The sequence below is a fragment of the Lethenteron reissneri genome, chromosome 10 (genome assembly GCF_015708825.2).
Source record: "Lethenteron reissneri isolate LAM-NWPU_2019-01 chromosome 10, ASM1570882v1, whole genome shotgun sequence".
NCBI lineage: Eukaryota > Metazoa > Chordata > Hyperoartia > Petromyzontiformes > Petromyzontidae > Lethenteron > Lethenteron reissneri.
The window spans coordinates 8,416,994-8,538,889 of record NC_083788.1 but is presented as its reverse complement, the minus strand read 5'-3'; the positions used below and the strand labels follow the sequence as shown (position 1 = coordinate 8,538,889).

General features: G+C 46.3%; 7 protein-coding genes across 23 annotated transcripts; 5 read left to right on the top strand and 2 right to left on the bottom strand.

Annotated features, from left to right (window-relative positions):
• The first annotated feature begins 219 nt into the window (after positions 1 to 219).
• Positions 220 to 38,925, top strand: UBN1 (ubinuclein 1). Of its 13 annotated transcripts, none has more exons than XM_061549448.1 (18): positions 220 to 1,187; positions 6,131 to 6,229; positions 7,058 to 7,159; positions 13,606 to 13,749; positions 14,053 to 14,147; positions 15,080 to 15,566; positions 16,562 to 16,632; positions 17,068 to 17,197; positions 18,798 to 18,931; positions 19,651 to 19,779; positions 21,217 to 21,360; positions 24,151 to 24,201; positions 26,553 to 26,678; positions 27,305 to 27,347; positions 30,927 to 32,402; positions 32,996 to 33,401; positions 34,518 to 34,607; positions 37,029 to 38,925. In XM_061549448.1, exons 1-18 carry the CDS (start codon positions 993 to 995, stop codon positions 37,079 to 37,081), a joined length of 3,975 nt encoding a protein of 1,324 aa, XP_061405432.1. In that variant the 5' UTR covers positions 220 to 992; the 3' UTR covers positions 37,082 to 38,925. The 13 variants fall into 13 exon arrangements, with proteins under 13 accessions (XP_061405432.1, XP_061405433.1, XP_061405431.1 ...); XM_061549449.1 differs by having other exon boundaries at positions 221 to 1,187; positions 14,044 to 14,147; positions 18,798 to 18,907; XM_061549447.1 differs by having other exon boundaries at positions 221 to 1,187; positions 14,044 to 14,147; positions 30,930 to 32,402.
• Positions 38,926 to 39,085: 160 nt separating this feature from the next.
• Positions 39,086 to 54,381, bottom strand: IFT56 (intraflagellar transport 56). Of its 2 annotated transcripts, XM_061549464.1 has the most exons (19): positions 54,258 to 54,381; positions 53,576 to 53,651; positions 52,553 to 52,690; positions 51,903 to 51,995; positions 50,766 to 50,880; positions 50,129 to 50,178; positions 49,807 to 49,952; positions 48,714 to 48,885; positions 48,350 to 48,424; positions 47,723 to 47,825; positions 47,060 to 47,115; positions 46,757 to 46,810; positions 45,659 to 45,722; positions 44,815 to 44,903; positions 44,266 to 44,349; positions 43,496 to 43,565; positions 42,925 to 43,031; positions 42,186 to 42,319; positions 39,086 to 41,450 (listed from the first exon to the last, which is right to left on the bottom strand). In XM_061549464.1, exons 2-19 carry the CDS (start codon positions 53,576 to 53,578, stop codon positions 41,339 to 41,341), a joined length of 1,665 nt encoding a protein of 554 aa, XP_061405448.1. In that variant the 5' UTR covers positions 53,579 to 53,651; positions 54,258 to 54,381; the 3' UTR covers positions 39,086 to 41,338. The 2 variants fall into 2 exon arrangements, with proteins under 2 accessions (XP_061405448.1, XP_061405447.1); XM_061549463.1 differs by lacking the exon at positions 54,258 to 54,381 and having other exon boundaries at positions 53,576 to 53,826.
• LOC133340941 (uncharacterized) lies at positions 54,366 to 67,844 on the top strand. 3 transcript variants are annotated; one of them, XM_061549460.1, is made up of 8 exons: positions 54,366 to 54,652; positions 57,225 to 57,336; positions 58,166 to 58,262; positions 59,247 to 59,332; positions 60,486 to 62,435; positions 63,558 to 63,681; positions 64,566 to 64,614; positions 66,024 to 67,844. In XM_061549460.1, exons 1-8 carry the CDS (start codon positions 54,366 to 54,368, stop codon positions 66,283 to 66,285), a joined length of 2,967 nt encoding a protein of 988 aa, XP_061405444.1. In that variant the 3' UTR covers positions 66,286 to 67,844. The 3 variants fall into 3 exon arrangements, with proteins under 3 accessions (XP_061405444.1, XP_061405446.1, XP_061405445.1); XM_061549461.1 differs by lacking the exon at positions 54,366 to 54,652 and adding an exon at positions 54,661 to 54,986; XM_061549462.1 differs by lacking the exon at positions 60,486 to 62,435.
• A 3,389-nt stretch (positions 67,845 to 71,233) lies between these two features.
• LOC133340938 (uncharacterized) lies at positions 71,234 to 81,288 on the top strand. The gene is made up of 7 exons (XM_061549445.1): positions 71,234 to 71,409; positions 73,443 to 73,557; positions 74,420 to 74,601; positions 75,842 to 75,993; positions 77,505 to 77,667; positions 77,848 to 77,993; positions 78,640 to 81,288. Exons 1-7 carry the CDS (start codon positions 71,310 to 71,312, stop codon positions 79,360 to 79,362), a joined length of 1,581 nt encoding a protein of 526 aa, XP_061405429.1. The 5' UTR covers positions 71,234 to 71,309; the 3' UTR covers positions 79,363 to 81,288.
• Positions 81,289 to 84,011: 2,723 nt separating this feature from the next.
• Positions 84,012 to 95,672, top strand: VPS33A (VPS33A core subunit of CORVET and HOPS complexes). Of its 2 annotated transcripts, XM_061549442.1 has the most exons (14): positions 84,152 to 84,168; positions 85,999 to 86,064; positions 86,425 to 86,570; positions 86,979 to 87,115; positions 88,221 to 88,407; positions 89,432 to 89,548; positions 90,077 to 90,251; positions 90,677 to 90,873; positions 91,512 to 91,638; positions 91,996 to 92,063; positions 92,485 to 92,622; positions 93,101 to 93,238; positions 94,107 to 94,275; positions 94,627 to 95,672. In XM_061549442.1, the coding sequence occupies exons 3-14, from the start codon at positions 86,466 to 86,468 to the stop codon at positions 94,827 to 94,829; spliced, it is 1,761 nt and encodes a 586-aa protein (XP_061405426.1). In that variant the 5' UTR covers positions 84,152 to 84,168; positions 85,999 to 86,064; positions 86,425 to 86,465; the 3' UTR covers positions 94,830 to 95,672. The 2 variants fall into 2 exon arrangements, with proteins under 2 accessions (XP_061405425.1, XP_061405426.1); XM_061549441.1 differs by lacking the exon at positions 86,425 to 86,570 and having other exon boundaries at positions 84,012 to 84,168; positions 94,627 to 95,667.
• Positions 95,673 to 96,048: 376 nt separating this feature from the next.
• NDUFA2 (NADH:ubiquinone oxidoreductase subunit A2) lies at positions 96,049 to 98,497 on the bottom strand. Its single transcript, XM_061549444.1, has 3 exons — positions 98,332 to 98,497; positions 97,833 to 97,939; positions 96,049 to 96,754 (listed from the first exon to the last, which is right to left on the bottom strand). The coding sequence occupies exons 1-3, from the start codon at positions 98,424 to 98,426 to the stop codon at positions 96,663 to 96,665; spliced, it is 294 nt and encodes a 97-aa protein (XP_061405428.1). The 5' UTR covers positions 98,427 to 98,497; the 3' UTR covers positions 96,049 to 96,662.
• A 314-nt stretch (positions 98,498 to 98,811) lies between these two features.
• On the top strand, positions 98,812 to 114,762 carry COPS5 (COP9 signalosome subunit 5). The gene is made up of 8 exons (XM_061549443.1): positions 98,812 to 99,021; positions 100,381 to 100,615; positions 100,761 to 100,889; positions 101,143 to 101,208; positions 101,629 to 101,714; positions 106,921 to 107,032; positions 113,255 to 113,403; positions 114,018 to 114,762. The coding sequence occupies exons 1-8, from the start codon at positions 98,849 to 98,851 to the stop codon at positions 114,103 to 114,105; spliced, it is 1,038 nt and encodes a 345-aa protein (XP_061405427.1). The 5' UTR covers positions 98,812 to 98,848; the 3' UTR covers positions 114,106 to 114,762.
• Positions 114,763 to 121,896: the final 7,134 nt, after the last annotated feature.

Below are 121,896 nucleotides of genomic sequence, written 5' to 3'. Positions count from 1 at the left end.
TCCTCACAATCTACCCCCTCATCACCCCTCCCCTTAATCCTCTTTCTCACCACTGTCCGCCCCTATTCCCCCCTCCCCTCATCTCCCTCCCCTCACCCCCCCTTCTCCCTCCCCTCACCCCCCCCTTCCTTCCCCCCTCCCCTCACCCCCTTTCCTTCCCCCCTCCCCTCATCCCCCCCTTCCCCCTCCCCTCACCCTCCACCCCCGTCTCCACAATGCACCGCGCGGGGCAGAGCGCACGGGCGCGCGAACCCCGATTCAAAATGGCGGAGAGCGCTTAGCGGGCGGCGGCGGCGACCGAGAGAGAGAGAGAGACTCTCACTCCATCAACAACATCAACAACAACAACTATTAGACAACAACAACAAGGTCACGGCTCGCCAACACCCAGCGGGGAACACGCCGCACCGCAAGCCGAGCCAAAGAACAAACGACAACCACCGCCGCCTGTACCATCACTACCACCACCATCACTACCACCACCATCAGCGCCGCTGCCGACAGCAACAGCAGCAGCAGCCGCCCCGAGTAACCGCAGCAGCAGCAGTAGCAGCATCGGCCTCGACTCCTCCACAGTAGTGGAGCCTCGGCGTCCTTGTAGTCGGCCTCTCCTGCACTCCATCGGTCACGTCGTTCCGTAGCATCTCCGTACCATCATCACCACCACCACCATCATCACCATCGTCGTCGTCCTCACACTCATCTCCGCCTCCATTACCCCCCCCCCCACCCCGCCTATCAATCAGCATCAGCCTCGTGTGCGATCCGGCCGCACAAACCAGCCGTAGGTGTCAACGCAATCTGGCTCCTGTACAGCCGTGAATCGCCGGTCTCGTCCTCACATCTCCCGGCATTGTCTCGCGTTAGATTCCCTCGACATCAGCCGCAAGCTTCACATTCATCGTCGTCCCTCATCCTCGCCTTCATCTTCTTCCTCACCGCCCTTGGGGACTCACACCCCCCTCCCCGCCGCCGCCCGGCGGCTCCGTCCAATGGCCGAGCCGCGTAGGGCCACACTGTCCACGGTCTCGGGCCCCTTCGTGGCGGACAAGAAGGCCGAGGGGGACGCGGGTGCCAAGGCGGCCAAGGCGACGACGGCTCAGCGCTTCGTGCTCACGCTGGGCGAGTCGACGGACGAGGCGTGCCCCGAGTTCTATTACCCCGAGCTGCTGCTGAGAGCCGCCGCGGTGAGGACATGGCGAGGTGGTGGTGGTGACATGGGTGGTGGTGGCATGGGTGGTGGTGGTGCCGGGGACATGGGTTGTTGTGGTGGTGGTGGTGCCGGGGACATGGCGAGGTGGTGGTGGTGGTGACATGGGTTGTGGTGGTGGTGCCGGGGACATGGGTTGTTGTGGTGGTGGTGGTGGTGCCGGGGACATGGGTTGTTGTGGTGGTGCCGGGGACATGGGTTGTTGTGGTGGTGGTGGTGGTGGTGCCGGGGACATGGCGAGGTGGTGGTGGTGGTGACATGGGTTGTGGTGGTGGTGCCGGGGACATGGGTTGTTGTGGTGGTGGTGGTGCCGGGGACATGGCGAGGTGGTGGTGGTGGTGGTGACATGGGTTGTTGTGGTGGTGCCGGGGACATGGGTTGTTGTGGTGGTGCCGGGGACATGGCGAGGTGGTGGTGGTGGTGACATGGGTTGTTGTGGTGGTGCCGGGGACATGGGTTGTGGTGGTGGTAGTTTATTGGGGAGATGATACATCACGTTGTGGTCGTGGTGCATGGAGGAGTAACGAAAAGGGAAGAGGAGACGACATGGTTGTGGTGAATGGAGGTTAGAGTAGACGACTTGGGCCGTGGTGTTGCATGGAGCAGGTAGAGGAGACATGGTGGGGTGGGGGGGTATAGAGGAAACGGTGTGGGTCATGGTCGTGGTAGTCCACCCAAGAGACGCGAGGGGGTACAGGAGATGTGGGTCGTGGTGTGTAAAGAATGGAGAGGAGACGGCATGCGTGATGGTTTGTACATGAAGGGTGGTCATGTCTTGCGAGGGGAAACATCAGGGGCCTAGACAATGGGTCGTGGTGGTGCATGGAGGGTTGTCTCTCTTGGAGGTTGTGGGGGGGGGGTTCTTGCTCGGTTGTCTGGCTGACCGTACAGCATGTCTGGTCCTCTATCCTGTTGTCACTTATGTCTAACCCTCTGCCCGATCGCTCAATATATCTGTTCCACTGTCATCTGTCCGTCCCTCTTGACTGCCATTCTGGCTCTCGGGCCCTCTCTCTGCCTGACATTTTCCGTATGCTTGTCCAGCTGTTCCTGCAAGTGTGCCCCAATGTTTCCTGCCTCTGTCCCCACATCCCAACACCTGAGCTGTGTACCTGTACGAATGGCCTGTCTCGCTGCTACTACTCTGCTCCGTCCGTACGGTTGTTTTTGTTTCTGGTCTTCCATTTGTATATTTGCCTCCGTGTCAGCCTATCCCACCATGCCCAGTGCCCTGTTGGGGGTTAGGGGATGGTGACCATGATGGTAACGATGGAGGTATCTGGGTGCTGTTGGAAGCGGAGGCCAATTCGCGGCGCCGTAGGTTCTCCCCGAGTTCGATTACCAATGAAATCCCGCTGCCCCGTACACTGTACATGGAATCTCACTGTAATGTTTCGCTGCTGTTGTTGACAATGGCTTGGCAGCGAAGTCCGTGTGGACTTAGCTGTGCGTAATTAGCTGCCGTCTGGGAACGACGGGAACACAGTTGGGAGTGAGTGCCTCGTAATGGAGAATCCTGGGATGTTGTGTGCCCCCCTTGTTCTTTAAGGTCACGCACAAAAGTGGCGTGGCATTGGGCTACCTTGCGTGTTTTAAAAGACAACGAGCATTGCGGGCCTGCATTCGTGATGATGATGACAGCAGCCGCTGCTACTTGCTTGCCGTGTGTGTGGTGTTTGCCTACAAGAGAGTTTTAACATGCACATATCGGTGGTGCCGGCTGCCTTGTGTGTGTGGGCGGGGGGGGGGGGCTCCTTTAGTTGGCTTACGTGCCGCAGCGATGGGAGACCTGGCTTTCGTGCCATAGCGATGGGAGACCTGGCTTACGTGCCAAATGTCAGGGTGTGGAATGGCAGCACGCGACTAATTCACCGTGTAGGACTTGCGGAAGAGCGTCGAAATGTGTGTGGCTGCGGGGGGGGGGGGCGGTGTCCACTTAAAGTGAACTGAACGTGTCGCGCAATCGGATATGAGCGATCATTTCTCAAAAAAGCGTTGCATATTTACTCGTTCGCGTTCAAAGCAACGTCAAGGTTGCACTGATGTGTGGTAACAATGGGATTGCGATACATTGCTCCACGTCGTGCCCAGCCAGGGTGGCTTGCAGGCGGTTAAGCCATTATGCACCTCTTGCATTATATTACGATAGCCCGCCCAGCCGTGATGATGTGCAGTTAGTGGGTGGTGCTACTGCATTGTGGACCTGTGCACCCCCCTCCACACACACTCACCCACCCACTCGCATCACTCATCTACCCCACCCGACCACATCACTCGTACGTTCGCCGCTTTCCAAAGCCACCCAAACCGCATGCACCGCCGTGCTGCAGCACCAATGTCACTACCCTATTGACAATGATGCGGGGGGATGGCCGAGGGGCTTTGGCGAAGGGGTTTCTGCGAGGGAAGGTGTGTGTGTGTGTGGTCTTCTAGTTTTCGTACCCGGCGGAACGTAACGTGATGTAAGGCGAGGTGGGGTCGGCTCTGGGCCTGTCCCCGCCGAGGGAGGAGCGTGGTGGAGGGGAGGCCCTTTGGGAGGGGAACCGGTGCCAAACCCCAGAGCAGTCCCCTTGCTGCCGACATCTTGTCATGGATGTCCCCCCGGCTATGGCTCTTGGCTTGAGCCAAGAGTCGGGAGGGAGGGAGACAAACGTGTCTGGCGCAGGGTCTGTGACATAGAGGGGTAATATTGCACGTGTGCAAGTTACCGGCTCCCCTTGTTGGTAGAGGGGTTGGAGGGGAAGCAAATCCTAGTTCCTGATCGAGTTGTTTTGACATTGCACGAGGTTGTGGCGTATGCAGGTACACCTTAAATGAGCACAATTCATCGTTGCATTGCACTGGTTGGAGGGAAGGCGAATGGCAACGTCTTGTTGCAAGCGCACTGCTTCGGATATAATCACACCTGGCCTTGCGCCCCCCCCCCCCCCGCGAGTGTGCATATATGCAACTTATATTGTACCGTAACTGTTTGAGTTTTCACTGAATCGCTTATTGCTCAGCACGTTTTCGTACAGTATTTACATGACCTTTATGACCTTGTGACAGTCCGTTCAGATCTGGTACATGTTATATCACTCTGTCAATCCACTGCTGGATGACGGCCTCCGTGCCCATGTGCCTTCGTGTGGGTTGCTGAAGCCAGGGGCAAATAGACGTTAGAGCATGTAAGTGCAGTACAACAATGGATTCTTCTGCACAGGTCTCTGCTGGCGTTGAGTTAAGAATAGAGTAAACCAGCAATGCTTCAATTAGTCTTATGAGTTTTAAAGGAGTTTTTGTTGCAATGAGTTGCTTGGCCAATGCTTGGTGTAATGTTAAGGGGCCAGTGTCTATTTTGCAAAGGAGGCTTTGGAAGGATTTGCAGGTTGCTGACAATTTGATGTGTGCATATTCCATGACTTTTCTAAACATTTGAGAGGGCATGTTTATTTTAAAAGGGATAAACACACCTGGGGTGGGGGGGAGGCTTTTTTTACATAGCTGGCATTATGATCTGGCCATGTGTCACGTAATTCACTGGAAGGTGGACATTGAGTACCCTTGTCAACCTTAAGTGTACACAGCTGTCTTCCAAAGGCGAGCCAATGTGTTGTTGTAAATGGTAATGTCTGAAATTCAATTCCAAAATTGCATTATCCCTATTTGTTCTCTCCAGGTCTTCCGTTGCAATCAGACTCGTGTGTTTTAGTTATTGCCGTGAAATTGATGCATTGTCACACATTGGTTTATATGGAGCTATGCTGAACTTCTTTCGCACCAGTACGTAGCCGACTGTGCTAATCGGAGGTGCAATAGCGTCGTGTGAAGATATATTTACTTTGCCGTTTGCTAAGAGAGTAGAATTTAGATGGATGTATCCTGGCACGTTTTCGAGTGTTTGTTGCTTGAAACATGAAACGCAAAAGGAAAGTTGCTGCGTGTTGCCATGTTCGTATGGTCTGTCAACTTACAAGCGTTCATTGCGGTTTGGCTGAGTATTTTTCATTACCTGTCAATCCAAAACTTTTCTAGTCTTAACTTTTTAATGGGAATGCATATATTTTTTTAAAGACTAGATGACGTAAATCATGCAAGTGTTGTTACTAAGTATGTAAACTATGCACAGTTTTATGGACTAAAAGTGATTTTTGAGCTATGATATACATTGAATTGTGCGTTTAAGAATTGGATGATTTATGGTTAATGCGTACAATTAATATCCTAATGCTACGATTAGTATAGTGGAGCAATGTAGTAGTGTACAAATGACACAGGAAACTTTGAAACGGTTAAAATAAGACTACAAACGAGTCAACAAACAATTGTTAGAATCACAGCCCCACACAATGGAAATTAATTGAATCGCTCTTGGTGAGATTTCCAAATGGATTATTTGTCTCATGACATGATGCTGAGAGCAACATTGGAATGCAATTAGATGAAGGCCAAAACACGTTTCAAATTAAAATGTATAGGGTAATTTATTCTGCAAATTAATATAAATGAAAAGGGTTTTCATTATTACAATGCAATTTCAACAATGTGTCGTACAACCCAAGAACAATAATTTACAGTCAATTGTTACTCCACTGCTGGATGAAGACCTCCCCATGTCATGGGGTTTGTTTGACCATACTTCGCCAAGTTGGTCGGTTGTGCAGGTTGGTCAAGTGGAGCCAAGGGATAGTTCAGATAGTACTTGCTTCTGATGTTAGCCATTGCCTTGAATCGAACTTGGCTCACTAATTTCTTATCGCAATGCTCTAACCACTCCATCACTGTTGCCCCCCTCCCGCACCACAAAACTTATATAAAACTTTTCTGAAATAAAATTTTACATAATAAATGCTTGTTGTCATCCTCGGATCATTTTTACTATATATTGGCAATGATCAGTTCATTGTAAATTAACCACGTTTTGTTGTTTTTGTTTATCAGGGTAAAACACCAAAGAAAAATAACGACGACCCTTTTAATGAAGAGGAGAGAGAACGGAAGGAAGTTGAAGCCCTGGCCAAAAAGTTTGAAGAGAAATATGTACGTTTAGTATCAAGAGTCTGCCTGTGTATCTTCTGACAGCTTTGCACCTCAAGCCACGTGAATATTGGAACATTTTAGTGCAAATTTTATAAATGTTTATGAATCTATTTCACTCACTGCTGTATAAGTTTATCCGCTTTTTATATTTTGACCTACTGATATATATATTTTTAAGCCTGGCACAGAAACAATGATTTAAATGGGCTCCTGTATCACAACCACACGGAGCCTATGTATAGATAGCACTGACGAAACTGAATGACTTAACTGTGGCATTAACCATATGACATCGAATACAGTTTACAGATAAGTCCCCAGCGATGAAACTGGATCGTGTGCAGGTGTTAAGTGGATTGTTACATCACAGGGCCATGTGAGATGACGATATCTCTTTACACTTATGCAGCAAGTTTACTTGAAGCTTACAAAATGAACAAGACAGATAATGGAAATACTCCTCGGTACTTTTTGTAATATCTTTAAAATGAGATGCAAAAAATTCTCGAATCACGACTTCCAATCTTGAGTTTATGAAAGCGGTTCAGGGTGTATCATTGCATACGTTCAAATTATCACTGCTAAATATTAATAAAATTTCAAATTAATAAATATAAAAATTAAGGCAGAAGTAAAATATGATGACTATTATATCCGCATATCCACGGAACAAAGTTGTTGGAGACCGCACCACATTGGTTAGCAAAATCTCGTCCTTAAGTGTAGTTATGCGGGAAATGTATTGTTCAGGCTGCTTTTGGAAAAAAATGATTGCCACTTTAACTTTCTTCCCATGTATTCCTGTGCCGTGTGTGGTATTGATTACAGTCTACTTCAAAGCAAAAGCTTCGGAGAGATCGAGTTCAGGATCTGGTCGACATTGGCTATGGTTACGATGAAACGGATTCCTTTATTGACAACTCGGAGGCAGTAAGTAAACTTGTCCGGTGGTGTGTGCTGCTGACATTTCTCTGTTTGTGTGCTAAGTTTTTTGTTTTCTAACACTTTGTGAGCGAATTCTGAAACTATTTAATTTTCCCGGACTGATACAAAATCTGATAACAAGTTGTTGCAGCAATTTATCAGTTGCGTAATGTTTCAACAATTGCTACTGCGTTTGTTGTTTGGGTTTCAGGAGCATTCTTAATTTTCTTTGCACACTGGACCGTGCCACCTTGAGATGCCAATGTATTTAAACGGTATTTACAATTATTATTATGGTTAAGCTGAGTCTGATACATCAGGTGCCATTTAACATCACTTTATAGCGGGAATACTTTGCCAGTGCTCTGTGTACAACACTTGAGTCAGGAAAACCTGGTCAAATGGGTCCGTAAAGAAATAATTAACCTTATGGAAATGTGTCCCATTTGTTTTAGTGTGTGCGTGGAGGACAGTCGTCAATCTAACCAGTTGGAGCGCATATGTATAGAGTAGAATATGCATTGACGTTTGGAAAATTACCACTTCTGCCCACTGCTTTGGGTTTCTGATAAAAGCAGGAATGATTTTTGCCCTCAGAGGAGTCTTAAAGAACTGACTGCTGGGAGCATTAGAGCGCATTCACAATCCATAATGGGGTTTTATTTGAGGTTACTTTTTGTTTTTAATATCGCATGAAGCGTTCATGCATGCCACATCGGTTATTGTACCGCGTTTATGGAGACTAGTCACGACTTCAAGGTGGCCAATGTTGCATTGTACCCCCAACAATCAATTGTACTCACCCAAGTGTCAACATTGTATGGTAATTACTGATCCCATAACCTTTATCTGGAGTGCTATATATAGGCATGCTCATCTAGTAACTTGAGCATATTCAAAACGATCCGTTTCTCCTCTCCCACTTGGTGCCTCGGTGTGTAGAAGGTTGTTTTCCAATTGTGGCGAAGGTGGAGACATTTGCAGGGTGTGTGAGGGGAGTGTGGATGGGTTGCTGGGGTACCCAAATGCCCCTGTGGTTAGCAGCCTTTGCCAGCGGGGGTTAGCCAATTTGCGCAGTGCTGCTGGTTTTGAATCCCACATCCAGTCTGGTAAATTCTGCAGGGAATTGCAGGAGCTTGGTGTCTTCTATATCCATGTTTAAAAACGCGCCACCACTTACATTTATCAGTGTATCGTTGCCATTGCCCAAACCCAACTTTGCATATTATCCACAGCTCTCCATGCCAAATTTCACCCATCTATCCAATAATGCAGGCTCTCCCTTCGAGACAATTTTTGTGGGGTGCGAACGTTGGCGAACAAAGAGAGTGGAACAATATGGACATCCGGAACAAACACCTCATTTGAGACGCACACATCTCAACATCGCATCTCGTGGCTTTGACGTTCCTCCTCAAAGGCACTGGTGCACCATCAACCGAATCAGAACGCCAACAGGCCGATTCGCACATTTCCTTCATAAATGGAAAATGAAAGACAAGCCACAGTTGGATTAAGACCTAGCAACCCAAACTATAGACCATATGGTATGCGCTGCTTCAACCGAGGAATAGCAGAACAACACAAACTCTTTCCTGAATCCTGATTGTGGCTAGCAGACCTCAACATTGGAATTGAGCTGAACACATTATACCATATGTACCATATGCAAGAATAGTGGGTGCTTACCTTGTTAATTAAAAGTATATTGATCTGTTATCCTCTTATAGAACAGGTCTAATTGATCCAGGAACTAATGCGATAACTGAGAGAAGCTTGTGTGGGTATATACACATGCATGGACTCTGTCCAATGCTGATCTGTATTTATATGAAAATAAAACTTCTGCATGCATAGAAGAATAAATTGGAAGGCTTAATTTGGAGATAGAATGTGTTTATCCTCATGCATTATGTATTGCTAATTGAACAATATTAACTGTACAACATGACATTCGTCTACAGCTGTCAATTTGCACTTGATATATTGTCATTACTGTATTAATGACATCTGTGTTGATGTGTTTATCATTCCACATCCCCCTTTCAGTATTTCCCTACCATTGACTTTTGACTCTGGGTGTTTTAGGTATGTCTCTTGTGCTGTAGAGAAACAAATAGCATTGATCTCCTTTGCTTACTGCACTTCCCATTGTTATCAGAGATGTCATAATGTTGGTGACGCTCTGTCATTTTTAAAGTGCGCATTTTCAGCTGCAGTTATATGTATGCACCAGCACCTTGAATATTTCATCCTTGGCCACTGACTGAATTATGCTAGCTAAATGGGGCAGTGTTTTCGAGAGCCGAGGTGTTTGTCTATAGAGATGTCAACGTATGAAAAGTGGTGTTTGCATATCTTTTGAGGTAGTGCTGTGTGTAACAAGTAAATTTATTGTCCCGTGATGTCTTGCTCTGGTTTGGTGGCACTAACTTTTACAAGCGACACCACTAGCTTTTATCATCATCATCGCGATCCATAGTCAGATAGCCCGTAGGTTTCTACTTTACATATTGTCATTAGTTTATACTTGCCTCTGTCTTGGTCCAATATGCTCAAGTAGTGCACATATTTTTGGCACCAACCTCTTATGTTGTCAAACCATGATTTTTTTAAGTCTTTATCAATTTCCTTAAATTTTTCCAAACAACACACTTGTGATATTTCTGTTGTTGTCCATCCTACATATTTCCAAATAACGATTGTTTCATGCTCATCTCTGCCTGCATCATGTCGTCTTCTATGTGCAATATTTTTCTTACTTCTACGTTGGTCACCCTTTGGGTCCATTTTAGATTCAGTATCCTTCTCTAGCAATACATTTTGAATGCCAATATCTTACTCGCTATTATAGTTGTATCAAAGTTCGCTTGGTGGCTTTACATTACAGGTATTTTGAAATGTATTTTCGTCCATAAGTATTTAATAGTTTGTTTGTGGAAGATACAAAAACAGATTTAGCAGCTGGAGGGTCTCGTTAGCCTGTACTGCTTGCCGATGGTTGCGTGACTTTCCAAGCATGATTTGTGATGGAAGAGGCATTCAATCTAAAGGGTTATTTCAAAAGTGCAATGCAGCTATCTTGGGATTGTAGGGAGGGACAGGTCTATGTTTGGAATATGTTTCGGTCATCTCACCGTGCATTAAATATTGGGTATTTTGTCACGTAAAAAAATCGGCGTTTACTCGAAAATGGTGTTTGTGGACGCAGTCTTGGGAGGTTTTTTATATGCTGTTAGGAGTTAAATGAGTTCGGAGTAAAATTTACATGTTAGACTTATTAATCTCGGTTTAAGTTACATCTTGTTTTCCCTAGATAGGTAGTTTAATGCACCATTTTTTTCCTTCTCATCCTTCCCATGTTAGAAATAAGTGATAGAAATATCCAATAAAATTGTATTCAAATTGAAAACAATTATTTTAGCTGGTTTTGTGTTTGAGAACATATATTTAGCCATAATAGTTTTTTTTCCTGGAACTGCTTTATTTTGGCAGTGCAATGAAGTGGTAGTCAAATGGGCAATCAAATAATGCTTCTTAAAGGAGCAGCGTACACTGGCGGTTCCCACATCGTTTTATAATGGGGCTGTATAGATGCCCCTTCAGGAGCTTTTTCCTTGTATGTGTTTTTGTAGGTGATGTGTCACCTGGAGCGGGAGTTGAACGCATCTGAGAATGTCATTGGCTGACTAGGGAAAGCAGGTTTAAAGTGAGTAATTAACTTAGTTTCTGGCTTCTTGTTTGTATCAAGTCGAAGAACGTCACCTGGAAGCAGCGTTTTAATATTTAGTCTTGACAAACAAATACAGCAGTGATAAGATTGTTAAGAGTGTACAAGATTTCAATTGCTTTGATATACCACAGTTCTTACACTGTACACAGGACAACAATGCACGATTCAATTGTGCCTCAACAAATATTTTTGAGTCGAAACATCTTATCGGGGGGGTGGGGGGGGGACTTCAATTTTTATTTCCTGTACTTGCAGTAATCGTGGCAGTGTTAGAGCCAGTGTATCTACTTTACTCAGCTAGTCAAGAGATTTTCAGTTGAGAACCTGCAGAGGCTCGAATAGCATTTCCAATGAATTGCCATGCTCTAACAAAACGCCCCTTGCATGGTAGGTCACAGTTCTAATGCAGTGAGATGATGTTGGAAGGTCAGTATTGACCCTTTCCCGTTCTGTTGTATACATTATCAGTTCTACTCCCATTTCCGTTCCGATGATGTACGCGTACATGTACATCATTGGAACAGAACCGGAAGAAAAACTAAAATAATTTTATCGGTACCAAGGCTTCCACAAGGTCATGCGGGATGGCGTGTGGCACAGTTTGGCGTTAGCTATCATAGAGTGCGGTCATGTCGCTATGGTTCTCCATGGTGAGTACAATGTCTTTAAAAACTACGACTCTCTACCTCTCTAAATAAAATTAACACTGAACCGCTTGCGTGTTCCAAGATTTGGTGGTGAACGGGACCCACCCTGTAACTTGCAGTCTCGGAATGGGAAAGGGTGAACTGTGGCCAGGTGGTTTAGCGGTAGAGCGAACAACTTTCAACGCTTAATAATAATAATACTCAGCCCATCATCCGTCCGGTGTCAATAAGATAGGTTTCATTCTGTGGGGAAGTCAACCGGGGTTGTTCTATGCATAGACTCATCCTCCACCATACAAATTTGGAAATCCCACCTGACTCTGCCGCTGTAAACCGGAGATGAGCACCGCTGCGATGCTCATTCGATCAGGAAATCACTTTTGACTTTTCTGACTGTTGGCAACTGTTCACTGCTCAGTAGCTGGAATGAGTACATTGTTACCTGTACCTTGATATTCCTTTGTAGAGGCAGCTGAACATCAGCGAGATGAAACTATTGGAGGGTCTTTTTGTTGTCCTGATTATACCCGTGTTCTGTCTCCAAGCGTTTCCAAAAAGACGGCAGCAAGTGACCAAGCACCTGATATTGGTTTATTCTTTTGTATGCTAATGAGAAAGTACTTCTTAGAACAGTGCCTGCTTGTTTGCTGGGATTCAGAGTGCCTATCATCATCAAACAGATTGCAGTCTTTCAATGAACCTTTCCCTTACCGAGGGCCCAATAGGACTTTAAAATGCCTTTGGCGGGCAACCACATTAACACCCATTTCCGTCACTGTAAGAAGCCTATGCAGTGACAGCAGTGACTGAACGTGATAAAAAGTCCCCTCTAGTGTGCCGATTAATGCAGCTAAGATGATTGCAGTGACAGATAAAGGTTAATCTTCTTGGTAGAAGGGAAATAATAAAAAATAAAACATAAAATAAAATTCTCACGACGTTTTGGCCACAACGCAAGCAGGACGGCTGCTTGCGTTGTGGCCGAAACGTCGTGAGAATTTTATTTTATTATGTTTTATTATTTCCCTTCTACGTGACTTTACCGAAAGGACAAGAAGATGAATCCCTGCAGTCACGAAAGCTTTAAATCGTAACAGATAAAGATTGTTTTGCAGGCCGTTTCAAATAGTTAGGTTTCCTGTGGCCCCACAGTATGTCATGTGACCCACAGGCTGAATGAACAAAGTCAGCCTGTGGGCCGTAGGTTTCCCCCACAGGGTTTTTCAGAAAGAGAGAAATGGGAAGCACTTTCCCGTGTGTTTGATCATTAAGTTTTGTAAATTTACTTTATTTTTAAAAGAAATATCAAAATAACACTTCCAGTAAGTGTAAACTCTTTTAGGTTTCATAATTGTTTTATATCACACAATGGAATTGTAACTCGTAGGGATCGTATTCTTTTCTTCACTTGTGCTTACTTTAGACGAGCTGACGAATGTAACTGGAGCTATGCGTGTGCCGTGCCTTGTCACCCACTGAATGTTCACCAATGTGGGAGATCATGCATATGATGCATCGTGCAAGCTAACATCAATATGCTGTCAGCGCAAAGTAGCGTTACAAGACTAAACTTTCAACTCTTCCAATATGCCAACTTGCACATTTTTGTTTTATTTAACAGGAAGACTTATTACTGTACCTCTCTGGCATCTCTATATGCTGTGAAGAAGGGCCATTACCCAAAACGTCACCTGTTATATACTTTCTCTTATTTAAGGCCGTGTTATGGATGGATATGAGTTGGCTTATTATTGGGAAATGCCTGGGTCTGATGAAAGATGTTTGCTTCCTTGCCAAGCATCTTGTGGTAATGTTGTTGCCTTGAATTTATTTGTATTAGGCTTTGCTTTATTTTAACCGATACAAACGTGTTTGTCAGTGTCTTACGACAGTGATGACAAGAGAAAAAAACTTGTCGGCGATTACGGTTATAATTTTCTCTCAAGTCTAACTACACGAACGTTGAACGCTTAGAGCGGCGGTATCTCACTAGTTTTACTCTGCAGCACCGTCTGAGCGCGACCGCGATTGACATGATGGGACGGATCCTAACAGTTTTGTTGTTTCGTCAGTACGACGAGTTGGTGCCCGCCTCGCTTACGACCAAGTACGGCGGCTTTTACATCAACACGGGAACCCTGCAGTTTCGGCCGGCGTCGGATTCGGAGGACGACAATGCTTCTTCGAACCTGGACAAGCACAAGAAGCCACTAAAGGTTCCGATGATTTCCTCTCAAGATGCTCGTTATTTTTTTGGGTCCTGTGTAGGTTTTAGCTTTTTGGGTTGTTACCGCGTGTTGTTTGTGATGAGGTCGTGCCAAAAAGACACACAGTACAATCTGGAGAGGCATCAGAATTTGTTTTATTTTGATTAAATTTGTAACTTTTAATTCTCAATGTTAAGTGTATTGGTTTTCTCCAAGTGTTTTTTTGCTCATTGGCAAGTATAACGTCACTGTTGTTTCATCGATGATCTGTCTTTGATGTTTTGTATTTTTACTTCCCACAAGAAATTCAAGGAAGGAGAGGACAAGATGATGAAGAAGCGTAAAAGGAAAGAAGGACCCGAGAAAGAGAAAATGCCTAAAAAGCTGAAAGTGCTCAAGCAAATAGGGTAATGTTTATTCGAATGTCCACTTTCTCACATACAAAAAATTAACCCGTAGAAACAAAGTTTTCTCACTATAAATCCTTTATATGCGTGGCGGCTAGAGTCCTTTCGTCCTCTGGCTTGAGATGGCTGCCACCTATGGGTCAGATGAATGCCTGCCACCATTAAGCAATTGATAATTAAATATAATTTATTTTTTCCTAAAAAGTGTAAAATTTTGGAACTTTTTTTTTCACGAAAATACATTGTCACGCACAACGAGTCTGTGTGCAAAATGTCAGCTCGATTGGATCACGGGAAGTGGGTTAAAAAACGACCGAAAGATTTGCACGGTCGTAAGCAAGCAAGCAAGCAACTGAACTTAATATAAAGGATTTAAAAAGAGAGTACAGCCCTTGGTAGTCCATTGATGGATTATGGCTTCTTCACACTTGTGTTGGTTATGGGGTTGTTTAACCTTTCTTAACCATGCAGGTCGAGGAGAATTTAGTGCCCAAGAGCAGTTCTGGTATCACTTGCCACCGATGTTAGCCATAGCCAGGAATCAAAATCGGTTTGCCGGGTTTCAGAGGGCAGTACGCTAACCACTCCACTACCACTCCACCCCATCTCCTTTTTACGAATCTGCAAACCCACCCACTTTATACAGAAGAATATATTAACTTACTGTTGATCCCCCCCTCATCTGAGACTCGGAGCATATTCTTGCCAAAGAATGCCTGGTCCTTGTTCTTTTTAAAACATTTCAAGAACACCATTGTGTCGAAGAGACTTTTTAAGCATTAATATCCAGTTTGGGAGTTTGATTTTACTGAACTGTATCGTCTAAAGTCTGGGGCATTAGAACACACTTGCAAAAGGCATTATTTACTGCTTAAAGTTACTGCTTGATGAGAAATGGTCGTGGAAAAAAACAAGGCGTGTTTCTTTCGCAGAATAACACCTCTGAATTCTGACAAGTCCGAAAAGCAGAAGAAAAAGAAAAGCAAAGGATCCATTTCACTGCCGGAGATGATTGAGCGATTCCAGAAGGAGAAAGAGGAGGCGGCAATGAAGCAGGAAAAGGTGGCGCAGGCCTCACCGGCATCCGGAAACTCTGTAAATGCTACAAATGCCAGCGCTCCAGAGGAGCTCGTAAAAGCACCTGTAAGCAAGCCAGAGCCCCTGCCAATGCCAGACTGCTCTGCCGACCAGCTGCTGCCCAACCTGTTTGGGCCAGGCTGCGATCTGGACCTACTTCAGGTGGTGGCCAACGCAGCACACAACCTGACCAGCCTTGACCTGGACAGTCTCCTGGAGGACTCGCCAAACAGCAGCCTCTCCCAGGAGTCGGAGGCTCCTTGCCAGCAGGCCCAGCTCAGTCCCAAGCTGCCAGATGGGCTGCCTGCTCCACTTGACATGAAAATTAAGCAACTGGCAGAGGTAAAATATATTTAATGCATTCCAACTGAGGTTGCAAGTATTAATGCATGAGCTCTGTCTCATATGTCTGTCCATGTCTCTCTGACTTGGGGTCATGGTTACTATTGTAGAGATGATTCGGTTATAAATGTCCTCCTCTAACCCAGCTTAAATATACGCTGCCAAGCTTGGTGGTGTTCATTCGGACGCTGTCTTTCCGACAGCCCTGTTCTTCACCTGAGGACGGCTGCTTGCGTTGTGGCCGAAACGTCGTGAGAATTTTATTTTATTATGTTTTATTTTTATTATTTTATTATTTCCCTTCTACGTGACTTTACCGAAAGAACCAAGAAGATGAATCCCTGCAGTCACGAAAGCTTTAAATCGATATTTCAAATAAATTTCAAGTTTTGTTGGTACTAAGGACTTATCCTACATAAAAGCAAGCAAATTGTTAAGGCCGATGCCCAAAATCAGGATACCCAAACTATAGAATAAAAATGCAAATATGCCCTCACAGCTACGCTATCGGTTTCCATAATGCTAATTAAAGACTTTGGAAGACAAACGCGTGTTGGAAAGCATTACAGAATCCATACATATGCACGAATGTTTTTAAGTTGTTTAAAATGAATTTTCCTCTCGCTGTCGTGTTTATACAGAGTGCACCAAAAATCAGTTAACCGTACATACATCTGTACAGTAAATTATAGCAGATGCTCCAACTGTACCCCATTTGGACGTACACATCTCAGTCCTTTTTATCACTGGATGATGCCTGAACAATCCTCAACATGTCCACGTTGCTCTTAGCCTGCTTGTTCATATTTTAAATAAACAACTGTATATCCAGTGTGGTTCTGAAATCGCTAAGGTTCCTGACTTATTCCACACGCTATACCACAACCTCTGTGGAAGCTTAAATGTGAATGGCAGTCTGGAAGAGAAATATTGGTGGAATGTTGGTGTTTTTTTGCTCAAAATGTGGTGCTAATATTTTTTTCTTTTAAACTCAGGTTGCCAAAACGTGTGATAGCGAGGGCAAGCAGAAGCTCTTCAGCCAAGATGTCAGTCACATCCTCCTAGAGTGAGTACTAGCCACAGCGACATTATTGTTTCATCGTCAAAATAGTTAACTTGATACTTAAATATTAAGAAGGTACTATTACTTTTGACTCGTGAAATTGTGCAAAAATATGTTTAAATGTGTCACGGAATGGCATTCCAGAATCCTAATTGAGTCGTAAGTCGTGAATCTAAAATTAGTTTTCTTCCAAATTTGTCAAATATTGTTTGAGAATGCACATTTGCTTTTATAGCATCTGTACTCCATGATTACCTTGAATATTATGTCCTTCACAATATTCACACTTACTTTTAACATTTGTCAATCCATTGCTAGATGGTCGTGTGGTTTTGTACACCAAACTTTACCACGTAAATGTGGTTTGATGGTGTGGGGGGAACGTTAATTTTAATCCTTTCTTTTCAACCACTCGCTTTGTTCTTGACCCTCATGTAGCATCGAAGTTCAGACAAAGGAGCTGAACAGCCAGCTGCGTGGAGGCGTCTACGCTCACGTGGCGTCCCTCCTGGGTTGCAGCAAGGAATCTCTTTTAAGGCGCGCCAAGAAGCTCCATCAGCATGAGCAGGTGAGCAGCTGCTCAGTGGATGTGTAGGTGAGGACAAGTGGTTTGTGTTGTGGACCTCAGAGTGGACATGGAGATTGGCCCAGGACAGAGAATGGTGTGGATGAAGACGACACGAGTTGGGGGAATTGCAGCGAGAAGAAGACGAATCCCATTTGTGTGTCCACAAAAGCCTCACGGACTCCTGAAACTATTTTTCTGATGTTCTTTCATTGGAATGGTTGGTCAGTTCCATTTATGAGAGGTTGACTGGTAGGTGGGTGAACACAGGAGTACAGAGACAATACCGACATGCTCAAAGCTTGAAGTAATCCAGCCCAAGCCTACAACACCCTTTGCCTTCTTAACCAAGTATTCGTCAAGTTTAACACTGCTTAAGCTTCCGAGATGTGATGATTGATTGCGTGTGTAGTGGGTATAAACGGAGGGAGACTTCTCTGAAGGCAACACGTTTATTATACAATAACAGCTTAACACAAAGAGGTTACGGCCCCTTCCACCCGATATCCTAGGGAGGTATGTCCTCCACACTGGCGTGCCCTACACACTGAGGGAGTCGTTCACTAAGGGTCCTCCGGCTAGCGGGACCTAGGGAGGCTAATCTGACCCAACCCAGCCAAGGTCCTCAGCTCCGGCCCCGGCTCCAGGTCTTCAGGGTGGCTTCTTCGAGTCTTCGAGTGGACGACAACTGCCAGGCCCGTTCAGGGGTCCAGCTTTTATACAGAATCCCAGCTCACTCTGCCCCGAGCCACGCCTTCCTTCTGGAACCTTCCTGAGGGACCTGGAGTGTGACATCATCCCCCAGCCCCCTTCTTGGGGGTCTGGGGTTTACACCCCTGGTCACGATGCTCCCTGGGGATTGCCTCGGCCCAACGGCCCCACTTCATCTAACTCTCCGGCTCAGCGTCTCTTCCGCCCCCGGTTGACACGGGGCCGGTACTACCGGCTAAGAGTAGTGGTGATCGCGCATCGCGCCCAACAATGCCACTACACGTGCATTCCGGTTTATTTGGTGATAGGTTTTACAAATTTGAAATGCATTCTACTTTCATTTCCAAATTAAGTCGCGTAATTGCTTTTGTTTTTCAGTGGGAGACATGCTTTCTTGTTGCATGACTATTCTGCTCTGCTCAGAAACCAGATGGTATAGACCAGGGGTCGGCAACCAAAATAACAAGAAGAGCCATTTCTTTCCAATTCGGTACAAAATTCAGTATTTCAAGAGCCGCAATGCATCTGAGTACATACGTACTCCTCGTCAAGAAGCAGCCCGTAAAGAGCCGCATGCGGCTCCGGAGCCATAGGTTGCCGACCCCTGGTCTAGACATTGGTTCCAACCCTGGATCACAGGGTGGAGTCTGCAAGGCCGTGGAACTTTTTTTTTATCACTGCACAGTGGTCCGCAAAATGTGTTTGAGGGTTCGCAATGCCCTCCCCAGGTCCAGAAACATGCGAACCCAACCGATGTAGGAGATTCCTCCGATTTTCCCGCACCTCTAATTACCACAGTTGGCTACGTACGGTGCGAAAGAAGTTCAACATGCATCCATTTGATACCACGCCAACTGTGGCTTCATGAAGCGAGCGTGACCTGTCTCTGCAGGACGGACGTCTCAAGTCGCCGATGCACAAGCTGCGGGACGCTGTGGGCGCCGTCATGCCGGAGCAGACCGTGAAATACCAGGAGACTTACCAGGCCCACACTCAGGCCAAGTACGCCAAAGTCGACATCAAGGGGTGGTTGTTTTTAGTTATTTTTTTTTAAGCAAAAAAAATAAATGCTGCTTGTCAAATACCTAAACTTTACAGCATGCTGTAACTTACATGTCTGATTAATTATTACCCATATGCATTTCAGAATCACAATCTTTATTGAGACTGGAGGAATCCGATGAATCTATGTCGCTCTTTTTTGCAGATGTCCAGTATGGGCAGGTCAGCAGGTTACTTCAGCAAATGCTGATAGGGAAGAGCGGGTGACTCAAACAAGAGTTATGTATTGATTTAAAGCTTTCGTGACTGCAGGGATTCATATTCTTGGTTCTTTCGGTAAAGTCACGTAGAAGGGAAATAATAAAATAATATAAATATATTTCACAACTCACAAAACCCGGTGGTCTCTATATAAGAAAAAAAGCCGATTACATAACTTATAGTAAAGTAACGTAGAAGGGAAATAATAAAATAAAATAATATAAATATATTTATATTATTTTATTGTGAGTTGTGATTTTTACCCTTTAGTGGAAGCAAACAACAGCGGGGGAGGGGGGGGGGGCCTCCGAGCGAACGTGGACAAAAGTTGTAATGCTTCGCTGCATGAAGAATGCGTGTTCCATTTCAATCAAGACTTACGGAGAATGGCAGTTGCCTTAATTTACGGTGAAGCATGTTGTTAATCTAAGGTGAGGATTTTGTTATAACGCCAAAATTGTAATTCGTGTTTTTTCCTTTAGAATTATGAGTGAAGAACGAGAAAGAGAAGATAAAGATAAAAATGCCAGCGATGATGACGACGATGACGAGAAGCCTGGCAAACGTGTGTTTGGTCCAAGAAAGAAATTTCAGTGGAACACTGAGATAAGGTGATCACTTAACATCATTTAGCAATGTTTTCAATTGACTAGATATTTATAACTCAAGCAGAAATCAATCTTTGAAAACTGATCAAATATTTGTAGTTTTTACTAAACACCCTGTCTACATCTTCTTGGTTCTTTCGGTAAAGTCACGTAGAATGGAAATAATAAAATAATATTATAATTCTCACGACGTTTCGGCCACAACGCAAGCAGCTGTCCTCAGGTGAAGAACATGTCTGTCGATAAGACAGAGTCTGAATGACACGTCCTGGGCTTGGAGCGTCTATTTAAGCTGGGAGGGAGGAGGAAGAGCGCCTTGACAAAATAATTTGCATATCAAGAGGAATTTTAGCATATTTACGTAATATTACACTATGTATTATTCTACCCACCCTACTGCACACCACACTGCTGCATATTCACCATACAACTAAAATTCCTCTTGATATGCAAATTCTTTTGTCAAGGCACTCTTCCTCCTCCCAGCTTAAATAGACGCTCCAAGCCCAGGACGTGTCATTCAGACTCTGTCTTATCGACAGACCTGTTCTTCACCTGAGGACGGCTGCTTGCGTTGTGGCCGAAACGTCGTGAGAATTATTTTATTATGTTTTATTATTTTATTATTTCCATTCTACGTGACTTTACCGAAAGAACCAAGAAGATGAATCCCTGCAGTCACGAAATCTTTAAATCGAAACCCTGTCTGCAGCCGATTCAAAGTCCCAATAATTTGGTGTCGGTGCGCTTGCGTTCTTCTGGTGCGTTTGTGCCACCAGGGTTTTGTTTTAAAGAAGTGGCACTGACCACAATTAATATGTGAAAACAGAAACGAACATAATTTAGATTTGAAGTTTTCGTTTGACTGCAGGGATCCATACTCTTTGGTTCTTTCGGTAAAGTCGTCACGTAGGTAGAAAATAAAACCTAATGACGGACGCTTGTGTTGCGCCCGAAACATCGTGATTTAATTTATTTTATACCTACGTGACTTTACCGAAAGAACCAAAGAGTACGAACATAATTTGTTTAACATTTATATTTTGCGTTCACAGTAGTAATGTTTGATGAATTCAGTTTTGTGACAGGATTAGAGAAGAGTAACCCTGACCGTATAACGTGTTTTTTACACGATGTTATGTGCAAACCCTAACAAACGATTTGTACGTGGCATAATTCGTTACTTATTTTTACTCATCCTCCATTCCACACTCATCCATAACCATCAGTACAATCAACGTGTTGCCCCCCTTGCTACCTTGCTTTGTAAAGCGCAAAAAAATCACGTGCATTTCTAAAGACATGGGGGGGAGAGGTTGTTTTTCTTCTTCTCCAATAATTATAATAATGCACGCGTCGGCAAATACTTAACGTAGACTCGGCGTTGAGCTTTGCTCCGTGTGTGACACTTGACGCTCCATGAGATAATGGTGGTTGCAGGGATTTGCTGTGTAATGTGGTGAAAGTGAAGATGGCAGGATATGACGCGGAGCGGATTAAGTCACAGTCGGCCGAGGACTACCTGAAGGCCTTCCTAGAGGCCGAGGTGAAGCCGCTGTGGCCCAAGGGCTGGATGCAGTCCAGGTGAGGCCTTCTCAAACCGCGTCGCGACTGCCGCACCAATGCAGTCCTTCGCAGATTCCAATTCCCCTTGCAGTGTGTTCTTGCGTAAACATGTACGGCCCCGTTTGTCACTCCACTGTTAGACGAGGGCCCCCCCCCCCCCCGACACCGTATGGGTCGTGAGAGATTATTTGACCCAATACTTCACCATGCTGGTCAGTGCGGGTTGGTGAAGGTGGGGGATCACAGGCGTTGGAGCACAGTACAGTACTGCAGTGGGTTTTGATGCACTGCCCTCTGCTGACAACATAGTCCCGCAGCAGCCTTATAAACGTCACGTAGATAGAAAAAATATAATAAAAATTAAGTGAATAAAAATAAAATGAAAAAACAAAAACCACTAATGTAGACTGTAGCCTTGTTCTTAATTTGAGTGTACTGGCAGTCTATAATGTAGACTGGAGCCTGTTTTTAATCTTGGTGAGCGTACTGGCAGTCTATAATGTAGATTTATTCTTTGGTTCGTTCAGTAAAGTCACGTACATTAGACTGCCAGTACACTCACTCAGTTTAATAACCATTGCTACAGTCTATATTATAGACTGCCAATACGCTCATCAAGCTTAAAAACCAGGCTACAGTCTACATTATAGACTGACATTACACTCACCATGGTTAAGAACTAGGCTACAGTCTACATTATAGACTGCCAGTATGCACTCAGATTAAGGACCAGGCTACAGTCTACATTAGTGATTTTTGTTTTTTATAATTTTTATTCACTTTATTTTTATTTTATCTATCTACGTGATTTACTGAAAGAACCAAATAATCTGAATTCCTGCAGTCACGAAAGATTTAAGTCAAAATGTAAACGTGTTTTAATTGATGGTCGCCCATTCATGCATTATCCAGACTCAAACTTGCTTCGCTTACGAGATCAGATATTTTACCTGTAAAAAAAAACAATCCTAAAAAAGGAGCTCTTGCAGGTACACACCTAGGCTGTCCCCCGGCCATGCAAGCACCGTTAATGCAAAACAAATTTGATGGTGTCTCCTTTGATGATGGAACGAAATACCTTATTTTGACCGAGTTTAAATTTGTGCTTTTCCCCAGTTCAGAGGTTGTTACTTTGCTGGTGGGGGGGAAGGGGGTTTTTGTTGTTGGAATTATTTCATAAAACGCGGGTGCGTTCACTGGGCAGAGCACTCCAGAGCGCTTTTCTATTGAACGACCTGTTAACCCAGAGCGCATCTTAACAGGAGCTTACAGCCTGAGAAATTGCCTCGCTGAGCGTTCGGTGGAGTGTGTCGGATTGTTTCAATATTTTTATTGCTAGTGAATGTCCGCCACCCTAAAAAATCTCCTCCTGCGGCCGTCTGGAACGCTCTTCCTTCCGATATTAGGAAGGACGCTGGAGCTATCAATGGTTAAATCTAAATGTAATACTTATTTCTTTCGGAACTGCTTTTGGTGTTGAGTGTGTCCTCCCACACCTGATTCGCACGGCTTGCTACGTTACGGCTCGAAAGAAGTTCTACGCACATACAATCTGACACCCACCTCGCGGTCGTCAAGCTGTGCAGTTATTCTCCACCGTTTTTAAAAGCGTTCTCCTCACACAGTTCAATAAGAGCCAACTTCCACCTCGTAGTTCCATGGCAGAGTGCTCTGCCCAATGAATACATCCTTGTTAGCCAATTGTTTAAAATCGATCCCCAACACGTGCATACTTCAAAGTATTGAACTGCCAGGAGGAGTGGGGGGGGGGGGCAACTGCGTGACTGATTAAAGTGCCACTTTTGTTTTCACCATCCACCATTTAAACAATCATTATTTACCTTGTACATACAAATTATCGCGTCATAAGAGGTCATTGAATATATTTTTCTCCCATGAACATCATTCCATTTCGCTTGGCGTAGTCTTCTCAAACACAGCTGCACTTTATTAAAAGTAGTGCTGTACAGTAAAATATTCCGAGGATAAACATTGAATGTGGCATCTGAGATACTTTAATCTGCACAGTTTACACTCGTTACAATGGTACAGGATTGTGTAGCTTTCAGATATGGAGATAGTTTAGCGTACTTAAATGTCTGCACTTCAGCTTAATAGTGTCCGAAGTATAACACTGCTTAACAGTGTATTGTCCATACATGTGGATGCCAGGGACCCTCCTTTAAATTTTTTGAACGCAGCTGGGATTTGCTGGATAAATAAATTACATCAGATTGATCATTGCCACCCAGTACCGCATCTGTGCCCCATTTTCATGAACATGTGTTCTTCGGTGCTGGCATAATGCCCACAGTGCTTATTTCCATTCTACATGTTAAACGTTGAAGCCAAAGTTAATATTTTTCATAGCTGAACGTGTGCCTTCAGCCAACTCTTTGCGCAAAACGTTTTAATACAGAATTTAGCATTGGGATAACGAATACTATCGCAGCTAAAGCACTGATGTTATTGTATTTGAATGGTTGGTTTTAGTCTTTGGAACTTGCTGCATCGTTCTAGTTTAAGGATATTGCCTTAATGTGGATTCAATGAAGTTGTTTTGCCTTTAAATATATAAAATAATACCATAATGTCAAAGTTATGAGATGCTTTGGGAAGTAAAATACACCAACTTGTCAGCCAGAGAATACTGTAATTTTCCGAGCGTGCGAGAGTTCGTATGTGGGAGAACGTTTTCTAACTACACGATCTGTAACGCAGGTTATAAGACGCCGTGTGATTGATTTGTTGTTGTCATCAAGTGATTTTACTTCATGCGACTTGAACGCTTGACCCTGTGTTTTACAGAATGCTATTTAAGGAGAGTCGGGCAGTCCACGGCCACATTACAGCAGCACCGTAAGTGGCTGGGCACCAGACAGCGTTTTTTTTAATTGAAACAATAAACAATCACTTTTGAAATATTGACAGGTGTGCTCTGAGTGTGTCAAATGTATCTTTATAATGGGCCTGCAATGATTCCACTAAAAGTCTGTACTAAGGATGATACGCCCAAAAATGTGTTTCGTATTGCAAATTATTTACAAATAAATGTTGTAATGGCTCGCATAACAGAAGAACAACATGCGAGGCAGCAACTCAAATTAGGCAGGACCACAAAACTAAAGAGTTTGAATTAATTTAAATGTGGCAGTTCATCGAATTGCTGGCTATAGACTGGCGAGGGCAGTTGAGACATTCAAAGCCAAATAAAGTCGTTAAAAATGGCTAAATTTGGTACTAAGAGAATGTAACAAAATGTACTCTGACAAGATGATTTGTGGTTGCGAGGTTGGGTGGTTAATTGTAGGAGGCAATTCAAATCCCTCTCATTGTTCTTGGTCGATTAGCCAAGTGATCATGTGGCAAGTTATCCACAGTCTGGGTAGGCATTTGCTTACACACATTAGGTTTCTTTTCATTCATAAGATCCAGGGGGCTAAATGTGCATACACTTTTTGGAGTATAAAAAAGCAATCCATTGTTTGCACCGCAGGCTAATTATTCCACAAGCTTTCAATGCCACTGGCAGCAGAAACAATTGAGAATTTCATGAGACTATAAGTGGCTATCATTTGGGTGTCATCACTAAACATGAAAAGCATTAATTGCCAAGATAATGATCTGGTTTAATTTGCTGTAGAAGTGTGCTCCAGTGTGAATGCTAGTAAAAGTGTTATTCATCAAATGCAAGTTTGTTTAGCAAATGGGTTTTCAGATGCAGGCATTTGTTTATCAGAGGAATTCTTGGTTCGAGTATTCTGCCTGGAAGTAAGAAACGTTGATGAGTCTTAAGTCGCCCTCTTGACGTGATTAACATTTTCACCACGTGTATATATTTAAAATTCTCAGTTTCTATCAGAGATTAAAGCTGAGGCTGCTGTAGAGATAGCAGACCCCTCTCCAGAGAGACAAGCCAAAGGAAAACCCTTTCTAGAGAGAACAACCAATGGAGAGAGGGCAACCGAGGGAGATCTGTGTCCATAGAGAACCAATGCAGATAAGGGAACGTAGGAAGACCCCTGTCCAGAGAGAGGAACCAAGGGAGAAAGATTAATGGAGCAAGACTCCTGCAGGGCTGAGGGAGTGGCAGGGGAGACCACCATTACAATGTATGAAGGAAAGGAAAAGGTGAGAGCAGGGGTAGCAAGGCAAAAAGAGATCTTGATTTGAAGCTTTCGTGACTGCAGGAATCAATACTCTTTGGTTCTTTCGGTAAAGTCACGTAGGTAGAAAAAGAATAGATCACGACGTTTTGATCGCAACACAAGCAATCGTCATCAGGTGGGACAACCACAGCAAGAAATAAGACGGCCTACTTCAGCGTTTTTTTCTTGCTGTGGTTGTCCCACCTGATGGCGATTGCTTGTGTTGCGATCGAAACGTCGATCTATTATTTTTCTACCGACGTGACTTTACCGAAAGAACCAAAGAGTAAAAAATTAACCCGTAAAAACTAAGTTTTTCACTATAAATCCTTTACATGCGTGTTCAATGGGCCACAACCCAGCCCACATTGGTCTTTGAAACGGGCGGCTAGAGTCCTCTCGTCCTCTGGCTTGAGATGGCTGCCACCTATGGGTCAGATGATTGCCTGCCACCATTAAGCAATTGGTAATTAAATATAATTTCTTTTTTACCTAAAAAGTGTAAAATTTTGGAGAAAAAATTTTCACGAAAAGAAATTGTCACGCACAACGAGTCTGTGTGCAAAATGTCAGCTCGATTGGATCACGGCAAGTGGGTTAAAAAACGACCGAAAGATTTGCACGGTCGTAAGCGCGCAAGCAAGCAAGTGAACTTAATATAAAGGATTTAAAAAGGGAGATGCTCAATTCCCCTGCAGGACACGCCAAGGTAATGCAAAAGCATATCAATAAGTCCCCCCAGGAACATGGGTCGGTAGTCAGTTGTGCAGTAAACAGTCTCCATTGCCATCCACATTTGTTTCCACTGCTTGAGGTGTACAATGTGTAAATGTATTTTAAACGAATGTTATCAATGTGTATTCCAGCAAAACATAAAAGTTGTATATTTCAGACATGTGGGTTTCATTCATGCTGCAACGAATGGATGAAAAATCTGTCGTGCTAAAGACAATGAAAACCTTTATAGCACTCGAACAGAAAGAGCTGTGTGTGTGTGTTTTCTCGATCCTCACTTAGCCCACAGCACCTTTACTAAAAACATTTCCCTTGTTTTTATAACAGAATACAATATACGGCATTTAAAAAAGAAACTAGTACAAGTTGTTCATTACAAGAAAAGAAAAGACAGGAAGTTTGTTGTAAAACCAAGATTGAATCGGCAAATGTTAAAGATGCGGCAAAAGAAAGGTGAGGTTGGATTAAAACCAGGTTGATGTTAAAACAAAAAATAGAAATCCCCATTTTTGACGCGCTCCAATGTCAGTTTTATACCGTGTTGTTAAACTCCCAGGTGGTATCTGTTAAACAACAACAAAGTGAATTCCAGCTCAAATGAGCACTGAAGCTCGGTGCTCATTTTAGATATACAGCCTTGAGCCAGTGATGGAATAAAATCCACATTCCTATGGCAGGGGTGAGTATCCCATAGCACAACCACAGTTGACTTGCACTACTGTTGGTACCTATTTTAGCGACTCGAGGGAGGGATGATGAGCCAAAGCAACACCCACCCTGGCACAACCCCCACTCCCCACCAACTTGGATTTGAAATCCCAATGATAGATTTTGCAAGCTGCTTGCTCTTCCACCGAGCCACCTGGCCCCGCAGTGCTGTAATCGTTAAACGTGTCTTTGACATCAAGGCAGCAGATGTGGGAACTACAATCACCTTCGTGTTTACCTTTCGCGTGAGGTACAGTGCAGTTTATATTGTAGTTTTAAATCCTCATTGTTTAAGCATAAAATATAAAATTGCCTGTAAATAATTGTATGATTTTTGTCTTATGAGCAGTGTGATTTTTGTGCTTTTGCAGTACAAAGAAGAAATTCATTCCTCCTGCAAAACCAAAGCTCAAGGTAACGTCAGTGGACCGTAGAAGATGTATTGGTTTGTGTGGATGAGTGGAATCCATTTATAAGGTGGTCCTTTTTTAGGAGAATCCCGCAGTATGAACCGGAGGTTTGAACCATAATTCTGCAAACGTCCTCCTGCTCACTCACCATCACTCGCAAAACATTTTCTTGCTGTGGTTTTCACACCTGATGATGATTGCTTGTGTTGCAATCGAAACGTTAGAATTTTATTGTTTTATTTTTATTATTTTATTATTTCCCTTCTACGTGACTTTACCGAAAGAACCAAGAACATGAATCCCTGCAGTCACGAAAGCTTTAAATTGAAATTTTACTCGCAATAGACTTCACCCAAAGCTCCAATGGGTGCCACGGTAGCGAGATGTTAACTCCCTCGCCTCACATAAGCAGGAGGGAGAATAGAAGATGCAATTACTATTCTTACATCAATCTAATCATGTACAGCCCTTTGTTACCACACTCCTGGATGAGAACTTCACCATTCTGTTGTGGTCGTGGAGGTTATTTTTACTCAATTTCGTGCTGGTCCGTGGGGTTTAAAGGCGTGTTACATAAACGCAGGAGCATTCCAGTACAGTACCATAATGTAATTTTTTTGCACCGCTCTCTGCTGCCCATCAATTGCACTCGTGCCCTTTATCACGATGTTATACTTGGTAGTCCCCAATCCAAACTAAGTATCCAGGTTATACGTAATCACGTGGCACCATATAGTCATAGTCGAGACTAAGTTTCCTCCCACATGCATAAACACTCGTTGGCTGAAAATAAACCAATCAATCTTTATTAATAAAGGAGGCATCAGTGTGCATATTAAGAGCATCTTCATATCTGCCTCCACGTGTTGCGCAGTGTTGTATTTCAGCTATATTTTGCAAGTATACTTTACCGCCGGTCTGCCTTCAAGCATTGCCCAAAAAAAGTGTCCCGAAGTGCTCACCTTACTGCAGAACGAGCCAGGTGTTTGTGGCAAGTGTCTGATGTTGCCAAATTAACAACAACAACAATTTCGGTTTTTTCATCTCCATGAAATTGCAGCTCCAAAGACACACTGCAAAAATGAAAGCACATTCACATACCCGTCAACCCCTCAGTGTCCACTTTATTAGACAAATTCAGGCCTTATTGGTCACCCCATACCATTATAAATCAACGTTCATCCGACAAAGTCCCATCACAAGGGAGAAACACAAATGGACAAATGTTTTCTTTTACACGTATCGAAACGGCTGTATGCCGTATGCACCTGATAACTCACAATATCCTTGTACAGGAACGCGGGTAAACCGTATGGGTTAACAGGTATGCATTCACAATCACAGCACAGGTCTTACCAGAGATCACAAGCCTGGTCTTGCAGCGTCACTGGAGCTTGCTATTGATAAGTTACAGCTTTGTGCTTTTGCCCAAAACCTGCTCACTTAGACCCTGTTCTTTATCATTCCCATGAGGGACTGGCACCAGCTTCTTAGTATATTTACCAACATTTCTATAAACCAGTCACAATACTCAACACTGCTACAACAGCCAAGTAACTGATACTGTTCAATCTTTTGAAAAGCCTTTGTCCCTTTAAGCTCAAGGTTTATTTTTACAAAACCGTTGAGAAATCACAAACCCGCAATGGGTCTAATTTGCAACCGTGGCCGAGCTTGCTGTGCCGATTCTCGTGTAACTCAGATATTTTATTAAATAAACACATTAAGCCGTTGACCTTCCCTTTCTATGTTTCAACACGATACAAGAATTACACTTTGGTTCTTTCGGTATAGTCACGTAGAAAGAAAATAAATAATAGAATACGACGTTTCGATTGCAACACAAGCAACCGTCATCAGGTAGAACTAAATTTGAGAGAGAGAGACAAAACACAGACACGGAGACACACAAGCAGAGAGAAACACAACATAGACACACAGAGACCCAATGCCTCTGTGTCGAGGCCTTAAATAGAGAGGGGGTGGGGGTTGGGCAGAGAGAGATGGTGCACCCCTCCCCCTCTCTCTATTTAAGGCCTCGACACAGGCATTGGGTCTCTCTGTGTCTTTGTTGTGTGTCTTTCTCTGTGTCTGTGTTGTCTCGTTCTGCTTGTGTGTCTCCGTGTCTGTTTTGTCTCTCAAATTTAGTTAAACCTGATGACGGTTACTTGTGTTGCAATCGAAACGTCGTATTCTATTACTTAATTTATTGTCTTTCTACGTGACTTTACCGAAAGAACCAGAGTGATTCCTGCAGTCACGAAAGCTTCAATTCAAGTACGATACAAGAAGTTTATCCTTCTAGACATAGCAAAGCACCACCACATTGATCATTGCTCCCAACAACCATTGCTTCTCCCTCCCATGTTCATATGCCCTGATTTATTTGTGGGTGTGGTTGCCAGACTGCGTGTTGCCGATTTATTGTTTGAGAACATGCACGACTGGTTTGACCCATCCAGAAATTAAATTAGTCGCAGCTGCCAGCCTCTAAATACACCCAAGGCAACTCGGTGGGTGGTTGCAATCCACATTTGAACTAACGAGCAGTTTCAGGTTTTTCCACAATTTTACTCCATGAACATGTTCTTTGCAAGCGTGTATTTATCCTGAGGATAGAGTGGTTTAGCCTCAGCTGGGTTTAATCATTTCGCTTTTGTTATATGGACTTGGAACTTGAAAATACATTTTGACTCCTAAATTGCAGACTGCAATATTGAAAGTTAATATCTAAAAATGTTAAATCAATCCCATTGTGATTATGCAGGTCTGTCTTGCAAATTTTTTTTAAAGAAAGTTTTTTTAATGTTTAGGAAAGAAGGAAGGAATTAAGGCAGTGTTTACAAAAACACATTTACTATAGTCTCTGGATTATAAAATGCAGTTTTGTTTTCCTGTATTTAAAAGAAGTTGGAGGTACATCTTATATGTGGTATACGTGTGTGTGTGTGATCAGAGTTGTATAACTTTATTGACACGGACAGAATTTTGGGGTGTGTCTTCCTTTCTGAATCTCTGAAGCTCAATCAGACAGGCCAGTAATGATTACAGAGTTGACCTTGTAACAGCATGTGAATAGCAAGCAGGTTTCAATTTTAGGCAGGTCTGAACCCATCACACCTCAACAGTATACCTTTTGCTATGGCTACATGAGTGAAATAATACGTTTTATAAACAATTTAACTGGATGCTGCCATGGCGTAATGGTTAGCCCACTGGTCAATGAAATGTTTTATCTCCCAGTTACCTGCTAGTCCATTCAACATCTTGATGGGAGTTCCTATCCCAATCCAGAGGTCACCAGTTCAGGGGAGGATTTTAAATAATTGCACCACTGCTGAAGCAGTGGTGCAATTATTTAAAATCCTCCCCCCCCCCCCCCCCCCCCCCGTCTCTGTCCACCAAGCAGTTTTAATGAGTGCCACAGTGGCCAGTGTTAGAAGAATATGGCAACAAAAAAACCCTTTTTAGTTTCCCTCTCGAGCTTCCACTAGTCGAGGCACTTCTGCCAGCGGTGGTGTGAGCTAGCAATTTGCAGGGCTGCCCCTTTGCCTAACAAGTAAATCACTTGTACCTTCTCCAGCAGGATACGGGGCTGAAGCCTGAGCGCAAGCCTTTAATTGCGACGACGGGCCTGGTCTCTGTGCGGCCGGGCACACCCAACGTGCTGCCTGCAAACGCACCTCTGACAGCGTCACCCGTGCCCACCAACACCATGGCGAACCAGCCCGCGCAGCCAAAACCGATGGTGCCGCAAGCCGCGGCGGTGGTGGCGCTCGGGCAGTCGGCGCTGGCCCAGCCCGCGGCAATCCACTCCAGGCCCTCGAGTTCATCGCCATCGTCGGGTCCGTCCGGTGTCGTTCAGACGACTGTGGGAACGAGGACGGTCATCGCGTCGCCATCGTCCTCGTCGCCCAACTCCTCCGTGCTCGTCTCCGCTTTGCCCATGCAGAGCAGGGGTCAGCACGTGGCTCCGCCCGTGTACAACATCGACAACTCTCTGGACGACGAGTTGATCTTGAACCCGGGAGTTCTTGGCAGCGTGACGGAAACCCTGGCTGCGCTCAACAACGCCGCGTTGATAGACAAGCTCTGTCTGCCCGGGTTGTTGCTCGGATCGTCGGACTCGATTCCAAAATCCGTCACCAGACAACCCACGTCCGGCCTGGAGAAGAAACCTGTGCAGCAAAACCCTCCTCCCTCGGCTACGGCAAGGTCGAGTCCCGTTCCTGCGGGCCACTACCCTCTCAGCCTATTGGCTGACCAGGCGGCCAATAGGAAGCAGCTTCCGCAGCAGGGTAAATCGGCAAGTGGCCACCCGCAAGTGGTCATTCAGGCTCACAGAAATGTCATCTCGGGCGTGACGCAACTGCAGAAGCAGAAAGCAGCGGGGGCCACCGTCGTTTCTCATGCGCATCAAAAACCCGCCCTGCAGCAGAGCTCGCACCGGCAGTACCAGCAGAACTCGAACCCTTCGGCCAAAGTGGCCAATCAGCAATACGTAATAAAAACTTCGGTCGCGTCCCACAGCAAAGATTCATCGCAAAAGCAGCACCAGCCCCACATACAGCAGCCCCACATACAGCAGCACCACAACATCAAAGTCTCGGACAGGTTGCCATACAAGCAGTCGGACATAATTAAAATACCCATACAGAGCCACAGTTTGCCTCAGGCCAGCACGTTCCCATCAAACTCGTTGGGGAATAACACCATGGGTAATATAATAGCTGGAGTCATTGGGCATTCCGGTGTGTCCGCAAACTCGGCGTCTTCTGGACAAAAATTCAAGATGCCCTACTCTCCCTCAACTAAGGCTGCGTCCACAGGTGCGATGGCCTCATCCCACCCGTCGAACAGTCCCGTGCTCGGCTGCAGCCCAAAGAGGCTGGCAGCGGGCGCTCCGAAGCTCGGGCCGAATAGCGGTTCGCCCGGCTCTGCAGGTGCAGCTCACGGCCTCGCCAGCACGGGAAAAGTGGCAGCCGCCTCCTCTCACAAGTCTCCATCCCACCCGCCGCCTCCATCCTCTTCCCCTGCTTCCTCCACGTCGCCCAACCAGGCAAGTCGTGCCGACGCGCTCACGTCGACGGCTGAGTTTTCGTGTCCTTTGTGTGCGTATATGTATGTTGAGCTTCTTTCGCGCCGTTCGTAGCCAGCCGTGCTAATTGGAGGTGTGAAATAGGAGGTCCTTTGCATCAAGTGTGGTGGTCATTGTTTCAGTTGATCTGGCCCCCGAATGGCCCGCCTAGAGATATGCCTCGCCGAGACACAAAGAGATAAAGATTGGTGAGATGAAAGAGCGTTAATCAAGAAATAGAGATGAGAGAGATGTCGACAAGAAGTACAGATTAATGATCGCATTCGACGGACATTACGGCATCATGATCCCATGTAACTTAACATATAACGTCACATGGCTCCCCAACACGTCATTTCTTTGTGTGGCCTGCTTACGAACCCTGCTGCTACATCAAAGTATGCACAGCATTAATTACATAAGCCATCGTGCCACGATTGCGTAGTTTTGCTTAAAGTTAAACCGTATTGTACGCCGCGAGAGTTCAGCGTTGGCAGGTGCGTGCCGCAAAGATTGTGTAATGGGATTCGTCTCGAATGGGCCGGAATAAAGGACTTGCGTGCGCTTCGCCCCAGATCGTCTCGGGAAGCTCGCTGCTGGCCACGGGCACGGCGGCGGCATTGCTGCCTACGACCTCTGTGTTGTTGGGTCCGAAAGCCACCGCTTCGTCAGCCCACAAGCCCACCTCCGCGTTGTCCCACAAACCGCCGCAGCCCGCCGGCGCCGTGGCGGCGGCGGCAGCCCAGCCAGCTCGGCCCGCGCTCCATGCGCCCATTCGCAACATCCTCATACCCGTCAACTTCACGGACTTCGACAGCGACGCGGCCATGAGCGGGAGGGACGCCATCATAACGGGGCCTGCGCCAGGCACGTTCCACCACGGCCTCCCGCACAGTGAGTCCTCCCGTCGGGAGCTCGCAGACAGCGGGGAGATGGTGGCGACGTGGACGAGCGGAGGCACTTTCGCCGCTCGTTGCAGAGGTTCGCTGTTTGAGATCCACAGGCCGCCTCGGTGAACCGTTTTCCCATTCCGACGATGCACGTGTACGTCATTGGTTTTTCTCCTGATTCCATTCCGATGACGTACGTGTTCAGCATCGTCATCTGCCTACCAAGACTATATAACACTTTCCCTGTAGACCTTGGTACTTCCTTGATAAATCTGATCAGCCAATCCTTTTCAGTAACAGTTTCACAGCAATTCCTGCCTTCATGTTTCATTAACGTGGTATTTTATGTTCACTGAAGCAGCAACTTGACAACCTTGTTTGTCTTTTCTGTTTAACGAGTGACATGAGCTTGAGACCTTCCCCTCCTCCCTGCCTTTTACTCTGCTTAACTGTCTGCTGCATTTCTGGGTATTTTGTGTTGCATCGTCTCTTCATGGGCAAAATCACCTGGAATGCACTCAATCTCTTCAGTTCCCAAGCAAAGCAAAGTTGAGCCTGGATAGTGCTTTTATGGATAACCGCCATGCACGGCTGTGAGGCTGTGTGATAGGCAGCAGCAGTGCAGTGCATCAAAGTCAATTGTACGGCTCTGCATCTGTGCTGCCTGCCTTCGCCAACCCACACTTATATCAGCGTAGTGAAGTATGGTCATTTAACCCCCTGCGCACCGCGTGGTGTGGAGAGGCTGTCATCCAGCAGTGGATAGTCTCTTCAGCCCCTACTTTTTTGGTAGTGATTAGCTGTGGAAACCGAATCGACTTCAGGCCTGTGCTGCATGGGTGTACGAGCTGAGGATTTTTTTTTTACCGCTTTTACGCAAAACCGTACTGGGGCCATGCGGAACCAACCTGGCACTGCTCAGAAGACACCAGGTTGTTTGTCCTGGTGTCGTGCTGCTGATGCCACACGAGTCAAATTTCCCTGCCCCTGGCCCGTGTTGCCACCCACCCCCACCCCCGAGCCAGATTCGGATGTCTTGTAGAAGAGGCCCCATTGTACCGTGATTTGGTTACGGCTCGGGAAATAACCGAGTGAAGACTCCTCCAAACCTTGAGAGTCCCTCGCTGACCCAGTCCGGATATGACTGTGGAAAACAGGGTATTTTGTGTGCTTTTGCTGGCTCTGACCCGTGTCCCCTCCACCTCAGGTCTCTATACAGGCTTGCACTCTAGTCCTCAGCCGCAAGGGCCGCAGCCCCACTCTGCTTTGCCTGCCCGCTTTCCACAGTCTTTCCCAGGTAACCTTTGCACTTGACCTTATCTGCATTCTCACTCTTGTGGTTCTTGCACCGACCATGTTGCTCTGGAACGCTCTTTACCGTCTGTCTTACATAGGAAGAAAATTAAGTTGGGAAAATTGTGCGTGCTCAGGAATTCGGTAAACGCTTTCCATCGTTGCGGTTGTCCTCAAGTATTTCATTCGAGCCGCACGATGAGATGCTGTTAGACGGCACGTGATACGTGACGTCATGGTGAGGGTACACTCATTGGCGTGTGACGCTATCGCCTTGGCTGAATATGCATAACTATCCCGTTTTTATTGACATGTTTTGGACAACCCTTCGATCAATTTGGCCAATTTTCTTTTGGGCGAGTCCCTAAGAGCAACAGATTCTTTGTACTAAAGTTGTACTGATTTTTTTTGTATAATCTTTAAGCAAGTGTTATCGTAAACCCCATTTAGCAGGGAGACAAAGTGGACGGATGTACAGAACAAATGCATTAGCTCTTTTAACCTGAGTTGGACAACTTTGAAAGAGAAAATTACAGCCTATTGCATGCAATATTGCCATTTCAGTTTATTTTTATTTGTTACATTCATGATCCCATTTATCCAGTTACTCGCTTGTTTTACAAGGGAGATCCATGGGACGTGAGCACAGCAACAGCAAAAGACAAACACATCAATATCGCAGAGAACGAGTACATGGTCTCGATTTAAAGCTTTCGTGACTGCAGGGATTCATCTTCTTGGTTCTTTCGGTAAAGTCACGTAGAAGGGAAGTAATAAAATAATAAAAATAAAATTGTGAGAATTGTTTTATTATGTTTTATTTTTATTATTTTATTACTTCCCTTCTACGTGACTTTACCGAAAGAACCAAGAAGAGTACATGGTCCTTAAGGAATATTGCACAACTAATAAATTAGATATCTGACGGTCGTTAACGAAACACGGCAATGGGCGCCAGCACAAGTTAGGTACAAGTGCAAGTAAGTTCTCCGTTTTGGTCTAATAAGGAAATCAAGATGGGAAGAGAATGGAGGGAACCAAGCCGTAGATGAGCGGCAAGGGGATTCCAGAAACGTGCAGCCGCAACGCGGAAAGACTTTTTAGCAAACAACATTTTAGTAAATGTAATTTATCGTCGTAATGAGGAGGGAACTTCTGAGGCTACGGGAGTGAGTTTGAGGAACTCGGTGGTCCTGATGACGGACGCTTGTGTTGCGCCCGAAACGTCGTGATTTATTTTATTTTCTACCTACGTGACTTTACCGAAAGAACCACAGAGTATGGATTCCTGCAGTCACGAAAGCTTCAAATCAAGATTGAACTCAGTGGTCCTGTAGGTAATTGGCGGATTTGTTTAAGAAGACCTTGAGGATGAAGACGGCCATGTTGGTCTTGGGGGATGTTTAACCATACTTCACCACACTGGTCCAGTGGGCTTTGGTAATGGTGGGTGCGAACCGTGACCCGATTCAGATATCGCATGCTGATGGTGGTCTTGGCCTTGAATTGAACCCAAGTTGCTGGGTTTATAGCGCTGAATGCTGTACAGCATGAAATTAACTGCAAACACTACACTTGACATAGTCTTTAACATGTAATAAACACATGTAGTGTCGGATGCTTTCATTAAGTAGAAAATGCAGCTGCGTATTGTGGTTTTCACTTGTGCAGTAATACCAGATACCAGTGCGTCAGTGAAAGTGATTTGTTGCACAGCTGTGGAACAGATAACGTGATTTGTTAAGTGCTGGCAATGTCATAATTTGCAACGTTCTCCCCGCACACTCAGCCATTGAATGAGTTGCTACAATTCTGTTCAAGGATCTTCCTTTTCGTTCTATTACACGTCTCGTTAGCTTCCGCATTTGTTACGTCTATTTGGCTCCCATTAACCTAGGTGTAATATTTGCACATATCCCATATAATTTGCATAAGTCTTCATTATCATCCCATAACTTTTCAGAGTTCTCACTCTTGGCACCTCATGTAATCTTATCCATCGGCACATGTAACAGAATGTTATACTGGTAGGAACCTCCTGGTTACACCAGCCCACAGGGGATTATTGTGTCCGTCTGTCGTGCAGGGAGGGGCTGGGGAGGGAGGGGAGGGGCTGGGTGGGGAGGGGCTGGGTGGGGAGGGGCTGGGTGGGGAGGGGCTGGTCACCCCGTGGTGCCCTTATAAAACTCAACGTTTAACCTACTCACGCCGGCTTGTGCCCGCCCTCACAGTCGGGCATATTTGCAGAATACACCACGCTGCCGTTGACCCTGGCCATTGACCGAGCAACCCAACGTTCCTACCAGCTCCCTCCGCAGGAATGTGTTATACATTCTTAGTTCATCATATGTTAATTATGTTTACACGTGCGTGTGTGTTGTTAATGCTTACGCTAAAAGTGAAAATTGCTTCCTTCTATTCGCAGATGCAAGTTCGTTACAGAAAGACGCCTCCAACCTTCCGAGAAAAACTCAATGACATTTGTGCGAGAGCAAAGCGAAAATCGGTGTGAATTCATACAAGTTTCATTTTGGGCTGCTGTATTAAATGTGTAACCCCTTCAGACTGTTGCTCTCCCTCCCCCAACCATCCCCACCCCCCATCTTTGGGCAAATGAAAAACTGGATGGAATTTTTCACGTGCTATTGACGGCTACAAATAATGTTTAAATGATCGTCATTATTTGGTGCTGATAAAAAATTGCATTTTTTGGCTTAAAATCAATTAAACTAAATCTTGGGTCACATCACATTCTCTCTTTCACAAGCAGTTAAAAGTGGATTGTGGTTCCGCCTGAAGTGAAACCGTTACCATCATGAACAATGTTTGAGTAAAAATGTAAGGAAAAGAGTACAAACATTATTTACAAACCTTAACTTCTAATGCAATCAGGGGCAAAACATCTGCGTGGGTCATTGACAAAAACAACCAAGCAAAAGTATAATAAAACATGAATGTATGTCAGCAGTGAAGATGTGTTTTCTAGGAACTTTGCATTACAACATCTTTGTGAGCAGTGTCCTTGGGTGTAGACAATTTACTTTGACCAAGTTAGGCCTGATAATTGAAGCTGCCAGCAACGGAGACTTTCTGCGTCTTTTGAAAAAGGCTGCGTACTTTTACAGATCTTAAGGGGATGTTGCCATGTGGGTGTAATTGCTTGCACACCGGACTTGCGGAGGTCGCCACTTTGTCTCTTGGCGCGGCAGCTCAAGGGCAAGTTTATTCAATCTCCCCCCCCCACCTCTGTCCACCCAGAAATATAAAATGGGTAAGTCGACCGGCAGGTTGCGTGTGGCGAGGAAAGGTTGGTGTACTCCTACCTCTTCCAAGGTGTATGGTCAATGTGGAAGAGTAGGCCAAATAATACCCTCTCGAGGATTATCTTTAGAGCCTCTCTGCAGTGGAGGCCCTTCTGCCAATGGTGGCGTGAGCAAGCAATTGCAGGGCTGCACCCTTACCTTTTTACACATCTTAAGAGATATATTGCCGTGTATGGCTATGGGAGAACAGCCTCAGTATTGTCTTTCATGCACCTGGGCCGATCTGCACGACTCCATCTGCTGCTCACATTGACTAGTTGTAATGTGGGTGATGGTCAAGAGACAACCAGTGCCTTTCATTAAAAAAATAATAATGGTAAACGCTTGTCCAAAACTTTAAAAGGGGAAACATCGATTTTTTTTTCTCATCTGCTCTGAACGTTTATAGTAAGGTGTCAGATTCCCTTACGATAATATTTAATTGTAACTACAGGCTTTTGGGTCAGCCTTCCATTGTTGAAATTCCTACCTTTACTGGATGTTTGCGTTTAATGAATGAACATGATGTAAAGTAGGGAAGATTCAAAAAGGTTAAACCAAGCTCAGGACATCTCTCATTTTGTGCATTTTTCTCATGTTCGTTTTCTTATTTCTTGCACCCTTGCTGTAAACTGCTTTCCGCTTTTTTGATTATAGAAATTGTACAAAAACTGAAATAAATGTGAGATAATGGTAAAGTGGTGAGAGCATTTCCGGTGTTGTATACCACTGCATTCCCGTTACATATTTCACAATGCAGAACGTGAGCACGTGCCATTGTCCATATATAATATACCTACTGAGATAATTACGTGTTTTAAAAATGCACTTTGGGTTGGGTAAATTCCTATATGCAAGCTTTTACTAACACATATGCTAATTGATGTATAAAATTATCAACATTTTGCTTGCTTTTCAAGTTCCTGGTTTGCTGAAAAACCAAATCAATCAGAATATTTGCCCAAGTAACATTTCATTGGCTGTCAGGGGGAGGGTAACATTCATATACCGACATAATCTCACCCAAAAGAAACAAATAATTTCGGGTTGCGATTTTTTTAAATCGCAGATATACTCGTACACAACATGCCACAACAGTACATATATTCTTCATGTCAAACCACAATTGACAAATGTTTTTAGAACCTGTCTCGCAGAAAGACACAAGGGTGTCAAAAGATAGTATTCACAACTTGGTCGGTTTATTTCAGATAAGGCCCATTGATCTAAGAAGTTATTTTTCAATGGCAATCTGGCCAAAACGTCACGATCACGGCATACGCCCATCGCACAAATCAGTCGTTTTAAAATATTGTATTTTTCTTGACAATTACAAAAAATATCAGATTGTGTTTAAGACGCTTTTAAAAGCTGAGGTGCAAGTTTGTGGGAGTCACTGAAGAGTTTGAGTGTGTGGTGTGTTTTGGACGTGTGCTGCGATCTGCAAAAGCCTCTTTCATTCCTCTGATCTTAGCCCTGCAGCTGTGATAGAAGTCATGAATGTGGCCATTTAGTGCCTGTGTGCATATGCATGTCAAGTTCCATCACAGATGGTGGCATGTGTGCGTGTGGGTTATGTTTTACGCTTCCAATATTAAGACTATAAATACAGGGTGTTTTAAAAAGATGGACCCAATTTCAAAACAGTATATTTCACGATGGCAACATGTTACAATTACACAGTTACAAACGGTTTAATGAGTTATCAAGTTTTACTAACCATTTTATACATGCTCTGTGCCCTCCACCTGTTGTACGGACAACATCGAGACGAGAGTTGAATTCGTCACAAACGCCTCTCAAAGTGTCTTCTTCCACTTAAGTCACCGCTGCCGTGATTCTGTTTTTGAGGTCATCCAGATTAGTCGCTAATGGTGGCACAAAAACACCACGGTCTTTGATGTATCCCCACAAGAAAAAGTTGCAGGGTGTGATGTCTGGGGATCTTGGGGGCCAAGAGTGTAGCGCCAAGTTTTGGGGTCCCGTGCGACCTATCCAACGTTGAGGCAGTGTGTCATTTAGAAAACGTCGAACCTGCAGGTGCCAATGTGGCGGTACTCCGTCTTGCTGAAAAATGAAGTCATCGGAAGTTCAAGTGTTAAGAGTTTAATTCATGGGCGGTTCGTGGTTGCAGAGATACAGTATAGCGATTTCAAATGGTATCCATCTTTTTGAAACGCCCTGTATATTAACATTTTTTACAGTATAGCGTGTGGTATGTACGTACCTACATTGTATTAAATTAGTGTAAAATGTATAATTATAGTGTTAAGATCCTGAAGCATGTACAAAATAAAATGCATTTCGAGACGATACAGTGGCTGTCAAGGACAAGACGGCTTCACATAAAACTTTAAATACAACAGATTTCTGGACCATAATCTCAACGGGAAGCCAGTTTATTGCAGTGTCACCCCACAATTTGTGACTGATTTATGCTCCCATAGGTGTTTTTACAATTACAGCTAAAATTTACAAAAACCTGGAGTGCAGTATAAGGTACAGCGGCTTTACATGTGGATGGGTGGCGCTGTTTTCCACCCAGCGCTTCACTTAAAATAGGAAACTCGGGAGTTCTTGTTGTTGGCCTCGGCTGCAGCTCCAGGCGTAGCAGCAGCTGCAGCACTGGTCACTTCACCAGCTTATAACCCCCCCCCCCCCCCCCACGGCTCATCCTGGCTCCCCCCCCCCTCCCCTTAACCAGTATATAAGGTCGCGTCTCTTTGAGCTCTCTTCACTTCATACAGTAATTTTGCTGTGACGGTTCCACCTGAAGACGGAAGCTTGTGTTGCCTCCGAAACGTCGTGATTCAATTTATTTGTTTTCTTTTTTTAACCTACGTGACTTTACCGAAAAAAACAAAGAGTATGGATCCTTGCAGTCACGAAAGCTTCAAATATAGAAGTTCTTTTTGTGTTTGGGGTCAACTGATGATGTCGCCGTCTGTTTAGAGTCGATAAAAATGACGACCGGTTGGTGAAGTTAAAGCCATTTATCGAACTGTCCCAGGCTCGTGAGCCAAGAGATGTTACAAAAGTATTTCCAGATTCTTTCTCCGGATTATAAGACGCTCCATAAAGTAGACTCATTTCCAAATGTGCCCAGTTACCAATAGAGTTTATACAAATTTGGCCATGTCTGATAATAAGATGCACCCCCAACCCTCAAAATACAGGCCAAACTGCATCTCGATGCAGAGAATATGGTAATATATGCAGAGGGTGATTCATACGCGGCAAAAGGTGTGATCGTGACCATTGGATTTGGTCCTCTATTCACACCTTGCATATCACGTGACCTTGCAGCACCGCATGTATAATGAATGCTCAGATTTTACTTGACAATTCGGCTCAAAAATTGACGCGGTGATTGGGATGTATCTCAAAAGTAGAACGCAAAATCTTGACTCGTGGCTTAAAAATGTGCTTCGGTTTAGATGGGCAACCGATTGTCTTTGGCCCATTTCTTCAAGATGCGGAGGAAGTATTCGACTTGTGGATTTCCAGTGTTCCTCAGCAACTGAATCACATCCCGCAGTGTCTCCCTGTGAACAAGTGGAAACCACTTCATTCAACGGCCTCAATCATGTTACAAATAACCAACATGCCAAAACTACGGCAAAATGCACACCACAAATGTTCGATTCGCTGGTACGGCAGTTAAAACAAATTTCTTTAATTGTTACCCCCCCACCGTCTCTGTCCTAACCCAGCAGTATGAGTATTGTACAATGCAGTCAGTAAATCGGCAGGTCGCATGTAACGGGGTTATTCTTTCGTACGGCTGATGTCGATACAGAGCAACAACAAGCCAGACAACCGCGTCAGGGGCAGCTGAGTCTATCGCTGTGATGTCTGCTTCGTATTTGTGGATTGGGCAGTGCATCGTTATACATTGTTACAGTCTGTTCTGGATGACCACAGTTGCACACTGGAGGTTTTATTTTTACATTTTCCATGTAATGGGGTAAACAGTGGCCACTCCCACCTCTTCCAAGGCATCTGGCTGGCACAGAGGAATTGGCCAGGTTACCTTGCAGAGCTGCCTCAAGTAGAAACCCTTCCACTCGAAGTGGTGTCAGTGAGTGGCTGCACCTTTACTTTCGTGTATTATAAATTTAGATTTCAGTGTTGTACCCGATGTGCTTGAACTTGCCGTTCTAATCCTGTAACTACAGCAACTATTCATTATTCATCAAGAGCGATTTCTCCACTACAACGTTTGGTTAGTTTGATGAGGGTTTGCAAAGATTGTTTTTGTGGTGAATATCCACACGTACTTGGGTTCGTGTCCAGCGATGATCATCTGAAAGATTCCAACGCAGGCACCTCGCTTGCCCTCCCAGTATTCCGGGTTTGGATCCAGACGCTCCAGCACGTCAAATGCTTTGGCTGCATAGAAGAACTGGCCCATCTGTAAAACAAGCACACACACCAGTGTATGGAGCTTAGTGTAACAAGCCGCCACCACACGCACCAGTTGGCTTCTGACACTTTCCCCGAGTGTTCACAGCATTCCTGCACGTTTGGCTACGTATGGTGCGAAAGAAGTTCAACGTACAATAGGTGAGTATACACGTGGGGTTTTTTTATGCTGTATAAAATAACAAATAGAAAGGTGCGGTCCTGCTAATTCTTTCACACTCCAATGCTGGCTGTATGGCCTCAACTCGAGGCAGCTCTGGACAGTCCTTTTAAAGGCTATTTTGTCATTCACGTCCACTGGCCAGACGTCTTGTAAGAGGTGGGAGCACCAACATTTTACCCCACCACACGTGACCTGCTATTAAATTAATTGGCGAACCTATTTTATACTGCTGTGTCGACAGGTGGAGTGAAGATTTGAACAAACCTACTCATTGTTTGGGAGATCGAATCGAACCTGCGACCTCTGGATTTCCAAATCTTGTGTACTAACCATTGCACTGCAGCAGCATCCCAGATGAATAGCTAAGTATGCATTTCTTTGATGCTTTTGAATGCAAGTGCGAGTGCCGATGAGAAGTGTGTAACACTTACTTTGTAGCAGTCGTTGGCTATGAGCTGCAGGAGGCTAAATGACTCTCCTGATGTATCCATTTTCAGGTACAGCTCCCATGCCAACCGTGCCTTTCTGTTCATTATATCTGCAAGTGAAAAAACTATTTAAGTACACGCTGATTCTCAAACAATGTAGAGATGATTCATGAAAGCTATCGAGATTGCAATGTTATGAATAATAATAGTACTGTAATGGCAATTTCTATAGTGCCGTAACATTGCAAGCTATTACAAAGGTCCTTGTTGGTCATTATTGACCACAATCTTGACTTAAAGCTTCCGTGACTGCAGGAATTCATATTCTTTGGGTCTTTCGGTAAAGCCACAGATTTAAAAATATATATATATCACGATGTTTCGATCGCAACACAAGCAATCGTCATCAGGTGAGAAATATTGTGGGAGAGCTGCTGAGAATATAGGCTTTACCGAAAGACCCAAAGAATATTAACCACAATGTTGAATTGATCCATACAAATCCATTTAAATATGATGGGTCACACTGGGTTATTCTTAAACGGAATGCAGAATTTATGGAGTGATAACTTACAGCAGCGAGCCAACCAGCTAGCGTACACAAAATCATTCTTCAGCTTCTCACTTTGAATGAGGAGGAAAATCTGTTCAAAGAAAAATGAAGATTAGGTGGCCAACAGTTGTCATTCCACGGACTAATCGCACGACCTGGCACAGACGAATTTTGGGGAGATATCTTTGACATGTAAATTCCATAACAGGTTTTTTTAGGGTTAGATTGCGTAAATATATAAACATGTCGTTAAACCCGCCACCATCCGACATAGCCAATTAGTAAGGTTTGTCACGTAAACAGAACGTGACAATTCGTCACTAGTACAGCACACCGGTAGTGTGTTGGAAGGCTTGGTTCTCCAACACACCGGAGTGTGCTGTACTAGTGACGAATTGGCCACGTTCTGTTTACGTGACAACCCTTACTAATTGGCTTGTCGGGTGGTGGTGGGTTTAACGACGTATATTTACGTGATCTAACTACAAAAACCTGTTATGGATATTGGTCGCGAAAGCCTGTGTGTTAAATATGTAAATTTCGTAGCTTATTTTCTCACAGCGATGTACTTTTGAGATTATTTGCCTTGTACAGCATTAAAATGGCAGGGACAGCTTGGACAATGTAAAATCGTTCACTAAATGGTAACAAATATATTCAGTTGTGAAAAACAGACTAATATTCCACTTGAATTTCACGCATACACAGTACAAACACAGTTACATCCACAGCACTCTTCATCATGTAGGCTCATAGAGAGCAGGTTGCAAGAAAAACAGATGTTGCATTACCTCCTCTGCTTCCTTGTAATTCCCAATTGCAGCCTTCGTCTGTGCGTAGTTAAAATTAAAACCGTCATCATTGTAGAAGTAGCTCTGTAACACACAAAGCAAAACACTCAGGACCCCAATTTGAAAATAAGCATTGAGGGACTGGTAATCCACTGCTGGATGAGGCCCTCCACCCCCCATGTAATGCGGGCTGTGGAGGTTATTGGCCATACGTCACCCTACTGGCCAGGGTAGTTTTGTGAAAACGGGGAGCGAACGACTGAGTGTAGTACGGTACAACAATGGATGTTACGGCACGGCCTTCTGCTGATAACGCAGCCTATACCACCTGTGTTATGCATTGGGATCGCCCATCCCAGCACTGTCCAAAATTCAACTCATTATTCTGTGGCACTGCATTGTCAATGGTGTGTAAGCACGAATAACCAGGCTCAAGCCCACTTAGCTTCCGAAATCTGACAAGATCGGGCGCATGACATTCCAGGTCATCGACTCATAGGCTGGTGGTAATGCGTGTGACAAATTGCGGTTACGGAAAACACGCGTTACCTTGATCGAATTCAGATAGATGAGGACGTCCTCAAACTGCTTTAGGAGGAAGAAACAGGAGGCCATGCACTGCCGGCCGGGAATGGTGTCTGCAACGCATGTGCGCACACACACAACGCGAGATGCAATCACACGCGCCAGGGTGTGCGTCGTCGAGATTCGCGATCGTGCTTTGACTGGGGATTCGAGTCCGTGTTTATCGCTGCAGTGACCGTTGCCGCCTACAGCAGCTGCAGGGGGGTTAATGAGCCGCCTCATTCAATACAAGATATATACACATTGACAAAATCCCAGATCTTACACACGCCATCGGGTGCCTGTATTGTACGCTTAAGCGATATTAAACGATGCATTTAACACAGAGGCTTTCACAACCAATATGTAATAAAGGAAATGTATTACTCACACGGTCTGAATATACCTAATCAGATTTTGACTTAAAACTTTCGTGACTGCAGGAATTAATATTCTATGGTTCTTTCGGTAAAGTCACGTAGATTGAAAAAAAAAATAACAATGAAATAATAAAAATAAAGTGAATAAAAAAATTATAAAAATATCACGACGTTTCGATCGCAACACAAGCGGTTGTCATCTGGAACAGGGAGGTTAGCCTCTGAGGGCAAGCTGTTTATAAAGGTTTAGAGATGGGAGGGGCAGCTAATGTACAGTTCAATTGGGCTATGTTTGTAGAGAATGCTCTAACACACGCATTACTATTATACACATAAGGATATGCCTCTTCTGCTGAAATGTATTCTCGTTTACTTGTTAAAAAACAATCTAGCGTAATTCAAAGCAACGATATGATATACAAAATATATGTAAAAGACCTTAAACTTACCGCATTCACTTGCCGAGCCTCCTACAAGCTGGAAGTATTGCTGAGCGATCTTCACGTGCTCTACCTGCAACGCATGCATTTACTTATAAATTTTTATTTTAAAATCTTGATGATCTTGCACACTTTCTCTCTCTCCAAGGTCAATTATAAAAGGATGCATTTTTTAACCCCAAATAGACTTAGAAATACAGTTAAGGCCAAGTCTGGTAAACAATTATACAAGAAACATAATTGTTATTCGTATGATCGATTCAACTTTCAAATAACAGGTAAAAACCTCCAAGTTATGCTGGGGCTGAGAATTTATAGCCAGGGAAATGGCAGCGTTTGCATGGGCCCTGGTGCGAGGAATTAAACGGGGCCCCTATCCCATTTTCCTTCACCTCATAGCCCAGTGGCTGGGCTCCCTATGGCCTGTGGACACACTGGTGCAGATGCTGCCTTCACATTTGATAGCTACGCCAGTGCCCGTAACGTAACCACTGTGTCTGCGCAGGTTTTCGTGGTGACGCTGTGTAGCTCTCAGATGTTTTGTGGGATCGTACCGCGTGTAGATCGGCATCATGTCTGACATTTGACTCCACATGCTGGAGGCTTCTTCAGGATAGTTCATGAAGACGCTCCAAGCACGTGCACCAAAACGTCAAACAATATGCCGAACCACACGCAATACGACCCACGACCACATTCGAGAGGTGTGCCCACTGTTGTTGAGTGTACGTTGCCAACGATGCTAATCAGAGGTGCGGCGGGTAAATGAGAATGTGCATTAGCCACGCTCACACCGCGATATGTGAGATTCCACCCTTTCCGGCAAGAATACAGGAGGTGTTAAGATGTTCACACACCAAATAGATGCCTCTTACAAGGCATCGAATCTGCATTAACCACACATACTTGCAGTAAAACATGCACACAAGCATGCTTTGATAGGGTATGTCCTTACTGACTGGCCTACACCAGAGGCCGCCGCCTCCTTCGTGGCATTGTCTCACCAGTGTGAGAGCAAAGAATACCTAAAAGCAAAGAGCCTATTCTGTTTTCATCATCTTGATAGTGGCAAAAAAGGGTCCAAAAGGCGAGGTTCCTTTTACTCACAGATCCTTGATCCTGGCCAAGAGCTGCATTCACGACTCCCTTCAGTATGTACTCCTGAATTCCCAAAACAACAAACACAATTGCAATATCACAGCAATATTGTATTATTATTATTCACGATAGTTCCTCAGTCCTGTGAAGTGTTGTTTGATAAAAAAAAATACAATTCCGTAGAACAACTGAAAAACCTATCAGCTTTGATACCAGTGCATAACTTTATATAATAAGTAATATTTTAATGATCGATATTTTGCTCAGAAGGACTGCATTTGCCTCGATGATGCTGATACATTTGGGTCTCACCTGTGGAGTCGTCGGCTCCAGATCCTTTATGAGGTTGTAAGCCTCCTGCACGTCATCTGAAAAGTAACCACAAACAACAATTCCTCAACACAGTACCGTGTAAGTGTATTAGGCAGGGTGATGCATTTATAAATACCCTACTCACATATGGGGGAAATTCTCGTGAAAAAACTAAATGTTTACACCATTGGAACCTCCTTTGCCAGTAGAAAAATATGAAAATAGTTTTTTTTTACCCTTTTATCTAGCAACAAAACTGACACCTTTTTTTACAAGGAGTCATGTTTGCATTGACCACAATAACTGCAGGTCGGAATGCATTCCTTGTAAAAAAAGGTGTCAGTTTTCTTGCCAGATAAAAGGGTAAAAAAAAACAATGATCAAACTAAATGTTATTTCACAGTATCTACACGTCTCCCACCATATGTAGCCATCACTTTCACGGGAGTCAATCACCTGGTTGAGTATAAAGTAAGAGGTGCCATGAGACATCTGTGGGGGGGGGGGGGGCACGGTATCTATCGAATGAACACGCCGCGCATTTTTCATCTCCTGGAGTCGCATGCGTGAGGTTATAATTGGAGCAGAATTTGAGATGCCGTTCGCAGGTACATGCCGCGAGTCCCTGAGCCAACAGCTACGACTGTCAGCGAGTGTGCACACCTTGTCGCAGGTAGTAGATAACCAAATTGAGTCTGGCTTCTGGAATTACGTCGATGAGTTGGGGAAGCACCTGCAAGGCGCCATCTCCAGCTCTGAAAACCACCTGCGTTGGGACGTGCAAACAACGATCAACCGAGGGTGATGAAGCAATTATTGTCCTTTTACATTGGCAGTTCTCAAAATATAGTTCACTCGTATACCACCAGTCAAAATATATATAAATATGATTTACCACCTGTAAAGTAAAAAAAACCTTTATGGTAATTGTATTGAATGACATGAAGCAAATGTAGCGTTCATAAAGCCAATGGTTACAATATCTCTTACAATATCTTCAACATAAATTGTATTATACATGTAAATTTAGCAGAAACAGATGTGTACATCCTGCCTGCCTGAATACAAATGGGTGCATAACATACAATACATATAAGGCTACACATTAACAGATTCATGTATATACACCGACATACCAATTGATGCATTGTGCATGTAAAACATACATGCATAAGCACTGACTTTGGTGCGTCACTTGCAGACTGCTCACGCACCGCCGGTGGTAAACGTAATTACACTTCGGAAACTGACGCTTTAGATTGTGAATTTTTTGGAACGAATGACACTCACCAAGTTGTGCTTGACCAGTTCTTTGGCGAACTCAAAGGAAGGAGAAGCCATTTCCTGCAGGTTCTTCAGTTCCATCTTTAAAGACAAATGGAAGATGTATGCACACACAAGAATGTTACAAAGTCGGCATTATTTTACACGACGCGTAACAACCTTGCACCGTCCTCAGTAGCGTAGCTATGAAGTTTGCAGGCAGTGTAATTGTAATGGGGTCCCACAGTCTCGAGGTGACACAAGGGGGGCGGCCAGATTTGGCCCGTCCTGTATTGACCGGTTTGCGATTGGCTTCTGCATGCAAGTTGATATTCTGTCTCGTTGCAATTCATTGATTTCGTGACAACTGTGTGTTCTGGCTTTTACTGACCTCGGCAGCTTTCCCATTGTAGAGCCGAAAGTGGTTGCAGGCTTTCAGGTTTATAGCGGTGGCACTATCCGTAAAGTGCTGCAGGTACACAGCCAGGACCTCTTGCGACACATCGTAATAGTCCAGCTTGTAGTAGCACAATGCGACGTACACGTTCAGCGCCAGGTAATCCCTGATGGCGGAAACAAACAAACCGCAGTGTGTAAGGCTCGTCACAAGTGCGTGACTTGTAACAAAGTCACTGGCTATGTCGTCATTATCAAGGGTGTAATGATCCATCGATGTACCTATATTCTTAAGGTCACGATGTACGAATTGAGTCGTGTGTACGAATCAATGTTTATAATTTCTTGTGTTTTTTTATTGTAAATGGTGTTCACGTGACTGCTCCAGCCAACAGAGGGTGCTACATTGACCACAATGAAATTTGTTTTATTAATTATTATTGAACTGACCCACGAACCTGAATTGCAACATTCACTAAATCGCAAAAGGGGCACATTGTTTCACCCCTACTGATCATTATCAAACAGTACTTGCTGTTTAGGGATAAGCTGAGGATTTAGAAAAGTGTCAGATGTTGGATATACCGATTCTTAAGGATAACTTAAGATTCTTTCTTTCGGATTTTAGGATCATTTACAGTAAGTAAACATGTCACGTGTCTACTACATGTTTTCAAATAAAATTCCACGTGACACCACTTTTGGTGGGAGAGGCACATAAATGAGGCAATTTCATTGACATAATTGCATGCGACTTCATACTTTGAGATCATCCAAAAATTTATCACGGCCCAATTTGCAGAGATTTCAGATTAATAAAAAAAGAATTGGGAACACATGCCAAGCACCTACACCAGGGGTCGGCAACCTACGGCTCCGGAGCCGCATGCGGCTCTTTACGGGCTGCTTCTTGACGATATGTACGTATGTACAGTATGTACTCAGATGCATTGCGGCTCTTGAAATACTGAATTTTGTACCGAATTGGAAAGAAATGGCTCTTCTTGTTATTTTGGTTGCCGACCCCTGACCTACACCATTCAATCAGGACGGAGGCAAGGAAGTATTACAACCGCTTAAACATGTACCGGTTATCTAGGAGTATCCTTTTGTAGATATCGATGGCTTCCTGGTAGTGGGAGCGCATGTAGTGAATTGAGGCGAGGCTCAGTTGATCTTCAACAATGTCCTGTAGGTTTTGGTGGTAGCCCATCAGACGCTTTTCATCACTGAACTGGTTTCACAAAAGATCAACAAGTTTTCCACGTTAGTGTACAGAACAAGTGTCCATAATCGCATGGCCAAAGCGCATAAAGAGAGGCGGTATATTTTTGTACGTATTCAAATGTGATCAATGCCAGCTGCGTCACACAAATTAGAGGTGCGCCGCTTTGCCAACTTGGAACTCACCTTGTGGGACAGGTGAAACAGGAGTCTGTTCTGCAGGCGGCTTTTTGGTGCTGAAAAGAAAAATACATGCCTGTAATGTACGTACTTTACAATGGGTTAAAGAAACATAATCGCACGTGTATTTTTCACATGCAAAGCATAAAACAATGGGCAGCGCTTAACTGGATGTGCAAAACCCACAGTAAATGCAGATTCTTCATTCCACAAGTGGAAGATGAAAGACAATATAACGTGTGCGCGACTGCAGCTAGAAACACCAAACCATTGAGCAGAGACCTTCGCACGACCCCAAATATGTTTTCTACAATTTACCAACTTGTGAAGCAAATGGCTAAATAAATTGGAACGGACTTTCTAATCTATTATTCATTGGCCACACAAAATAATCATCATCAATGCATGCAATGAGATTTACTTTAACAATCTTATTTCATATGGGATTTTGCAGAGATAAACAACTGGTTTTTGAAACACCAACAATTGTTATAAATTGACACCGAGGTTATTTAACCATTCACCAGCGATTGGTTATACGTTTATGAATTGGCACTGGTGCTGCTGTTCAGTGGTTTTAATAGGCAGCAGTTGCATGTGTGCTCCAATGTTTGTTTCGCTTCACAATCGACAGCAATCGTACCTTTTAGCGCTGCCACATCTGCCTCGCTGTACATGCCCAGGAAGAAGTAGACACAAGCCAGATTAACCCACACGTCAGGGTTACAGCCATCTCGCTTCGTCATCGCCTCATATTCCTGTAGACACAGTCCGGTCATCATCAGCCATGATCAATCCACTGTTGGCTGAAGGCCACCCCTTTGCCAACCTGGCCTGACCAATGTGGTTGTGTATGTTCAAACAACCCCCCGAGACTGACACGGTGTGGTTAGGCCTTCATTCATAACTGTACTGATTGCCACTTTGTTGGTAAAAATCTCACCTAGAAAAGAGACTTGCACCTCTTTTCCATTGTACAACCGAGCCGTGTGTGTCGGGGCTGCGCTCAGCCAACCTGACTCAGCTCTGGCGATGCCAGGTTTTTTTAAATCCTTTATATTAAGTTCGCTTGCTTGCGTGCTTGCGTGCTTGCTTGCTTGCTTACGACCGTGCAAATCTTTCGGTCGTTTTTTAACCCACTTCCCGTGATCCAATCGAGCTGACATTTTCCACACAGACTCGTTGTGCCAGACAATTAATGTTCGTGAAAAAAAATCCCAAAATTTTACACTTTTTAGGCAAAATTTTTTTATTTTACATATATTCAAATAGAACTCATTCTTGGCTTTGGTTGAACGTCACAGTATAAGAGCCCAGAGCGTAACCCCTCCACAGGCCGTGGCGGAGTAGCGCAGTTGGTAGCGCCCTCGCTTCCCATGCCAAAGGTCGCGGGATCGATCCCCGCGTCCTCCACAGGTGAATATATTTTTAAATCCTTTATATTAAGTTCGCTGCCATGCATATAAAGGATTTATAGTGAAAAACTTTGTTTTTACGGGTTATACTTATTTCCACTGCAAAACCTCAACCGTGCCGCTGACATCCCGCGTGATGACGCCATCGTCACACTGGCCCCACTTGGCCCCAAATCGGGCCAGAGTTTTGGTGGTTTAGTTTTAGCTCGGCCCAGCAAACAGCCAGCGGAAAACCACCTGAAACCAGAGGACCCCACTCTGGCGTAGGTCGAATGTGCCATTTTAAAAGGCGTGGCAGAAGTCTCAGTGGGTGTTCACCTGGTAAAATAAAACCCCTCAATCTATCAGCGTGAAATGTACTTTACCTCCATGGCACGTTTGTAATCTCCAAGGTGGAAAGCACAGTATGCCATCCAAAGATCTGTCTCTTCATTCCCTTCCCCTGCATGACGCTGAAACTGAGCAAAATAAAAACACCCAGCGTTATAAACACTAACTACAATGTACAATTTGGATTTATATATAATTTAATCTCAAAGGCACTGTGTAACAACAGTGTAACATGCGTATCATGTAGTCAGACAGAAGAATCAGTCGGTTGGTTTCAGGCAAGGCCAATTGAGAACGGAAGCTCCTTTCAAATCGTATCCCGGCCTAAATGGCCGATACGGTAGCAAGTGCACCTCCGATTAGCACAGCTGGCTTCGTACGGTGCGAAAGGAGTTCAACATATATACATAGAAGGGATGGACAGGGGTTGCGTAGAATAAAAGCAGGACATTTTACAAACATGACAACTAAACAACCAGAACTTTGTACATTGGAGACAGGTGTAGACAAGAGAGATTACGTTTTTGATCCTGGAAATGAAAAGGGGCTGGGATTATACATCACGGATCACTGGAATTTCAATATTGCTGGGGCAGCAGAGGAGAAGAGAGGAATCTGATAATGAGCGGAGGACGACTAAAGCATATTAAGAGCCTCTTGCAACACAGCAAAGGAGATGTATTACCTCGAGATATGTGATGGCTCCTGTGTAATCCCTGTTGCTTAACAGGTCTTCCAGTTTAGGAATTATTTTGCCCTTTTTCTTTTTCTCCACTGTCGGCTGTGCCCCTGCTCCCACAGCCGGCTTTGCCCGTGACAGCATCTACGAAAAACGAGAATAATAAAATAATAAAAATATAAAACAATAAAATTCTCACGACGTTTCGACTGCAACACAAGCAATCATCATCAGGTGTGAAATCCACAGCAAGAAAAATGTCTTGCTGTGGATTTCACGAAAGCTTTACATCAAAATTTACCACGCTCTTTGTTTCTGTCGGTAAAGTCATGTAGGTAGAAATAAATAAGGAAAAAGAAATAATAATAAAAATAGAAATAATATTATTTTATTTGAAAAATAAATATGAAAAATAATAGAAATACTAATATTATTTGATTTCTATTATCACTGGTCAACACACTTTTTCTGGCATAAGGTATTCCAATGGTTTGAAGGTAATTTTGGGGTGCTGATTCCAAATCTGGCATCAGTTTTTGTCTATCACATCAGATTTTTGAGATATCAAATATTGCATTTTCAATAAAAACTGCAGAATAAAAATATTAAATAAATGTGGATATCTACATAAAATGATATTATAAACACACTATCCTAAAAATACAGCACCATATTTTAACACTATAGCAGTCACTGACTCGCAACAACTTGCAATCAAGTTGTTGGGTAAAATCAATGAAAATGGGGGTATGCCGATAGCATAAAAATGAGATGTGATAGAGCAAATCTGAGATCAGATTTGGAATCAGCACCCTGAAATTAGTCTAAAACAGCTGCAAAAGTCCAGTCCAGAAAAAAAAACATTTTTTGTTGACCAGTGTTATTTTTATTATTTCTTTTATTTGTTTATATATTCCTACGTGACTTTACCGAAAAAACCTAAGAGTATAAAAGTCACGTAGGTAGAAATAAAACAAATCACAAGCCCCAGACACCACCCCACGGCCCAAGTGGAAGAGGGCCTCTTACCATGGCGAGAAGCCGCAGTTGCCGGCCGCGTGAAGGCCGCAGCGGAGCCCAATGAAGTCTCGAGAAGAGACGAAATCTGCGGTCGTTTAAACACCAACGAACAACAACAACATCAACAATAGAAGCGCGTCCCGGTTAGGTGGTGAAAGTGTGGAGAGATGAGAATGTTTCAGAGCTGCGTGAGGGGTGCTGGTGCTGGTGGTGAAGGCCGAGCGGGCCTCGTTGAGGGGACGCGGTTGCTAGGGGGCGGTGGAGGGGGGGGGCGTGGTGACGGAGAAGGGGGCGTGGTGACGGAGAAGGGGGCGTGGTGACGGAGGAAGGGGGCGTGGTTACGGAGAAGGGGGCGTGGTTACGGAGAAGGGGGCGTGGTTACGGAGAAGGGGGCGTGGTGACGGAGGAAGGGGGCGTGGAGACGGAGGAAGGGGGCGTGGTTACGGAGAAGGGGGCGTGGTTACGGAGAAGAGGGCGTGGTGACGGATGAAGGGGGCGTGGTTACGGAGAAGAGGGAGTGGTGACGGAGAAGGGGGCGGTGGAGGGGGGGCGTGGTTACGGAGAAGGGGGCGTGGTTACATAGAAGAGGGCGTGGTTACGGAGAAGGGGGCGTGGTCACGGGAGAGGGGGCGTGGTTACGGAGAAGGGGGCGTGGTGACGGAGAAGGGGGCGTGGTGATGGTTACACTAACACCGCTGTGGTTAAGGTTGATTCTGGCCAAGTGACTCCCGTGGGGAACCGTCACGGCGTGACGAGGCCTCGCCGGAAGAGGCGGGGAGCCCGAGCCGGACGTGACGTCATGCAGCAAGTGGCGGGGAGCACGAGCCGGAAAGGTCGGGGGGCCCGAGCCGGACGTGACGTCATGCAGCAAGTAGCGGGGAGCCGGAGCCGGAAAAGGCGGGGGGCCCGAGCCGGACGTGACGTCATGCAGCAAGTAGCGGGGAGCACGAGCCGGAAAGGGCGGGGGGCCCGAGCCGGACGTGACGTCATGCAGCAAGTGGCGGGGAGCACGAGCCGGAAAGGGCGGGGGGCCCGAGCCGGACGTGACGTCACGCAGCAAGTGGCGGGAAGTGCGTACATTGCGGCGTAAGTCCCGGCGCGTTATAACATCGTATAATGTGTCTATTTACATCGTCTAATGTGGCTATAACATCGCCTAACGTGGCGATTTACATCGTCTAACGTCACTGTTACATCTAATGTGACTTACGACGTCTAACGTGGCTATTAACATCGTCTAATGTGACTATTTACAACGTCTAACGCGACTGTTTCGACATCTAACGCGACTTGTAACGTTTTACGCGACTAGTTACCAGCGTCCCACCTTGCCTTGCAACATCATTGAACCGAACGTGTGACTGTTTGCGTCACTATACACTTTATGTACAAGCGTTCAACTTGACCGCTGTGTCACAACGTAGGTTATACAATAACTCGCCTTTTGCCCTTTCAAGGACGGGTGTATTGCAGCAAATGTGAAACTTGCAAGCAGAAAGCAGAACGCGACGTGATATATATTCACTGCATCAATGCGTGTGCAGTTTGTAAGGGCGCGGTGACACGGACTTATTTAATTTAAAGGTTATAATCTCTCCTTGTTCATCATGACGTCCTTTTCAAATCCTTTATATTAAGTTCGCTTGCTTGCTTACGACCGTGCAAATATTTCGGTCGTTTTTTAACCTACTTCCCGTGATCCAATCGAGCTGACATTTTGCACACACGCTCGTTGTGCGTGACAATTAATTTTCGTGAAAACAAATGTGCAAAATTTTACACTTTTTAGGATTTTTTAAAAAATATTTAATTACCAATTGCTTAATGCTGCCATGCAATCATCTGACCCATAGGTGGCAGCCATCTCAAGCCAGAGGACGAGAGGACTCTAGCCGCCACGCATATAAAGGATTTATAGTGAAAAACTTTGTTTTTACGGGTTAATTTTTTACTTCGATGTCTCAAACAGTGTTACGTAGAGCACGTGACGTGAGGGTTCTGCCTGTGTACTGTGTAGTGAGGGTTGAGAGTTGACGCCGAGGAGAGGGAGCCCCCATGTGGAAGACGTCACCCGCTAATTCATATTAATCACTGGGGGGTGTCCATTTGTGGAGGACGTCACCTGTTCATGATTATTAATTAGGGGGGCTGGTCGACGTGGAGTGACGTCACCTGTTCATGATTATTAATGATGGGGGCTGGTCGACGTGGAGTGACGTCATGAGCGTGGCACACAGACATTCTTGGCTCATTATAGTAGGTAATAAGAATGGAGGGGTGTCCATTTGTGGAGGACGTCACTTGCTCATGATTATTAATGAGGGGGGCTTTTCGATGTGGAGTGATGTCACTTGCTAATGATTATTAATGAGGGGGGCTGGTCGACGCGGAGTGACGCCACGTGCGTTACACACTGACATTCTTGGGTAAATGTCATAAATTGTGCGGCTCTGTTGTCGATCCACTGCTGGACAATGACGCTACAACCGTGTGTCGGGCGTGACGTTGAAGGTTATCCATAATGTGTTAGATCATCACGTAAATATAAATGTGTCGTTAAGCCCGCCACCACCCGACGCAGCCAATTAGTAAGCCAATTACTGGTACAGCACGGTAACGAATTGGGATGTTCTGTTTACGTGACAAACCTTAAAAATTGGCTGTGGCGGGTTTAACGATACATTTATGTTTACGCGATCTAACCCAAAAAAAACCTCTTATGGATAATATTCGTCGGGAAAGTATACGTGTTAAACTGACGTTGAATTTTATTTGCGGGGAGCGGTGGTGTAGCGGTTAGTGCTGCTGTGGCCACACTGAATTCGATTCCCACTCACGGCCAATTTCAGTGGTACCAGGCTCTGGGCCTCAAATGAGTTCCTAGTGCGGTGTGTGGTAAGCTTAACCACTTAGGGAGACAAAGGCGGCCGGGTGTGGCGTTGGCCACCCACACGTGTGCCGTGCCGGCCTTTTATAGGTGCTCGCTAACAACGTTTGCCCCAACAGTCTGTTAAGGGCCAAACCACCGCACCGGCTCCGTTCAAATACTGTGCGAAATAAATAGCCATTTCCGCACCGCGTGCGTCTGATGTTTGGTAAACACGAATGGAGAAAATTCATTCAAGTTCAACATTCTCGGGTGATACTACAGCTGCGTTCGGCACAAGAACACGTACAAACACAACACGTGTGAATAACAACAGGAGCCTTTCAAGGAAAACATTAAATAAAGAGTTCCTTAAAAGTTTGCCGATTGTATTATTTTTCTTTTTTCGGCAGTGTTATGACAAATGGCAAAACGTTAACTACCTTGCTTTGGTATATAACATATTGGGTTCGATCCCGACCCTGACGCCTGCTGTTTATTTGGAGTTTTCATGTTCTCTTTCCCTGTGCTATACATTTCCAAATGATGAGCTGCTTTTTTGAGCTTAAGCATTTGTGGCCAGGTCATTTTTGAAAAGAGCTATATAGCTAAGTGGGCCTTACCTGGTTAAATAAAAAAATATCTTAGTTTTTAGTTATTTTGTTATTTGTGCTTGTGCACCACTGCCAACGCAGCAGCATCACCAAATATATTGTTTAATTATTTTCTCTTGTGACAGCACATTCCTGTCATTCACACGCGTGGATAAAATTACGTTTCGTACGTGTGCAGGGGCGTGAATCTCACCATGTCAAAGATAACAACCGTGGAGATCATCGATTCGAGTCAAAGCTCTGTGGATGATGAAGATAGCGGACCCAGTGGAAGACTCAATGGAAAACAGGTGCGTTGCAAACTGCGGCGTTCAACGTTCTGGAGAAGATATGTACTGGGATGCTGCTGCTGTGGTGTAATGGTCAGCACACTGGACTGGATATCCAGAGGGTCGTGGTTCGATTCAATCTCCGGATGCGGCAGTTAAAACAAAGAGCAAGTTTCTTTAACCTCACCTCTGCCCCGGCCCGCCTTTGTCCTCCCACCGTTTTAACGGAGCACACCACAGTCGATTGGTAAGTCATATGTGGTGGGGTAAAGTGTGGGTACTCCCACATTTTCCAAGACACGTGATTTGCATGGAAGAGTAGGCTAAACATCCTCTTATGGGGCTTTCAGGAGCTCCTTCCAGTGGAGTGAGCAAGACATTTCACAGTTGCACATTTAAAATTTTACCATTTGTACACAGAATTATCATTCCTCACTCCAATTCCATAATGTCTCGTTTATGGATGATACACAGGATTCAGTGGAGAGAGTCTTGAGCGAGGATACATCTATGAGAGATGTCATAGTAATTATGCGCTGATTATAAAGTTCTTCTTTTAGATCCCTTTGCTTTCAAGATTAGAAATGTATTTTGGTACACAGCCCTCTGCTACCCAGAACGTAGCGCTGCAAGACGCTATCACCTTTTATGCATGGCGGTCACTCATCCAAGCACTACCCAGGCTCAACCCTTTTCATCTTCCCGGGTCCGACGCGATCGGACACATTCTAGGCAATTTATTCATCTGCATAAATGATAAATACCATGTTAAAAATATTTTATTAAGAGCACGTGACACTTGATTAACAGTTGTGTTGGGTTTTTTTGGTTTCCTCCCACCCCAACGAAGCGAGAGGCGGTGAATCGTCCTGGCGCTCGCACTGCACAAACGAGGGGCACACGTGAAGAAAGAGCCCAGCAGAGAGACTTCTTTAAATGTGTGACTGGTATGCCAAAAAACACGTGTTAAACACTAAAGTAATTTGACCAAGCCGACTTGGGTGACAGGACGTTTTATTTTCCCTGCTGGATTATATTGTATTGTCACTTTTGTCCTCATTTCAGTCTCCCGGATAATTTGGTCCCCCTTGCAAATGAGACATTTTGCGGTCTCGTGAATTCTCGCCTGCTTAAACTAAAACAGGACCCTGCGGGGTGGGCTGGTAGGAATAATACTTAGTACCGGTACAGAGATATCGACCAGGTATAGAGGAGTTAAAGAAAAAATTACTGTATTCTAGTGTAACGTTAATTAAAAGTGTTTGTTTTGACAAGAAACACTGTGAGATTTAAAGACTCGTAGTCTTTCATTTCCAACACCACCCTCAACACCACCCCTCCCACGGACGGACGGACGGACGGACGGACACATTAATCTATTGGTGGTCTGGTCCACTTCGTTCCTACCAGTATAAAGTCAACTTAACTGTAGATGTACCACATTCATGTTGTGCGGCCTTTTGTCAATCCACGCTGGATGAAGGCCTCCCCCACGCCATATAATTGGTCAGGCGGGTTTGTTAGTCCATACTTCACTCTGGTCAGTACATTTTGGTAGTGACTGGGGGGGGACAGCTGTGGGTGGGTGAGGGGGGCATTATCAGCACCACTTAAGATATCACTCGCCACTCACTGATGTTAGCTGCGGCATGCAAATAAAGCTAAACTATTTTCTATTTTACCAGGTAAGGCCCACTGAGCTATTTAGCTCTATTTCAGAAGCGACCTGGCTATCACAAATGATAGCTCAACGAAGTGGCTTATCACGTGGAAATGTATAGCAGTTAAATGCTTCAAATCAAATTCAGGTTGCCGGATTCAGAGCACAGGGTGCTTAACACTGCACGCATGCCCACTCCCCACCTCTAACATTACCCACGTGCCGACTTTGTGTTTTTATGCATCTCGTTTTTGTGATGCGATTGTTTCAGACATGAGTGAAGATGAGCAAGTGATGCTTGCAATGAAGATGAGTTGTGAGGAGAAGGAGAAACAGCAGACTCAAGAGAAATCCAGGGTATTGCAAAGGATTCCCAAGGATTGCTTACTCAAGTTACACATTATTATAGTACTTATTTAACCAGGAAAACCTTCAGAATCTCTTCCAGGAGGGTCCCACCAAATGTTCGCAGTCGGGAGCGATTATTGCTTCTTATATTTAAATTAATTAATTTCCGGTAAGTTTTTCACATTTGGACCAGGACACACAATGACCTCTGCTTGTACATGGCATTACAGGTCTGTAACATCCACTCACTGTGAAGCAAAAGGCACGTATAATTTACAGTTAATACACCTGCAGTATTAATCAGAGCGGCTGTGGGATTTGAACCGTGAACTTCTCCGAGAAACGGAAAATATGCTACCGCTAGGCCAGTTTCGCTTATTGTAATAGCCCAATAATGTTTGCGTGCCAGTGAATGAAAACCAGAGCCAAGTAATCATCGTCCATTGCCATCCTCACTGGTAAATGTAGGCCAACTTCGTACCGTATTCTCTGGATTATAAGATGCAAACGCATCCAAAACTTGTGCATGTTTTCATTAAACGGATACAAATTTCTTCACACACCTTTATTGGATTATAAGACACCCCTACCCCTCCAAATTTTGCTTTAATATAAAGGGAAAAAAATTCATACCCAGAGAATATGGCTGTTATTTTAGCAAATAGGTTTTTGCAGTTGTTTGATAATCCAAAGTGTCATATTCTGGGTTGGGCTGTGTGTTGAACATTATTACTCTTTTGCCAAGCACTGCTGTGGTATCTTCAGGAAATGAGATGAAGAATCTCACCCGGGTCAGTGAACACATAAGGGTGGAGGACGCCATGTGGGGATTCCTCACTTCAACTCCTAAATATGTCCACAGTCGTCAAAGCTTGAGAGAACTAATGGCTAATTCGCGGCCGAAGCCGGAAGAGGGCACTTGGATTAATAGTCATTAGTTAATGAGTCTGAAGACATTTTCAGGCGGGTCTTCTTATATCCTTTGGGAGAATATTTTAAATGGGTGGTAGCATGAATACCTTCGGATAACTCACTTGTCTAAAGAGAAGTCCCTCAAACGCAACACAGACTTGTCAGCAAGAAACTACCATTGCTACTTCCCTACAGACACCGTGATGTGGTCTGCGACGATTGCTGATTGTGCGCTTGTGAACGGTTGCAGGATTTGGAGACGCCTGAGGTGTCTTCGAGCGATGGGTCGCCTCCGTGTATTCTTGGATCTGTTTCGCCTCGGTCCACCATAGGCAGAGCCCAGATGTATACAACCAGGCAGCACAAGTCACCTACTTCTGACACTGTCACGGCAACTGACATCGGAGGATCGTATGATTCAAAACTAAACACAGATGCGTCTCAGCCATCCTCCGATTCACACGGGGCTGATGATGAAGATTCCATTAAAAGTGATTGTGTGCGTAAACCACATACGCATATTTCAGTGAAGCGAAAACATACACAGTCCTCATCGGTAATTAATAAGAAGGCCAAGGTGTTATCTACATTGGGAGAAGAGCACCCCATTGAATTTACAACGCAAAACAAAGACGGGGATGGCGACGTTGATTTCGACGAGGAACCCTGCAAAAGAAGCATCAATAATTGTCCCATCGTTTTAAACGCGAATGACTTGCAACAAGACATCGGCACTGAGGAAAACGGTCCAAGCCAGGTGGAGTGCAACAATCCCCTGATTTCAGGCGGTGCAAAAACGACCGAGGGTGCACTCCCCTGTGGCTCCATTGGGCAGACACTGAGTCGGGACGACGTGGTAAACTACTACTGGGGAGTGCCATTTTGCCCCGCCGGTTTAAACCCGGACGAATACACGAGCGTCATCCTCTGTCAGCTGCAGACCTACGCGGCCGTGGTGAAGCAACAGCAGCGGCGGCTGCTGCGGAAAGCGAACATGTGCGAGGTGTTGCCAGAGCCCGCGAAGGACCGGCGGTGGCGTGGACGACCCGAAGCGCGAGCGGACGACGAGAAGGGCCAGCCATTTGCCGCGGGCGAAGAGAGCGGAGTGGCGGGTGAGGAGAAGCAGGGTGTTGGCGTGCAGGGAGGGCAGAGCACATCTCGTGAGAGGTGGGAAGAAAATGAGGAAAGCAACAACGTAAATGAGGATGAGGGCTTGAGCGAGGATGAGGAGGAAAATGAAGATTCTGAATCGTCTGTTGAGAAAGTGTGTGAAAAAAATACGAATTCTTTACGTGCCTCAACGATGTCGCCCCCTGATGAAAAGGGGAACCCCCTACCGAAATGTAAATTGCAAAGACGTAAGGGATTGCACTTGCATAAGGATGATAAATATTCAGACACTCCTAAGCTTGGGGAAATGGAGTATGGTAAAAAATGCGATGATGATGATTTTATATCATTTCCAACGCTTAAACGTGTATCTGGCACCCCTCAACAAAGAGCCGACGAGGTTGTATTTCTTGAAAACAATTGTACAGCAAGTGAGAGAAGACGGACAGCACGCAGGGACAGCAGTGCTTTTTCTACAGGCAGTCCATATCTATCAAGAAACACACGAAGCGATAACTGTAGCAAGAATGAAATGATGCTGTCAAGGGGAAGTGTACATCCCCGTAATCTAACCTTGGCCAGCTTTAGCGCCATGGATGGAAAAATACCAACTCCAACACGTGTCGGGAAAGAAAGCGATGGAAAAATAATGGAACAAATTGGTCAAAAAGTCAATGTAACACACAGAACTAAGAATTCTAAAGTCATGAGCTCTAAATTTAATCAGTATGAATTTGATTTGATTCTTGATGATGATGATAATAATGATGATGATAAGCAGACAAATAAATATGATTGCACAAGAAAAATGGCAATTAGAGAGTGCAAAGAGTACAAAAATCAATCGGGAGACTCGAAGAACGTTGTAAAGGTTCGTGATATTGAAAGAAAACTGACCACGTCTCCGTTGGCAAACGATGGAAAAATCGTCACAAACAAAGCGAAACTGAAAGTCACGGAATGTGAAGAGGAAGAGGTAATGGAGAACTATGAAGAAATATCTGAGCTGTCTCTGCAGTCGTCTGATAAGAGTGAGAGAAAACAAGTTTTGTCTTTACAGAAGCACAGGCTAAAGAAAATAAACATAAAGGTACTCCCATTTTTGCTTGCACCACCATCACCATTTTGTTGCTTTTCAAACAACGACCACGTGCGCCGCATATTTTGGACATTTCTAATTCGCATCACATGAGTGTCGACTAAGGCAGTATGAGATAAAAGCAAGTTAGGAAAAACACCTTAATATATCGAGGACCGCAGAGCTTAGGGGTGGGGGGCTTTTTCCCACTTGTCTGGTTCCTCACGCCTCTTTGAGTTGTTTCCCGCCTCTTGGAGAGTGAGCGAATACTGTGTATGCAGCAACATTGCAAGTGAAAACGAAAAAGCCGATCTGTCGCTGTTGCCAAACCCCATTTGCATATTTACAAATACAGTCATGTTTTTAGCTCGAGTTTTGTATATGCTCGTTTTCGGCAGCCCTTTGATCAATTCGGCTGTCCGCGCGCAGTTTATCAGATTTGGGGATTAATCGCGCACCAAAGATTGTGACATAAATTAATAACTCATGGATTTTCCCTGAAGCCCAAATTAATAAACTAAAAACAGTTATCCATTGTTATTCTTGTCACGTACTTAAACTGAGCAAATCTGTGCTCCGGTTAATCCGAAATCCACATGATCGCCTCTACAGTACAGTAGTTGCATATCTTTACAAGAGTGGGTGGAGTGATTGATTTTGATTGGCGTGGCTTTGTTATCCACTTTGTGGCTGGAGTCTTCTGTGTGGGAACAGGAAAGTGTTATCACTGAGCACGCGCATTGATCAATACATTCTTTCCGAGAAATGTTGTTTTGTTCATTAACAAACTAAATTGTCTTAACTTTCACATAATTTATACCTAATATGAGTGGTTTTTTAGCATAGACATCCGCAGAAAATGGGTATTTTTGGATCGTCCGAGATTTTGAATTTTCCGTGGCCGTCCTCTCCGTCAGCGCGAATAATCGAGTCTATGGTATTTCAATCGGGCAAGTCCTACATTGCAACAACTTTATTTTCAAGGTTCATAATGGATCATCTTTATGAGAGTGATAGAGTTATAACCCCCCCCCCCCCCCGCCCCCATTATGTATGGAGCATGAATGCTTTCAACATGGTTTGGAAAGGGTTAGAAAAAAACTGCGTGTGTGTGTGTTTTTTACCGCCTCACAGAAGGAAAGGCTTGAGCGGATGGTGCCCTGCCCCTTGTGTTTGGTGGAGTTCTTGGCTTCTGACATTGAGCAGCACGCATCTGAATGCTGCATCTCTGACGATGTGGACGATGTGGACGATGCAGGTATTGGAGGTTTTCAATTTGAATGCTGTTGGCCATTTTCACATGAACAAGTGCAGAAAACTTGAGCACACGCAATGATTGCGCCAGTGCTTTGCCTTTGGAAGTATTTAATTAGCAGTATAGTAGCTGTCACAGCAAAATATATTTCCATATTGCTGACAGCTGCCATCGTAAAATTATTTTGTATATATGCAGATTGGATTTTTTGCTCTGTATTTAGTAAAACTTTGGTCAATTTGACCAGTTTTCAATTAGGGCAAGTCTCTAATCTGAAAGTTTATATATAGGTGCTATAATTACCTTATCTGTTTCATGTTTTTATTTTCCATTTCTCATGTGATACAGTTTTGTACTGATTTATTTTAGTTTCAATGTGTTTTATTTACATTGACCGAGGTTACTCTTGCAAATTAGATTAAGCTGGTCTCTAGAATTCTCACCTGGTTAAATAAAATAAACTGCGAGACACAACTTTATGTTAAGATTATTTTATATTTTTATCATCTTTTTGAGAGGGTGACATCACTTCCTGTGACTTTGTCCTCGCGTTTCCTGCCAAAGGCGTTGTCACGCAAAGTCACATTTACTTAAGTTTAATCTAAAATATGATCATGTTCAAATTATTGTTTTACTTTTGGAACATGATGTTAAAATGTAAAAATCGGTGATTAATATTTAAAATCATTACATTGAGGTATTATCATTTATTAACTTTAAAAAATAAATAAAACCGGAAAAGTTGGGCCTGAAATTGCGCATAAAATTTGTAGCTGTAACTCATAGTACACATCATTTCCAGTAGCCAGTGGAGTACATTCACAATTTATATTGTTGCAGTCAGTATACAGTATAATGAACATGTGTTTAACGTGTGCGTTTCACAGAAAATTACGTCCCAAGCAACTCTAAAATGGAGGTGCCTTCATGCTCCAGGTGAATTAATAACAAGTTGAACTTGTAACACGCTGCGTAGAATTCATTCCGTCTAGAAGAAAGATAACGTTACATTATATATTGCGATTGTTCACTCTGGAAAGCCTCGCTGAATCTCTATTATTTTTCTGGAGGGTCCTGTGGTGGCATGTTTGGCTGATACCAATGAGTGTTTGACCTTTGTAGGCGAACTTGGGTACCTGGGGAAACCCATGCTTACAAGAATATAACACTCAAAGCTCTAGACGTAAAAAGATGCAATCCACAGAGAGACCCAATAAATAGTGGTTTTCACGCTTGCAGCAACTTTTGGCTCGCCATCGAACAAAGACGGTCACTGCACCACGCACTTTCAGATGTGCTTTTGCGGCCGTCTAGAACGTTTATAATATTGTTTTTTTGTGTGTTAGATTGCGTAAATATAAATGTGTCGTTAAACCCGCCACCACCCGACATAAGCAATTAGTAAGGTTTGTCACGTAAACAGAACGTGCCAATTTGTTACCAGTACAGCACTAACCGGTAGTGTGTTGTTAAGCAAATCCACAACATTTACAATCTGAGTACGGCGTTTCACCAGTAATCACGACTAGCATCATCAGGCGGACAGCCAGATTTGTAGAGAAATCCTGTTTCGTTCCTTAAATAGAGGGGTAGATGTGATGACGTCACTCGTGTGCCCTTCACATTATGAATTCACATTATGCATGCCCATTGTTCTTGTACCTCCTATCGTTGTGTGCACATTTATATTTACGCGATCTAACCCAAAAAACTGTGTTATGGATATTGGTCCGATTAGCCTACGTGTCTGGAACGTTCTTCCGATATCAGGAAGCCATTCTCTTTGGTTCTTTCGGTAAAGTCACATAGGTATAAAATCAGGCTTTCACACCTGATGATGGACGCTTGTGTTGCGCCCAAAACGTCGTGATTTATTTCATTTTCTACCTACGTGACTTTACCGAAAGAACCAAAGAGTATGGATTCCTGCAGTCACGAAAGCTTCAAATCAAGCTTAGGAAGCCACTTGAGCAATGCACTTTTAAACCTAATTTGAAAACTTAATTTCTTTAGAACTGCTTTTTGTGTTTCGGTTGTTGTACTTCCCCTGCACCTCCGATTAGCACGGTTGGCTACGGACGGTGCGAAATAAGTTCAACGTACATACATATCAGTCTGCATGTGGACTGAGTGCATTGTTGTACTGCCATCCCCTGGTCACCTCGTAGCTCCACAGCATTAGGCTTACAACACCTGTGATGCACTTACCTGGTTCTGCCCTCTTGCAGAGGCAAGCCACTGAGAATCATTGGCTTTTATTGTCGTCATTAAATGACTACAGTGCTGCGACGGTGTTGATTTGTTGGCAATCTGCTTGAGTCTTAAGATGTTTCTCTTTTTGACAGGGAAGGGAGCACTCGTGCCTCCCATAAAACATTCATCCCAGAGTCTAATAGCAACAGCAGCACAAGTTTATTGAGTGAGAGGGAGGGTGCAGGAGGTTCGGACGACATTCTGGACGGCATTGTCATCAGCAACTCGCCCATCAAGTCTTTCAGATCTATTTCCCAATCCCCAGACTGTCTCATTGACTTCAAAAACCAGTTCAACAAACCAGGTAGACCGAGAACAGGATTCAGAAAGCAAAAGACTCGCAGGAGAAGATAAACGCGTCGTAAATCGTGTACAAATGTGTTTTTTTTTAATTGTTCAAATATTGTAATCGTCAGCCATGGTCAGTCAAATGATGAATGAAGGCCCCCCCCCCCTGGTTGCTGCCATTTCTCACGATATTGCGTCGTAATAATAATTCACTAAGCACCAGCACACGAGGTTATTTCATCGCTCCATACAGTTAAATTAATTCCTCCTTTCCCTTCGAGATTCCCCAACATCCACATTCGCTTACTCATCTCTGACCTTTCAAGCGCTCTTCCACTTGAATCGCCGCATGCTACACAGGGACGGCTACCACTGGGGGTTCTCTTCCAGTGCTTGAGATGGGATGTTATGCAAGGCGCTTTGAGTTGCCGTTGCTTTGAAGTGCCCATTAAATGCAATTCCTGTTTTTTTTTAAACAAACTCTGAAGGTGCAGTAGAAGTGGTGACTCGCCGGATACGCCGTGGGCGATGTCGCGCTCCACAGCGCTCGAGTCGCTGTACAGGTCATAGTCTGGAATGTGCATCACTTGGAGCATGTGGTGGTTCACTTAGCCCCGTGAAAATAATTGTCCGCAACTAGCAAGTTTAATCGTCAACAGCCATGGTTAATCCCGCTGCTGGATGAAGGCCTTCCCTAGCCGCCGCCACCTCACAATCCTGCGATGGTTAATTAACATTCCACCCCAGCACATTCACTGATTTAGTCGTCCGACTGGGTGGACATCGTCTTGGGTTTGTTTCATTCCTTGGCTGCCACTCCGTTATTCTTCTTGATCGTAATCCGTCATCGCTTTTCGCGACGTGTCCTGCCCAAGCCCACAGTTTGATGTCATTAACGTGCATGTGTGTTGCCTCTGTCGGTGTAGTTTCAAGCTTGCATCTCTCTGTGCTCAGTTTCTTTTTTCAGCTTGATTTGTTCATTAACGTTGTCTTGGAAGATATTTCACGTTTGGGGGCGGGTTTTTTGTTTGTTGCGAAATGTTGGTTACAGTGCTGCTAATTTACGTGAACATTGCAAAAACAAGTATCCAACTTCATCACTGAAGCCTTTACAATACATCTCGAGTGTTCTTTTCTACCATTGTGCAAAATTTATTTGAATCCAACACCAAATGATGAGAAAACCCATCGCAACAATGAAATGCCCGCCAGCTGGAAGCAAAAACCAATCGAAGCAGAGGTATTCGTCGTACGCTTTTTTTCCCAGGAAAGCCTCAGTCTCACGACTTTTTGCAGTAGGGGGAAGCGATGATTGGTATTCATATTGAAAGGAATTTGCGGGTACTTTATTTTCTCTTAATTTGACCAAGGCACCGGCACACAACGTCCCGGTCTTGCGAACGACGTCACGGGCTCCTGAGCGTCCGCTGTCGTAGCAGGCGGCGCGTTCGTAACTTTTTAAGGTTTATACACCCGCAGTATTTATCGGGGCGGCCGATGGATTCGAGTCCGCGAAGCTCTCCTCGCAGGCGGCGAACTGGCCACCCGCAATGCCCAAATCCTTGCTCTCAATTCCGAAATGTGCAACGGGGACGCTGGCCTAGACTTAATAATGTTTGTATTGTTTGTTAATTCAATAAAAATCGTCGTTGATATAACTTTGGTAATGTTTCATGTGCGTATCTCCTTCTATTTGCATATTCATTTTAATACTGTACCTCAATGTGTTCTGTTTTAGCCAATGTTCCCATGTGAGTTACATTCTTTTATCACTTGATAGCTTTCGAATTAGCAATTTTGAAAACTTAGATGATTGCCGAGGGCACTGTGTACTTGTGCAAAAGCCTAAAAGACGTTAATATTTCGATTTAAAGCTTTCGTGACTGCAGGGATTCATCTTCTTGGTTCTTTCGGTAAAGTCACGTAGTAGGGAAGTAATAAAATAATAAAAATAAAACAATAATTTCCCATAAATATGCTTAATTCCTCTTCATATGCAAATTCTTTTGTCAAGGCGCTCTTCCTCTTCCCTCCCAGCTTACAATAGACCAGAGGTGTGGACTCGAGTCATGTGACTTGGACTCGAGTCAGACTCGAGTCATGAATTTGATGACTTCAGACTCGACTTGGACTTGCATAACAATGACTTTGTCCCACCTCTGCAATAGACGCTCCAAGCCTAGGACGTGTCATTCAGACTCTGTCTTTTCGACAGACATGTTCTTCACCTGAGGACGGCTGCTTGCGTTGTGGCCGAAACCTCGTGAGAATAGTTTTATGTTTTATTTTTATTATTTTATTATTTCCCTACTACGTGACTTTACCGAAAGAACCAAGAAGACGTTAATATTGATATCAATATACTGGGGGGGGAGGGGGATGAAGCAGTGGTGCGGTGATTAGGGCACTGAACTTGGCTACTGGAGTTAACTATTAACTCGTTTCTATTTTACAAGGTAAGGCCCACTAACCTATATAGCTCTTTTATTTTACAAATGGCTTTGAAAATTTTAAGCAGCCAAATAATCTTAAACGCATGATTCTTAATGTGGAGGGAAAAGCCGGAGGACCCGGAGAGAAATCCACGCGACTACGGGGAGAATTACGCAAACTCCAAATATAGGGGCATCGTCAGGGTCTGGATTGACCTGTATACCAGGCGAGGTAGTTAACATCTCCCCACCGCGACGCCCGAATTCCCGGCCGCAGCTACTATGAGTAGCGAGTTCAATACAAACCCGTCCTGCAGCCCCTTCCCCTGCCTATTTCCAGTGCGGTGAAGTATGGTCGAAAACCCCCAGTGGCAGATACGGCACGGTGAGGCCATTCAATAGTGTGGTTACAAATTGTAAAAAAAAAAACGAATATATTTACTCAAACGGATTACATTTTATTTTGCAAACATGCACGTGCATTATTGCAGTGTAAATTTGTAATTTTTGTGATTGCATTGATGAACGTACACTTTGAACACGCTACGAGAGACGCGTGCATGCTGTGTTTATGTGTTTCGAACTTATTTCGCACCGTACGTTGCCAACCGTGCTAATTGGAGGAAAAACACCGAGAGATGGAAAGAGGAACGCATGGATTCGAGATCGTACCCCCACGTGATTGCCATCATTACCGACTATAATCACCCAGAAATGTCTGTCCGTCCCGCGCGTGACGTCACTCCGCATGAGGCCCACCCCCCCCCCCCTCATTAATATTCATGAGTGAGTGGGTTTTTGCACTCACGCAGAGGAAGGTCGAGCTGAATTAAACCATTTATTACGCAAAGCCGCTTCAAATATGACGTTTATTTACAGAAAGTGACGGTAAGAAATAAATCTACGCAGCACAGTGCTACATCCATGCGTGACGTCACTGTTAAAGAGCCCCCCCCCCCTTCATTAATATTCATGTCCGCGTGGAAACGTACACGAACGCACAAAGTCGCGCACTCCACATGCCGCACCCCTCCCCTCATTAATAATCATGAGCGGGTGACGTCACTACACATGCTGCACCCCTCCACAATAACAATGAGGGGGTGACGTCACTCCACATGCCGCAGCCCTCCCCAATAACCATTAGCGGGTGACGTCACTCCACATGGGGCAACCCCTCCCCCCTAACTAATAATTATGAGCTGAACAATTTTTCTATTGAATGTTTCAGATTTACTGCAATAAAGGGGCCGTCCATAAATGACGTCACGCACCTAGGGGGGGGGGGGAGGGTCAGACATTTGTGACGATGTGTGACGAGGGGGGGGGGTGAGAAATGTGACGTCACATCAAAATGCGCAACTTTAAATAATATAGACAACACGTTCTACTTAATTAAATAGACTTTTGATAATTTTTTTCTCCTACAACATCAGAGTTCAGCGCCACATTAAATACGCACTACAATGACAATAGTTTAAAGCGATTTTAAGCATGTTTTATTTTTTGTGGGAGGGGGGGGGGGGCAGAGCTTTGTGACGTCATATTTCAGAGGGGGGGGGGTGTCTGCTTTTTACGTGACGCCGTGTGACGAAGGGGAGGAGGGGCGGTCAAAATCATCTAAAATCGCGTGACGTCATTTATGGACGGCCCCTTATGGTCCATTTGTGGCCATCGCCCTATTGTGTGCAATGCCTCTTCGGCGAATGCCCGGACGTGAATGGTGTGTGGCCTGACCACGGCTGATTGATGATGCATTTGAATTTGCCCGGGCACGCATCATTGCGTGACCGGCACGACGGGTCTGACCGCTGTGTCAGCCGCGTCGCCTGTTGCTAAACCCCCCGGGGGGACGCCGTCGTTCGTGTATTCGCATCCATTGCGGATTTTGAAATATTTAGGGTGGGTTTATTTTTTTTGTCATCGAATTCGAACAAAAAATACATGCCTCTTATTCGGTTTAACAGATTGTAAATGTTGTGGATTGGCTCTCCAACACACCGGTGTGTTGCTGTACTCGTAACGAATTCGCACGTTCTGTTTACGTGACGAAACTTAACTATATTACACGTAGGCTTTGGCGACCAATATTATTCATAATATAGGTTTTTTTGGGTCAGATCGCGTTATTTATAAATGTGTCGTAACCCTCCACCACCCGACACGGCCAAACAGTAAAACATGTGTCACGTTTTTCAAAGGGCTAAAGTTGAAAAACGTGACACATTTTTTACTGTTTGGCCGTGTCGGGTGGTGGAAGGTTACGACACATTTATAAATAACGCGATCTGACCCAAAAAAACCTATATTATGAACCTTAACTAATTGGCTGTGTCGGGTGGTGGCGGATTTAACGACACATTTATATTTCCGCAATCTAACCCCCCCCCCCCCCAACATTATGGATGGCTCTGATTGTTTATTTTCGTTGCCGAACCCTGACCCCTCCCGGCTTAAACCCATCACCACGAGCGTGCCATTTATTGCTTTAACAACAAAAAACCCATCCTACGAGTGGCATTTATTGCACGCCGCCTGACGTCACGCACGCCAGGTCGCACCGCGGCGCAGGTGATGAGAGCGTGAGAGTAGGCTGAGCACACGCGCCGTTCGCACGGTGGGTGGGTGGGTTGGTGGCCGCTTTCGTATGGCTCCCAAATGAAGACCAGCAGCATCAGCACCGCCACCACCACCACCACCGCCGCGGCCGTGATTGTCCTGGTGCTGTTGGGCAGCGCGTCCTGTTTGGAAGTTCAAGGTAAGCGCTGGGTTTTTTTTTGCCTTCGCGACCCGACTGTCAAACGGTGCGTGGCGTTGGAAAGTGAAACCAGCGGTTGTCGGCTGAAGGTTGCGTGCTCCAGGAAGCTGTCCAGCCACGAGAGCTTTGTCCCAATAGACATGGAACTTTGGTGCAAAGGTTCCAACAACGTTTGCTCAACTTTGGCATGTTTACATGGTTCTTGCGGTTATACACCTGGGGACAACACGGTTTACAAAGTCGGTGGGCAGGCCGCGTGGGGCTGGGGTAAAGCGTGGGTGACACCTCCCGCCTCTTCCAAGATGCACGGCCTTCGTGGAAGAGTAGGCCAAAAACATCTGTTGAGAAAACAGAAGGGGCGTGCGGAGGGTGAATGGGTAAAACTCGAAGAGACTTTTTTTTGTGTCGAGTGGGAGGGAATTTAGTTGTGGAATTCTCTGACGTGGAGAAGTATAATCGACTAATGAGTGAAATTCCATAATTATTCCACGAGCACAGTCAACCTGTGCACACGAGGATATCAAGGCGGCTCTGTCCACTAATTCGTCAGTCACATTGTGTGGCCTTCAAAGGACTAAATATATAATCGGCGACGCTTCGGGCAATAATGAACCTTCATAGCACATCAATGATAATGTCCCTTTGACCAAAGCCACACTCGACAAAAGTGCTCGTCGTTGTCTGTGGTTCGTTCTCCACACGCCTCTGAGTCGTTTCCTCGCTCTCTCAGAGAGCGAGAGAACACTTCGCAGCGGCAGATGACGCCAAAAGGTGCCTTTTGGCGTCATCTGGTCCAACACCATGTGAGACTAGGCTCTAAGGAAAGCTGTCTCGGGTGTGGACCAATCAACTTCAAGGACAGTGCACATTATCAGAGTTATGTTTTTTGTTTGCATTATGACTGCAGGTATTGTGTTCTATGTAAACATGACTCCTTGTAAAAAAGGTGTCAGTTTTGTTGCCAGATAGAAGGGTAAAAAGAAACAATTATCACGTCAGTTGTGTTAATGGGGGAGATTAGGGAGAGAGAGAGATTAGCATGAAATAATCTTCCGTTGCCGCTGTATACTCTTTGTTGTACCTATACTAAGCTATTTGGTGTATCACAAACAAGCATGATAAATTTGATATATATATTTTGGGGATAGATATTTTTAGCTTTAATCGATAGCAACTTTAATCATCGTGGAGCGATGTGCACCGACTGGACAAGTCGCATAGCTGTTGTGATGACGTTCGCAGGAGTGACAAGCCGCGTGTGAGTGCCAACTGCCCCAGGCCATGCAACTGTAGGGGTGATTGTCACTAGATTTGAAGTTTTCGTGACTGCAAGGATTCATACTCTTTGGTAAAAAATTATAATAAATTAAATCACGACGTTTCGGGCGCAACACAAGCGTCCTTCTTCAGGTGGGGACAACTTAGCGAAAGCTTTCGATTAAAGCAAATAAACGTAATCACGACGTTTCGGGCGCAACACAAGCGTCCTTCTTCAGGTGGGGACAACTTAGCGAAAGCTTTCGATTAAAGCAAAAGCTTTCGCGAAATTGTCCCCACCTGAAGAAGGACGTGACAAAAAAAAGTAGTTACGCTTGATTTCGGCGTTAAATATTATATCGGGTACATTATACACTACATACAACTTATTATATACAAACTACATCAGCTGCTCACCCCGAGCTCTCATTACTTTGATAGTGCATTGTTTTTGGGCTGTACGTCTTTTGGCGTCCTCTGGTCTAACACCGTTTTGAGACGAGACTCAAGAGAAAGCTGTCTCTGGTGTGGACTAATCAGTTTCAAAGACAATGCATATATTATCAGAGTATGTTTTTTGTTTGCATTCTGACCACAAATATTGTGGTTAATGCAGACATGATTCCTTGTAAAAGGTGTCAGTTTGGTGTTTTAACATCTTAACACAGCTGTTTTGTTGCCAGAAAAAAGGGGAAAACCTATTCTCATATTTTGGTACTGGCAAAGGAGGTCCCATGATGATGGAATGTTTGTTTCTTTTTCTGACTGTTGGCCAGGTCTGCTGGCGCCACGCAACTTTCGCGTGACCTCTGTGGATCTCAACTGCTTTGCCGAGTGGTCACTTGACCCCAACGCGACCCACGATGTGACCTACAGACTGCAGTATAAAAGGTAATTAACCACGTGTTGACCAACCTTCCCAGCCTGCTTTTGTTTTCTCTTTTACGGTTTTCTGAGCACACGTCCAAAAAGGCCAATAAATGGCAAGCGGCCAGCAACTTACAGCACCATTCAAGTTGTAATCGTCAAGAGTGTCGCAAACGCATTGCTTGAATCGAGCGAGCTTATAAGAACTTGAGATAGAGAGACGATGGGAACAGACAATTCCAAAGTGGAGCAGTGTGAGGAAAGAGTCAGAGAAATGGTCGTGACCCGCAGTGTGATGAGCGAGTGGGTGAGTGTGCTCCCCACTGTGCCAACAAAGTTGCTGCATCTCTGCCAGTCATCTGAGTCAACCCATGGCACCTGGGTCTGTTCCGTGACCTCCTGCCTGCCAGTGGGGTCCTTCGACACTTCACGTGGCCTCAAAGTGCCCCGACCTATGGCACAAGCGCCGTGGTGATGTCACCACGATTTAGTGGTGAACGGCGGCTGTTGTTGTGTTATGTGAAGCTGCTGTGTTGGTGGTGGTTGTTGAAAACAGTGTGGATGAGACGAAACAGTCAGTGTCTGGTAGACCTTGACACGGGTCGAGGAATCGCTGAGTGAAGTGGACAGAAGCAGTAACCATGGTAGTGGTGATAGAAGAGTGATAAGCAGGTGGTTGACTGCCGGCGACCAAGTGGCTGGGCTGAATAATAATAATAAAATAATACATTGTGTCACGTGACTTTTTTTCAGGAGAGTGCTGCTGCATTTCATTGGCCAATCCGTGCTTTTTTGCTTGGCGAGCGTTGTGCGCGAGCTCAATTCGTCAACCCCATCGCCGCGGCTCGCTGCGTACTCACACTTGTGACTCTGTCTCGTCCGACAGCTACTGGATTAAGGACAACGACCAGTGGAAGAACATCTCTTGCCCAGACGCGCGTCGCAGCGAGTGCGATTTCACAGCGAGCTGCCATCCGTCGTCCAACCACACGCTCCGCGTGCGCGCTGAAGCGCCGGGTGCCGCGTCTGAGTGGGCATACGCGTGTTGCTTCCAGCCGCTCTTGTCCAGTAAGCGTCACGTGGGGCAGCAGCAGGGTGGCCACGCAGTGGTAAATCTGAACAGTGTTCTTCTTTTGCAAGGCCCGAGGGCTACTGGCGGCCCCTGGTGGCCTTTAGTGCGGCCCCCGACAATGCACAAATGTAAAAACATCCCTTGCAGGCGGTCTAGTGGCCCTCACGCTGACATCTTATCGGCGAAAGTAGCACCCCCCACTCTGAAAATGAAGGACACTGAATTAAACTATTTTATTTTACCAGGTAAAGCCGACTGAGCGATGAGATCTCCTTCAGAGGTGACTTGGCCACGCATTAGAGCTCATTGAAGTGGCTGATATTATCATCATCATCGCACTTGGGCATTTGTAGTAGCAGCCAAATAATATAAACTCATGTTTCTAAACGTTGAGGACAAAACTGGAGGAGCACGGAGAAAAATACACGCGACCATCAAGGGGAGAGAGAACACGCAAACTCCAAGCATACAACAATCATAGTCAGGGTCGGGATTGAACCCACGACCTCCTGCGTACCAGGCGAGGTAGATAGCATCTCAAAAACACAGCAAGAAGCCCCTGGGTAGCGATTCTGATCTGAGGTGCTGTTTTGTGAGGAGTCTGTATGTTATCCCCCTGTCCTGCCTGGGTTTTTTTCGGGATCTCCGGTTTCCTCCCGTCGCCAATAGAAAGCATACAATGTAACTGGTGTTTGCCAAACATCTGAATGGTGAAAAAACTGGACCTGCAAATTACTCAATTGGAATTACACCTCGACTGCGAAAACTTTGCAGCGCCCTCCTGAAAAAGAGTCATGAGACTCAGTGAGGATTTCCCTGGAAAAAAAGTATAATAACAATAATTATATTATTTTCGCATTTTTTGTGTGGGTGGATGCTGCTGGCGTTCAATACAGGGCAACCCAATATTCTCAGAGATATAATTCAGTCAAATGAGGTGCAAAACCAAATATATGACCTTTTTTTGTGCAGTGATTAGTGTCCAGGCTGAAACCATCAACTCAATACACTTGAGAACCTGTTTATAATCACAGAAGGTTGAACCCCAGATTTGAACCCGGGGTTTTGGTGGTGCTAGCTGTGCGTCTCTGACCACTGAACCCTCCAACTCAGACACCTCACATCATTGATTAATTGTAACCGTAAATGTATTATTCATTCTCGAAATTCAACACGTATAAGAAAAAATTGCCACGATTAAACGCGAGAAATATTTTTTGCGTTTCTTGTTCCCAGCAAGGCTGACGGCGCCGTCCACCTCTGTCATCGTGTCTGGACTGAAGTTTTACGTTAAAGTGGAAAATCTGAAAGTGAGAAATGGGAACGATTTTCTCGAGAACGTTTACAGCAACCGGCAGTGGTTTCTGAATTACACCGAAGAAGCGAACGTGAGTTTTTCTTGCCGTGGACTTGTATTCATCCATCCCCTCTCGGTCAAACTGAAAGGGACAACACAGTGCATAGAACAGTGATTACTACCAACCAGAGGTGTGGACTCGAGTCATGTGACTTGGACTTGAGTCAGACTCGAGTCATGAATTTGATGACTTCAGACTCGACTTGGACTTGCATAACAATGACTTTGTCCCACCTCTGAGGTGTGGACTCGAGTCATGTGACTTGGACTCGAGTCAGACTCGAGTCATGAATTTGATGACTTCAGACTCGACTTGGACTTGCATAACAATGACTTTGTCCCACCTCTGAGGTGTGGACTCGAGTCATGTGACTTGGACTCGAGTCAGACTCGAGTCATGAATTTGATGACTTCAGACTCGACTTGGACTTGCATAACAATGACTTTGTCCCACCTCTGAGGTGTGGACTCGAGTCATGTGACTTGGACTCGAGTCAGACTCGAGTCATGAATTTGATGACTTCAGACTCGACTTGGACTTGCATAACAATGACTTTGTCCCACCTCTGAGGTGTGGACTCGAGTCATGTGACTTGGACTCGAGTCAGACTCGAGTCATGAATTTGATGACTTCAGACTCGACTTGGACTTGCATAACAATGACTTTGTCCCACCTCTGAGGTGTGGACTCGAGTCATGTGACTTGGACTCGAGTCAGACTCGAGTCATGAATTTGATGACTTCAGACTCGACTTGGACTTGCATAACAATGACTTTGTCCCACCTCTGAGGTGTGGACTCGAGTCATGTGACTTGGACTCGAGTCAGACTCGAGTCATGAATTTGATGACTTCAGACTCGACTTGGACTTGCATAACAATGACTTTGTCCCACCTCTGGTTGCAGGCGGGTAAATTGGCTCGTGTGCAAACGCGAGGTGGATTATTTACGGGACTTATTTTTGCTAGAATTAAGATGACTAAAAAAAGGCTTTACTGTTACATGGTGCAGAGATGTGAGCACTGAGTAAGTGAGACAAGGAGTTTTAAAGGACAGAGAGGAGAATGCACAGATGGATGTCGGGAATATCTCTGAGGGAAAGGAAAACGAATGAAAGAAGTTCGAGCCATAGCAGGGGGTTACTAACGTTCTGGAGAAGGCCAAGGAGGCGAGACGTCCACACTCTGACCACGTGTTGAGTCGAGACACAGAGAAGATGCAGTGGGAAGGGCTATGGGGATGCCACCGGCACAGTGCAAAAAGGAGTGGATGGAGACCGAGATGGGAGGATACAGTGGAGCAAGATATGAAGACAGTGTATGTGACTAGAGAATATATGTCCTCTATTAAGTCTATGGGTCTATATGCAAGTACATGGGTCTTGGGGTGAGCAAGCACTTGCAGGGCTGCTCCTTTATCCTTAATATAGCCGTATTGTTATGAATGTGATGATCAGTATTGTGCCGAGTGGATTTGATTTTTGTTGTTGTTACCGTACTGATGTTGCCAGCCGTGGGTTTGCGCGCTTCTTGATGTGCATAGGGCCACGTGCAACAACACATCCTGGTCACACAGAACCACCACATATTCACCGTGCCGCACGCGGGCAACTACTGCCTGCACTCTCAGTTCTACATTCCGGACTTCAACCTCTATGGAGACCAGAGCGCCGTGGCATGCTACATCACCCACGACATACCACTGGGTAATGCCTTCCAATTCGTTCATAATTTGTTTTGTTTATTATTGTATACACATTTATTTTGGCGCTGCTGCTGCTGCGTGAACGAACGTGTTGATTGTTTGGTCACGTGAAACTTGGCAATTAGCATTATCACTAATACGAATCCGTATTCCTCGCGTTTTTTTTTTCTTTCCCCCACAGACTTTCTGAACCTGCCTGTGGTTGTCACCATCACCCTGCTGAGCATTGTGATCGTCGGCCCCTTGGTAGCCATGGGCTGGTTCTATCGGCAGAAGCTCAAGAGCCTCATATCTCCCATAGATCCTCCTCCACCCGCCATCTTGCAGGTGAGCGGCCATGGTTGTGTAGGAGTGTTGCTCTCCCCCCCTCCCCTCTCCCATATTAAGGTTCCCCCCAGCCCAGAACACATAGGTTCTGTGTTGTGGTTGTGATGATCTGTACCCACAATCAACCTTTGCTCTGCGTGAATTGCCCCGCATGCCCCAGTTACGGATGAAGCAGTTGGTGCAGTGGTTTAGCGGCAGTGCACTGCGCTATGAAGCCGTCCACCTGAGTTTGATTCCCAGCCACGGCTAATGCCGGTGGAAAGTGATATTATAACTGGTCTCGGACCTCAGCTAGATAATATCAGCCTTAAATACCTGCCACAGCATGTCAACCTGTGGGGAAACAAAGGTGGCAGGTGTGGTGCTGGCCATACCAGCCCCCCCTGTGTGCTATGCTGGCCTTAATAGGTGCTTGCTAACAGCACTTTCCCAAACAGTTTATAAAGGTATTCTTGGTTCTTTCTGTAAAGTCACTTGGAAGGGAAATAATAAAATAATATAAATATAAAACAATAAAAATTATCACGACGTTTCGACTGCAACACAAGCAATCGTCGTCAGGTGTGAAATCCACAGCAAGAATATTTAAAAAGTTTATAAAGGGTGAAGATGTTTGTCATTGTGTTTTTTTATGTCGACATTTCAGAGCCTGGAGAAAGAGTCAAAAGCACAACACGAGTGCAATAAACGGTGGCTATCGAAGAGCCCTGCCTGGGAGGGCAGCAGCTCTTACTGCATCGTCGAAGACGAAGACGATGCATCCAATGACGACAATTGCATGCAGCCACGTCCGTTGGGCAATTCGGGCCTCCAGGCCGGTAGCGAGTGTCGCAAGTCGGTGCAGCCCGCACTCGACGGTTCAAACGGCAGCCCCCTTTCCAGCTACGATGTTCAAGTCGATCCCAGATTGCAGAGGGCTACTTTCACACCTGTGCGCCGCTCCACGTCTGACCGCTCAGACTGTAATCCAGCAGAAAGCCTCATGGCAGATGTCTGGCCGGATAACGGCCAGAGTGCCGATGTACCGTTTTACATGCCGCATCAAGTGCACAACTTGCCGTGCACAGAAGGTTTAAAACCGATGGTCAGCACGGCCAGCTCGGGGTTAGACTTCCCATATTCGTGCGTTGATCTGAGCACTGTCACCGGTGATATCAGGCAAAATTCTAAATCGGACGACGTTCTGTCCGTTGATTTGGAGTCAAGATTCGCCGGGGTTGATTTAGCCCGGCGAAACTCGAAACCGGATTGTTCAATGTATAGTTCACAGATTGTTGTTTTAATGGAGCCAGCCAGTCAACGTGGCACAGGATACAGGAAAACGTGGATTGTACCCAAGATGTCGATGAATGGGGGTAATTTAACATAGCTGTATTTCAGGGTTTTGTTATTTGGAGGCCTTGGAAGTATTAGCAGGGAAAGTGCTGCATTAATTATACCCTCGTGAGATGTTCGTTTTGTGTTCCACGTTTTATTTGTTTTTATATGACAGAGTTGCAGGTCAGCTTTTGAAAATTATGAAAACAATGTAGCATTTGTCGTGAGATACATATTGTAGCAGTGGGCATACATACATTTTAATTTATCTTTGTACAGTTGAGAACACTTCTATGAATTAACAAATATTGCTGGGCATTGCCCAGTAAATGTCTTTCGCATCGTATGTAGCCAATCGTCATAATCGGAGGTGCAGGAACATTGGGTCAACATCGCGGCCAAGGTTGGTCCAACAGTTATAAACAGCATGCCAACGTTGACTTAAAGCTTTCGTGACTGCAGGAATTCATATTCTTTGGGTCTTTCGGTAAAGTCACGGAGATAGGTTCCTGATGATGACCGCTTGTGTTGCGATCGAAACGTCGTAGTTTTTTGTTATTTTCTTTTAACCTATCTACGTGACTTTACCAGAAGACCCAAAGAGTATGCCAATGTTGGCCCAACGTTATTTATGTTTATTTGAATTGAATCTCATCACGTGATCAGGCCCCCGGCATCAACGTAATCGGTGGCCGCCTGGGCCACCAAACTCTATCGCTTGCCAAGAAAGTGATCCTCTCGTTTGGTTGTTCAGTGAGACAGAGAATCCATTTGGAAATCTTGCAGAGCAGTGTGATCCCCCCATCCCACCCGCCACCCCCAGCATAAACCATCATGCAAACTCCAGTCATCCTCGCAGTGGCAGCTTTTGGCTAACCATCACACACAAAGACGGTCACCGCATTGCGCACTCTCAGATGCACTTCTGTGGTCGTCTGGAACGCTCTTCCGATATTAGGAAGCCACTGGAGCTATGCACTTTTAAATAATTTGGATTCAAAACCCATTTCATGAGAACTGCTTTTTGTATTTAGTTTGTTGTCTTTTCTCCTGCACCTCCGATTAGCACGGTTGGCTACATACGATGCAAAAGAAGTTCTACATACATACACATCCGTGCGTTGTCAGAGAACAGCTGCGCAAGAGATTTTTCGCCGTACATCTTGGAAGTGGCTGTGAACACCTTTGGGTTCACACTTTTACCGTACACTAATATTTTGTCGCGTGACCGTTACACGAATGTTTTCAATTCTCAGAGCTGGAGTTTATCCGACTTAGGAGGTACAGAACAACATTTTACATGATGGGTTCTTTCTTTGTGCAATAATAACTGGTGACCGGGCTGAGACCATCAACTCACCACACTTGAGAACTCCGGGTAACTGAAGCTCAAGACTGAGTACTTTATTATATCAGCGCTTAAGGCCCATTGAACAAAACAGATTATGACCAAGGATGAGCAGCCAACCGGGATTGTAACCTAACCTCTCGACCCGGTCACCTCTTGTCAATTATCGTTCGTGACTCCTGCGTGTATTACCTGTCATCGTGTATACGCATGCTCGATGAATCATTTGTAAAACTGGGTGAAGAGAAATGCGTATACAAAATGTTGTTCCAATTTTTCTCGTTGCCGTCACAGCTTGGCGTCCTGGGTCGCCTTCCCCCAAGTCCGCACCTGCGGGTTACATTGTAAAAGAATATTGCTCCACGCATGTGCGGCGACGTTTTTTGCGGGTTAAACGGCGAACGCAGCGTCACAGTAAATGACCCCACTTACCTTTTTTTTTACCATTACTGTATTCCGAAACGATCTTTATGATCGTCCGACAATTCGTATCTGCGGGTGGCCAGATCTTTTTTGGGATCTTTGAGATTACAGTGTTTTCCGAAAGTCGAAAGGACATCAGCTCTAAATTTCGATGTAAAGCTTTCGTGACTGCAGGTATTCATCTTCTTGGTTCTTTCGGTAAAGTCACGTAGAATGGAAATAATAAAATAATATTAATAAAACATAATAAAAGAATTATCACGACGTTTCGGCCACAACGCAAGCAGCCGTCCTCAGGTGGAGAACAGGTCTGTCGAGTAGACAGAGTCTGAATGACAAGCCCCTCCATCCCAGCTTAAATAGTCGCTCCAAGCCTGGGGCTTGTCATTCAGACTCTGTCTCCTCGACAGACCTGTTCTCCACCTGAGGACGGCTGCTTGCGTTGTGGCCGAAACGTCGTGAGAATTATTTATGTTTTATTTTTATTATTTTATTATTTCCATTCTATGTGACTTTACCGAAAGAACCAAGACATCAGCTCTGTTGGCTGGACCTGAATAAGATTTTGCAGCAAGTCACATCCGTTGTATACCTCAACACATGCTGGTTTTGTGTGCAGTTAATAAAGCTTGGTGCCCAGCTACCATGTACAGCCTCTGGGTCATAATAGTTTGACCTTTGATTGCAACACCCCTCCCTACCTCCCACCCCTTCTGGGTAGGGGCATCTTCATCAACCCGCACCGATCGGCATGGTGAAATATGGTCACACAACACCCTCCAATGGACGATGAGCATGTGCAGGCGCCAGCTTCGCCAAACATGGCTTTTCTTGAGTTGAAGCTTTCGTGACTGCAGGAATCCATACTCTTTGGTTCTTTCGGTAAAGTCACGTAGGTAGAAAATTAATTAAATCACGTTTCGGGCGCAACACAAGCGTCCGTCATTAGGTGGAAAAGCATGGTAGATTTGAAGCTTTCGTGACTGCAAGGATTGGTTGTTTCGGTAAAGTCACGTAGGTAAAAAATAAAAATTAATAAAAGTAAAATAAAAATCACGACGTATCGGAAGCAACACAAGCTTCCGTCTTCGGGTGGAACAGTCACAGCACGATACAGCTATCGTGCTGTGACTGTTCCACCTGAAGATTCATATTAAGTTTTTTCGGTAAAGTCACGTAGGTAAAAAATTAATAAAAGTAAAATAAAAATTAAATAAAAATCACGTTTCGGAAGCAACACAAGCTTCCGTCTTCAGGTGGAACAGTCACACGAAAGCTGTATCGTGCTGTGACTGTTCCACCTGAAGACGGAAGCTTGTGTTGCTTCCGAAACGTCGTGATTTTTATTTTATTTTTAATTTACTTTCATTAATTTTATTTTTTTACTTTCGTGACTTTACCGAAAAAACCTAAGAATATGGAAAAGCATGGTCTGCTGGTCTGCTGCGTCGTGATTTATTTTATTTGTAGCTCAATTTTAACCCACTTCCCAATGTGGTATCGACTGCAAACTTGGTATACTTATGTCATACTGATGACAATACTATATTCTATAATAAAATATATAAAATCTTTTTTTTTACATTTTTTTTATGTTATGTTTCGGCTTGTGTCTAATTGTCCACGGTCCCTTACGTTATGGCAAGCTTCGGGGCCACTTGCTGGAGTCGTGGAGTTCTGCCATTACTAGTACATTTAATAAAAGCGTGCTTTTTAGAACGTTTTTTTTAAATATTACTTATTTTAGTTTGTGCCACAGTATCAAAGTATGGAAAATAAGAATAGGTTATTCCTTTTTTAAGCCCAAAAAATGTAAAAACCCTATTCTTATTTTTTGGTAATTTCTGAGACCATGTTTATAGAACTTAATCGACACCGGACACGAGAGAATTTGACTTTTTTAAATTTCCCGGAGCGTCCCGAGAAATCCGGTAGCGCCTAACTCAAAAAAATATATAGAGAGAATGATTACCACGTGACGAGAGAATCGATTCCACGTTAAAGTTCTCTTTAACTTTGCCGGTCGATTCCACGCATAGCACGTGATACGCACGCGTCGATTCCTGACGGTCGATTTTGATTTTTTTTAACACTGACGCGCAATGTAATCGATTCCAAACGATCGGAATATTTATTTATTGATGCTGGAGGAATCCGATGAGCTGCGAATCTCTTTTTCACATGCGAATGGATTGTACAGGGTGGTCCAGATGTCTTGTGACCCCCCCCACCCCAATTTTTTTGTTCTTTTGCATTTTCAGTTATGTTTTCATTCAAACCTTACTTTAAAAAAAATATGACGTTTTAGTGAATTAAACTGGGGGAGGGGGTCACAAGACATCTGGACCAACCCATCCGTCGTATGTCATCGAGTTGCGGAAACGTTCACACGGGCAGCGATTTAGATTCCTGATCGCGCAATCGATTTTTTTTATACCCACGCCACATTTCGTAGGTACGATAATCGATTTAAATTCCTGTGCGGGCGGGGCGAGGTGAGCAAGGGGGCGGGGCAAGGTGGGGGCGGGGCGAGGTGAGCAGGGGGGCGGGGCGAGGTGGGGGGCGGGGCGAGGTGAGCAAGGGGGCGGGGCGAGGTAGGGGGCGGGGCGAGGTGAGCAGGGGGGCGGGGCGAGGTAGGGGGCGGGGCGAGGTAGGGGGCGGGGCGAGGTGAGCAAGGGGGCGGGGCGAGGTAGGGGCGGGGCGAGGTAGGGGGCGGGGCGAGGTGAGCAGGGGGGCGGGGCGAGGTAGGGGGAGGGGCGAGGTAGGGGGCGGGGCGAGGTAGGGGGCGGGGCGAGGTAGGGGGCGGGGCGAGGTAGGGGGCGGGGCAAGGTAGGGGGAGGGGCGAGGTGGCTATTTCTCAGACGCGGGGCGGTTTTGTGAAAACACGACAATCGATTACGATTCGCGCGAGGATTCGATGCGAGGGAATCGATAGCGCCAGGGGTTGTCGTGGGGGGGGGGAGTGGTGGTGGTGGTGTTGTCGCTATGGCGTCTCATCTGGCGAGCGGGAGGCTCAACCTCGGCGTTCTTCGCGAAGCGGCGCGGAGGCGTCTGCTGCAGATCCTCGACAAACTATCGGGCAGCAAGGCGAGAGGCACCATCCTCACCCACCCCACCCACCCACTCCTCTCTTGACTCTTCCTCGCGATGGGAGTCGTTGTTGGGTGCGATGTTGTCACGCCTGGGGGGTGGGTTGGTTGTTGTCGATGGTTGTTGTCGATGGTTGTTGTGAGTTGGTGGGTGAAAGATGGTGAGCTCCTCCGTCAGGCTGGGGTCACGTACCCACCCCGCACGCCCAGGAGTTGACGGGTCACGGGAGGACGTGGAGCTGAGTGGAATTGTCCGTGACCGGCACCAGCGGTGTCACGATCGGTCCTCTGTGGAGGGAGGCAGTCGCCCTCCAGCAACAACAACAACAACGGAGGGGAAAGAGGAGCGACAACAAAGAGGAGCGACAACAACGAGCGGAGCGCAGGGCGGATAAAACGCAGCAAGTTGGCACAGTAGGGGGAACGGGGTGGTGCATCTCCCTGCCTGATCTCAGTTGACCCTTGGCACCTGCTGGGGTCTGTCCCGTGACCTGTCAACGAGTCTTGGACACTTCACGTGGCCTCAAAGTGCACCTGGCCTGGCACAGGCGCCGTGGTGACGTCAACGCCGGTTGTTGTTGTTGTTGTGGGTGATGGTTGTGATGATGGTTGTTGGTGGTTATGGTTGGTACTGGCGAGAGAGGTGATTCTCGAAGTGATGATTGGCGGTAAGTTGTGGGTGCTGGGATTGCTGAGATCATGAGTGGTGGTTTCGGTTGGAGTGATGGTTGTGGTGAAGTTGATGTTAGTGGTGTGGGTTGGTGGTGGTAGTCGTGGTGCTAGTGTGGGTAATGGGTGATTGAATTCTGGTGATGCGGGGAGTTGATGTGATTGCCAGAAGAATGTGGAATGTGCCATCTTTGTTCTCGAAATGGCATACGGTGCAATAACCGTTTCCTTATGGCCTGAGTCCCTCAATTCTTTAAATATTTGTTTAATCTCTTAAAAGATACCGTGTGTTTTCAATTGTGTCATGATTGAAATTGCAATGCCAATGAGATTACAGCCCTATACAGCCCCTTTTGTCAGTCTCCTGCTGAATGAGGCCCTCCCTATGCTGTGCAGGTCATGGGGGCTATTTGACCATACTTTACACTGGTCAGTGCTACATCACCATGCTGGTCAGTTGCGGATTGATGAAAGCTGAGCACAGAGATGTGGGAACGTATAAGTAGAGCACAATAATTGAGTTTGCTACACAGCTGACTATAAAGTAGCTCCGCAGCCTGGTATGCATGGGGTCGCCCATCCAAGAACTATCCAGACTCAACTCTGAATTTTCTCCCGAGCTTGGGCGAGATTGGAAACGGCATATTACAGGTGATCCGAACACATAGGCTGACGTTACAGACAGTATGTAGTCCTCCTTTGTTGTATGGCCTCTGCCATAGAAATGTGGAATTTCCTGCTGGTCCCCAGGAGCTAACTAATGCTTAATTATGCAGTAGCAGTGACTGAGATGACTGCCTCTTTGGATTTGTGGCAATAGAAGCAGTCTTCATGTCCATAGCCCCAACCTTAAACCCGAATATCTAAACTCTATTTTTCAAACCCTAGACTTCCACACGTTAACCCTTTAACTCCGAGCCTAAACCCAAGACCCCAAACGCCAACTCTTAGCGCTCATTGAAAACTAAAGATACATTGTCCGTGAAATACTTAACGAACTGAAACCCACTGAAAGTCAGTTATAGGATGCAAATATGGTTGATGAATGAACATTCGTGGGAACAGTCGCCACTTCCAATGATAATTCCTGAGTGAAGGATTGTTTGTCTTGTGCAGCCTCCTTGTTAACCATGTGCTGCTGCTGTTTGTTTCTCACCAGGCCATCGTGTGGGATGAAAGCCTGACTGGACCTTTTGGCCTCATCGCTGAATACTCACTGCTAAAGGTAACGTTAGTAAATGGTGTCACCCATTCCTTCATCACATCCAGAATAATTGATGAATGCTACTGTAACCCCTACGGCCTCCAATCGCCAATTGATCAAATATAACCACTGCTAGACTTCTCACCCGCACCCGTAAATGAGACCACATCATTCTGGTACTCCAATCCCTCCACTGGCTCCCAATGCGATCCCCGATTAATGTCAAGATTTTCTTGTCTGTCAAGTATGACTTTCTCTAACTTGCATGTTGAGTGACTAACTCAGAGACAATAAGACTTGGAGGCACTTCTTTATTAACAAGCACCATCGGGGTTAACACTCTTAATAATTAGTCCGCCTATTGTCGGCGACGCTACTCAGCTAGGACAGTCGGTAGGCTGCCTGACTAACGGCGCCTCGAGATGGTGAAGATGGAGACGACGACGAGGATGGTGAAGACGATGAGAATAACGGTGACGAAGACTTCAGCAGCACGACGGAGATCCCACTCCAACAACAGACCCAAGGTCTCCTACAGGGGCGGCTCTTAAACTGTCAGCGTGGCCTCGCTCCGTATCCGGCCATGCCCTCTTTCTGGAACCTACTAGTGGGTTCCTGGTGTGCCCTTCTGTGACCTTTCCCCTAGATCCCCCTCTCGTGTAAATCCTGGCCTGCTGACGTCAGGACTGCCGTACGCCGCAGATCCCCTTTTTCTGCCAGCAGCCAGCGCTATGCCACTACACGTGTTCATCTTTCTGTCCTTCCGTAGTTCAAAGCACGTATCTCTCCACGTTTCTTTGTGTAAGTTTGCGCATTTGTTCCAATGTCTTTATCATTGACCATGTTTCTCATTAATATTGGCATTCTCGCTGGTTGAATGTCCACGATGATGATAATGTTGATGATGGTAACATAGCCCGGTTCACCCGTGACAGGAGCATGAAGTAGACAAGATGTTTCCTCTGCGGGAGGAACGCCTGCCGCCACTGCCGCCATCTCCTTCCCGACACGTGATTTTCATGCTACGGCCACGCGTAGAGCTCATGCAGATCGTGGGCACCAGTCTGCTCAAGTAAGTGACGGAAAACACACATGGTGGCCTCCTCTCGCGAGAGATATCACAAGGTCGGTGTTCCCGACAGCATTGCTCTTCACCCTACGTTGGTGGTGCAGCGTGAGTTTACCTGGCCTCAAAACGAGTACGTGGTGCGGTGTGTAAACATCACCACTGGGGAGACAAAGGCAGTTGGGTGTGGTGCTCGCCCCCACCCCCTCGTGTGCCGTGCCGGCCTTTGTAGGTGCTCGCCAATAGCACTTGCCCTAAAAGTCTGTTAAGGCTATACAGGGCGGGGGTCTTTGTTGATGAAGGCAGGGAGTGTAAACGTAGGTACAAGAGGAATCTAGAGCCGACACAAATGGACGTTCATTCCAGTGGTGGTCCTGGCCAATTGGAGGCCCTAAGTTCAAATTACATTTGGCAACCACCACCCCCTTTAAATTTGCTAAATCTTAATCCGTTGATATATGAGATATAGAAAAGAGATATGTGTAGTGAGACAATAAAAGTCGATGTATGTTGAACTTCTTTCACACCAAATGTAGCCAACCGTGCTAATCGGAGGTGCGGGGGAAGGAAATATAGAAATGTATTTGGATGAGAAATGAAAGACACAAACATTCAGGGATGAGACAGATTAATTGGCTTTTTGAATGAAGATTGTTGCTCTGGTTTTTATTAGGATTTGAATTTGAGCGGCTCATTTGATTGACCCTATTTTTTTTTTATGCATTCTGGGCCTCATGCACTGCTTGGCGCACCTCTAATTAGGACGGTCGTGCTATGTACAGTGCAAATGAAGTTCAACATACAGTAAAACCTTGGATTGCGAGCATAATTCGTTCTGGAAACGTGTTTGTAATCCAAAGCACTCGTATATCAAAGCACTCGTGTATCCATTGTGATCACGTGACGCTCGGCAGACAAAGCATATACACGTACTACTCGTAGTGCAAGACCTCGCTCTTTTATCAAATTAATATTTATTAAAACAAATTTGCTCGTCTTGCAAAACACTCGCAGACCAAGTTACTCGCAATCCAAGCTTTTACTGTACATTGGCATTTGCTTGGTTTTCTAATGCCGAGCGCCATCACTGACCGCCCTGTGTGTGCCGCAGGGAAGAAGGCTGCTCCCCGGGCAGGGAGTACCACCTGGTGTGCGTGCCGCGCCGCTGTGTACTCTGCGAGCAGCATCTGCAGCAGATGGGCGTCTTCGGCACCTTTACCACCATCCAGGAATATCCCTTGGACTTCATTCCTTTTGACAGTGACCTCATATCCATGGAGAACGAGTTCGCATTCAGGGTATGCGCTCCCCCCTTTTAAGTGCTGTAGTGTCAATCGTACGAGGGAGAAATTATTTCCTGCTCATTGGACATTGAAGTGGTGCTCATCGTCCGTACACAGCCCCTCAGACGGTGGTGAAAACTCAACTTTGCAATGACGGGGGCACGGCTATCTGTCGGACAACCTTTGTAGACTTCCCACAAAGTGGTATGCATATGTTCTACCCCGGAGAGCGGGACGATGGGCCGAGTCGACCCCCAACTAAGTAGGATTTGAACGAATGAGTTAAATGATGACGTCACCCTGCTGCTCTGTTTAAGACCGGGAGCAAGTGAGGGCTCCACCTTTCTGGCGATTTGCCCGATGATGCTGGATGTAATTACCAGCGAAACGTCATACTCAAAAATTGTAAATGCTGTGGATTCACTCATCAACACACCGGTGGGCTAAAGTAGTGAACTATTTGTCTTTTTTCAATGTGACACTTTTTTACTGTTTGGCCGTGTCTGGTGGTGGAGGGTTACGACATTTATAAATAACGCGATCTAAGTCAAAAACCTTTATTATGAATAATATTGGTCGCGAAAGTCTACGTGTTAAACTGAGGATTTGAACTTGCAACCTTCCAATTGTGAACGGCTTGCTCGACTAACTGAGCCAGTGATGAGATAAAAGATAGGTTTTTGTAATCCAATATCATCCGTGAAATTTGCTATTCACGAGCATCTCCGGAAGGTAATACCGTGGTCCTGCAGTAGCCTAGAGCACCTGTTTTATACATGCAAGTCACCCATTTAAGCGCTCTCCAGGCTCAACCCTGCTGATGAGATCGGGCACATTACGGATGAATCATGGTCGCAATGCAAAACAGTATCATACAATTTGGTTTCACTTGTGCTCTATGCAAAATGACAGATTTATGCATAGTGCAAGGCCGCTGTCCTTGTTCACACGTGAGTTTGTGGAAATAAGAATTGCCGATATTGGGATTTGTCCTCATTGGAATGTTTTGTCTCTTGATAAATAATTTCTTTGCTTTCAGGAATGTCACTTGGAAAATGACTTCACAAGTTTGTTCCACGTTGCCAAAGGACTGATGACCATGCAGTCTCTTTATGGCACCATTCCAAATATCTCCGGAAAGGGAGAATGGGCCAGGGTGAGTACCTTGTGGTTGTTGGTTGATGACCGTTCTGTTATTATGAAGGTTTTTCAATGGGGAAAATCTGGAAACTTACTTGTGCGCATGTGAAGCTCGCCGCTACCTATTTATGTTGAACTTCTTTCGCACCGTACGTAGCCAACCGTGCTAATCGGAGGTACTACGCCCCGTTGGAACTCCCTGTCCAGGGAACCCTCTCCACTTTGAAGTCTCCTCAAAATCTTACCCTTAAACCGTGACTCAGGACTCACTTCCTTAGTTACTTCCTCTATTTTCCTCACCCTTGCTACGTCCCTCCCCCATTCTTCCTCTGTCATTTTGCGCTCCGGTCCACTTGTTACATTCGTGGGCTTATGAGCAACATAGACGTTGCTGTCGCTGAGAACATTCAACGGCAAAAGCTTCCGTTATTTGTGAACAGTTGTGGGTCGCCAAGCATTTACCATGTCGATTGGCGTAAAAAAACAAGAAGGAAACAATTTGTCGTAAGGCTGACGCGTTTTCTTGCGATGCGTGACGTTGCAGCGCGTGACCGACATGCTGCTGAGGATGCACCGCGAGATGGCGGGGGTGCAGATGCACATGCCTCCTGCCATCGACACGCTCCTCATCATCGACCGCAGCGTCGACCTGCTCACCCCCATGCTCACCCAGCTCACCTACGAGGGCCTCGTCGATGAAATATACGGCCTTCAGAACAGTGAGTTTTGATGCCAATTGCGCGCGGCCCAACTCCGTGCCCGTGTGTAACGTGCGCTGGGGGGGGGGGGTGGGCCTTGCGTCGGTCCGCTGCTCAGAATCAGAATATTTGTACTGGAGGAATCCAATGTTCTATAAATCTATTTTTCACAGATGTCCGGATGTCTCTGCTGGTTGACGGGGGGCTTTCCTGTGCCATGCGTGAAATACGGTTCGATGACCGTACTTCACCACACTGGTCCGTGCAGATATTAGTGTTAAGGCTGAGAGTGTAGACGCGGAGCATAGAAGTTTTTACGCACCGCTGTCCACATCACTAATTAATACCCTGGCACAAGCGGTGGATGTAACGATGTATGGATTCGTCCCTGCGATTTTGTGCTCATTTGAGCAAGAAATCACGTGTTTTTTCTTTTTTCTTTACAGCTTCGGTCAAGCTTCCGCCGGAGAAGTTTCAGCCGCGTAAGCAGGACGGCGAAGCAGCAGCAGAGCTGCCCTCGGAGCCCAAGAAGCTGATTTTGAATTCGGCCGAGGAGCTGTACGCGGAAATCAGGGATCGCAACTTCAACGCCGTGGGGGAGGTGCTGAGCCGTAAAGCCAGGCTCATCACAGCCCAGTTTGAGGTGCTCCTCTTACCCCCCTCTGCCTTCGCCTGTGCACGTTGTACCGTATTCTCCGGACTCCGGAAAGTCGGACGCAGCCCAAACTCTGGGAGACAGCGGTATTGCTACGGAGATCCGTCTGCCAGAACATGATTGTGAAGGCGCTGCTTTAAAGTGGGGAGAAATTTATTCTGGAAGATTATTCTGAAAGGCTGGTGGCGGCTGCCTTCTGTCTTCTGGGTGGTGTTGTATTGCCTATGTCTCGTTGTCACTATCCAGGCTCAAAATCTTGCTTCGCATCCGACACCTGATGAGTAAAATGGGGGGCTTTCCAAGAGATGGGGCGCCATGGCAGCGAGATGTTAACTACCTCGCCTGTTATACAGGAAGTCGTTGGTTCGGTCCCGACCCTGATGTCTGTATATATGGAGTTTGCGTGTTCTCACGTACATTTTTCACCGGGTCCTCCAGTTTTTCCCTCCACGTTTATAATCAACATGCATTTTGAGTATTTAGCTGCTATACATTTCCACGTAATGAGCCACTTCGTTGAGCTATCATTTGTAGCCAGGTCACTTTTTCAAAAAATGAGCTAGATAGAGCTCAGTGGGCCTTACCTGGTAAAAAAAAAAACGTTTGACCTGTTGCTGTGTTTGCAGGAAAGGCACCAAGCAAAAACCGTTGGGGAGATAAAGGAATTTGTTTCCAAGCTCCCGCACATGCAAGCTGTGAAATCGTCCCTCGCCACCCACACGTCCATCGCGGAGCTTGTGCAGGAGGTCACTCGTACGTACTCGTCCGCTGCCTCTTGTACCACTTTTTCCACTGCACAACCGAGCCACACCGTGGCCGTGCCCGAGCAGAAGTCAACCAGCACAAATAGATTTTTTTAATCAGTTCAGTTAAACGGAATGTGAGGCTGTGAGGTGGTAGTCTTAAGTTCAAGAGCTGCTCATCATGGATATCGCTTCGACTTTTGACGTCGACTTGACTCGGGATTCTACGTGCATCGTAGTGGCCAACTAATAATTGATCGTTGAATCGAATTGTGATGGAGAGGATCATTATGCGCCGAGAAAGAACCCTTGGAGATTCTGACAATCGTTTACTCCCGCCTCTTGACTTCACGTTTTTCGTCTCCAGATTCAGACACCTTCCTCGACTCATTGGCTGTTGAACAAGAGTTCATCGCCGGCATAGACACCGATAAGGTGAAGTATATTTTATAATTCATTATTATTTACGCTTGTTTACCCAGGAAAGCCTCGCTGAGTCTCACGACTCATTTTTCAGGAGATTTCTGTCACGTTTTCATGAAGGGCGGAAGGTGGGGGGCGCTGTGAATGCTATGTATATTCTAATTAAGTAAGAAGCAGGCAGGACTGGAAAAATGCTGCTTTTACACTGTGTGAGATCAGGAGGTCCTCTGTGTGGATCAGAGGATCTTGGAGGTGGGCTATGCGATATCCACTTGGGCAGGCCATTCTCGAACAGATTCGCGAGCGTTCAGAATCGATTCTTCGTCTTTTCGACGTGGCGCCGGTCGCTTGATCGGGGAAAACATTGGCGATAAAGATGCTAAAATTACAAAAACCCTTCTGTTTTTTATCGCTCTGTGTGGGTGCTTATCAGGCCAACGTTTACATCGAGGAGTGCATTGCGCAGAAGCTGCCCTTGATGCGCGTGCTGCGCTTGATGTGCATACAGTCGCTGTGCAATAACGGCCTCAAACCCAAACTGCTGGAATACTATCGGCGCGAGATCATACAGGTGAGCGTGCAATGCATCGGGAAGGCAGAGCTGTCCGTTTTTTCCACTGCACGTTGATGATTATGTTTGTATGTTGAACTTCTTTGGCACCATACGTAGCCAACCGTGCGAATCGGAGGTTCTGGGGAAGGACAACTAAACACAAAAAGTAGTTCTGAAGAAATGAGTTTTCGTTCTAGATTTAAAAGTGCGTAGCTCCCAGTGGCCTCCTAATATCATCAAGGAAGAGCATTCCAGGCGGCCGCAAAAGCGCATCTGAAAGCGCGCAATGCAGTGACCATCTTTGTTCGATGATTAGCCAAAAGCTGCTGCGACGATGACCGGAGTTTTAGTTATGGTTTATGCTCCTTGTCGAGATGCTGGTGGTGAATGATGGCAGGAAAATTCAGCACTCGACCTAAATCAATTTAGCCATCCACCGGATTGTACAATATGCAGGCCTTCATCATTCCACTGCTGGATGTGTTGCTCGTGACAGACGTATGGGTTTGAGCACATGCTCACCTTGTTCAACCTGGAGAAAGCCGGCCTGCTGAAGCTGCAGCCGCCAGGACGGAACAACTTCCCCACTCTCCGCAAAACCCTGCGGCTCCACCAAACCGACGTCAACGAAAGGGTGAGTGTGGCGGGTCGTCACCAATCCACTGCTGGATGAAGGCTTCGCCCCCCCCCCAAGCCATCGCCACCCCCCACGGCCATGTGATGTAAACATAAACCTGGCACCGGTACGCGAGCTGACTTGATTGCTCCATCTTCACGGTGAACGTCCTCTCGGGGTGCGTTCTTTCCTTCGGCCGCTACCCAGCCGGTCGTTTATCCCAATGTGACCTCTTTAACCTATGTATTTCAGAATCGGAAGCTTTATTTATCCTGGAGAAATCCGACTAGCTATGAAGCTCTTTTTCACAGATGTCCAGTATGTTCTCCAATCAAATCCCATTATAAGCGGGGACATGGTATATCCACTTGTGGACACGCTGTATTCGTGCTGTTTCCGTTTCCGTTTCCGTTTCATGGCCTAGTTTGTGATGCTGGGTGCTGTGCTTTGTGGGGAGCGGTTGTGCAACGGTTTGCGTGCTGCGCTAGGAACACGGTAACTGGAGTTTGATTCCTGTTCACGGCCAACACCAGTGATGATTTATCTGAACCGGTCCTGAGCCTCCCCTTGGTCAACTCGGCCTCAAATGAGAACCTGGTATGGTGTGTAAACATTCCCACTGTTGAGATAAAGGTGGCCGGGTGTGGTGCTGGCCACCCACTTCCTCGTGTGCCGTGCCGGCCTTTGTCGGTGCTTGCTATAATAGGACTTGCCCCAATAGTCTGTTAAGGCTGTATGTGTTACTTGTCTGAGACCAGCCGAGATGTGCTGCATTACGTTTGTTTTGGCTGCGTTAAGGGCATTCCGACTCCTGTTTGCCCACATCTTGAAGTGGTAGTGCCCGATGCCAGCCGGATTGTGGTGGCCGCATTGTTGCCCGTCGCAGGCCCCCACGGACGTATCCTACGTGTACAGCGGCTACGCGCCGCTCTCCGTCCGACTGGCTCAGCTGAGTACGCGCCCCGGCTGGAGAGTCATCGAGGAGGCCCTGAAGCTGCTGCCGGGGCCCGAGTTCCACGAGAAGCAACCGATTCCAACGGGGCTCGCTCACAAACGTGAGCCACACAGCGTCCACATTTCTTTGTCCCCACCGCTCCTCCTGGCACTGATGCCCATCCGCAGTCTGATCGCGTATATTGTAAAAGGCAGGAATCGCTTTACTCCTGAAATTTACACATTGCCATAATGTTAATTTGGCAATTGCATTGCTTGCACCAGGGCCCATGCCAACCATGCTACGCCACTGCATTAATGCATACACGTACAATGGTTCTGAGGGCATACGTCAGGCAGACTGCATTTTGTAAATGCACATTCACAATGGTTTCTGTGGCTTCCATTGGGCAAACTGCATGCGTTAATTGACGTGTACGATGGCTCTGGTGCGTGTGTGTGGTGCTGCGCAGGCGATACGGGATCACGCATCACCCTCGTGCTCTTCCTGGGCGGCGTGACGAGCGCCGAGATCTCGGCGATCCGCTTCCTGGGGCAGTCCGAGGACAGCAACACCGATTACGTCATTGGGACCACGAAGCTCATCAACGGGACTTCCTGGCTGCAGTCTCTCGCGGAAAAGCTGGAGCCGATCACCACATGCCCCGCCAAATAAATAATGCACGCTGCGCTACAAACCATGCCAGACGATTGGAATTTTACCCGAGCCAAGGATGGCGAGCAGTTAAACCTACTCCCTGGATGTAAAAAAAAGCCATTCGCATCGTCAGCCTCAATAAATCCACTGGCAAATGAACACCTTCCCAGGCCATTGCCGTTGGTCATAGTCTTGCGATGTATTCACCCAGCACCTGCAAAAGCAAACGAGTGGAGTTCATCGTTCCACCTCCGCGGTGGACGTTATTCCTCGGTGTTTCCTCCGGTCCAGTGGACATCATCTCTTTTCGAGATGCATCCTATCCAATTGCTTTGCTTAAGTCAGTATATCTTGAACCGCGGTGTATGTTCTCTCATCTGTGCATTCTTGAATGTCTCCATATGCCACTCAAAGTGTAGCGCTCATTTCTTTTGCAACTTTTCTCTTAACAAAAATGGCTTTTGCACTAATTTGATGAATTGGTTCCGAGGGTGTATTTGGTTCAAACGCGCGCAGAAAACTACTGATATTTGTAAATATAAAACATTCCCATCGGCTCTTAAAATCACGTTTCTTTGATGTGCAAATTGTCACCGGGGATATTAAACGTGTGCAACTCTGTTATAAAAGCACTGCAGGATGAGGGCCTCCCCATGCCATTCGGGTCATGAAGGTTATTTGGCCAAACTTTACCGAACTGGTCAATACGGGTTTTGTAGGGTGGGCAGCATTCGACGTTGGCGTATAGTACAATGTGATGGATTTAACGGCACTGCCCTCATTGTTGAGAACATAGACCCTTGAGCAGCTTACAACATGGTGGTTACCCATCAAAATGCTGTCCTGGCTCAACCCTGCTAGGCTTGTGAGATCGAGTACATTCTGGGGGTGGGGATAAGGGGGCAGTAGCAGTTTTGATTGGGGGTGGGGCTGCCATACCAAAAAAGTGGAAAAGTGGACCACTGCTATGTATTGAAAATGTACAGAATAAGTATTGACTTAACTTATAACTGGCCTGGTAACCTACAGATAGCATTTATCCCTTAAGCTTTTAAAATATTTCAAAATCCAGCTAATCGACTTGAAAAGCATTACTCCATCACTCTTTGCACACAATACATGCCCATGGTCAGGTTCAGCTGTCAGCCCAGTCTAATAATGTTTGGTCGTGCATGTGAAATTGAACTTCGCTCCCTGAGCAAATATGTATATACAGATTGAAAATACACAGCCACCATTTCCAATAATCACAACCATACATTTTTATTATTTACAATCATTTTGAACAATGTTTATATTTTTAAATAGGTTGTGTTTAGAGCAGTAGGATGGATTCATGTCCAATTTGTGGTGCTGGCCACAGCATTATACTGGCTGCCTATATTGGTGCCGTCCATCATGAAATAATTACAATTACCAGTTTGAGCGAGGTTAAAGCTACAAAGCTGTTTGCCTCCCAAGTAGTAGTGACGTCACCACGGCACTTGTGGACACATGCTTTTTCGTCTTAAGATTTTATTGTGAACTTTGTCCTAAACCCCCACAAGCCTGCTATGGCAAAACACCGTATCGATATTAAGAGTCCCAGGTGTATGCCAATTTGTTGGGTTAATGCTTCATTTGTCTGGTTGGAAGATCGCACCAACACTTATGTTAGAAACCTGCATATACAAGGAATATCCTGCTGACATTTAAACCACGCAGCTCAAACTTCCGTCGAATTATAAGCGTTCAATCATGGGCGACACCATTATGAACGGCCTTGTATTGCCAACCCGGGCCGGGCCATCTGAAAGGCCGTATCGTAGCACCGTGACACGGGCAGCATGCTCGCTTGGGTCTTCTCGCCGCTTAGACCTTGGCATTGGCGAGGGCTTCCACCTCCTTGGTGACTTGCTCAGCGCTCAGGTTGTCCAGCAGAACACTTCTCTCTTGGCCATAGGCTGCGGAGCAGAACATGCACGGAACATCACGCGCATGTAAAGACACTTGGGATAACACTTTTGTCACCTTTTCCATTGGTACAACGACGCCGAGCCAGGTCGTCCTGGGTCAGAAGGCACAGGTTCTTTTTTCCCCCCACTGCCAAAGAAAAGTGGCGCCGCTTGCATCATGCCAACTTGAGAAAGTTTAACGGTGAAACGTTAACATTTCTCACGGTAATGCAGACTGACGTCACAATTAAGAGGCCTTTAGCTCCACCCCTTGGACGTGTTTGTCTCGAGAAAATATCAGATGTGTTGTTAGGTCAACGTACCACGATTTGCTTTCCGGGACGACAGAGAAAACCAGTGACAGACCACCCGTACCACGAGAGCCCAGCGTTGGCTCGGCTCAGACGTGCCAGTGGAAAAAGCGTGTCAAAGTCCAGGTTTGGCCGGGATGGGCCCAGCCAAAGTCGGTATGTTGAACTTCTTTCGCGCCGTACGTATCCAACCGTATGAATCGGATGAGGCAATTTGCCGTGGGCAGGGGCAATTGTAACAATTATTCGGAGCCGACAATAATAGGAGGGGGACTGCGATCCACCCCGTGTCACGGTTGAGCCTGCCAGAAATGTGGTAGCTTTCGCCTCTGGAGAAGACCCCTGGTACTGGTAGGAACCTCCTGATTACACCAGCCCACAGGGGATTATTGTGTCCGTCCGTCGTGCAGGGAGGGGCTGGGTGGGGAGGGAGGGGCTGGGTGAGGTGGGGCTGGGTGGGGATGGGGCTGGGTGGGGGGTGGGGCTGGGTGGGGGGGGGGCTGGGTGGGGAGGGGCTGGGTGGGGGGTGGGGTTGGGTGGGGAGGGGCTGGTCACCCCGTGGTGCCCTTATAAAACTCAACGTTTAACCTACTCACGCCGGCTTGTGCCCGCCCTCACAGTCGGGCATATTTGCGGAATACACCACGCCGCCGTTGACCCTGCAGGCCATTGACCGAGCAACCCAACACGTTCCTACCAGCTCCCTCCGCAACAGCAGGAGGAGGAATGTGTTTATTATTTGCGGAGGGCAAGTGCACGTCTTGCGGGGCCCGTACCGTATCGCGCCCAGAGGCGGGCGGGAACGTCGCGGCATTCCCGCACGAGCACGGGGAGGTTGGGATTCTCCGTCTTGAGCGTCACAAAGCGAGCCTCGATGAACTCCCTGCACACGGGGTGGGTGGGGGAGGAGGCACGGCATCGTGATGGCATCGTGATGGCATTGTGATGGCATCTACACGGGCTGCGATGTTAGCGCATTGGGCTTGCTCACTGTGACACTGAACACACAGCACCAGGGCCCAGGACTGGGTTTAGAACATCGTCACTGGCGTTAACTCGGGTCGTCCGCTCCAGTGCTCGGGTACACACGCACACGCCACACAGCCATGCTGGCGTTGACAAGGGTACACACAAGTGCTAGCTCCCACACAAAGTCCACTACTGATACGAGTCGAGGCCTTCTCCCCAATCAGGGGGACACTTTGCTCAAATCTCTCGCCTCCCTCAGCTCCCATCCCCCCCCCCCCACCCCGTGTGTCCCCGTGCGGGCCGCACCTGACCCCGCGGCTCGCCTCTGAGCTCTGGCTCAGGTGCAGACGCAGCTCCCTGAGCGCGGGGGACGCGAATCTGAGACTCGAGCGCGCCGCCATCCTCCTCGTCTCGCCCTCCTCCAAGGGCGAATGCGGCGAGGATCGATCCGGCGGAATGGCGATACGTTCGACATCGATTCTCGATTCACTCGCCGCGCGATGACGTCACACACACATCGCGGCGTGCAACTTTTTTGCGCGGTGACGTCACCACTGCGTTGGGCGCGATGATGTCACCGCGCAACGTTTTGCGGCGTGACGGTGGAGCGATGACGTCACCGCGCAACGTTTAACAGCGTTGACGGTGGTCGCGAGATGACGTCGCCACCTCGCCCCCGCGTGCCAAGTTGCGTTGCGCGATGACGTCACCGCGCAATGTTTACGCGCGCCGCCGTTGCGCGATGACGTCACCACGTCGCTTTGCGTGATGACGTCGTCGCCGCCGCCGTCGGTGACGTCACGCGGTGTTTGGCATTGCCAAGATGGCGTCGGGCGGTCCCAGCGGCAGTGGCGGAGGCAGCGGTGGCACCTCAATGGCGCAAAAGACGTGGGAGATGGCGAACAACATGCAGGATTTACAGAACGTGGACGAGATCTACAAGTACGACAAGAAACAGCAGCAGGAGATCCTCGCGGCCAAGCCCTGGAGCAAAGAGTGAGTGTCGCGGCCCGGCTAGGCGAAGTGGCGCCTCGGATTGTTGGGCCCGCACCCCCCCCCCCCCCCCCGCAAAGAGTGATTTTTGTTTTTTTAAATCGCGTTACCAGCGAATAAAGTTGACCTTTTGTGAATGGTGACTTAACGCGCGTCGGTTTCCCTAAGCGACGCGTGTGTGAGTGCCACCGGATTCGATTTCAGTGCTCCAGACGTCTTGGAGGTGGAGGGGGGTGTTTGTCGTGAGGATGACAGCGTGAGAGCGGTGGGAGGAGATGGAGTGGGATGAAGGGGATGCGTGTGCTTGACTACTCTGTGTGTTGTGTCAGCCAGTCATCTCGAGTCGGTCAACCCATGGCACCTGCTGGCTCTGCCCCGTGACCACCTGTCATCGAGCCTTCGACACTTCACGTGGCCTCAAAGTGCACCTGGCCTGGCACAGGCGCCGTGGTGGCGTCACCGTCACTTAGTGGCGAATGGCGAGTGTTTGTGTTGGTGTATCATGGGGCTAGAGAAGAGATGGGCTGATATACAGAAGGATGTGGAGCTTATTTTACTTGCCGATGACTGGCACTAGAGGTGTCAATATCGGCCTCTGTGGAGGAGGTTCGTGAAGGACGCTACTGAGTTGGACACAGTCGCTCTCCAGCAACAACGGAGGGCAGAGGAGCGACGCTCACAACAACGAGCAGAGCCCCGGGCAGACTAAAACGCAGAAAGTTGGCACATTGGGGAAGCACAGTTGGTGCATCTGCCAGTCATCTCAGTCAACCCATGGGACCTGGGTCTGTTTCCGTGACCTGTCAGTGGGCCTGCGACGCTTCACGTTTTCTCAAAGTGCACCTAGCATGGCACAAGTGTTGTGGTGACGTCACCACCACGTAGTGGTTAACGGCGGTTGTGGTTGGTGTTGTGTGCCTCACTGGGTTGCGTGAGACCGGCGGCGTGAAGTGCGTTAGGAATGGAATTGCTGCTGTTAGAACAAGACGCCGAATGCGTGAGTTTGGCATTTGCCAAAAAGTAAACACTACTACTCGTGTCTTGGCAACAAGACTGTTGAATGGTAAACTATTTGAACAAATTAATTATGGCAAAAAGGTAAAAAAATAATCGGCAACTTTGCGCCCTCCATGACAGAGCTATGAAGAAGGGCCATTTCCCGAAATGTCCCCTCCATATATATTTCATTCTAGGGCAGTGTATTAATTTAATGCGTGTCGTTTGTTTGTGATTTGTGCATAACCACCAATGCAGTTTCACCAACAACTTTTTTGTAAAAGCTGCTGTTCATGTGAGCGACGCTACCGCTACGAATGTGCGATGTTGACGTCGTTAACACCTGCGACGGTGTTGGTGCCGCAGCCACCACTACTTCAAGTGCTGCAAGGTGTCGGCTCTGGCGCTGCTCAAGATGGTGATGCACGCGCGCTCGGGCGGTAACCTGGAGGTGATGGGGCTCATGCTGGGCAAGGTGGACGGAGACACCATGATGGTCATGGACAGTTTCGCGCTGCCCGTGGAGGGCACCGAGACGCGCGTCAACGCGCAGGCAGCCGCCTACGAGTACATGGCCGCCTACATCGAGAACGCCAAGCAGGTTCGTCTCACCATCAAATGCCGTTGAATCAGCTGTGAGCAATACACTGCTGTGTGAAGGTTTTTCCAAGCTATCACCTCCCTTGAATGTCTGCTTGCCCTGGTGTCTCTTGTGAATGTGTGGGTGGTGTGTGCGTATTTTATAGGTGGGCAGGCTAGAAAACGCCATCGGTTGGTACCATAGTCACCCCGGATACGGATGCTGGCTTTCCGGCATTGATGTCAGCACGCAGATGCTGAACCAGCAGTTCCAGGAGCCCTTTGTGGCCGTTGTGGTGAGGATTTGCTATCACTTTCTCTCGGGCTGCCGCAATATCATTTCTCACGATACAATGTTTTGACGGCAACCCTAGCTACCACTACCTCTGGAGAATATTCCCCCGTGGCTCGACTCTTTGCTGTGATTTCTCTAGGCCCTGTGGCCTTTATTATCTCTGTGGTTATTTTCTTGTGGCTTTGCGTCTACAGCTACCTTTTGCTGATGATTCTAGCCTTTGAATCAATACCTCCACTTTTTGTCTCTTCTAGATCGACCCAACGCGCACGATATCCGCAGGGAAAGTGAACCTCGGAGCTTTCCGCACCTACCCAAAAGTGAGTGGCGGTTGGGCTTTGCTAATATTACTTGGGGTGTAATGATACACTCGGGATATAATGATGCACTTATTAACGTTGAATATTAATCTCGCACTTGATAGGTATAATCGTTCATGTACGAATTGATTTAAAAAATGTGTGCATGGTTTACGTAATGAGTTGATGCCACCCCTTCCATTCATTAGAAGCCATAAAAAAAACACATCGACCTGCGATGCTGTTCTGGGCTCTCCCCTTTGGTTGGCTCAACCATACACGATTACCTGGTGCAGCGTGTATCCTTAAGCACTGCGGAGAATAACGTTATCCAGGTGTGGGCCTGCCATGCCAGCCATTATTGATGGCTGGCATGGCAGGCCCCAGCAGTCTGCATGGATATATGGCGGAGCTTTGGTTTTTCTTTTGTGTGGGCTGCAGGGATACAAACCACCGGATGAAGGACCGTCCGAGTACCAGACCATCCCTCTCAACAAAATAGAAGACTTTGGAGTGCACTGCAAACAGTGAGTGTTGTTAATACAGTGCTATTTTAACAGATGCCAGGTGGCACGGTGGTAGAGCGACGGTTGCGAGTTCACAACCTGGTGGGGGTGGGGTTTTGGGTTAACTCGTTTCGTCATTCCTCTGAAGGTCCGTAGAAAGAATGCCACTTTATGGGGAGGGAAGTTGACATTGACTGCCTTGTGCTTAGACTTGGCTGAGGCTTGTGAATGGGAGATGATCAGTGCTTCAATGCTCATTTGAGCAACACCTTACTTGGGTTTTTTGAGATGCCAGAAAAGTGAATTTTTTTCTAGCGTATTGTTTTAGACATGCAGCGACGCGTAGATTCATTGATACGGATATTGCTTACGCTCATGTCTCATGCATGAAAAAAACCGTATATATTTGTTATACAGTGGCTGATGGTGATGATGCATGTTCTTATGCATTTTTAATCGCACACTATCGACGTGTGATATGAAGTCGAGGCGTTGGCCCTGGAGCGTCGTCGCCTGTTATATTGTTTCCCGTTTTAAGACCACAGTTTTATCGCCGAATGTCTTGAGTTTTGATTTATTTCCACAAGGTGGCGCCAATTCACTAGTCTTATACCACTTGGGAATGAAAGAGCATTTAACGAACGCGCACAACACTGTTGCAATTGAAAATATGCGCATAAAGGGCATTTCCCACACACGTCACTAAATCGTGTTACTCACTCGTGATGATTTTAGGAAAATAAAACCTCACTAATGTATGTTTTTGATGATTGCATGTGGTCTATCCAGCGAATGTTGCCATGACTGCATGAATGGCTCCAAATCAATTAATTTCTTCATCTTTGATTGACGAGTTGATATTCCATGAACATTTAACATTTATTTCCAAACTTTAAACAAAAATGAAGTTTGACGACTATGTTTTATCTAAATGTCACCACTGGGATTTGGCCTTTGCTGTACACAATGGCCCAATGTTGTGTTGTACAGTGATGTAGCAACAGGTTCACCAACCTCGACTAATGTGTAACCAATGTCTGAGTCACTGATACAGCATACATGTAATGAGACAAAACAGCACATTTTATTTGGGTCTGCACCTAATTTTACAATTCCATACAATTTTTTCAAATTTTCTTGCTGTGGTTTTCACACCTGATGATGATTGCTTGTGTTGCAATCGAAACGTCGTGAGAATTTTTTTATTTTTATTTTATTACTTCCCTTCTACGTGACTTTACCGAAAGAACCAAGAAGATTAATCCCTGCAGTCACGAAAGCTTTAAATCGAAAAAAAGAAAAAAGAATGTTTGAAAATATTGATTTTTTTATGATAGAATATAGCAATATAATTATATAGACTATAATTCCAGCTGTGATAAAAAAATACGACTTATACTCTGGTGCAACGAATATTGCTCTGTGGCAGAGTGGCTAGGAAAGTTCTGGCCCCTGCTATGTGCACCATAGGTCACTTCAAGGGATCTCAGAAGTCACTGCAGTATCCGCTTCTATGGACCCTTACTCTAACACGAATGGTTCTGCTTGAGATCCGAATATACACGCTGTCTCATGAAATGACACCGACAGCACAAATTGCCGTACAATTATGGGAAAGGACTGAACATTTCAAAAGCATGAAGAAGTTTGATGGATCACTTCAAACCAGGAAACACGTGGGGCTGGCAGGAGTAGTACTCACATGCGATTTTTCATTGTAATTTATCTCCAATGGAAGTCCACTACTTAGCCATACAGCCTGGGCGTGCTCATCAAATCTCTTGGCACTGAACCAAAAGACCGGCTGGAGCATGCGCTCAGCCAAGCACTGGCGTCGTGGCCACTTTGGTGGGTGGGGGGTGGGGTGGTGGGAGGAGGTTCCTCAACCCTATGCCCCTAGCCCAGGATATTCATTACACTATATTGTACGTCCTCCGCCCTGAGTCAAAGGGTCTTTACTTAACTGACATTGCCAATTGACAGCTTGCTAAGATTTGGGGCTGGCGGGGGGCTACTAGGGGTGTGGGCACCCTACATTTGCGTGTGTGCGTGCGTCTGTGTTTCCATGCACGAGCGTGTGTGTTAGTGTGTGCATATGCTGACGTGCGTGTAAGTCTGCGTCTGTGTCTGTGCGAGTGTGTGTGACTGTGGGCAACTGTGTGAGCTCGGGTGTGCGCGTGCTTGCATGCGTGTGTGTGTGTGAGCTTGTGAGCTTGTGTGTGCGTGTGTGTGGCTGCACCCAGCGATCCTTGCTTCCGCCCGGCGCGCTGTGCGGCCCGTGGGACGTGTAGAAGAATGCCGGGCCATGACTTTAGTGCTACCGGTGCGTGTGTGGGTGCGTGTGTTTTGTGTGCGTGTGCATTGCATGCTTGTGCGTGTGCATCCAATGGGATGCGTGTGTGTGTCTACCCATGTGTACATATGTGTGTATCGGTGACGTAGTGGAAAGCACGCTGTGCTAAAAACCCAAACGACCATGAGCTCGATTCCCATCCATGGTTAAAATGTCCCCTTAGGTCAACTCGGCCTTAAATTAGTACCTGATACGGTGTTTAAACATGAGCACTGGGCAGGCTAAGGGTGCCGGGCTCTGGTGCTGGCCGCATCTCCGTCACCTTGTGCATCGTGCCTCTCGTAATGTGTGTTTGCTAACAGTGCTCTCATGCCAACAGTCTGTAAACGGCTGTATGGAAGACCTCTGTACGAGTATGAGCATGTATATGTGTGTATTGGTGTATGAGCACAGGATTATTTGCTTGTGAATGTGCACAATTGTGTGGGGAGTGGGAGTGCAGCGGTTAGCGGGCTGCGCTACGAACCCAGCGACACGAGATCGATTCCTGCTCACGGCCAACACCAGTGATGATTATCTGAACCGGTCCTGGGCCTCCCCTAGGTCGACCCGGCCTCAAATGAGTACCTGGTGTGATGCATAAATATCACCACTTGGGCGTGGTGCTGACCACCCACCCACTCATGTGCCGTGCCGGCCTTTATAGGTGCTTGCTAACAGCACTTGCCCCAATGGTCTGTTAAGCCTATATGGGGGATCTTTGTCTTTGTTTACACAAGTGTGTAAACGAGTGCTGGTTTGCACGTGCATGCGTGGGTGCCTATTTACGGTAATCCAATATGCCATAGGCATTTTGAAATATAGTACAGTAGTTGTGAACGTCAAGTATATCCCTAATTGATTTTAAGAACTCTTGACATATTTAACACACTTTGACATTATGTAACAATATCTCGGCTTTTGTTACCCCTAAATTGTCTGTAAAATTACACTGCCTCCCCGCACACACACGTGCCGTTGATGTGGAGCCGTTCTCACTCTTTCGGCCACGTGCGAGCTCACCTACACACGCACGAGCGGTTGCATCGTGTGCGCGTCCGTCCGTACACGCGATTGGATGGCGGATGTCACCGGTATAGCAATCAAGGGTGGTGTGTAGATGGTGCAACTGCACAACTTCTCCAGGGTCCATGGGTCAGACGGGGGGGGGGGGGGGGTAGATGCAGGCGCCGGGATACAAAGAGGGGTGGGGGGGGAGAATTTGGGCAGAGCCTCTCCCCATTTAATTCGTTGCACCAAGGCCCATGCCAACCACATTATGCCGCTGGCGGTGGTTGCGGGCGTGCGGATGCATGGATCTATGGTATGCGCACTTAATGTGCGTGAGAGCTTTCGACCCCATGCCACCGAATCTGGAAGTGAGTTGCTGTAAATTGATCACGGCGTCTCTCCACGTGTTTCCTGAAACATTTGAGACTCAATTCAACCTTCAATTGCATTTTTTTGTTATCCACCCGCACTCCCCCATTGTAAATGAAGCTGCAAAACGATCAGTTGACCGGATCACTGTAAAAGTTTTTTTGTATTTGCCCGAACCTTTCAACAAATTTGAAAATAATAAGAAAGTGAGCCTATACGCTTTGTTTAATTTTCACTGTGAAGTATACTCAAGTATATTGACTGGTTTTTTTTATTTGACTGTCAGAAAAATCGAGAAAATAACTGTTTCCTTTCAAGCCACGCACACAGACACGCAAATACGCAGCTGCAGTAATACATGGGGTATTGCTGTGCTACAACGTTATGTGTCACTGTTCCCGCCCTCCTGTGGTTGTACATGTACAGCCCTTTTTTTCCCATTCTCTGCTGGATGAGGGCCTCCTCATGCATGCAGTGCTCGTCACGAGGGTTATCTGGCTATACTTTATCACCCTGGTCAGTGGTGTGAGTTTAAGGCAAGGAGCATTGACATGCAGTTCGCAACAAATGATGATTCTGCACTTCCGTCTGCTGCCCACAACACACACCTTATAGCACCTGTTGTATACATGGTGGGCACACATCCAAGCACTATCCAACTCACCTTAGCTTCCGAGAGCTGATGGATGATATTAGGTGCCATTGTGAGTGATTCCGTCATGCTGTCTTGCTAATAGCTGAGCGTTTAGCAGCAAAGACATGAGAGTAGTAGTAGTAGCAGCAGCAGGGCTCACTTTTTGGCTACTGCCAAACTCTTAAGACTTCACTTGCCTCAAGGCAACGTTACCCGGTAGCCACTAACATTCTTGGCTGTTGTGTTTCATTTGATTTTGTGTTTTGTTGTTCCAAGTCAATTACATTTAATGGCATGCTTAGGTTTTCTAATGTTGTAAGTCACATGTTTGCCGGGGGAGAAAAAATATCTAACTTGCCACTTCTGATTGTGAATGACGGTGACTGCGCCCGAGCTAATGACAAGCAGCTCTTGAACTCGGTCCCACCTCACAGTCGTCGACTCCATTCCACTGAACTGCATTTAAAATTAATGTTTTGTGCTTTTTGTTATTGTTCGTTTACGGTGCCGAGAAATTGAATTTCTACGTAGTTGACGTCGTATATACGAGTCCATACGTCGGTCATTTCTTGCTCAAATGAGCATTGAGGCAGTGCTCATTTCCTGTTTACAGCCCAGACCCGGTAGTGGAAATTACACATTCCTATGGTGAAGGTGAGTCCTTTCATAATACAACCACTGTTGAAATACCTCCATGAAGGGGTATTAATTTTATCGACCCCGGAGGGATGACGGGCCGAGTTAACCCCCAACCAGGATTTGAACTCCCAACCCTGCCGATTGCGAGCCACGTGGGTGCAATGCGGGCGTGCTGTGGTGCACGGTGCGTGTAGCACGTAGGTGACAAACTGGCTCGCCCCGACATGCTGTCTGCATCGCAGGTACTACGCCCTGGAAGTGACGTATTTCAAGTCGTCGCTCGACAGGAAGCTGCTGGAGCTCTTGTGGAACAAGTACTGGGTCAACACTCTGAGCTCGTCCAGCCTCCTCACGGTAATACGCAGCGGCAGCGGCGCGTGCCTGTGCAATCTGCCGCTTGACATGCGGTTGTTTGCTTTCTGTCTGATGTGTTTTTCATTTTACACCGAGTTCCGTGATGTTGTGTTATTTGGTTTGCGGCACAACCCGAAAACGCATCGTGGCGTGTGCAGGCCACTGGATGGATTGTCACGTGGCAGGAGAATTAAGGAGACCCTCGTCCAGCAGTGGATTGATGATAGTTGATGATAAGGATTAGAATAATGGCGGCACTGTGGAGCCAATAATTTTCGAGGTTCGACTCCTACCCAGGAAACGGTGGTCAGCCATAAATCCCTGCAAAACTGGGGCTGGCAGATGCAATTATCCAACACTGCCCCACTCCGCCAATTCATAGACCACGTATCACACTGCCACGCTGCCCGCATCGCTGATTCACAGACCATGCATTACATGATCTCACGCAGCCCGGGTCACCAATTCACAACCCACGCATCTCACAATCCCATGCTACCTATGTCGTCGATTCACAGACCATGCATCACATAATCCCACGCTGCCCGCACCGCTGATTCACGGGCAACATTACCAACATCCACCAAGCATACACGGAGACTATCGAATGGCTTCACCTCGCTCTACACGTATAATGTTAAGTTGACATTGCCATACAAAAAAGAAGACTTGGGCCACCACGTAGTGTGGCCTCTAATCCAGGCAGATGCTCAGCATTTGTGATGATCATTAATGCGAGAAATCACTTTGCAATGCACAAAGTGAAAAGCGCCGGTAAGAGATGGTGCACACAACATAGGGCACCAATTATCAGGCCTGGCCCAAAGCCATAAATTAATTTTCATGGACGCATGTTTTGAGGCTTGCGTAAGGATGCACACAGATGGGGTGCAGAAGCTTCAAGACCTACAGGGGTCTCTGACTGAACCCGGGGGGCACGTTCCACTTTGCCCTTAAGCTTCAAGCACGTGCCCTGCCAAACTGATAGAGGGGAGGACACAGTGCTCTGTGAATGGAAAATTTCAAAGCACCACCTCTTTGGACCCCCCCCTGGGACAGCAGATGCAGAGGCATTGGGCAAGAGGCTACGGCTTCAAAAAGTCAGCGTTTTGACAAGAAAGGGCTCTCGCCTTTTCCTGTGACGCCGCCTCTACGCAGAGGTATGTCCAGGATCAAGCATGAAAAGGCAGAAGCCTTGCTGGTGCCAGTGTGATGGTGGAGGAGGTCTCGTATCGGCACTACTGGGTATATTATGTGTCCTCGACATTCACGGCCTCTGTCAGCGTCCCGCTCTCAAAATGGAGGGGTGAGGGAGGGGGGTGGAAAAATCAAACGCTCCTCCGCGTAAAGCGAGTTCCTGTGTGCGTTTGAGCTTGTGGCCAAAGTTGGGAGCTTAATTGTACGTGTGATTGTTACTTGCGCAAATGTTTTCGATTGTAAGCGCTTGCGCGGTTGCAGTTGCGTGTGTGATTGTGATTGTTAGACGCACGCTTGTGGGAACGGGCGCACGGTCGCGTGTCCGTGCGACGCTGAGCGTGCGTGGAAGGCCCCCCCTGTACTTGCTCAGTGTGTGGTTACCGTCATGGGTCGCCGCTCTTTTAGACGTTACTTGATATTGCGTGTAACTCCGTAACATGGGTGCTAGGCCGGTGTAGCACACACAAACTCCGCACCACACACACACACACTCCGTGCTACACACAACACCACACACACACGCTGCACAAAACACACACACACTACACTTACACACATTGCATAATGCAAACTGCACAACACAGCGGCACAGCAAAACAAGGACATGCAAAGACCCCCCATATAGTCTTTAACAGACTGTTGGGGCAAGTGCTGTTAGCGAGCACTTATGAAGGCCAGCACGGCACACGAGGGGGTTGGTGGCCACCACCACACCCGATCGCTTTTGCCTCCCTAGTGGCAATGTTTACACCGCAACAGGTACTCATTTTGAGGCTGAGTCGACCTAGGGGAGGCCCAGGACCGGTTCAGATAATTGTCACTTCTGTTGGCCACGAGCGGGAATCGAACTCTGGTCGCTAGGTTTTTAGTCCAGCGCACTAGCTGTACTGTACATTTAAATAAAATTTCACTTGTCATTAACTGCCATTCAAACTGAAATGCCGAGACCAGGGGTGGGCAACCTACGGCTCCGGAGCCGCATGCGGCTCTTTAAGCACTGCTTCGTGACGTTGTTTATTAATGACCACTGTCTGGTATTCACATTGTATTGCGGCTCCTTGACATATTGAGTTAAATTTTTTTTACCAAATTGAAAACAAATTGCTCTTCTTGTAAATTTGGTTTGCCGACCCCTGACCTCGGGGGAGCAAACACCCTACTTTGGACTGCATTAATTCCCCAAAGTAGTAAGTAGTGCAAACCACCATCGAAAGTATGGTAACGATAATCTGTGTCATCACATTATGCGTATTTGTTTATATTTTCAGCAGAGGGACTATGAGGGTCTTCTTAGAGACGCTTGTGTGAGGGGTCGCGACCCCGAGCGCATGGCGTGACGGAGTTACACGTCTGCTCCGTGACCCGGCACCCTCTGCTCAGTGCCTCCTCCTCCGTGTCACGGCTCAGTCTCATAGCCCACCTAGCTTGACACGGATATGTGAATTTGCACGTGTATGTATGTATGTGTGTTGGCGAAAGAGATACGGCGGGGGGGGGGGGGGGCGGTGGGGAGCGTGCCAGTACTAGTTCAGATGTCACTCACCATGAGTGATGTTAGCTGGGTTCTGAGCGCAAGTGCTAGCCAAATGTAAGCATTACCAAATCACAGTTTGCTTATTTCGGCAACAAAGTGACAGCCTCTCTAGCAGTGGCCACGTGACTTGGAGGTCAGAACGCTGAGCTGGCACCACTGAGTTTTCGATGTTGGAACCGGCTGGAGTTGATGGTTTCATCCCAAACACCGTCGCAAAGCATCGTGGGGAAGTACGGTCAAACGTTCCCCCGTTAGCAGCGCATTATCCAGCAGTAGATTAAGAATGGGCTGTGCAGCATACACATATCCACATTTTTAAATCATTAGTGCCGCACGCCCTCCATCACTACCGCTCCCAGTAGCCCAAGCCTTGCCCAACCCCACCTTCCCCCCCCCTCCACAGACCGCCACAGCATCTTCCACCCCCCCCCCAACCCACCGCACCCCTCCCGGCAGCCCCCCTCTGCCCACGTCCGGGCCTTGACGTGTGCCGGCATTGGCGAGCGTGACTGAGTGGCGGTGTTAGTATGCGGTGTTGCTGTGCGGTGCTGCACCTCCCGAGCCCCTGCGCGTCCCGGGCGAACGCTGGCGTCGGTCGGGTGGCAGAGCGGAGCGTGACGGAGCCTCGTATCCCCGGGCTCCCCTCCACCCCCCCGGTATTGTTTTTCCGCCGACCGCTAATGAAGATGAATAACTCAAACGAGCCCTCCGGCGTTGGCACTTAGCCCCCGCTGTGCCCTGCCTCGGCCTCGCTGCCACGTGGGGACACGAGAAGAGCAATGGGAGGAGGAGGAGGGTGAAGAGGGTGGAGTGCTCGGAGTTTGGTGCGGCAGAGGTGGAGAGAGGGAGTGAGGAGAGTACTTGAATTGTGGAAATTTGGATATGGAAGGTAATTATGGTAATGAAGGTGGCAGCCAAGGATTATTATTTCTAAACCGCTTGGGTAATATATTTGGCAAAAAACTTACTATTTATTAATCGGCTAGCCAATGGGTATTAAGTGTAGCTCATGGTGTGAGACTTGGAATACCACTTGCATCTGGTTAAATCATGGGACATCACTTAAATCTTAGCAAACCACTTGCGCACCTCGTTACTGCGAGACCGCTTAAATTGTTTAATCTTAACGAACTTACCATATATACGGATTCTGTTGGAAAATGTAGGTTGTGCGATTACTTGAGATAGTCTTGTGCTAGTTAACTGTTACATTGAAAGATCGCTTGTGAATACCATTCCCTGCACCTTTCCTGGTTTGCAGATATTAATATTTAAAGTACTGAAGTGCACTATGAAACATTTTCCTGCTTTTTCATTTGTCATTTTTGGCAATTGTATCCTGATTGTGCTATCGATGTCTGTGAACGATTTTTTTTGTAGGAGCATTGCAACTCTCCGTGTTACGGAATGTTCCACAGAAGCGGATATCGTAGAATTTATTTTGAGATCCCCTTCAAGTAACCTCTCTGGTCCACGCATTCGGGAGGGCAGCACTCTCCCCACCCACTGATAGTAATCTTTGTCACGTAACAGTCAAACTGCTACTTTTAATTCTCAGAACTAGAATATAGATACAACTAGCTGCACACGAAATTTAATGTGGTGGGATTTTTGTTGTTGTTATTGTGCAGCGATCGGTGACCGAGCTGTGACTCAACATCTTGCCACCTTGGAGAACCTTGTGTAATCGTGAACACTTGCCCGGATTTTAAACCCAGGATATCTGCAGTGCCAGCTCGGTGCACCGACCTCCTGATCCTCCTGGCCACCTCGTGTTAACGATCACAGTGTCGTAGCCACGTTCCGCAAGTTCACTCGGCAGGGCCGCCTTTCCGCAACGAAGGTTGGGGTCTCAGTGGCCGGACACCCTGAGCGCTCGCCGACTCGATTTCGTGTTTTTCTAAGCGAGGGGTTGCAGACCTGTGGCACGCCAAGCCTCTTCCTGTGGCTCGCCGATCACCGCCTGTGGCGGGCGCCACTGGCGCACCACTCGATTTCGGCGTTAGGTTGAACCAATTTAATGCAACCTCCCCGTAGCACACGTGTACTCGGGGCATACACACATGCACACACATGCACACACACGCAGGCTCCAGCAGGCTCCGCACGGCCTCTCTGGGCTGCATTCAGCTTGCATTTATTTCCTCCTTGAGAGAAACCCCAAAAGCCACCCTCGCCTTGATGGGTTACGTCCTGTTAAGTGCTTTAATCTGCACGCTACTTTCACTTCTGCTTCCGCTGTGTTTGAGCTTATTTGCTGTGTTCCCGGTGTGCGTGAGGTTATGTATTGTATTCCCGAGCGGTGTTTGATGGGGATTATTTCTTTTTTTCTTCCCTTTGCTGAAGTTCCTACAGCTTTGCTTCTGCTGCGTTTGATGCTGCGTGTTTCTAGTCTGGCCTATGACCAAATCATCCGGAATGTGCCCGATGCCATCAGATCACGGAAGCTACGCAGAGACTGAACCTCGATAGCACTTGGGCAGGCGACCAGCGTAGAAACAAATGGATGATTTAGGGCCACTGCTGGGCTCCGCTCTCAGCAGAGGGCAGTGCAGCAAAAACAATTGTTGTACTGTATTGTGCGGCAGCGTCTATGGTCCCTGCCTTCACTGGCCCTTATTCGCCAACATGTGGAAGTATAGTCAAACTACCCACCCGACCTGCATGGTGTATGGAGGTCCTCATTCGGCAGTGCTGACGGCCGTGCATTTTGTTTGTGGCGTGATTTTTTTTTCAATACAGATTTGATGGCGTGCCACATTGGCGAGTTAACTACCTCGCTTGATATGCAGGAGGTCGTGGGTTCGATCCCATCCCTGACGCTTGCATATTCGGAGTTTGCATGCTCTCCTCCGTGGTCACGTGGATTTTTCTCAGGGTCCTCTGGTTTTCCCCTCCACATTTAGAAACAAGCGTTTTGAGTATTTGGCTGCTATAAATTTCCATGTGAAAAGCCACTTCGTTGTGCTTTCATTTGTGGCCCAGGTCGCTTCTGAAAAAGAGCTGTATAGCTCAGTGGGACTTACCTGGCAAAATAAAAAAAATTGTTTAGTTTTTAGTCTATATGTCTCTGGTTCTGTGTTTTATCTCTCTCAAATTTAGCATTCTCAGGAAGAACGTAATCAACCAGGTAGGGCGTTGACTGTTATGTTATCCGACTCTCTGTTGTATTACATTACATTTCTAAGTATACTAGATTTGTGTTTCTATTTCATTTATGCCTGATGATGATTGCTTGTGTTGCAATCGAAACGTCGTATGCTAGTATTTAATTTATTATTTTCTCTTTATACGTGACTTTACCGAAAGAACCAAAGAGTAATTCCTGCAGTCACGAAAGCTCCAAATTAAGTATGAAAGCTCAAAATTAAGTATTTAGTTTGATTGGTTGTGGATGTTATGCAGCCCCTTGTTTGTACCCGGCTTTGTCATAGTCGTCGTCTGTGCAGCCTGACGGTGGCGCGTGTCTCATTGGGGTGCCCCGTGTGCAGAACGCCGACTACACGACGGGACAGATATTCGACCTCTCTGAGAAGCTGGAGCAGTCCGAAGCGCAGCTGGGCCGGGGCAGCTTCTTGCTGGGCATCGACGGGCCGGAGCGCAAGCCCGAGGACAAGCTCACCAAGGCGACGCGCGACAGGTGACCCGGGGGTCGCCTGGGGGTCGCCCCGGATGCCCTCCGTCCGTCCGCACACGCGGCGGTCCCAGGGACGTGGCAACCTACGTCGCAGACCATTATTCGGATTATAAGACCTACCGGAAAGCAAGACGCACCCCACACTTTCTGGAAGTCGCAGGAAACGAGGGTGTTCCAATGTAAAAAAAATATATAGAGAATACGGTAATGTGTAGATGCAATAAAGTTGTTGAATTTGCCAGGGTATCTATAAAGCTGTTCAAAATATTGGTTTACACGGCCACCAAATTGTAACCCCACACTTTCTGGAAGTCACAGGAAACGAGGGTGTTGCAATGTAAAAAAATAGAGAATACGGTAATGTGTAGTAGCAATAAAGTTGATTTTGCCAGGGTATCTATAAAGCTGTTCAAAATATTGGTTTACACGGCCACCGGATTGTAAGACGCACCCAAAACTTTTACTTTTAAATCCCATAAAAGTAATACAATTGTGTGCATCTTGTAATACGGGGGAAGAATATGATGTTTCCACTTGCCTACTTGTACACGACTGCCACTACAGTCCCATTATGTTCATTGACCCTGGATCACGTGTGTGTGTGTGTGTCTCCACAGCTGCAAGACGACAATCGAGGTGATCCACGGACTGATGTCTCAAGTAATCAAAGACAAACTCTTCAATCAGATCACGCCCACGAGCTAGACCACCGACCGCCAGCGAAAGCTGGCAAGATCAAACCAACGCGCGATTTTTGTTATTTACTGCGTGGCATATGACGTTAGTTAACCCCCCCCCCCCGCCGCCCCCCGTGTCCTCTCAAGCAATGGGCAAAGGAAATTGGTAACGGGAACGTTGCAAATGTTTTTGTTGTTCATGCAGCATTTCTGTAATGTATTCTACAGCGAAGTGTTTATCCTGCGATTAAATGCTGATTTGGACAAACTCGAGTAAAAACCGCCTTTCGAGAAACCTGTTTGTTGATGACTGAATGCAATGTAATACGACGCAATGCAATTGTTCATCGCCGCCTGCGCGTTGTGCTTTTAACAATGCTGTACATGAAAACTGCTGGCAATGCCACGCGATGGTGTTCGCCATCGTTAAAGATGCTGCATAAGCAGTTTCCAAGTAGAGGAGTATAATTGAGGCTGCATTTAAAATATAAAAAAACTGATTTTAATGCGCACTTTTTGGCTCGTTTGCATTACGTTATATATGTTACTTCAGGCGCCCAAAGGGCTTAACCTTATGCCATTTGACATATTTGGCAGGAAACAGCGGAAGTGATGTCATTATGGAATGACCTGAAAGAATCTGTTTTTGGATCATACGAAATTTGGTATTCCAACGCGATTTTCAGATTTTTTTTTGCAGTTTAATTTGAAAATCGTGAGCACATGCGTAGGAAACGCATACGTGCGTGCCTGCACGCTTACTAACACGCGTCTTCAGTACTTATTATACATAAACACTCATTATGACAATTATAATTATACGTGAGATGTACGAATATTCACCCATAAAAGCCACACGGAGTACAAAGATTTTGGGGGGGGGGGAGAGGAAAACTCATTCGGGATAGGAGAAGAACTTGAAAACTCCATGCAGAATTGTGCCCGAGTCAGGAATGGAGGGCAGCCAAAAGGTTTTAAAAACAAGTACATAGTAAAAAAAAAAGTTGCACCAACTTAATTCTCTCTACTCTTTTTGACACCTCATTTATGTGTGTTCTGCACCATAAACAGTACTTGCAATGTAATAGAAATGCTGGCATTGACGTTTGCAGTCGGCGAGGTTTTTTTGGCGCACAAAAAAGGAAAACGCAATAAGCTATCGGTGCTCGCGCTTTTAATATCCCGTTGTCAAAACTATTCGGTCGCCCCGTCTTTTGAAAACATTTCCATAATTCCTTCCATCGCGCGCGCACACACGCGCAAGCTCGCACACGAACACACGCGCGGTGTACAAATAAACACGCAAACGTCCGTGCGCACACGCTCCTAGAGCTGTGTGTGTGTTGTACACAGCGCAGGGCGGCTCCTAATATCCTGCGGTTTGCATAACCCTTGGTTATCGACACAAAAACGTGATATCTGGGCAGTAGCCGTGTTTATTTAAGTCCTCGTAAATCAACTCCATGTACGTTCTCGCATATTTGGGATCCCAGCAGCAGAGGCGGTGATTCGAGTGGGTTCCCCTTCACTCTGAATTTCCTCCTCGACCTCTTCGACAGTCGCACCGCTTGCCACCGCTTTGCCGCCACCACTCCATCACCACCCCAACACCTCACCACCACACCACTCCATCACCACACCACTTCACCACTTCACTCTTGCCGACGTCGCGTGCCGAAAGTGTGGCGACTGCCGAGCGTTTATTCACGCGCATCTCAATAGTGTTTATGTTTCTGATGAAGCTCCACTGTGGCGTTTGAATCTCTCCAAGTGTGACACGCTAATAAGTTCATCCCACTTCATCATCATCTCAATTCATACTCTGGTTTTTTCGGTAAAGTCACGGAGGTAAAAAAAAACAATAAATGAATTTGACTGTAACGGTTCCACCTGAAGACGGAAGCTTGTGTTGCCTCCGAAACGTCTTGATTTAATTTAGTTTTTTCATTTATTTATTTTTCACCTACGTGACTTTACCGAAAAAAACAGTATGAATCCTTGCAGTCACGAAAACGTCAAATGTAGAAGACATCTCAATTCACTTGGGTGCACGACTCGCACAGTAACCAACTTGAACACGGACAGAATCAGTATTGGTCGTATACGTATGTTCTGCACTTCTTTTGCACGGCTGATGTAGATGCAGAGCAACAACTACAAATTTACATTCACTTGGGCAAGCCAGACAACCACGTCAGGAGCAGCGTATCGCTGTGATGTCTCCTTCGTATTTGTGGTTCGGGCATTGCGTCCGTTGTACATTTGTTACGGTCTGTTCTGGATGACCAGAGTCGCACACTGGAGATTTTTTAATTTTCCATTTGTGCGTCGGGTATCCGCATGTACTGCCATGGTTTGTGGTTGGTATAGATATTGCATTCAGTTGCCAATGAGCAGTTGGCTTCAGTGCTCTTGTTTTACATGTTCAGGGTTCATATTCTTGGTTCTTTCGGTAAAGTCACGTAGATAGAATTTTTTAAAAATAAAAGCAAAAAAAACCATGACGTTTCGATCGCAATACAATTTTCAATGTTATTGAAAAAATATATCACGTGAAAAATGTTGCGAGAATCTCATACACATTAGTCATGGGTTAAATAAATTAATTTTTAGTCTTGGTTCTTTCGGTAAAGTTACATCAATAGAAACAAAAATAAAAATTAACTTTTCTCTCCGCCTGATGAAGACCGCGATCGAAACGTCGTGGGTTTTTTGCTTTTTTTTTATTACATTTTATTTTAATTTTCTATCTACGTGACTTTACCGAAAGAACCAAGAATATGAATTCCTACAGTCACGAAAGTTTTAAGTCAAAATGTTCAGGGTTATGCTAAGAAAAGAAAGAGAAAAAAAACCCTCAACGTCTGCTCACATCGCGAGATTACTAATCGTGCGATTACGAAAGAAACATTCACAGACTGTTGTTCTCCAGCAGTAGTTTGTGTAGTTTTAAAGGAATTGGGCGAATTAACATCAACATTCTCCAGGAGCCTCTGCGTGCAGTCTTGTTTTGCATCCACAACCCCCCTGCGTGTAATTTGGGCCACATGTTGACAACCTCCCTGTCCTCCGGGACCACCGAGGCCCACGTTTCCACCTTCGACGACTAATCACCGCGTGTTTGTAATGTTAAGCGGGAGGGGGGGGGGGACCCTCCCGTGTGCACCGCGCACGTGTACATACGAACGGTTGACTTGCTTTAACATGCGAAGGGCCGCGTGATTCAGATCGATTGGAGAAGTTTGGCCGACGAGGAAAGCCGCCGTTCCGGCAGTGGCGCCCCAAGGGGCTGGCTTTGGCTGTTGAAATCTGGGCAACTTCAGGCCCAAACGGTTTTAAAACTGCAGACCTCCGTGCCTCCCCACGGCTCCCTTGACTTTGAATGACTTCCAATCAGCTAATGGAGAAATATGGTGGGTCCCGTTATGAGTCGTGCATTTCCCTTGGCAAGTCTATACAACCCGTGCACTATATACTGTTTTTGTAAAATATTAATGCAATACCATTGGAACCTCCTTTGCCAGTAGCAAAATATGATAATTGGTTTTTTACCCTTTTATCTGGCAACAAAACTGATAATTTGTTTTACAAGGAGTCATGTTTGCATTGACCACAATACCTGCGGTCGGAATGCAAACAAAAAACACAACTCTGATAATGTATGCACTGTCCTTGAAATTGATTGGTCCACACCCGAGACAGATTTTCTTAGAGCCTAGTCTCACATGGTGTTGGACCAGATGACACCTTGAGGCTGCAATAGCTCGCTCACGCTACTGTTGGCGGAAAGGCCTCTACTGCGGCGAGCTTCGAGGGAGGAGTCCTCGACTCTTGCGGGTATCTTGGCCTCCTCTTCCACGATGGGGGTCAGACCGTCTTGGAAGAGGTGTGAATACATGCACTTGACCCCCAACAACAACAACCGCCATTCACCACTAAGTGGCGGTGACGTCACCACGGGGCTTGTGCCAGGCTATGTGCACCTTAAGGCCACGTGAAGTGTCGAATGGGATAGACCCAGATGACACGGGTCGACTGACTGAGATGACTGGCCGATGCACCACCTGTGCCCCCTGCTGTGCCAACTTGCAGTGTTTTACCCCCTCCATACATACCACAGGCAAGTTGGCGATCGACTTCACGGGCTGTATACCAAATTGTCCTCCTGGTTTGGCAGAGCCGTGCGGGACAAGGGGTGATTTAAGAAACGGGGAAATCGAATCCAGCGGCAAACTTCTGGTTCGAGGAGCATAAACCATCACGCGAACTTCGGTCATCCTCGCAGTAGCGGCTTTTGGATAACCATCGGACAAAGACGGTCAACGGATCACGCGTTTCCAGGCACGCTTCTGCGGCCGTCTGGAACGCTCTGCCGGTATTGGGAAGCCGCTGAGAGCTATGCACTTTTAAACCATCGAGATTGAAACTAAATAATTTAGAACTGCTGTTGTTTATTTAGTTGTCCTTCCCCCGCACCTCCGATTAGCACGGTTGGCTAGGTAGGGTGCGAAAGAAGTTCAACATGCCAATGAATCCGGTGTGCTGACCAGTAACCTACCCACGGCAGCGTCGGCGTGTACGCGCGCTCTATAAATGCATCGCGCAAGTAGAGGATACGTTTTAATGGGGCTTAGAAGTCATTGAAAATCTCGGGGTCGTAAGGGCCACCGTAGGCCTTGGTTGTAACTCGCAATTAATGAATGGGCTTGCCAAGTCTCCGTTTGGGGAGCGAAGCTCTGAATTGTTCCCACGTATTCCTCTCAAATGCCCGAGTGTGCGTTTATCCCGCGACGCCGAGCGTTCCCAACTCTCACGGCACCGCCCACGCACGCCCCCACTGAAGTAAGTCACTGGCCACATTCCGCCGTCATCGAAGCTGTGAAATGACGAGGAGAAATCCCCCATCATATCCATAGCAGAAAACAAAAAAAATAGTGCAGGCTGGAACATCACACGTGTTAAACAACACGCGCATCGACACGTGTACAAAAAAAGTGGACTCGGCCTTTGTGCGTTGCGCAAAAGCAATTTTGTAAACACGTGTTGTTTGAAATCGTGGAGTTTTCCAGCCTGCGCTATTTTTGGTTTATGGCAGGGTTTCCTAAACTCTAGACCTCGCCACCACTCCGCCACGCGACGTCTTGCTGCGTTTACAAAATCACAAACTCGTTCCACGCTGCACGCGCCCGATCATTGTTAAACACGTCCCACGTGACGCGCTAAGCAATGAACGTTGCTTGCGTCACGTGGGACACGTGTGCGCGCGCACGCACATGCACAATGAGATTTCTATCTTAATTTAAATAGGCTCTTAAATTATGCCCAGTTGAAATGTTACATTTTAATAGTTGGACTATTCATTCGTGGCTAGCCGCGTGAGGTTCACCTGCGGAATGGCCGATATCGATGATTGGACCGCGCTGAGTTAAAGAAAACCATTTTTACGAATGAGCCTCGGCCTTCGCATTCAACTCCCCATTCATCACCTCCACGGCGTTCAGGGTGGAGGGGGAAACGTGGTTCCTTGAGCCAATCGGGCCAACACATGGCTTATCGGTACCATCCAGGGTGAGATAAGCCAACAATGATTATCTGGAAGCATTTTATCTCTAAATCGCAAATATATTTGATAGAAAGGTCACCGTGGTAGCTTTGAGGGTTTTAAAAAGCGAATTTCCGTAATAAAGGTGCAAGGAATCGTATGTTTTATCGGGAATACCGGGGTTGTTATGGAGTGATATATCAACGAAATATAAAAAAAAAATATTATTGTTATTTACCCTCGGGCTGTCTTTCTATGCCCGTTGTGAATGCTTCCCATGGTTTTATACCTGGTAGCAAATGGCATCTCGGGTGGTACCGACCAATCATCGTGACTCATGAGCGGCCCGGTGTGCGCATTCAAGGGACGGGCATGCACCGACTCACCACCCAACGCGAGTCGATTCAACCAAATCATCACCATCGTCATCCTTGATTGATCCACTGCTGGATGAAATCCCCCCCCCCCATGCCATCGATCGCCATCTCGAAATAACGGCCCCAACGATCCGAGCAGCAAATCCAACCCAGCGTCTGCAGCGCACGAGCTGAAATCGTCACTCCAATCTCAGCGGCGAGCGCGGCCCTCTCGGGCTTTCGAGTGCAAGGGTCGGGCAACCTGCGGCTCCGGCGCATGCGGCCCTTTAAAGACCGCCTCGTGGCATTGTTTTATTAAGGACCACCATTGCGGCTCTTGAAATATCCAGTTGGTTAGCGAATTCAAGAAAAAATGCCTCTGCTTGTTATTTTGGTTGCCGAACCATGGTCTAGGGCAGGGGTTGGGAACGTCCGGCCCGCGGGCCGTATAGAGGCCCGCGGGCCGTACGAGGCCCGCGGGCCGTATAGAGGTCCGCGAAATCATTTGGTGGTGGCCCTGCCAAGGCAACCGCAGGCGGGACTCGAAATTCAATAAATTTAGGAGCAAACCTGGAAAAGCAGTTGCGGGTAGCAGTAACATCATCAATACCAGCTAACATCACACGCCTCACCAAAGAGAAGCAGTTCCAGCCGTCGCATTAGGGGCGAGTTAATTAAATGTTTGACCAAATATAACAGGCTAATTTTTAAGTTGATAATTTTGTATGGCCCGCGAATGATGTTATAAATATCCAAATGGCCCTTGGCAGAAAAAGGTTCCCCACCCCCTGGTCTAGAACTACCTTCGACTGAAGGCCCTTCCGCCAGCAGTGACACGCGCAAGCAATTGCATGGCTGCAACCTTTATGTATATCCCCTTTATCCTGCTCGGAGGGTTATATTTATTTCCAGGGCAGCCCAGAGAGAGAGAGAAAACGCGAGCGGAATTTAATGAGCAGCTCCAGATTTAGAAAATAATTGAGCCACGTTTGATGTGCGAGTGGCGTCGTTCCGCGCTGGCGGCTCTCAACGCGAACCACGTGGGAGTCCTCCATCGTAGCCCCTGAGCCAAAGGCGGTGGGGGGGTGGGGGTCGGTGCCAATCTGCAGTGGCAAATGCTGCGAGCGTCCACCGTGGGCAGTGTCCACCACGAGCAAGCCGGGGGATGGGCAACTTCGACTCCCACGGGGTAGGGAGGGAGTGTGGTCAGGGTCGTCCATGGAGGGGGGTGGGGTGCGGGGCCCCCGACGCCTTCAAACTAAACCGGGAGTGTTACATCTGACACCGTGACGCCGAAGCGCGGAGCACCCACCCCCAAAGCGCGGGGCCCGGGGCGGTAACCCCCTAGGGACGGCTCTGTGTGTGTGTGTGATCCACTACACCCTTGCCACCCAAAGTGGCGGCTTACAGGCGTTCGTTGCCCGGTTGAATTTTGAGTTGAATTCGGCTCTGCGCAGAGGTGCGCGTGCGTTCCGTTTCAAGCAGCCCCCGTCTTTGCCGTCACTGGGGCGATATCGAGCACGGTTGGCTATCGTACGGTGCGAAAGAAGTCCAACGTAGACACTGCCTCCATGGTTGGCTCTCCGCAGCCAACCCACCCACCCTAGACCAGCCTCGTCTTCCCTTACCACTCGTGCATCACTTCACCTGGACGTTATTCATTATTTATAAGCTAATAATTATCGGTTGAACACGTCGGCTTTCGCGACCAATATTATTCATGAAACGGGGTTTTTTGGGGGGGTTAGATCACGTAAATATTAATTAATCGCGTAAAATATACACGGTTGTCATCACCAGCGAAACGTGACAGTACTCAAATGATAAATGTTGTGGGTTTAACGACATATTTATATTTACGCTATCTAACCTTAAAAAAACCTTTATTTTGAAGGATACTCATCATTGGCAGTCTTTGCCC

What these genes read in the sequence shown, in the direction of transcription:
- VPS33A (XM_061549441.1), top strand. Translation starts at nt 84,067, where the DNA reads ATGGCGTCTCATCTGGCGAGCGGGAGGCTCAACCTCGGCGTTCTTCGC. An exon ending in GAAAGGGAGAATGGGCCAGG is followed by an intron (nt 89,549 to 90,076) that starts GTGAGTACCTTG and finishes GTGACGTTGCAG; the next exon opens with CGCGTGACCGACATGCTGCT. An exon ending in AACGGGGCTCGCTCACAAAC is followed by an intron (nt 94,276 to 94,626) that starts GTGAGCCACACA and finishes GGTGCTGCGCAG; the next exon opens with GCGATACGGGATCACGCATC.
- NDUFA2 (XM_061549444.1), bottom strand. Translation starts at nt 98,426, where the DNA reads ATGGCGGCGCGCTCGAGTCTCAGATTCGCGTCCCCCGCGCTCAGGGAG. An exon ending in GAGGCGAGCCGCGGGGTCAG is followed by an intron (nt 97,940 to 98,331) that starts GTGCGGCCCGCA and finishes CCCCGTGTGCAG; the next exon opens with GGAGTTCATCGAGGCTCGCT. An exon ending in CCGCCTCTGGGCGCGATACG is followed by an intron (nt 96,755 to 97,832) that starts GTACGGGCCCCG and finishes TCTGCTCCGCAG; the next exon opens with CCTATGGCCAAGAGAGAAGT.
- UBN1 (XM_061549446.1), top strand. Translation starts at nt 993, where the DNA reads ATGGCCGAGCCGCGTAGGGCCACACTGTCCACGGTCTCGGGCCCCTTC. An exon ending in AAAAGTTTGAAGAGAAATAT is followed by an intron (nt 6,230 to 7,057) that starts GTACGTTTAGTA and finishes TATTGATTACAG; the next exon opens with TCTACTTCAAAGCAAAAGCT. An exon ending in CTTTCCACAGTCTTTCCCAG is followed by an intron (nt 34,608 to 37,028) that starts GTAACCTTTGCA and finishes TTCTATTCGCAG; the next exon opens with ATGCAAGTTCGTTACAGAAA.
- COPS5 (XM_061549443.1), top strand. Translation starts at nt 98,849, where the DNA reads ATGGCGTCGGGCGGTCCCAGCGGCAGTGGCGGAGGCAGCGGTGGCACC. An exon ending in GCCAAGCCCTGGAGCAAAGA is followed by an intron (nt 99,022 to 100,380) that starts GTGAGTGTCGCG and finishes TTGGTGCCGCAG; the next exon opens with CCACCACTACTTCAAGTGCT. An exon ending in CTTTCCGCACCTACCCAAAA is followed by an intron (nt 101,209 to 101,628) that starts GTGAGTGGCGGT and finishes TGTGGGCTGCAG; the next exon opens with GGATACAAACCACCGGATGA.
- LOC133340938 (XM_061549445.1), top strand. Translation starts at nt 71,310, where the DNA reads ATGAAGACCAGCAGCATCAGCACCGCCACCACCACCACCACCGCCGCG. An exon ending in TACAGACTGCAGTATAAAAG is followed by an intron (nt 73,558 to 74,419) that starts GTAATTAACCAC and finishes CTCGTCCGACAG; the next exon opens with CTACTGGATTAAGGACAACG. An exon ending in CTTCCAGCCGCTCTTGTCCA is followed by an intron (nt 74,602 to 75,841) that starts GTAAGCGTCACG and finishes TCTTGTTCCCAG; the next exon opens with CAAGGCTGACGGCGCCGTCC.
- IFT56 (XM_061549464.1), bottom strand. An exon ending in ATTACAAACGTGCCATGGAG is followed by an intron (nt 50,881 to 51,902) that starts GTAAAGTACATT and finishes CTGTGTCTACAG; the next exon opens with GAATATGAGGCGATGACGAA. An exon ending in ATCGCTGGACACGAACCCAA is followed by an intron (nt 41,451 to 42,185) that starts GTACGTGTGGAT and finishes ACTTGTTCACAG; the next exon opens with GGAGACACTGCGGGATGTGA.
- LOC133340941 (XM_061549460.1), top strand. Translation starts at nt 54,366, where the DNA reads ATGCAGCAAGTGGCGGGGAGCACGAGCCGGAAAGGTCGGGGGGCCCGA. An exon ending in TAAAGAAAATAAACATAAAG is followed by an intron (nt 62,436 to 63,557) that starts GTACTCCCATTT and finishes ACCGCCTCACAG; the next exon opens with AAGGAAAGGCTTGAGCGGAT. An exon ending in GAGGTGCCTTCATGCTCCAG is followed by an intron (nt 64,615 to 66,023) that starts GTGAATTAATAA and finishes TCTTTTTGACAG; the next exon opens with GGAAGGGAGCACTCGTGCCT.